This window comes from Cibotium barometz, chromosome 32 (genome assembly GCF_041138505.1).
Source record: "Cibotium barometz isolate CiBa-2024 chromosome 32, ASM4113850v1, whole genome shotgun sequence".
Taxonomy (NCBI): Eukaryota; Viridiplantae; Streptophyta; class Polypodiopsida; order Cyatheales; family Cibotiaceae; genus Cibotium; species Cibotium barometz.
In genome coordinates, this window is record NC_141077.1 from 33,646,192 (window position 1) to 33,790,370 (window position 144,179).

At 46.3% G+C, this 144,179-nt stretch overlaps 3 protein-coding genes and 1 pseudogene across 4 annotated transcripts; 3 read left to right on the plus strand and 1 right to left on the minus strand.

Moving 5' to 3' along the window:
- The first annotated feature begins 10,883 nt into the window (after positions 1 to 10,883).
- Positions 10,884 to 119,801, plus strand: LOC147620111 (tetratricopeptide repeat domain-containing protein PYG7, chloroplastic-like). 2 transcript variants are annotated; one of them, XM_086772300.1, is made up of 6 exons: positions 10,884 to 11,110; positions 61,742 to 61,909; positions 102,143 to 102,212; positions 118,292 to 118,599; positions 119,004 to 119,150; positions 119,312 to 119,801. In XM_086772300.1, the coding sequence occupies exons 1-6, from the start codon at positions 10,979 to 10,981 to the stop codon at positions 119,585 to 119,587; spliced, it is 1,101 nt and encodes a 366-aa protein (XP_086628426.1). In that variant the 5' UTR covers positions 10,884 to 10,978; the 3' UTR covers positions 119,588 to 119,801. The 2 variants fall into 2 exon arrangements, with proteins under 2 accessions (XP_086628426.1, XP_086628425.1); XM_086772299.1 differs by having other exon boundaries at positions 10,885 to 11,110; positions 118,271 to 118,599.
- LOC147620112 (uncharacterized) lies at positions 79,832 to 81,287 on the minus strand. Its single transcript, XM_086772697.1, has one exon. It carries the CDS (start codon positions 81,017 to 81,019, stop codon positions 80,432 to 80,434), a length of 588 nt encoding a protein of 195 aa, XP_086628823.1. The 5' UTR covers positions 81,020 to 81,287; the 3' UTR covers positions 79,832 to 80,431.
- Positions 108,544 to 113,577, plus strand: LOC147620113 (uncharacterized). The gene is made up of 3 exons (XM_086772298.1): positions 108,544 to 112,680; positions 112,796 to 113,329; positions 113,447 to 113,577. The coding sequence occupies exons 1-3, from the start codon at positions 112,007 to 112,009 to the stop codon at positions 113,460 to 113,462; spliced, it is 1,224 nt and encodes a 407-aa protein (XP_086628424.1). The 5' UTR covers positions 108,544 to 112,006; the 3' UTR covers positions 113,463 to 113,577.
- Positions 119,802 to 131,212: 11,411 nt separating the features above from the next.
- Positions 131,213 to 132,158, plus strand: LOC147620114 (uncharacterized; annotated as a pseudogene).
- Positions 132,159 to 144,179: the final 12,021 nt, after the last annotated feature.

Consider the following 144,179-nt stretch of genomic DNA (forward strand, 5'->3'; position numbering starts at 1 on the left):
CAAAGGCTAGAGAAAGGTGGATTTACATGTACCCCCCTCTTTCTTTAAAAGTGGTTTTCCCAAATCCTCCTTCTCATCAAGATTAGGCACCATCATGTGTGTTCACAGCAAGTGGTGAAGGCCATGATTCCATGCTTAGAATAGTGAGTTGTTACAAATTCCATCGCTTCCTCCCCACGAGATGGTCAACAATGAATCGCTTCCTCCCCACGAGATGGTCGACAATGAATCGCTCACCCTCACAGACTCCGCATGATAGTTTTTGCTTTATGGTATTGCTTGGAAAGCTAAGCCTTAAAGAATTAAAGGCTTAGCAAGGCTTATTATGAAGCCTTGCCCAAAACCACCCTCTTTCTTCAAAAGAGGTTTTCCCAAATCCTCTATTTCATCAAGATTAGGCACTATGTGTGTTTAACACAGGTGGTGAAGTCCAGGATTTCATGGTTAGAATAGTGAGTCCTACAAATTCCATTGCTTCCTCCAAGGAACACTCGGCAACGAATCGCTTATCCTCATAGATTCCGCATGATAGTTTTTGCTTCATGGTGTTGTTTGGAAAGATAAGCCTTAAAGAATTAAAGGCTTATTTTATGAAGTCTTGCCTAAAACCGCCCTCTTTCTTCAAAAATGGTTTTCCCAAATCCTCCATTTCATCAAGATTAGGCACCTTGTGTGTTCATCAGCACAAGTGGTGAAGGCCAGGATTCCATGCTTAGCATAGTGAGTTGCTACAAATTTCATCTCTTCCTCCACAGAACGGTGAATCACTCATCCTCATAGAATGCGTATGACAGTTTTCACTTTAAGGTGTTGCTTGGAAAACTAAGCTTTAAAGAATTAAAGACTTATTATGAAGCCTTGGCCATAAGGCTTGCAAAGCCTTTACTAAACCTATTAAAACCTTACTTAAAGGCTTATAAGGGTTTTTAAAAAACAAGTTTAGTTTTTTTCCCCGAAAATTTACACAAAGAGGGGCCTCAAAAATCTCATATGAAAATCAATTGTTTTGAAAATTTTAGAAAAGGGGAAGAATTTGCATTGCTTCGAAACTATGATTATTTTTTTGTTAAATCAAGGTGGCTCAACAAAATCGGTTTGGTTGAATCTCATGTGCCACTCGGATTCTTATACACAAAGATTTGTGGGTCCATTTCACCATCAAAATTACTCCGAATTCATCTATCTTAAGTGGGATTAATAACTTGAGCCAGGTCATTAATCTTCTACAAAATACGAGTGAGAGATAAGAAATTGCTTATTTTATTACTATTCTCATATTTACAAATTCTTTTCTCCTTTTATTTCTTTAAAATATCATCCTAGTGGATCACCCGCGACCACTCATTTTCCAAGAGCAATTGGGGATGCGCTTTAAGCTCAATTATTGTGAGTGAGAGGAGATATAGGGAAGATATGGAAAGACCAGTGTCATGCAAAAGGCAAAGATGAGCATCTTTGAGATCTAATTCTTTAGACTCTAAGGAGGATCCTATTTGTACGACAGTACAGGCCACTATTAAAGCTTAAAAGTCCAAGAAGGAGAGCAAGATTAGCAAGAAGGCATTTACTTTATAGGATTTTAAGGTAAAAAGGATGCACATGTAGTACTTGCATGGTTGAGCTAACTAGATGATTATTTTTTATAGGCAGAAGTTCTTAGAGAAGGACAAAGTTAAGTGTGCTAGTAACCATTTGATTGGGAGTACAACTCTTCGGTGGAATGTCATTAGAGAGAGTAGGTATAAACCTAAGTCTTGGTCAAAGATTGATAATAATAAAATTCTACCACTATCTAATAAAATCAAAGCCTGGAAGCAGTGGGATATCTTTAGGTAGCTAGAGAAGGAGAACATATCTGCTTATGTAGATAGATTTTAGCAAACCTTGTTGCAGCTTCAAGGAAAAAAAGCAAAGAAGAAAGTTTATGGTAGGTTTGAAGCTAACCATTAGAGCTTAAGTGAATATGTTTCTCCCTCATTCTCTTAGCATTGCCATATCTTTAGCTATCAATTATGAGAAGAAATATGGTATTTCCAAGGATTTTAAACAACCAGTTCCATCTTCATAAAGAAACCCTAAATTTTAACCCTTTTCTAGACCATTTGAAAGACCCAAATTTGATAGTTGTAGCACCAATCAACCACAAGTGAACATTGTTAATCCCTTTTCTAGACCATTTGAAAGCACCAAATTTGATAGTTGTAGCACCAATCAACCACAAGTGAACATTGTTAATCCCATTTTGGATTAACAAATATGCTCCTCCATTTGAGTACATTAATAAGTGTCATGCACATGCAAAGGCACTATAAAAGTTGTACATTATGAGACATTAGCCACCCAAGGCCTTAGTTAAGTAAGTTTTGGGCTCTCAAGTGTGAATAAGGGCCAATTGTATATAAGGCATTTTCTCATAATGAATGGACACAATCCCCCTTTGTGCTATGAGAGCTCTTGCTTTTGTCTTGAGAGAGAGATTGAGAGAGAGCATTATAGCACTTGTGCCTTCTCTATACTTGTATGTTGCATGCTTGTATTGAGGAGTGAGAGAGAGTGATTGCCTTGTTGTGTGGTGGTGTAAGCGACTCTACGATGACAGCGTGGAGGTGGAGCTTGGAGGATTGGAGCTTCTCAAGTGAGCTTGGAGACCTCAAGGGACACAAGTTCGAAGCATTAGTAAGTGCCCTATGATAGTTGTGTTCTATTCCTCTTCTTCCCAAAGGTGAATGCATTGAGTTCCCTCTCTTGGAGGTGTGGTAGCCCATTACAAACATCAATAATTCAAATACATTTACAAAAGAGAATAAACCAAATACACATACCAAGACTAACAATGAGCCTCGTAAGCCTCGTTCGGTAAAGTGTTACAAGTGCAACAAAGAAGGTCACTATGCTCACGAGTGTCCAGAGAATAATTAAAATGGATCAGTGGAGAACAAAAATTGCGTGGCAGCCATGTACATGATTAAAGACGAAGACAACAATGATCATGCCAAGCAAGAGAGTAATTTTGACAACAAACAAATAGACTTTGATGGTAAAATCAAAACTCAAGTTCATTCTCTTTTGAAAGTAAAAGGTACCATAAAAGGTAAGGAAATTGTTGTTCTACATGACGACAGGAGTATGCATGATTTTATATTTGAAAGAGTTATGAGAATGTTTGCTCTTAAATCCACTACATCATAGCTTAAGGTTAAAATTGCATTCACGAGCACGATGTATAATTGCACAAAAGAGGTTAAAGACCTAGGTATCACTATTCAATCCTATTAGGACAATCAGGATTTCCTTGTAGCACATTTACAAGGAGTGGATGTGATCTTAGGTACAATTGCACAAAAGAGATTAAAGACCTAGATATCAATATTCAATCTTATGAGTATTGCCGAGATTTCCTTGTAGCACCTTTATAAAGAGTGGATGTGATCTTAGGTATGCATTTGCATCATCAGTATAATCTACACATAGATAATAGATTATGATACTCATGAGATATGGATTCCAAAAGATGGTAAGTCCATTTGTCTTAAAAGCCAAAAGAAAAGAGAAATGTTTCCTTTGCTTAGCCATAATAAGTAAGCAAAGAGAACTTTAAGAATGAAATGGAAGACCTATTAGGTGTTAATTAGTATAGTCCATGCGTCAAAGACAACACCAACTAACCCTTCTCACACCATCCATTTCTTGCTAAGTTCTCAAATTGTTTATTAGATGAACTACCACTGGAATGCCTAGCTCTAAACTCAAGGATAACAAGATAGAGATATTTCTAGACAATTCTCCTCCTTGTAAAGCACCCTATAGAGTGAATATTCTTGAGCAAAAGGAAATCCAAAAGCAAGTAGAAAAGCTTTTAGCAAGAGGATTGATACGACCTAGTAGTTCAGCATATGGAGAACTTGTGCTTTTAGTGAAAAAAGAAGAATGGTACATACCATATGTGCATTGACTACCGTGTATTGAACAAAATTACGATGAAAAATAAATATCATATCTCTAGGGTTGATTTATCAGGCAAATTGAGGGGAGCTAGATTTTTAGTAAAATCTGGATATCATTAAGTTAGAATGGCTAAGGAAGATCTGTACAAGGTTGCTCTGCTTTGAGGTTACAGATCGGTCATCATTATGAGTTCTTGGTTTTGTCTTTTGGTGGACTGACCAATGCTCTTGTGACTTTTTAGTCATATGATGAATCAGATCTTTCTTAAGCATCAAAACTTTGTAGTCGTTTTCTTCGATGATCTATTAGTCTTCAACAAAAGATGTCAAAAATCATGAAAAACATTCAAAGCTAGTATTCTCTCTTCTGAAGGAAAAACCAACTCTTCCTCAATTCTAAGAAGAGGAGTTTCTTTCAAGATTGAATTGAGTACTTGGGCCACATTGTTTCTATGGAAGGAATCCAAGTTGATCCTAATAAAGTTATGAGTATTGTTACTTAGCCTCAACCTCATAAGATGCATGATATTTTATCATTCTTGGGTTTTTTGTAGTTACTATAGGAAGTTTGTAAAGAATTTTGTATATATTGCATATCCACTTACCGAACCACTAAAGAAAACTAAAACCTTTTATTGGTCTCAACTACGAGAGAAATCTTATCAAGATTTGAAAGAAACTCTCACAAATGCACGTGGTACAACTACCTGACTTTGATATACCTTTCTTTATAGTTGTAATCGATGCTAGTGGTCATAGCATTGGGGCAGCCTATGAGAGCTCCAAGTTAAGGCCAACAAACAGTAATTATAGTACTTATGATAAAGAGTTGGCTATTGTAGTGCATGCTCTAAGGATTTGGAAACACTATTTAATGGGATCATAATTTCTAATTAAGACAGATTAACATAGTATCAAGCACTTGCTCTCTCAGCCCCTAATCTTAGATAGACATATCAAGTGGGCATCAGTTATTAGAGTTTTTAGCCCATGATACAATATCAACTTGGAAAATATAATGTAATGGGGATTGATGCTCTTAGCCATTGAGAGTGAACCATTTGAAGCTATGAAAGAGACATATATGAATGATCCAGATTTCTTTGAGATTTGGATTAGTATGTGTGATAATGGTTGGAATCCTAAAGGTAATTATTCTCATCACAAAGGTTATCTCTTTTATCAAAAGAAATTATGCATGACACAACCATTTAAACGTATGGTCATGTAAGTATGTGATAATGTCGTTGGAACCCTAAAGGTAATTATTCTCATCATGAAGGTTATCTCTTGTATGAAAAGAAATTGTGTAACACAATCATTTCGACGTATGGTCATGGAAGAGATGCATCAACCTCTGTATATGGGACATAGAAGTGTTTCCTCCACTCTTTAAGTTATTGGCAAAGAATTTTATTGGCCTTCTATAAAGAAGGATATTGCTCAATTTGTAGCGAAATGCATGGTATGCCAAAAGATTGAGAGCTAAAAGGATAAGACTGAAAGACTTTTAATGCCTTTACTAATACCAAATGAGGGAGTAAGTATCTATTTTGTTACAGGCTTACCTACCAAGGCTAGTCAAAATGATATGATTTATAGTGGACCACTTAAGTAAGCAAGCCTACTTTATTTCATGGCTTTATCATCCCAACAAGCCACGAATATGTTCATTAAATACATCTTTGTACATCATGGCTTGCGAAACATGATTGTACAAGACATAGATTATAAATTTTATAGTCACTTTTGGAGAATTTTGTTTGAGAATTTAGGCACTAAGTTGGATTTCACGATTGCTTTCCATTCGGAAGCCAATGGTCAAACTGAATTAACTAATAGCATTATACTAGATTTACTTAGAGCCTATATGCTATCATACGTTATATTCACCTTCTATAATTTGCTTATAATAATACACCTCACATAGCCACTAGATGGGCACCATTTGAGATTTTTTAGCGAAAAGCCTTACCCATTCCGACTCCGGGGCTTTCACATAGGATCTAGGCAGTTGATGATTTTACTATTGATTTTGATACTATTCTTCGAGAGGTGCACGAGAGGTGCATGCAGATATATATTCCACATAGGAGCATTATGCTAGAGAAGTGAATAAGAAATGTAAAGAAGAAAGTGACTATGTACTTTTGAGGATTGAAAAGAGACACTTATAAAGAGTAGAGAAACATCTAATTACATGAAATTGGCACCGAGGTTTTATGAACCATTCAAGATAATTAAAAAGACTAATAACCTTGTTTATCGATTAGATTTGCCATCACAATAACTCTTTTCACATTAGTCTTCTTATACCTTTCAAATGACCTTTACCTTCCCATCTAGTTTTTGAAGAACCTCCTTTGATTGTTGATGAATAAGAAGAATTTATTATAGACTCAATCATTAACCATCAACAAACTACCACAAGAACAAGTAATGTATGTACCAAGTATCTTATAACTTTTAAGAAGATGCTAGGTGGATGCTCGAGTAGTTTTTTCGTTCAATATCTAGATCTTATCCGCTCATATTAGTAGACACGCAATTGAGGTCCAATCCATGCAAAAGGGAATGTTCCATGTGATGTGTACTCTCTCTATGGTGCACATTTGGGATGCCTAGTGTGTCATTATATTTAGCTCAGTATCATGGGTGATTCAATTTGATACTTGATGCTGAATATATGCTTGCATGGATTTAGGTTGTTATGTTTGTGCTTGTACCATACATGTGAGAGTTGATTTATTGATCAAATCCAAACAATTCCGTATTTACATGATAGTAGTTGGTTGTGGGTGAGTGTAATTACCTCCTACCACATGTTAGTATTATTTTATTGAGTGATTCCATTTAATTGTGACCTAACATTGAGGATTGTATGAGTACAGGCTATGAGTACGAGGATAATGTTGATGAGCACTGGACATGAACACTTGCCTAGGTGTCTGGATTATTTTTGTCCAAGTGCATGTGTGAACATTTGCCTAAGTGTTTGGATTATTTTTGTCTAAGTGCATGTGTGAGCATCTGCCTAGGTGTCTAGATTATTTTTATCTAAGTGCATGTGTGCACCATTTTGATTTATTATGGTTAGTCACATTGTACATAATTGTTAGTGGGCAAAGGTTATGTTATTTTAATACTTTAGAAATTGGACAAAGGTTACTTTTGTAAAAGAAAAAGCCCAATTTTGGAAAAACACTCTATTAATGGCTCCAATGGGCTATTTTTGATAATATGATTAAAATACCTTGTGTGGGAGAAGGAGCCACACATGTTGGGGGGAGATTACACCCAATCTTGTGTATGTGATTATTATCTTATGTGTTTGTTTAATGCTTCGTGTAAGATTTGATGTTCCATTCATAGTATTTGAATTCCACTATTTATTTGGATAATATGGGCAAGGTGAATCTCTATGTACAAGAAGGAAGCTGCTCATTTGGGGACTTGTGCACATGCTTATTCTCGAAGAGGTACTGCTCCACAATCTAGTCGCACAATTGTAACTCCTCCTCCTAAGTGTCTCCATCCCTAGAGACAAAATTCATGCATAGTTTGAACATTTTGGGGTCTCTCGTATTATCATGTGATGCTGTAAAAATGTTTCACTAAGGGAGGACCTTAGACCATTTGAATGGTTATGGAAAGATTTTAAAATCAGGTTACGTTTGAATGAATCCCAATATTTTCTCTAATGACAAGGCAAGAAGTCAAGCATTGGAAAACTAGGCATCATGTATCGGCAAATATTTTAGTAATAGCACCGAAGCAACCTTCTCCATAGTAGGCCATTCCAAGGTGCAACCATAGGTGATCTTTTTAGCTCATGCATGGCCTCTCCCTTCAATAAAGCTATCTAATATATACTCATTGCAAAGCCTTATCATTGCAAAGCCTTATCATGAGCATAGGTAATTTAGTAGAAAATGCACCTACGAGCAGCGTTAGAGGTGCAAGCATTACGAAGAGAGAGAAGTGGATGAGTTCAAAGGAAGCAACATGAGGTAAGGATTATGTGGAGAGAGAGAGATGTAGCAAAAAAGTTTATCATTGCCTTAGCTAAAATAAAGACTCACACATGCCTTTCTCCTCTCACAATGAGAGAGTTGATTCCTTTATAGGCTCTAGGCTAGGGTTTGGTACACACAAACCTTATCTCAACATGAGATGGTTTGCTACACACATACACACACACACACACATACCTTATCTCAACATGAGATGGTTTGCTACACACATACACACACACACACACCTTATCTGAAATATGAGTATACATGAGCATATAATTTCAACACCCCCCCTCAATGTGAACCATGGGACATGGGAAGGCATTCAAGGACATACTCATACACTAAAAACAAGTGGAAAAGCCTTTATAACATAAGCTTGTACAAGAATTGGCTTGGGAGTTACAATGTGTGTTTAGTACAACACTCCTTTATCATAGGAGTAGAGGTATTGGATACAAAGTTTCCCACCTCTTTTTTAGAAGCTTGTCATGGACACCTTGAAGTAGTGTGCCCTTGCTTTCCACACTTACTACATTTAAGCTTATGGGGATACCTTTTGAAACATTGATCGGCTGTGTTGTTTTAATAAACCTCCAAAGCCATAGCATCAAGCTTTGCAAATAAATAAGAAGGAGATAAATATAGCAACTATTCACGATAACTCTCTTTGTCGTGCATAATTGCTATATTTATCTCCTTCTTGTTTTCTAAAGCTTGAAGCTATGGTTATGGAGGTTTATTAACAACAGGTTGTATGCCCTTTTTTGCTACAATAAGAGCATTTTAATTTATGCTTCATGACAAGAGCCTTATTTGATGTAGTAGGAGAAGTCGATGTAGATTCTCCATTCTTCACACGTAGTCATTGATCTTCTTTAAGAAGAGCCGCCTCTATGCCTTCAAAGGTAGGGTTGGGAAGGTACTATAGGGTGGTCATGAGGTACTCTCCACTCTTCATTTCAAGGCCACAAATTTTCACCTTGAGAGAGATACCGGAGTGCTTGCCCTTTGCTCCATACAACTTTGCCATCTCATCCCACATGACCTTAGAGGTCTTCATATTGGCCACATGATGAATGAGCTTTTTGTCCATATTTAGAGCTATAATGGACTGAGCTCGTTCATCATCTTCCACAATTTTGGAATTATCAAGGTCCACCACCTTCGTGCCTTTCACCAAAGGCCATAAACCCTTGCCCATGAGAGCATACCCCACTTGGACTTGCCAACAAGTGTGAAACCCTTCTCCATCGAACTTGTTAATGACATAGGTATCTTTCGACATAGGTATCTTTCGACATGATGATGATGGGAAAGTAGAAGAGGTCTTACTACTTGCCTTATTGATTGCCAAGAGCAGTGTCTAGCTCCTTTACAAATCGGGTGGCTCAAATTATGAAGAAGAAAAAACAAATTGATGATTGCAACCACTTAATGAAGAAATTGCATATGAACATATGCTTAGTGGGCACATTTTACACCAAAAGAGAGCAAGGAAAAACAAGGCTTTGAATCCAATGGGCATGGGCATGTGAAACGAAGAGTTTGTCATTTTTTAAAATTAAGAAAGTACCCTTAATAAATAATGGGTACCCACTAGTTCAGTAGCCATGTGGAAGACTGGGGTCACTGCCGTGTGGAACCTTGGGTCGCCGCCGCCGTGTGGAAGCCTAGGGTCACCGTGAGACAACAACTTCAGTTGGTCTCGTTTACAGAGACAATAGGCAGGTTAGTGTTGGCAGGGCCTCACAACAATGCAGTAATAAGTGTAGCTAGAGCCACATCTTCTTTCGGCTCCACGGAAGAAGCAAGTGCACCAAAAGCAACATCTACAAGGTGGCTCTCAGTGTGGAGTGAACATATACAAGGTGGCTCTCAGCGTGGAGTGAACATCTACAAGGTGGCTCTCAGCGTGGAGTGTAAGATCTGCTAGTCGCAGCAAGGTAGAGGCAGCCTAGCATTGTTGCAAAAACAAGAAGCCGCCACATTGCAGAAGACTAGCTCTGATACCAAGTAGAAAATGAATCTATGAGCAGCGTGAGAGGTGCAAGCATTACGAAGAGAGAGAAGTGAATGAGTTCAAAGGAAGCAACATGAGATGAGGATTATGTGGAGAGAGAGAGATGTAACAAAAAAGCTTATGCCTTAGCTAAAATAAAGACTTACACATGCCTTTCTCAACTCACAAAATATGAGAGAGTTGATCCCTTTATAGCCTCTAGGCTAGGGTTTGGTACACACAAACCTTATCTCAACATGAGATGGTTTTGCTACACACACACCTTATCTCAAATATGAGCACATAATTTCAACAATTGTTTCAGCTCATGCACACCCTATAAAGCTATCAAGTATATACTCATGGGTGGCAAAGCCTTGCCACACTTACATATAGTAATAGTTTCAAGCAATCCATAGCATTATTGTTTAGTAGACTTATAAATACTTTTTTACAAGAACTCCCTTTATTATATACGGAGGTTCTTTGTAATAAAGCACAACTACATATCTTCAAGCTTTTATACTAGCCCAATGAAAGGAGCTGAGATAGTAAAATCCCTACTATCCCTTAATGATGCAAAGCATTAAAGAGAGCTTGGCTTCTTTACTTCCTATGCATCATGGTCCCTGTTTTTGTAAACCTTCTGAATGACACTATAATAAGCTTGGGATTTTACACCTTTATGTAAAGTTTCTTGATCAATCTTCTTGAGTGTCTCATGTATGAGGTCTAGTTTGTGTGGATTTAGTTAAATGATCATAATTATAGACTCAACATTTTCATTGTGGATTTAATTAATGATCATAATTATATTGTGTCTAATTTTAGCAACAAGCTAGCCTTCATGAATACACGAGAATTGTTTTTTATTACCAATGTGGGCAGGACACTGATTGCAATGCTAAATGAAAAGGCAAAATTTTGATTAAATGCATAGTTGGAGCTTTTCTGTAATCCCTCTGAGAAGGCTTCAAATGTTGAATTCCTTGCAGTAGAGAAACTGGTGGTGAGCGATGTCTGCCTTCTTGGCCTCGCCAGGAGACGTGGGTTCCCTTATTGGCTCGCATCAACTTTGCTGTCTCGTTCCCCTCCGTCGGCTTCCACTTGCCGATGTCCAACGATACAAGGCATCTCGCTTCTTACAGGTATGTGTTCCACTCTCCCTCTACGCTTCCTTCTGTACAACTTGCTCGCTTTGCAATCAGGACTAAGCCACAAGACACTGGAGACACCTCCTACGTGTTTAGTGTCATCCAATGCTCCACAGAGGGCGGACCTCCAGCTGCAGATCAGCTTGCTGCCGCCGTCTCTAGAACCAACTGAAAGGTGCTCTACTCAACAAATAGGGATGTATTACTGACATCCAGCCCATTGGCTGTTGCTACATACAGCTCCCCTGGTTGTGCAGAATCTTAGGCGACGGACCAGCTGCGAGCTGCTTTTCTCAGCAAGCAGGAATGCATCACTGACATCCAGTTCATTTGCTCAGGCTACAAGCTGCTCTTCTCAGGAAGCAGGGATGGATTTCTGACATCCAGAGTTTGATCTCACCTGGTCGTGCAGAATTGCAGGCAGCAGACCCAATCTCCTGGACCAGCTTCCAGTGCTCTTCTCAGCGAGCTCCCCAACTCTTTGGCCGTGGCCATATCAGGGTTGAGTTCACTCCCAAGGCTTTATCATCCAGTGCCCTTCCCCATTGCATTTCTCAGTGCCACTGTCCACGCACATGGTATTTTACTCCATGAAAGAATAGCTTCTCATATGACACGAAACCATGGTCACCATGTAATGTGTTTCAGGTAGCCTGAAACATGAAACCTTTGAAATGCATGAAACATTTCAACGTTTCAGTGAAACGCCCATTGAAACCTTCAAAGTGAAACATCTAAATTTTGGAAACTTTGAGATTTGAAGTTTAAATATTAGTAGTAGAGATGTCTTTTATACTTGTGTTATCACTCGTGGTAATGTATTATGTGAGTAATTTTGAGATTTTTATACTAACAAATAGTAGACCTAGCATCTATCTCTCTTGCCTTTATATATATAGGCGTTTCGGTCTTGCGTTTCAGTTGGTGCCTGTTTGAGTGAAATGTTTCAGGTTGAAACTCTGTGTTTCGGGATGAAATGTTTCGGTCTTGAAACGTTTCATGGTGACATTGCACCAAACAAAGGTTGGATTTGCAGTGAAAGTTTGTTTCCTTGGCGTCTCCAAGTAGTTCCACAATCTTTTTACATCTGTCAATCTCATTGCCCCAATCCAAGGACTGCCCTCGTTCTTGATACCGCCCGCTTGCTTCCCCACCACCATAGGATGCTTCCATACTCTGCTTTTGACAGTGGATTGCTTTGAGAGAAACAAGGGTTTCTTGCTTGAGACATGTATATGTAGCTCCTCTACGGTTTGTTTCAAAGAGTGGCAGAACATGTTGTGAGCTCCGATAAGAACTGGGATGAAAATGAAAAGAAAGATCCTCCGATGTTGATGAAGGAGCATATTGCATATTTTCTCTTTTGTGATGTTGGAACCTCAACCATGGAAAATCATTCATGTTCCATAACAACTTGTGATCATATTCTCTTTATGTAAATCAGGTTATATTCACGGTAGTCCCCATCCTTGCACAAGGGGGTAGTTGAATGGCCAAGGTTGCCCATTCATACCTGACGTGGTTGGCCCCTACATCCCAAGGCCCTAGCAAGGTTAAGAGGTCTAACTTGAGGTTAGGTTAATCAAGGATTGAGGGTTTGGCATTCAATGAGGAGCTTAGGAGTATTTATGAGGCTTGGGCTCCTAGTTTATAGGAGACCTATATAAGTGACTTTTGGAGTGAGTTTGGGACAGAGCTCCATGGACTTGGATTTGAGGCCTGTGAGACTACTCCATGTGTACACTAGAGGGGTGTGTTGTGGTGGTATGGGACACAAGGGCTTTGCACGTGTTGAGCCATGTCTTTGATTCTTCTAACCTCCATTCTTGGGATGAGCCTGATTGGCTCTATGGTTGGGCGGTGAGCTAGATGTCTTTATGTTTCCTTTGATTAGCTTAACTGCAGGTGTCTGCCAAATAAGGGTCTTACATTGGTATTAGATCACGGTTATTGATTCGTCATGTTTCTGCATAAAACGCGAGTGGGAACTGTCCGGAGAAACTGGTGGAGAAAGACTCCGCCGCGAAGGAGATCCTCGGTGTGACCGAACGACGTCTCTCTTGCTGACTACAGGCATGTGTAGAATGATGAGTGCCGGACTGGGAGCGAAGCTCATCCAATACACCCTTGTGTGCATCCAAAGGAGTGAAAAATCCTTCTTTTGAATGCTACTTTGTCCTTGGAATCATCCAACACTTGCTTCAAAGCACGAGCCCTTGTAAATTCTGGATCCGGAATACTAGGTGCTGGAGGTGTCGATTCCATCCTGTCAAGATGGACAGTTGTAGCCTCCATTTTAGCCGTGTGGGCGTCCATGGATGCCTTCATGTTGAGAAGCAAATCGGCGAGTTGTGAATCAAGGACTGGGTAAGGGATTTCAGCCTTGCGCGATGAGGTAAGGGTTTGGTGGGGCAAGGAAGCACAATGTAACCCAAATAACCCGTTTGGTGGGGCAAGGAAGCACAATATACCCCAAATAACCCGTTTGGTGGGGCAGGGAAGCACAATATTGTTAGAATATGCAGCGGAGATGAAGGCAAAATCTGAGAACATGAGCAAGTGCAGAAAAAATACAGCAAGAGAGAGAGAGAGAGAGAGAGAGAGAGAGAGAGAGAGAGAGAGAGAGAGAGAGAGAGAGAGAGAGAGAGAGAGAGAGAGAGAGGCGTGTAACTATGCTCTATATACACAAGGAAAATCCCGGAAAAATGATACAATGGTGTGGGGGCCATGGGGCCATTTTATATGGCCCCAAACATGCAGTCGGCCTGTAGAAAAGGCAGCCGACAGGACACAAAAGCCCATGACCAGCATATGTCAACAGTCGGCCAACAGAAAAAGAGTCGGCCAGCATCTGAGAGGTCCACGACCAGATCACAGCAGTTGGCTTGCTCCAGAATGTGAACACATGCAGTCAGCCAGCTACTGGGACATCCTGCCATCATAGGGCAGCCACCCAAGTCATGGAAAAATAGGGAAAATGGGGAAAAAATATGGAGAGTGGGGAAAAATGAGAAAACACTTAATAAGGGCGGGCACACCCACAAAAGAGGCCCTAGTGTATATGTATAGATAGGAGATGACTTCTAACACCCCCTCTCAGCTCCTGGCGTTGGAACCATCCCCAGGGAGCTGGAGTGGCCGCTGGAGCAACGCCTGAGATAGCGACTTCGTGAAGAGGTCCACTACACTGTCCTTCATTGAACAGAACTCTAGCAGGATGTCATCAGCAACGATCTTTTCACGAACAAAGTGCCTCTGGATGACCAAGGATTCCACCAGTGGAAACCCAATCCTGCCAAGTAACCTCTGCAACTTCACCACCTCGCAAGCAACACCACAAGCAGCCCGGTACTCTGCCTCTGTCGACAAGGCAAGAGATAGCTGTCTCTTAGTGCTCCAAAAAATTGCTCTTGAGCCGAGGGTAAAACTGTCACCTAAAGTAGATCTCCTCGTGTCTGGATCTCCTCCCCAATCTGAGGCACTCCAACCGTGGAGTCGGACTCCATCCATCAATCCCTCTCCTGTGTAAAAGAGTCCAAAGAGTCCAAGATCCTTCGCATGTTGTAGAAACCACAAGATACGCAATCCTGCCTCCCAAAGAGTCATTTGCAAAGATGAGCTCAACAGCCTCATCAGGAAGCTCCTGTCCAAGCTGGTATACATCAACCAAATCAATCAATGAACCATTCTGCTTCCGAGTCAGAGAGGCACCATACTGCTCACAAGGATCAACAACTGTTACGGTGGGATGCCAAGTCCTGGAAACCTGTTGAAGACCACTCAAGGCCTTCGGAAACCTGTAACCAACCCCCTCTGAGTCCGGAACCACAAAGCCTGGAGAATGTGCAACGTCCACCTCCTTCTGCAAGTAATCAATTGTCACCTGCCTGCCTTTCCAAGAGGTCCCCGTGGAAAGAACTTCCTCATCTACAGGAGTTTCTTTGTCCCGAATACTACGAGACATCAGAGCATAAGTTACCTGTAAAGTTTCCTCTGACTGACGAACACAAGAACTACCAACATCTGTACTGGAAAGTTCTTGCCAATTGCTGCCATCAACGGGCAAGCTATCCTCCATCTGGTCCCGGAAAGCCTGCACCTGCAGCGTATCCACACTTAAGTGGCCATTACCAGACTGCCACTCATCACAAAATTGAGGACCTAGGAGAGAGAGTGCTGAAAGTTTGTAAACTCCATTCTCCACTCCGCCTTCCCAAACTACTTGGCCTGTTGCCTTGTCCTAGAGAGCAACAAAATGCTCATCAAATCCACGCGTACGCCAGTCTTGCAAACCTAATGCACTGACAACAGATGAAAACTAAGTGATGGAACATACAACACGTGGAAGGAATGCTTCCCCCCTGCCACATCGGGAACTAACTCCAACCTGCCCTCACTGTGAACTGGGATAGTGGATGTATCCCCGGTAAGAATGTGACTCGAATACCTGCAGAGATCCTGCAATCTGAACGGGAAGGAGTCATGTGCTTGGAAGCACCACTGTCTAGAATCCACTCCCGAGTATCCGTAGCGGCGAGTCCTCCAACCTCCTCCTTGCCCGAAGAAAATGAAACATCGGTGAATAGTTCTTGAACTTCACAAGATAGCGACGGGAAACTTTACCTCGTACCTTCCTTTCTTTATGTGCCAGTATCTGCTCTGGAATCAGAACCTCATCAAGTTCCTCAACTTCCGGCTGAGCCTCATCTGATACATCCTCAGGCACATCCCCACGGAAAGGTCTAAGAAGACTCACGTGAAAAGCATTGTGAATCCTCCAGTGATCTGGTAACTTCAAACGATAGGTTACCTCACCAATCTTTTCCAAAACCTGAAAAGGCCCATAATATCGCATGCTCAACTTAGGGAAAAAGCGCTCTTTACCCTTCATCTTCTTGAGTCTAGCCTTTTCAAAGCGCAAAAGAACCCAATCACCCAATGCAAACTGCAAATCACGTCTGTGACGGTCTGCGGCTTTCTTTTGCTTCTACTGAGTTTTCTGGAGGGCCAACTTAACTCTCCGATAAGCTTCATCCAAGCTCTCCACATACTGATCAGCCTCAAAAATCTTATCCTTTGTATGCAAAATGGGTGGAACCTTCTTCCCTCCTTCTACAATCTCAAAAGGCGCCTTGCCTGTCGAGCTATGTACAGTGTTGTTATATGCAAACTCCACCAAAGGAAGATACTTTTCCCATTGTTGCTTGTGCTCTGACACATAACACTTGAGAAGATCCAACACTGTAGAGTTAGCCTCTTCTGACTGACCATCTGTCTGTGGATGAAATGACGATGAAAACTTGAGAGTTGTACCCATGTTGTCAAACAACCCTCTCCAAAACAAACTCGTCATCCGTGGATCACGGTCACTAATGATAGACGTAGGCAAGCCATGATATTTGAAGATGTTCGCCATGAACAACTTCACCATATGATCCACTTTAATTGTCTTCCGCACGGGAATGAAATGAGCCTGCTTACTGAACCTGCATATGATAGTCCAGATGCCATCATTTCCCGTTTGTGTCCGTGGAAGATCAAATACAAAATCCATGGCAATGCTCTCCCAAGGTCTATCCGGAATAGGTAAAGGCTGTAATAACCCTGGTGTCTTCTGACGGTCAAACTTTACCTTCTGACATACGATGCATTGCCTCACAAAGGCATCAACATCTCTTCTCAAGGTTGGCCAATAAAAGAAAGTCTCCACTGCTTTGACCGTGGCGTCAATACCTCTATGACCTGCATACGGTGGAGCATGACTTTCAATCATAACCTTGAGTCGCAATGGCCTGGTAACACACAGTCTGCCATGCATCAATAAAAACCCATCTCTGAGAGTATAGTGCTCATGCCGCTGACCCTCAGACATCTGATCATACAACCTTTCAAAATCCTCATCATGGGCATACTGCTCTTTCATTTCATCAAGCTCATGATGATAAGCAAGTGAAACTGCAGAGACCTGTGGCTTGCGTGACAAAGCATCTGCCACTACATTCTTTTTGCCTTCCACATGCACAATCTGGAAGTGAAACATTGACAAAAAGTTTGCCCAACGCATATGCTTCTCTGAAAGCTTAGTCTGCGTGAGGAAATATCGCAAGGTCTGATGATCTGTCTGTACAGTGAAATCAGCCCCAAGCAAGTAGTGTTTCCAAGTCGAAAGAGCGTGAATTACAGCCAACATCTCTTTCTCATACACCTGCAAATGCTTCTCGGCATCTTGCAAAACTCTACTCTCATAGGCTATCACATGTCCCTCTTGCATGAGAACTGCACCAATGCTACTTCCACATGCATCACACTGGACAACAAAAGCCTTTCGGAGGTCCGGTAACACCAATACTGGGTCCGAAGTAAGCTTTTCTTTGAGCTTTTTGAATGCTGTAATTTCCCGATCAGCCCATCTAAACGGAGTTGCTTTCTTCGTCAAAGCATGAAGAGGCGAAGCAATTTCAGCAAAGTGCCGTATGTAACGCCTGTAATAGGAACACAATCCTAGAAAGCTGCGTACATCATGCACGGTCCTCAAAGCTGGCCAATTAAGTATTGCTTCCACCTTTGCTGGATCCATACGGACTCCATGACCAGACACAATATGCCCCAAGAAATGTATCTCCTGCAAGAAAAACTCACTCTTCTTGCCATTAACCACCAACCTATGGTTTCTGAGTTCTGCAAACACAATGGCCAAATGCCTTCTATGCTCTTCCTCAGTTCGTGAATGCACAATCATATCATCAAAGAATGTGCCCACAAACTCTCTATGAGGTCTGAAGATCCTGTCCATCATTCTGTTAAATGTGGCAGGCGCATTCGTTAAACCAAAGGGCATAACCAAGAACTCATACAACCCAAATGTGGTTCGGAATGCTGTCTTATGCACATCCTCGGGTCTAATGCGTATCTGATGATACCCGCTTTTCAAGTCAATACGACTAAAAACTGTGGAGCCCTGTAAGCGGTCCAAGATGTCATCGATCCTCGGTATGGGGAATCGATTCTTGATGGTATTCTTGTTCAGCGCCCTGTAATCTATACACATGCGCCAAGAACCATCCTTCTTCTGCACTAAGAGCACAGGTAAGCAAAAGGGTGATGAGCTAGGCTGAATCAACCCCTTATTCAATAGCTCCTGCACCTGACTCATAATCTCTTCCTGTTGGGCTGCACTAACACGGTACGGCGGTCTATTCGGTGGAGTACTACCAGGAATCAGATCTATGGCATGATCTTCTGGCCTCTCAGGAGGTAATTTTCCTGGCAATGACTCGGAAAAACAGTCTTGAAACCCACTTAAGAAATCAGCCCTGTCCTTATCTAACATTGACAAATTAGACTTAGACTCATCATCCTGTGCATCCTTTACATAAATCAAGTACGCGGAAAGATGCTTTTTCATTACTGATGAAATCGCCGAAGCGGATACAATTGGAACAGATTCCCCTTTGAGTTTTACATCCAATACATGCTCTTTCCCTCTATGAGTCAGAGTAATTTTCCTATTGTAAGTATCCACCACCGCATGTACCCTGTGGCACCATGGCATCCCCAACAAAACTTCACAGCCATCCAAAGGCATGATGAAGAACTCCTCGCTGTCCACATAACCCTGCAAATGAAGCCGAAGCTTCCCAATAATAGGAGTAACGGGTTCTGCATACCCTGGACAAGCCATATTAGCCTCATGTAACGGCCCCATCTCCTCTGCGCGAATCCCCAATCGGCCAGCCAAATCTGGTGAAATGAAGTTGGCTCTAGCACCTGTGTCAAAGAAGATCAAAGCATTCTGATCTCTCACTTTGCCCCATGCCTTGCACAACTCTGTAGCTTCACCACTTAGCTGCTCTCCCACAAGATCAGGAACTAAGCCTGCAGAAGGCTTTGGTTTCTTTGGCTTGGGCTCTCCTTTATTGTCAGGGTCCTTCTTGGACGTTCTCTTGGGACAACTGAATGACATATGCCCCTCTTCAGTACAGTAAAAACACTTTTGAGCATCTCTCAAAGCCTGTCTTTCCTCAGAAGTCCTTTTGGGCATTGGCAACTTCTTATACTTTGTCTCTGAAGACCCTTTAGTATCACGAGAAGCATGCCCAAATTTTTCAGCTTTCTTGCCCAATTTCTTACTGGCTTTAAATCCAGATGAACCACCTGTGAGTAACGCATTAGCTGTCATAGCATTCTCAATCATCTGTGACATGTTCGTTACTCTCGTCTTTATACAGTAATCTCGTACCTCCTTGGGCAGCCCACAACAATACTTCTCAACCTGCTCAGATAATGGCACGGCACGATAAGAAGTCACTGGGAGTAGAGCTTCCCAAAACTTCTTGTTATAATCCTCCAAACTATCACACTTTGAAGCATCCAGCTTGTGCCATGCGGTCATAACATCCACCTCAAATGTAGATGTGAGCCATACGGAAGAGAAAACCTGTTTGAATTGGACCCATGTGGTGGGTGCTATGCCCTGCAAAAGAAGAGTAGACCACCACTGCAAAGCATTGCCCTTGAGAAAAGTGGCAGCTTTCCTCACCTTTGAGGACTCTGTGTAATTCCCACCAGAAAAAGCAGCATCAAACTGCTGTAAAAAGGTAATTGCCTTCAATTTATCCTTGGCCCCACTAAAAGTGTCAAACTTCACTGCAGCTCCCCCTTCCTTGTAATCCTTCGCCTTGCCCATAGGCGTTAGATTATCATATGGAAGTGGTTTTGTGAGATTGCTGCCCCCAACATTCATACTCACCATTGGGTCAACATTTCCCATTCCAACACCAGGCATACCATACATCCCAGCCATGTTTCCATACATTCCATTATGCATACCTGGCTGCATGCCACCAAACATATTGCCTTGCATCCCAGGTTGCATGCCTGCAAACACATTTCCTTGCATACCGGACTGCATACCACCATACATATTCCCTTGCATGCCAGGCTGAAAATTGGCTCCAAAAGGCCCATACATACCCATGCCTCCCTGAGGATATCCCCCAGTCATGGATTGGAACACCGAGCCACCACCAAAGTACCCTGGATGCATGTTCTGCTGAGGAATAGGTGGCTGTCCATAGAAGGAACTCTGTGGGTTAGCACCAAAAGCATGCTGCATGTTCGGAAACTGGGCAGGAAATGGATCCTGTGGAGTGGTACCACTATGACCCTGAGAAAGATTCTTTGAACGAACCTTCTTCTTCTTTTTCTGGGGCTCTGTGCGGGGCTCTGAGCGAGATCTCAAAAATTCAGCAAATCTCTCACTCTGTGTAAGCTGCATAAAAGTATCCATAACACTAGCCAAGCGATCTTTGAACCGAGCATCATCATCCTCTTTACCATGCACATCTTCTGGCTGTGTTACATCCTCATAAGGCTCAACATCTGCAGCCTGTTCTCCTGCAAAAATATCCTCAGATACATCTCTTTCAGGAGAAGACTCTTGCTCTTCTTCTTCTTGATAGAAGTACTCTTCCTCTGTATCAGACATGATTGCTGAATTTTCAGCGATGGCTTTCTCCAAAACAACCACGAGCTCACCCCCTTCAAAAAGTTGATGATTGGTCCCGGCAACGGAACCTTGAAACCGGCCTCTGATAGAAAACCAGAGTGCGGTAGGAGCAATCGCCCGTCCACTTGTAGTCTAGATGATAAACAAAACACAGATTGGAGCTAGAGTGCCCAAATCTGAAAACACAGCGACACCTGTTGGCCCCAAAGCTTGGCGCCCCTTGCGGTATTTCTTTATTCAATTAAAATAATATGTATGGCTGAGTACAACACAAAAACCAGCCAAGAGTTTACACCTGTAAGTCCAATCTGACTGCCCACAAATCCTCCTCAGCACAGAGGATCTATGCACACAGATCTGTGTCCTCAAGCAACACACTGTGCCTCCCTCTGATCAGCCAAGTTCACAAAGCAGGCCAGCCATGGGCATACATCTGGCATAACTCATAAGCATGATACATCTTCTCAGCTCAACATACATATGCTGTTCAATCTCTGTCTTAATCTCTTGTCAATCTGCCATACTCCTCCTCTCACAAGGAGCCAGATAACACATACCTGTAGCAGACATCAAGCAACAGAAAGAGAGATAGATGAACAGAGTCAAGGCTTACCAAGTTCAGCTCGTGAAACAACTCTGGAGGAAGCAACAGCACCAATCTGTGCCTGCAGGCACTTGAATCCACAATCCTGCTTCACACATGTGCTTGCACTTGCCTGTATCTTCCTCCTGATGCTCACTCCTATGCTGTCCTTGAAAGTACAGATCTGAAAAGCAGCACTGTACTTGATTGTACCGCCTCGGGATGCGTGCCAGGCGTTGTACTTGCATAAACAGCCTACTGTCCACTTCTGTACCTGCCTGAATCAGCCTGCACAGGTCTGTCCAGCACCCAGTAAAGCGCCGTCGGCACCTGTATGTGCTGTACCTGACTGCCCGTACACTGTACGGCAGTCGTACAGTAGGGTTTGGGCTGGAAAACTGGCTGTACAGCCTGTTCTGAGCTTCTGCGCAGAGTTTCCAGCAGCAGCTCTGTGCGCCGCCAGCAGCAGAGGAGAAAGAGAGAGAGAGAGAGTGCCCAAATCTGGCCGTACAGTGCTGTACGGCTGGTTCTCTCAGAAAAACAGCAACACAACTTCTCTTCAGCAGTCGCCTCCCCTTCCTGTGCTTTTCCACGCTAGTTCATCATGCGCATGAGGGAAAGCTCCCCTTTTACTACACGATTCCCAAAAAGGGAAGAGAGAGAGAGAAGAGAGAGAAAACCTCCTTCCCAATTTAATCCCTAGGGCCCCAACTTAATAAGTTCCTAGGGCCACTAAGGCCTAGGGGCAAAACTTCAATAAACATTAAAAGTTAATGTTTTAATGTTCCCCCTTCACACCTAGGGATGTCCACACATCTTAAGCACTGTCCGGGCACCCCCCATGTGAATCATAAAATATTCTGACTCTGCAACCACCATGCCCACACTTGTCCTGCTCCATTTTCACAGGGCCATGACACTCCGGAACAAAAAAAGCAATACATGAGTGAGGGGAAATGCTTTACTTGTGGTAGCACCGAGTATATTGCAAAGGCATGCCCAAACAAGAAGAAGCGTGATAATGCAAACGCATCAAAGCCTAATGTGCATATGGTTCCGGATGTGCAGGGTAACACTTCACATGATAGCAAAGATAAGGTTGTATGTAAAGCTTGGGGACAGCTCAAAGATCAGCCCACTTTGTTCATGTTTGATGATTGTGCATCTGAAAATTTCATATCCACACACATGGCAGCTGCTTTGGGTATTGAAGTGGAGGACATGGGTCCTCAAGTTGAAGCAGGGGCTGCCTTTGTTGGTAGAGAAGTGCAGGTCGTGCCTATTTTTGGCAAGTTGCACATACACATTCAAGGCTATGTGGATCATGAGGATTTTCTTGTGGCGCCTTTGAATGGCTGTGATGTATTGCTTGGAAAGCCTTGGCATACACGTATTGATCCGTGCAAGGCTTACAAGACCAACAGGATAACCTTCATGCATAAAGGCCGAGAACATGTAATTGATGCTGGTGAAGAGGGTGAAACCATTCCACTTGTATCTCATGTACAAATTAAGAAAGTAATGAAAAAGAGTGTTTTTGCGTACTTGATTTTTGTACGAGATCATGTTGAGGAAAATAATGTACATGTAAACACTCTTAGTAATGATAGGCTGAAATTTTTGCAAGAGCACAGTGATTGTTTTGCTGATGATGAGACCACCTAATAGGCCAGCCTATCATGTAAGTGCATCCCAAAAAGAGGAGATCATGAAGCAAGTGAATGAGCTTCTTGAGAAGGGTTTGGTTCAACCAAGCTCTTCCCCATATTGTTCACCCGTCCTCTTGGTTCAAAAGAAGGATGGATCCTTTCGTATGTGTGTGGATTATAGAGCTTGAATAAGCTTGCCATCAAGAATCGGTTTCCGATTCCACGCATAGACGACATCCTTGACAAGTTGGATGGATCCGCATACTTTAGCCGAATTGATCTCAAGAGTGGGTATCATCAAGTGCGTGTAGTGCCTGAGGATGTACACAAAACTGCTTTCAGGACAGCATTTGGGCTTTATGAGTATCTTGTTATGCCTTTTGGTCTTACAAATGCCCCGGCTACATTCAATAGAATGATGGATCGCATATTCCGTGGGTACAGGAAATTTACAGGTGTCTTCTTTGATGACATCCTAGTCTTCTCGAAGACCGAAGAAGAGCATAGAGTTCATTTGGCCATTGTTTTTGAAGAGCTCCATAAGCATAAACTCTTCATAAATGCAAAGAAGAGTGAGTTCTTCTTGTCAGAGATACATTATCTTGGGCATATTGTGTCCAAAGATGGAGTATGGATGGATCCTGCAAAGATTGATGCAATTCGGAATTGGCCCGAATTGAGTTCGGTGCATGAGATCCGTAGTTTTCTTGAATTATGCTCTTACTACCGCAGGTTCATTCGACACTTTGCATGGATTGCTTCTCCTTTACATGATTTGACAAAGAAGAAGGCCGTGTTCAAATGGACTAATGTAGAGAGAGATGCATTTCTCAAATTGAAAGATGCAACTACTCATGGTCCAATGTTGATCATTCCGGATTTGCAAAAGCCTTTTTGTGTGGAATGTGATGCATCTGGAAATTGCATAGGAGCTGTCCTAAATCAAGAGGGACATGCCGTGGCTTATGAGAGTCGTAGATTGCATGATGCAGAGCTATCTCTTGGCATTTATGAGAAGGAGCTCTTGGCTGTAATTCATGCACTTACTATATGGAAATATTACCTTCTTGGGGCTGATTTCACTGTGAAGACAAATCACCAGAGTTTGAGGTATTTTCTTACTCAAACTAAGTTGTTAGAGAAGCATATGAGGATGGCCAATTTCCTCTCTATGTTTCATTTTCAGATCTTGCACACCCCGGGAAAGAAGAATGTAGTGGAGATGCATTGTCACGAAAGCCGTATGTAACAGCTATCTCGGATGCCTCTCATGGGGACTTGTCTACCATGTGTGATTTGTATCATACGGATGCTGATTTTGCCACTATTTGGGCTGATTTGATGGCTGGTCATGCACATGCCTCATATGTGATCAAAGAGGGTTATCTCATGAAAGATAATTGTCTATGTGTGGTGTCTGACATGAGGCAAAAGGTTTTGGAAGAGTGCCATGCTCCTCCATATGCTGGTCATAGAGACGTAATGCCTACTACGCACATGATTGAGCGGTATTTCTTTTGGCCAGGTATGCGGAAGGACATAGAGGCACATGTACGTGCATGTATCACCTGTCAAAAGGTCAAATTTGATAGGCAAAAGGCACCAGGTTTGCTTCAGCCATTGCCTATTCCCATGCACCCATGGGAAAGTATTACAATGGATTTCATTATGGACTTGCCACGTACCCAACAGGGTAATGATGCAATTTGGACAATTGTGGACAAGTTTAGCAAGCAAGCTCATTTCTTGCCAGTCAAAAAGATATCAAAGCTGAGCATATGGTTAAAATATATCTTGCAGAAGTGTTCAAGCATCATGGAATGTCGAAGTCCATTGTGGGGGATAGAGATCCCAGGACTACAAGTCTCTTTTGGTGGACCTTATTTGATAATATGGGCACCGAATTGGACTTCTCATCAGCTTATCACCCTCAAACGGATGGGCAAAGTGAGGCTGCAAATTCAGCCGTTCTCTTGAAATGTTATGTGGCGGATCAGAAGTCTTCTTGGGAGAAGTACTTACCGCTTGTGGAATTTGCATACAACAACATGGTGCATGCATCTACGGGAAAGGCCCCGTTTGAGATTGTTTATGGTAAGGTGGTTTTGCCACCCATCCTTCGTACAAAGGATGAGATATTTGCAACTGATGAGTATGTAAGAGACTTGGATATTGCTTGTGCTCAGGTGCGGACAGCCATTGCAAGGTCACAAGACGAGCATAAAAAGGCTGCTGACAAGCATAGAAGGCAATTGGATGTTAAAGAGAATGATTGGGTATTGCTGAAATTTGAGAAAGCAAGACTTGCAAAGAGGCCTGGCAAAGAGGGTGCATATCCTAAGGTTGCAACCAGGTACTATGGGCCTTTTCAAGTGATCGAGAAGATCAATGAAGTGGCTTTCAGATTGGCATTACCTAGTCATTGGCACATACACAATGCTTTTCATGTGAGTCTCCTTCGCAAGTATGTAGGACCAGAGCTTGAGGAGATCTTGCAACCAGAGCAGATTGTGTATCACAAGGAACGCAAGCTTGCTGCAGGCAAAGTTGTGAGACGTTACCTTGTGAAGTTTAAGAACTATCTTCCCATTGATGCTAAATGGATAGATGAAGAGTTCTTCAAAGATTGCCCGCATGTGCTTCAGACATATTTGGATGCTTTTCAGTTGCGGACAACTGTTTAGAAGCCGGGGGATGTCACCATTTGGCCACCCAATTGGTCCACCCGTGCTTTCTTATCATGTATGTACATTGGACTGGTGTCCATGGCAGTTGTTTATGCTGGGGATTGATACCACTCATGTGATACTGTAGACTTGGCTTTCCGTTGGAACTTGTGCCTCCGTGTACATGCCCGGAAATGCTTGGTGGATTGGTGTTCCATTGGGTCTTGTACCTCGTGTACTTGCCTGGAGCACGTCTATTTTGGTATAGTCTCATGAACGGGGATTGTCCATACCAATGCCGCATTGCATAGCATCTTTATGTGCTTGCCTGCAAATGAAATTGCATGCTGTTTTCATGCCTGCATGACCTATGTGTAGTTCCGGGCTAGGGGACGCCCGCCCGTGAACCGTGTGTGTGAAACTGTCTGCTGACATGGTTGTGTGGCATGTGAACATGTGGGAAGTATTACCCAATCTAGGCTCAAATAGCCCTTAGGACTTAGCCAATATTTATAAGTGAGTGCGTTCCCACTTCATTAAAGTTTGGGCGCCCAAAAGTCACTTATAAATTATGACCGCTTCCAAGTTCACACTCACTGAAGTCCCGAGGCAGACAAGACTCAATGTCCAGGACCTGATCCTCCCCTTTTACTCATAAATGGGCATCTCCCCATGTCCCTTCACCTGATTGGACCCCAATGCACTTACTTATTAAGACAAAATTCGTGTTTTCTCTTCATGAAGATTTTTGGAGGCTGAAAACTCTGTTTTTCCACCATTTCTCTCCATTTCCAAGCTCTCCATAGCCATACCCAACTTGCTAGGGTGTTTTCCAAGCTTCCAAGAGTGTTTCCAAGTGCTAATTACTCTCCTACTCACTCCCAATGACTGAAATTCAACAAAACAGCTCTCATTTTTGCTGTAATTTCTGGTCTTTTTGCTGAAAACCCTAATTTCAGCCTTCCTTTCTCAAGTTGAACCATAGGGGAAGCTTTCCCAAGGTTCCCTTCATCCTCTTGAAGACTTTTGTCGCGAAGAAAGACGACAAATCAAAGATCTCAACACTCCAAGGACTTCCATCGCGAAGACTTCCGCTGTCATCGACTCTACTTGCTATTGGTAAGCTTTTATGCTTAAATATGGGAGCAAGTAGCAGGAGGGAGGAACCGGATTACAAGATCACATACCCTGTGTAGTGTTCTCTTGTCTTGCGTACTCTCTTGCAGATTGTTGCTACCATGTGTTGGTGGAACAATAGAGAGCAAATGGTAGGGAACATGGGCACTTGAGAGGGTAGTGTGGGTTGCAAGTCTACATCGACAACCACTTGTTTGCAATACTGTATTCATATGCATTGGTATGGAAATCTGGTCAGAAATGCCCATGACACTATGTACTTGATTCTCCCAAGATCAATATACTTTATTTGAGGGAGGGGTCGGCCGTTCCGGCTCATTGTGTCTCTTGTCAATTCAACAATTTACTTCTTGTATTTTGAGCAAGTGTCCATCAAATCTTAGTGTATTTAAGTGTATTGATTAGCATTGTGTTCAACCAAGTTACATCCCCCCTCTGCTATCGGGAACTATCTCCAACCTGCCCTCACTGTGAACTAGGATAGTAGATGTATCCCTAGTAAGAATGTGACCAAAATACCTGCAGAGATCCCGTAAATCTGAACGGGAAGGAGTCATGTGCCTGGAAGCACCACTGTCTAGAATCCACTCCCGAGTATCCATAGCGGAGAGTCCTCCAACCTCCTCCCTGCCCAAAGAAAATGAAACATCGGTGTCCATCACCTCCAGGTGCAGAAAAGCTGGAGTCTTCACGGTTGCTGCTGAGGATTCGGCACCCTTCTCGGTGCTCCGCTCGGGACACTGCCTCCAATAGTGGCCTTTCTAACCACAATCATTACAGGTCCTCTCTGCCTTCAGTTTCTCGCGGTCTGAGTCGGACATCTTCTCAAAAGACTTCTCCGATGAAGCCTGGCCAGCGTCATATGCTTGATAGGATTGATTACCTATGGTGTGCAATTGAGGAAAATGAAAGAATGGACTCTGGTATTGACACGATCCCATAATTGTGCCTGTTCCTCACGTTCCTTCCGAATCAAGGGTAACTCCCCTTCCTCTAACTCCAGCCGTGGAACCCCAACAACAATGAAATCAACAAGGTCATAAGACTCCAAAACAGATTCCATCATTACCTTCCATATGCCGTGGTTGTTCCCGTCCAACTGACGGTCCATTGGGAACGTGGGGAGTGTTGGGGAGTGTCGGGATCTTCACATGCTTCTCAGCCATCTCAAGTAAATATGCATGTAACATGCGGAAGCTTCGAAGAAGATCGATAACTTCAATGCTCAGAAATCAACACTCTTTTCGCGATGGAATTAACGCACAAAACTAAATGAAGATGTGCAGAAAATAGAGAGAGAGGGAGGAGAGGACACAGTATTGGGTCCCAAATACCCTCTGTAGGGCCCCCACCACGGATGGTGTATTTGCTTTATTAGAAGGATGTAAATCTGAAAAGAAAATACAAAAATCTTGACCTTTCTTGGCTGAGAAATCTCTGCCCTTGACCTGCAGTCATTCACCCCTTTGCTTTAGCAACTCCTTGGCTTGTCTCGCCCTTGTTTGCCTTGGCTCTTGGTGAAATATGAGATAACACAATGATTATGGGCCTTGGCTATTTATACTCCCTTCCAACAGCAGCCGGCTAGCACAGTTTCTACCCACGACTGCAAAATCAGTATTGAATGCTAAATAAATCACATAAAAAGCTGCGCATCATTTCATGGCTGGCTGGGCATCAGGCGCATGATTCTAGATGGGCTGGGCGCTGAATCTAGACTGCCTTGGGGACCGGGCAGCCTGTATGGGTTGCCCCAAACTTGCCCTACAGCCTTATAAAGCTTCATGTACTGTCGGCTGCCCCTAGCATGCCCTTGGGGGGCTGTCCTACAGCCCCTCCATGGCTGGTGGGTTCAGCCAGGGCCTTCTTGGCCCTCATGGGGGTGGTTTCACACTATCCCCATGCCCACACTAAGACTTGGGGTAGCCCTATGGACTGGCCCCTATTCCTAAAAGCAAACCCTAACTATCTACACAATGATCTGGCATCCGATACCATACCAGATACACAGAATCACTGTCATCATTCCAGAAGAAGACTCACAGCGCGGACTGGCACTGTTTCATGTGCAGGACAATGCACACCTGACCTTGGACTCCTGTGCAGGACAATGCACACCTGACCTCGGACGAATGGGATGGATCCCTGGCTGACTCGTCCCGGACTGGGCTCACATGGGACCAGTTTACCATCCCAGGTCCTGCACCTTCTGTACAGATATGTCTACATGGCATCCAAGTGCGGGATGCACGTGACACTGCCATTGTGGGGGTGTAACTGAAAAGGATGGGTGGGTGGGTGGGAAAAAAGAAGAACTTTAACCTGCAAGTGGCTGTCCAGCAAATCAACCCGCCTTCCTCTTGCTTCTCCTCTTCCCGTACGGTCCAAAACAGTCCACCAATCAGCAACAAAACAGCCCCCCTCTTGCTGACACAGTTCCCAAGATCTTCTGAGAGCCTAGAGCTCTGATACCAATTCAGAATATGCAGCGGAGATGAAGACAAAATCTGAGAACACGAGCAATTGCACTTGCTCTTGTGTTCTCAGATTTTGTCTTCATCTCCGCTACATATTCTGACACAACCATCCATAGCCTCTCACACTATGAACAGGATCACACCCTGACACATCCAGTGCTCCTGCTTCACAACAAAGACTCCAAACTGTTTCCAAGGGTACTATCCATCTTAGTCATGGATTCCCCAACCCCAGTCCAATCAGCAGCAAGGCTATACCAAACATGTGTTCATTCCTGTAACCACTGGCTGCATGTGACCTATCACCTAGAGAAACCAAAAACATGTTTCCTCAAGAAACCTACGACCTTTCCGCATGAAACCCTTAGGCCTCCAGTGACTTGTTTCCACATGAAACATCTGGAAAAACAGATATGCCCACAACTGCAGGTCCCTCTATTCCTTACGAGCAGGAAGAAAACATGCACCCATGTGAGCTTGCATCACTTCCATGCCAAGAAACACATCCAAGTGACCCTGTACTTGTGGCCAGAAAGCCATGCACATAGCTGTACTTGTAGCCAACCAAAACAGCCCATAACAGTCTCAAAATAATCCTCTAATCCTCCTGTAGTTCTGCCCGCCCCTCTTCCAAACAAGAGAGAGAGAGAGAGAGAGAGAGAAAGCACTGCAGCTACTGTTCAGCCCCTGCCCGCCAGCCTTCCCACTCGAGATAGCACCCTCCCGTGAAGCTGCAGCCGACCTGCAATCCTGGCTGCCGGCCTGTTGCAAAGAGGGAGAGAGATAAGCCCGTGGGTGAGCCTGCTGAGCTGTACGCTGCCTGCAGTCTGCCCGCCTGTGCTCCCTGCAGAGCTATGCGCTGCCTGCAGTCTGCCCGCCAGCCCACCAAGGGAGAGAGAGAGAGAGCGCTTCTGTCCTGTGCACCTACAGTACAGCCTGCCCGTGTGCCGAGCGAGAGAGAGAGAGAGAGAGAGAGAGAGAGAGAGAGAGAGCACATGCTGCTGCTTCAGCCCGCCAGTCCTCCCTTCAGAAAAACACACACGCGTGCCCTGTCCGCCAGAAAAAGCCACCTCCATGCTGCAGCCTGACTTCCCCATAAAAAGGGTCTCCCCCAAAAATAGCGTAACCCCTCCAAGGGCCACGATTTCCATCCAAGGGAGTCCTTTGTTTTTAAAGGTTATTAAAACCTTTGAATCATTTGTCCCCTCCAACCCTTTGTCCCCATGGGATATGAAAAGGACCTTTATTAATTCCTAGAGTCCTTTTTTACCACCAATCTGTCCATGAAACTATTGCCCCAAACTGATGCCATTCACATTGTCCACCATGTCCCCGTGCACATTTGCATAATGTCGAGAAAAACACAGGGTCATAACAACCTATCTTGCCACAATAATCACATTCATTGCTTTTGTCCTTGGACTCCTTTGAATCCTATTTACCCTTGCCTTTGCCTTTGTTTTTGTTGTTGGAGATGGAGTTTCCTTTTTCGCCTTTGCCTTTGCCCTTGTTAGAGGTAACAAAAGCAGACTCCAACTTGCCTTTTCCGCCGTGAAGCATGCACTTGTCATGGAGATCACTCACGACTTCCTCAAAAGGGGGGAGAGGATCCAGGAAGTAAATATGATCCCTTAAAGAATCGAAGGAAGGAGGCAATTTTCCAAGAAGCTTATGGATTGGATTGTTGATTCTACTCCCGTACTCCTCAAGCTACAGGTTGATATGGGTGAACACTCCAATCTTCTCAACCATGTTATCTAACTCCTTGATTGTAATCTTCTCCAGATATGACTCCAATTTGGCAATCTTCACTGTCAAAACTCTTCCATACCTCCTCTGGATCTCCGTCCACATCTGATGAGCATTACTCCGGGTAGAGACAAATTGTGCCTGTATAGACGGAGTCATGTAGTGGATGATGACAAGACGGGCCTGAGCATCCAATATGCTTCTCAAAGCAAGGTCCACCAAGTGAGGTGTGGAGATGGGCATCCACACACTACCTCCTTCTAGCAATACCTGAGTGTAGACAGACCAAGTATGATAGTTGGTTGCTATAAGCTTCATGGAGTCACTGACTTGGGGAGGATTCTAGGATGGTATATGGGTACGCGTGGGAGCAAGAACTGGATGAGAGAAACTCGGAGAAGAAAGATTTGGAAGAGGAACCACCTGTGGAGCGGGAGCAGGGGATCTAGGCTATGAAGGTGCTGGAGTATCAACTGGAGAAGGAGCAACAGTAGAGAAATCTCTTGAAGCCATGTCCTCTGACAAGAAACCTTCTCTAAAGCAAGAGGGCTGTAAAAAAACAGCAAATAGCCTCCTCTCAAGCTGTGCACAGCAAGAGGAGAGAGAAGAAAGGGAGGGAGGGTGGGAAATAGAAAGAGAGAAAGCATTTCTCTCAGGAACCTTGTCCTCAACAGCTAGAAGAGGGCCTCAACCTCCAACAGCAAAACAAAAAAACAGAACAGTCCCACACTAAGATGCAGAAAACGCAGCACTCTTGAGGAAGCCTCTACTCCAGGAAGAAAAACACAGCACTTTCCTGCCTGTAGGTCAGCGTTGGGCTTTGATACCATGAAAGAAAGAGAAAACACGGGTTGTAGGCAAAAGCACAAACCGTAGAAGACTGTAGACAGTTGATTATTGCTGAAAATGAACACAAGGGAAGCCCGTAGGTGTTTACAACCATAAGAGACTGTTGCAACAGCCAATGACCTCCAGCAAATATGCAAGAACGAGAGAAGGGTGTGCACCCTTGTCTATCCCTCATATGAGCAAGTCGGCCAACTGTAGCAAGCCGACAGCAATCGTGAGGCACAAATATGCCATAAATAGCCTAAAAAAGACTCATAAAATGCTAGGAAAGTCCTAAATGATGTCTGCTAGTGGTACATGTAGACCATCTAGAGATGATATATGTTCCAACAAATATTTGGGTTCTCTTCATTGCACGTGGGTTTTTTGGGGTATATTTGTTAGGAGTCATCTCCTGTCTATACATATACACCAGGGCCTCTATTGTGGGTGTGCCCGCCCTTATTAGGTGTTTTCTCATTTTTCCCCACTCTGCATATTTTTTCCCCATTTTTCCCTATTTTTCCATGGCTTGGGTGGTTGCCCTGTGATGGCAGGATGTCCCAGTAGCTAGCCGACTGCATGTGTTCACATTCTGGAGCAAGCCGACTGCTGTGATCTGGTCATGGACCTCTCAAATGTTGGCCGACTGTTGACATATGCTGGTCGTGGGCTTTTGTGACCTGTAGGCTGCCTTTTCTACAAGCCGACTGCATGTTTGGGGCCATATAAAATGGCCCCATGGCCCCCACACCATTGTATCATTTTTCCGGGATTTTCCTTGTGTATATAGAGCAGAGTTACACGTCTCTCTCTCTCTCTCTCTCTCTCTCTCTCTCTCTCCGTTGCTGTATTTTTTCTGCACTTGCTCTTGTGTTCTCAGATTTTGTCTTCATCTCCGCTGCATATTCTCACATGGTATCAGAGCCCTAGGCTCTTGATAGATCTTGGGAATTTTGTGAGCAAGAGGGGGACTATTGTGTTGCTGATTGGTGGACTGTTCGGGAAGAGGAGAAGCAAGAGGAAGGTGGGCTGATTTGCTGGACAGCCACTTGCAGGTGTAAGTTCTTCTTTGTTCCCACCCTCCCACCCTTTCAGTTACATCCCCGCAATGGCAGATCTGCTGGAGATGGCTAAGAGACATGAAGATCCCGAAACTCCCCACGTTCCCAGTGGACTGTCAGTTGGACGGGAATAACTACGGCATATGGAAGGTTATGATGGAATCTCTTCTGGAGTCATACAACCTTGCTGATTTCATCGTTGTTGGGGTTCCACGGCCGGAGGTAGAGGAAGGGGAGTTACCGTCGATTCGTAAGGACCGGGAGACACAGGCACAGTTATGGGATCATGTCAATGCTAGGGTTCGTTCATTCATCTTCCTCAACTGCACACCAAAGGTAATCAATCATATAAAGCATATGACGCTCACCAGAGGTATACGGCAACATTTGGCTTCTCTTTATAACAGGGTATCGCCCATGAAGAGGATTTCCTTGGAAGTACAGATGCGGGTTATGAACCCTGCAAAGTCATCGACGATGCGGGAGCACATTAACAAGCTACAGGCTCTTCAGCAGGAAGTTCTTCAAGCTAGGAAGAAGGAGATATCATCAGAGGATATGGCCACAACGTTGCTGTCGCATTTGCCCTCTCAGTGCGCTCAGCATTCTACTCGTCTTTGATTACCAGTGGCAGGCTCAGCACCATCACTTGGGAGGAGCTTGTGCCCATGCTCTTGGACCAGGACGAAAGATTCTCGAACCCTCCACATGGCGGAGGTTTGGAGGCCTTAACCGGCCAACGGTCGAAAGGCCATAACAAGGGCAAAGGGAAGGCTTCATCGGAGAAGTCTTCTGAGAAGAAGTCCAACTCAGACCGCAAGAAACTGAAGGCAGAGAACACCTGCAATGATTGTGTAAAGAATCCTCAGCAGCAATCGTGAAGACTCCAGCATTTGTGCACCTGGAAGTGATGGACACCGATGGATGCGAAGTGGATGGAGGAAGGTGACTTAACAGATTCACCTCAGGTTTTGCAGCTTTATCTCGATGCCTTTGAGTTAGAGCCGACTCTTATTGTGGCTCATTCAGGTTCAGCAGAGCATGGGTCTGGAGCATTACCTGATGCTCAAGAGGGGGGTAGCACCTCCACTCCCTTGATACAGACAGGCTCAGATGACATCTAGAGGTCGCTTGGTGCAGATTTTATCTCATCCGAAGGTACTGAGGCTGACAGTACATCTGTTTATGGGACTTCTATGATATATGTGTACTAGTCACATGGACATTTTTGTGGATATGTATGGTTCACAGTGGTATACAACTTGGACTATTACTATGCCATTGGTTTGCAGTGAATGTTGATACATGTGTATGGCTCAGAGAGATTGGGACGCTGATCTTGCCATATTGTATATTTCACTTTGGATATTTTGATGCATCACCAGAATGCAATCGAGGACGCTTGCCATCTTTCAAGAGGGGGGTATGTCATGGCCCTGTGAAAATGGAGCAGGACAAGTGTGGGCATGGTGGTTGCAGAGTCAGAATATTTTATGATTCACATGGGGGGTGCCCGGACAGTGCTTAAGATGTGTGGACATCCCTAGGTGTGAAGGGGGAACATTAAAACATTAACTTTTAATGTTTATTGAAGTTTTGCCCCTAGGCCTTAGTGGCCCTAGGAACTTATTAAGTTGGGGCCCTAGGGATTAAATTGGGAAGGAGGTTTTCTCTCTCTTCTCTCTCTCTCTTCCCTTTTTGGGAATCGTGTAGTAAAAGGGGAGCTTTCCCTCATGCGCATGATGAACTAGCGTGGAAAAGCACAGGAAGGGGAGGCGACTGCTGAAGAGAAGTTGTGTTGCTGTTTTTCTGAGAGAACCAGCCGTACAGCACTGTACGGCCAGATTTGGGCACTCTCTCTCTCTCTCTCTTTCTCCTCTGCTGCTGGCGGCGCACAGAGCTGCTGCTGGAAACTCTGCGCAGAAGCTCAGAACAGGCTGTACAGCCAGTTTTCCAGCCCAAACCCTACTGTACGACTGCCGTACAGTGTACGGGCAGTCAGGTACAGCACATACAGGTGCCGACGGCGCTTTACTGGGTGCTGGACAGACCTGTGCAGGCTGATTCAGGCAGGTACAGAAGTGGACAGTAGGCTGTTTATGCAAGTACAACGCCTGGCACGCATCCCGAGGCGGTACAATCAAGTACAGTGCTGATTTTCAGATCTGTACTTTCAAGGACAGCATAGGAGTGAGCATCAGGAGGAAGATACAGGCAAGTGCAAGCACATGTGTGAAGCAGGATTGTGGATTCAAGTGCCTGCAGGCACAGATTGGTGCTGTTGCTTCCTCCAGAGTTGTTTCACGAGCTGAACTTGGTAAGCCTTGACTCTGTTCATCTATCTCTCTTTCTGTTGCTTGATGTCTGCTACAGGTATGTGTTATCTGGCTCCTTGTGAGAGGAGGAGTATGGCAGATTGACAAGAGATTAAGACAGAGATTGAACAGCATATGTATGTTGAGCTGAGAAGATGTATCATGCTTATGAGTTATGCCAGATGTATGCCCATGGCTGGCCTGCTTTGTGAACTTGGCTGATCAGAGGGAGGCACAGTGTGTTGCTTGAGGACACAGATCTGTGTGCATAGATCCTCTGTGCTGAGGAGGATTTGTGGGCAGTCAGATTGGACTTACAGGTGTAAACTCTTGGCTGGTTTTTGTGTTGTACTCAGCCATACATATTATTTTAATTGAATAAAGAAATACCGCAAGGGGCGCCAAGCTTTGGGGCCAACAGGTGTCGCTGTGTTTTCAGATTTGGGCACTCTAGCTCCAATCTGTGTTTTGTTTATCATCTAGACTACAAGTGGACGGGCGATTGCTCCTACCGCACTCTGGTTTTCTATCAGAGGCCGGTTTCACCGGAGTGAGACCATAGTCTCTCAATTTGAAGGGACGCTTCTTGGTAGTGTTATTTTTAGCCTTTGGACCATTTTTATCTTGGTTTTGGTCCTTTATAGGTGGCTGTCCATCATTTTGCAAGTTTTGGACAGCCCTCTCTTTGCCTTGAAATGAGGGTTTAGCCTTATTGGATCGACTCAATTTGAGTTCCAATTGTTCGGTGGCGGTGGCGGCTGCGATTAATTGGTGTAAGGTATGACGAGGATACATTTGTAGTCCCGCTTTGTACACGGGTTGCAATCTCGATTGAAACCTTCACTTCCTTTCCGCCTCGGTGACATGCATAAATGGAGACACCTCCAAGAGCACTTTCCAAAACTTTTGTACATATGCATTTACCGATTCCCCCTCATTTTGCTTTACCCAATCCCACTTCATTGTTATCTCATTCAATGCATTGGGAGGCAAGAATTGAGCATAGAACCTCTCCTTGAACTCTTCCCATGATCTAACAGGATTCGGTGAGAGCTTCTCCGTGAGCCACCAATGGGCAGCAGTGCCTTTCATGAACATGCTTACATGCCGGATCATGGATTTGAGTGAAATCCTCATCACTGAAAGCAATATCAAACTGGGCAATAAAAGCAAGTGTCTTTGATGCATCATATTCCCCATGATATGTGTCAAACTTCACAGATTTGTCTCCGGCTTTGAAGTCACGAGACTTTGATGCATGTGTGTGCATCTCAACATGTTTTCTCCCATGTTTGTCCATTGGGACAGCCCTTGTGATGACTGGCATCATTTTTGGACCAAAAGGTGATGCATAAGGCATAGATACATGTGCCCTGTAAGCATGAGGCATGGCTGACCCCTCAACATGCATTGATACATTTTCAGCCATAATTTCTCCCTCACGAGCACACTCGAAGGCATGAGTGGCATGAGAGATACGTGGAATACTTGCACCAACAGAAAATTGCAGTCCATGTTGCATGTGTTGTGCATGCACATTTTCAGCCGGCAATGGCATTTGACATACATTTTGACCACTGCCATAAACATTGTATCCTTCACGGGCTACATTAGGTGTTCCTGCATGGCGTGAAGTCACTGATTGTTCCTCTCCCATAGCACGGAGATTCATCCTTTTAGACATAAGTTCTTGTTCGGGCACTCGTGGGGATTCCAAGACATGTGGGATGGTTGCCTTTTCTGCATAGGCATCCTCGGTACGAGCCAAGTATGCACGTGCTGCGTCCCTCGGTTGCATGTGAATCATTGCCATTGCATGATCCATATAAGATTCAGCTTTCTTGGCCTTCAGACGGTCATGTACCAATGGATTCTCGCGGCGATAGAGATTCAATTCTTCTTGTTGTGCATGGAGAAGAGCCTGCATACGAGTAAGTTCATCCCTCAAGACTATGGACTCTTCTTCCTGCATCTTCTCTTTGCCACAGGACGGCTGTTCCACATATTCATGTTCCCTATTGTGCACCACATGAGTTTGCTCATCTAGTAAAGCATTGGAGGCATGCATTTCATTGTCCCTGCCTCTTGTATTAGCATCTCCAACATTCATTGTATGGCTGTCTATAATGTTCTAAGTGTAGAGATAGCTAGTGTTCACGGTGATCGTCTCTCACGATAGAAGTGAAAGAGAACCGTATGCTCTGATACCATTGTAACTTGGTTGAACACAATGCTAATCAATACACTTAAATACACTAAGATTTGATGGACACTTGCTCAAAATACAAGAAGTAAATTGCTGAATTGACAAGAGACACACAATAAGCCGGAACGACTGACCCCTCCCTCAAATAAAGTATATTGATCTTGGGAGAATCAAGTACATGGTGTCATGGGCATTTCTGACCAGATTTCCATACCAATGCATATGAATACAGTATTGCAAACAAGTGGTTGTCGATGTACACTTGCAACCCACACTACCCTCTGAAGTGCCCATGTTCCCTACCATTTGCTCTTTATTGTTCCACCAACACATGGTAGCAACAATCTGCAAGAGAGCACGTAGGACAAGAGAACACTACACAGGGTATGTGATCTTGTAATCCGGTTCCTCCCTCCTGCTACTTGCTCCCATATTTAAGCATAAAAGCTTACCAATAGCAAGTAGAGTCGATGACAGCGGAAGTCTTCGCGATGGAAGTCCTTGGAGTGTTGAGATCTTTGATTTGTCGTCTTTCTTCGCGACAAAAGTCTTCAAGAGGATGAAGGGAACCTTGGGAAAGCTTCCCCTATGGTTCAACTTGAGAAAGGAAGGCTGAAATTAGGGTTTTCAGCAAAAAGACCAGAAATTACAGCAAAAATGAGAGCTGTTTTGCTGAATTTCAGTCATTGGGAGTGAGTAGGAGAGTGATTAGCACTTGTAAACACTCTTGGAAGCCTGGAAAACACCCTAGCAGGTTGGGTATGGCTATGGAGAGCTTGGAAATTGAGAGAAATGGTGGAAAAACAGAGTTTTTAGCCTCCAAAAATCTTCATGAAGAGAAAACACGAATTTTGTCTTAATAAGTAAGTGAATTGGGGTCCAATCAGGTGAAGGGACATGGGGAGATGCCCATTTATGAGTAAAAGGGGAGGATCAGGTCCTGGACATTGAGTCTTGTCCGCCTCGGGACTTCAATGAGTGTGAACTTGGAAGTGGTCATAATTTATAAGTGACTTTTGGGTGCCCAAACTTTAATGAAGTGGGAACGCACTCACCTATAAATATTGGCTAAGTCGTAAGGGCTATTTGAGCCTAGATTGGGTAATACTTACCACCTGTTCACATGCCACACAACCATGTCAGCAGACAGTTTCACACGCACGGTTCACGGGCGGGCGTCCCCTAGCCCGGAACTACACATAGGTCATGCAGGCATGAAAACAACATGCAATTTCATTTGCAGGCAAGCACATAAAGATGCTATGCAATGCAGCATTGGTATGGACAATCCCTGTTCATGAGACTATACCAAAATAGACGTACTCCAAGCAAGTACACGAGGTACCAGGCCCAATGGAACACCAATCCACCAAGCATTTCCGGGCATGTACACGGAGGCACAAGTCCCAACGGAAAGCCAAGTCTATAGTATCACATGAGTGGCATCAATCCCCGGCACAAACAACTGCCATGGACACCAGTCCAATGTACATACATGATAAGAAAGCATGGGTGGACCAATTGGGTGGCCAAATGGTGACAGGGGAAGCATTCCTTCCAGGTGTTGTATGTTCCATCACCTGGTTTTCATCTATTGTTAGTGCATCAGGTTTGCAAGACTGGCGTATGGGTGGAGTTTGATGAGCATCTTGTTGCTCTCCGGGACAAGGCAACCGTCCAGGTAGAGTATGGGAAGGCGGAGTGGAGAATGGAGTTTACAAACTTTCAGCACTCTGTCTCCTAGGTCCTCAGTTTTGTGATGAGTGGTAGTCTGGTAATTGCCACTTAAGTGTGGATACGTTGCAGGTGCAGGCTTTCCTGGACCAGATGGTGGATGGCTTGCTAGTTGATGGCAGCAGTTGGCAGGAACTTTCCAGTACAGATGTTGGTAGTTCTTGTGTTCGTCAGTCAGAGGAAACTTTACAGGTAACCTATGTTTTGATGTCTCGTAGTATTCGGGACAAAGAAACTCCTGTAGATGAGGAAGTTCTTTCCACGTGGATGTTGCACATTCTCCAGGCTTTGTGGTTCCGGATTCAGAGGGGGTTGGTTATAGGTTTTCGAAGGCCTTGAGTGGTCTTCAGCAGGTTTCCAGGACTTGGCCTCCCAACGTAATAGGTGCTGATCCTTGTGAGCAGTATGATGCCTCCTTGACTCGGAAGTAGAATGGTTCATTGATTTGGTTGATGCATACCAGATTGGACGGGAGCTTCCTGATGAGGTTGTTGAGCTCATGTGTGCAGAGGACTCTTTGGGAGGCAGGATTGCTTATTCTGTGGTTTTTGCAGCATGTGAAGGATCTTGGACTCTTTTACACAGGAGGGGGATTGATGGATGGAGTCAGACTCCATGGATGGAGTGACTCAGATTGGGGAGGAGAGCCAGACACGAGGACCTTGACATCAGGCTATAGTTTATCCCTTGGCTCAGGAGCAGTTTTATGGAGCAGTAAGAGGCAGCCATCTTTTGCCTTGTCGTGGACAGAGGCAGAGTACCGAGTTGCTTGTGGTGCTACTTGCGAGGTGGTGAGGTTGCAGAGGTTACTTGGCAGGATTGGGTTTCCACTAGAGGAACCCATGGTCATACAGAGGCATTTTGTTCGCGAAAAGATTGGTGCTGATGACATCTTGCTAGAGTTCTGTTCGACGGAGGACAGTGCGGTGGACCTCTTCATGAAGTCTCTATCTCAGGCTTTGCTCCGGCACCACTCCAGCTCCCTGGGGTTGGTTTCACATCTAGGAGCTGAGAGGGGGTGTTAGCAGTCATCTCCTGTCTGTATATTTACACCAGGGCCTCTGTTGTGGGTCTGCCCACCCGATTTAGGTGTTTTCTCTTTTTTCCCCACTCTCCATATTTTTCCCTATTTTTTGTCTCATTTTTCTGGTGTGGGAGGCAGTATTGGATCTATCAGCTGTACCTGCTGCTGGCTGACTGGTCATTGGTTGCCTCGACCTTCTCTGTGTGTTGGCCGATAGGTAGATTCTGGCTGACTGGAGGATGATCAGGTCGTGGACATTTACGAGGCTTTCAGCTGTCTTTTGAGCAAGCCGATTGGTTGATGGGGCCATATAAAATGGCCCCATGGCCCCCCACACTTTGTATTCAGTCACCGGGATTTTCTTGTGTATATATAACAGAGTTACAGGCATCTCTCTCTCCTTCTCTATTGCTGTATTTTTCTGCAGTGCACTTACTCTTGTGTTCTCAGATTTTGTCATCATCTCCGTTGCATATTCTGACAGGTTGTGGTAGCCTTGATCATGGGAGAAAGCTTCTGTATGCAGGACTCAATGTGAAACAGTCTTTTGATGTGAACAATAGCTAGAATTGTTTGTGTATGCCGAGTGAACAAGAAGCCATGATGTAGGGTCTTTGCAGGCTTCAGGAGTTTTACTGTTATGGTTGAGTTTCCAGCCTTATTGTAATCAAAGCTCTTATAATCAATTAAAGAAATATTGCAAGGGGCACCGCTGCGTTTTGGGGCCAATCGGTGCTCGTGTACTGTTTGCAAGAGCACTCTAGCTCCCCCTGTTTGTTTTCCTTTTCTAGGTCTTCAAAGGTGTTGAAGTGTTTTGTGTGCGAGTGTTTGTTTTGCACCGCCCTTTTGTTTTGTCTGAAGGCTGAAGGCCGGTTTACAAGATTCTGTTGTCGGGACAATCGCCAACTTTCCCAAGGGGGCGAGCTTGTGGTTGTTTCATGAGAGTCACATCAAAAGCTTCAACATGTGGAAAGTGAAAAGGAAGTGCAGGACGCAGTGTAGGACTGTGTGCGTTTGCCTGTATGAGGTGAAGAGAAAAAGCTAAAGATGAAGCTCAGGAGAAAAGACATCAAGGACAAGAAGTAGTTGGCCAGGAACAAGAAGCAGTTGAAGTGGTATGGTGCAAAAGATGGATTGAAGGTTATGGCTTCTGACAATTTGTCACCGGTGGTATCTTCACGGAGGCTTCATGGGTTCGGAAGGCAGCCTTTTTCTATGTTTAGCAGTGGTGATCTACTATGCTTCATCAGGGACTTGTGCTTACCACTTGGGTGGAGTGCAAGCAAGTTTTGGGTGCTTGAGGATGTATCAGATGAGGCTCAGCTGGAAGCGGAGGAACTTGATGAGGTTCTTATTAAGTTATTCCCGAGCAGATACTGGCACACAAGGAAAGAAAGGTACGAGGTAAAGTTTCCCGTCGCTACCTTGTGAAGTTCAAGAACTGTTCATCGATGGATGCGAAGTGGATGGAGGAGGGTGACTTAGCAGATTCACCTCAGTTATTGCAGCTTTATCTTGATGCCTTTGAGTTGGAGCTGACTCTTGCTACGGGTCATTCAGGTTCAGTAGAGCATAGGTTTGGAGCATTGCCTGATGCTCGAGAGGGGGGTAGCACCTCTGCTCCCTTGTTACAGACAGGCTCAGTCGTCATCTAGGAGTCGCTTAGTGACATCTTTGTATCCACCCGAAGGTACTGATAGTTGATAGTACATCTGCTTATGGGACTTCTATGATATTGTGCACTAGTCACATGAGATGGTAAAGTTGGGTATGGTTCACAGTCGGCCGTACCATGTGGCATGAACTGTAACTGCAACTATGGATAACTTTGTCTACACCTATGGTTAACAGAGATGGTTTTTGCCTTTGGACCTAATGTATAATTGAGGAAGGTTGGGATGTTGATCTTTGTCATATGGTTCTGGCTATTCTTGACCATAGGTTTGGTCAATTGGATATTGAGATGATGCTATTTGTGGAGCTGTTCTCCTTTGGAATGGCATGGTTTGGTTGAGCTCAAAGTCTGTGGCAACCTGAGCTAACACTTCGAGACTCTATGGAGGGCATAAGTCTTGCGAGCAGTCCTAGAGTTGGTTTGGTTCATGGATATATGTATCGAACTCTATTTGTGCATGTATTCATACAATTTCTTAGGTATTATTGTATTTTGGTGCCATTGGATCCTGGTACCCTTGAGAGTACATCAGGAATACTCCGGATTGTGTCACGTGAGGCTTGTATGTTATGATACATCAAGTACTTTACTATATTGATGGTGTATCACTAGTTGTGGCTCCTGTGGGATGACCATACGAGTAGTGGGCAAAGCATCATCAGGAATATATGTGGAAAGTACATAGTGGATGTATTGTTTGGATGCATTAAGTGTGCTTTCATATGCTCATGTTGTACCACTAGTCGTGGGTCCTGCATTATTTTAGAGTGAGAGAAGCATCTTGAGGAGCATATTGTTTGCGAATGAATCTGTGTGTCATATCATATGTGTCATATGTGGAATGACGCATGGTTTTGTTTTTGGCTAACACAGGTTATGTGTTTCCACTTGGTTTTAGACTTTCGTTGCAGGTTCTTATGGAACAAGCAAGAGTCTTGTCACTTTGACATGATGGTGTGGCCATATTGTGCAGGATGATTGTTTCATCACCTAGATGCACTTGAGGGCCATTGCTTTTGTCATATGGGGCGTCTTTGCTCATTGGATGCCTTACTATGCCATTGAGTGCAATCGAGGATGCTTGCCATTTTTCAAGAGGGGGGTATGTTACGACCCTGTGTTTTTCTCTTGACATTATGCAAGTGTGCACGGGGACATGGTGGACAGTGTGAATGGCATCAGTTTGGGGCAATAGCTTCATGGACAGATTGGTACAGCTATGGGGTCAAAAAGGACTCTAGGAATTAACAAAGGGTTGGAGGGGACAAATGATTCAAAGGTTTTAATAACCTTTAAAAACAAAGGACTCCCTTGGATGGAAATTGTGGCCCTTGGAGGGCTTACGCTATTTAAAGGGGGAGACCCTTTGTATGGGGAAGTCAGGCTGCAGCATGGAGGTGGCTTTTCCTAGAGGACAAGGCGCGCGTGTGTTTTTTCCTGAAGGGAGGACTAGCGGGCTAAAGCGGCAGCATGTGCTCTCTCTTTCTTTCTCTCTCTCGCTTGGCATACGGGCAGGCTGGACTGCAGTCGCACAGGACTGAAGCTCTCTCTCTCTCTCTCTCTCTCTCTCTCTCCCCCTCGGTGGGTTGGTGGGCAGACTGTAGGCAGCGCATAGCTCTGCAGGGAGCGCAGGCGGGCAGACTGCAGGCAGTGTGCAGCTCAGCAGGCTCACCCACGGGCTTATCTCTCTCTCTCCCTCTTTGCAACAGGCTGGCGGCCAGGATTGCAGGTTGTGGCTGCAGCTTCACGGGAGGGTTCTATCTCGAGTGGGAAGGCTGGCGGGTAGGGGCTGAACAGTAGCTGCAGTGCTCTCTCTCTCTCTCTCTCGTTTGGAAGAGGGGCGGGCAGAACTACAGGAGGACCAGAGGATTATTTTGAGACTGTTTATGGGCTGTTATGGTTGGCTGCAAGTACAGCTGTGTGCATGGGTTTCTGGCCACTAGTACAAGGTCACTTGGATGTGTTTCTTGGCATGGAAGTGATGCAAGCTCGCATGGGTGCATGTTCATGGAGTAGATTGTTTTCTTCTTGCTTGAAAGGAATAGAGGGACTTGCAGTTGTGGGCATATCTATGTTTCCAGATGTTTCATGAGGAAACAGGTCACTGGATGTATGCCGTTGTTGCATAGTCACAAGGGACGGGGGACAGTGACGGGGGACGGGGACGGGGACGGGACGGGGGACGACCATAAGTAGGGAACGGGGATGGGGGAGGGAACGGCACTCAAAAAATACTTTTTTTAAAAATTTTTGTACTCTATACTTATTCTACTTTGGAAGTACATCCAAATGAGCACAAATTTACATGGACGGACTCAAATGAGTCAATGACAAAAAAGTGTTGAAGACTAGAGGCTAGACAGACAGTCTATGCAATGTGTTTGAGACAGCACCATATAGATAGCATGTTCTTACACTACTCTCTCTAAATTTCTGCCCGCTGGGGGGATCCAAGGGGGGCCGGCGGCAGCCATTTAGGCCCCCCTTGGCGGGGGAGTTCGGGGGCAGCGCCCCCGAAGCTTGAAACGAACTCAAAATCGTGATGATTTTTTCAATGGTCGGTAGCAAAACATCCTATTATGCACAAAATAATTCAAGAAAAATAGCAACAAGAAGTAACAGCCATAAATGGCTAGAAACGGGCAGGCAGGCGCAACGGCCAAAAACGGCAGGAGCAACGGCAGGCGCAACGGCTCTCTGCCGTCCCCGCACAGCGCCGTCCCTGACCGCCGTCCCCGTCCCTGCGCCGTCCCCTGTGAGAAACGTCCCGTGGGGGACGTCTCTCCGTCCCTGTCCCTGTGCCGTCCCGATTCGCCGTCCTTGCGTTCCAAGCCTCCGTCCCCTCCGTCCCCTGTGACTATGCGTTGTTGGCACTGTCTTTGAATGGTGCTGTGTGGAAACAGGACAAAGGTTTCAAGGGGAAACATGCCCAAGGGTTTCATGCGGAAACAGGTCATAGGTTTCTCGAGGAAACGTGTTTTTGGTTAACCCAGGAGATAGGTCACATGCAGGCAGTGGTTATAGGAATGGACACATGTTTGATATAGCCTTGCTGCTGATTGGACAAGGGTCTCGGGGAATCCATGACTGAGATAGATAGTACCCTTGGAAGGCAGAGAGGGTTGGTACAGGTGTGTCGATTGTATAATATGCTGTGTTGTGATGCAAGTTCTCTTTTGGGAAAACAGTTTGGAGTCTTTGTTGTGAAGCAGGAGCATTGGATGTGTCAGGGTGTGATGCTGTTCATGGTGTGAGAGGCTATGGATGGTTTTGGCAGCCTTGATCATGGGAGAAAGCTTCTGTATGTAGGATTCAATGTGAAAGAGTCTTTTGATGTGAACAATAGCTGGAATTGTTTGTGGATGCCGAGTGAACAAGAAGCCATGATGCAGGGTCTTTGCAAGCTTCAGGAGTTTTACTGTGACGGCTGAGTTTCCAACCTTATTGTAATCAAAGCTCTTATAATCAATTAAAGAAATACCGCAAGGGGCGCCATTGTGTTTTGGGGCCAATCGGTGTTCTTGTACTGTTTGCAGGAGCACTCTAGCTCCCCTTGTTTGTTTTCCTTTTCTAGGTCTTCAAAGGTGTTGAAGTGTTTTGTGTGCAAGTGTTTGTTTTGCACTGCCCTTTGGTTTTGTCTAAAGGCTAAAGGCTGGTTTACATAGTTCATATTGAGGCTCGTTGCTTTGCTTGTCGCTATAGCTCTCGAGCAACCGAAGCCAAGTATAAAGCCCAGGATGCTTCCAAAGCATCTGACAAGGACAACACCAAAGACAAGGGCAAGGACAAACTTTCAGAGGAGGGATCTGCCAAAGTAGCATACATGGCAGTCACAGATTCATGCACTTCTTCACAGGATTCACTCCTCGTGATCACATAGATGACTTCACCAAAAGAGGTCAGTGACACACCTGAAGCGGTGGAATGGATTGGTGATAGTGGTGCTTCAGCCCACATGAGCAATCAAGCCCATATCCTGGAGGAAAACTAGACTCTCTCTTCTTCAGTTTGCATTGGCGACAACCCTCACTTCCTGTCACCAGTGTTGGTAATGTTTCTTTGGGTTCCTCTGCCACCTTACATGATATTTTATATGTACCATGGATTTTCAAAAATCTGTTTTCAGTATACAAAGCTTCTCAGAAGGGACTTGGGGTGTACTTTGATGATGATGAGGTCATTGAAGTGATCGACAGGAAGTGTAACTCGCTCGGGAAGTGTGGGAGTAGGTGTGCATTGCTTGACCATGAGCACAATTAAACATTTTGGCATTTAATCACAGCCATTAAACAATCCACAATACGAAAATAAAAGTTGCACATATAACACCACATAGAGGCGGGAATGGGCTGACCCCCCCTTGGAGTATTTCATTATCCAAGGAGAAATATAACATGTACCAGCTTTGAGGGCCTTACTCTCCCCATGGGAGATGCCGGATTATCCATATACAACCATAAACCTGTCTTTCATCCAATATGGGTCCTTCCATAAGCGCACAAACATGTATAACAGCCCACATGTGGCTCATCCATGAGCACGTAAACCAGTATAACAGCCTGTATGTTGCATCCATGAGCGCCAACACCTGTAAAACAGCATGTATATTGCATAAAACCAGCAAGCTTTAGGGCTGTTTTGCTGAAAAACAGCCATCCGGGGTGTGCAAGATGGTGTAAAGTAGTGAAAATCATCTTCCCCAAGCTGGATGTGGCTATGGTGGGCTTAGAAATGAAGAGAAATGGTGAAAAATCAGAGTTTTTAGTCTCCAAAAAACTTGCTTGAAGCTCAAACTCGCCCGAGAGAGAACTCTCTTATTCAAATAAGCAAGAAAATGCTACAATGCCATGTGTAGAGCTGAATTGACAAGTGTGAGAACACTTGTCTCACTTTTATTCTCTTATTTGCCACATGTCCCAAATCCAAAGAGTCCAAAAATTCCACAATCTTCAGCTGTAAAAGTATCCCAGATGATAGCTAATTTCACAATGGCGCTTCGGCAATACTCAATCTTTGTTGAATTCCAGTGTTGAATTCCAGAGGTAATGTTGTGAACGGAATTTCCATCGGAGATTGCCAAAAATAGCAACTTTCCTTGAAATTTAGTAGATGATCTCTTTGTGTTCCACCACATAAGAAATAAATGTTAACACCATGTAGAAACCTGTTTCATTGCTCTAGCTCTCCTAAAATCTCAAGTGATTGCCATACATACTTTCCACTTGACACTTGAGCTCCAAAGCCCATTTCTGTGTCCAAGAAACCATCTAGAGTGCCTGGACCATGCTATGACACTTGGTCCTCTATATTGGATAATCCCCCATTCCCGAAGCTTTCTTTTGAGCATCCAAAGCCCATCCACACACATGAATTCTAGAGATGCCTAAATTGGTGACAGGGAGACTCTCTTGGTTGTTGCCAATGGAGTCCATGATGGGGGTCTCTACAAGATCACCAACTTTACTTCCCAGCTCACTCGTACTCACTCGCACTGACTCCCATATTCATCTTTTTTTCTCCCCATTGATGGCTTTGGTTTCTAAGGCAGATACTTCTCTATGGCATTCACGCGTTGGTCGTGTACCCATTGTTGCCTTACAGAAATTCCATTCTCAGCAAGTTGTCAGCAGACTACCTCAACTTTGGTCTCTTTCACACATTTGCTCATCTTGCTTGATGGGCAAGCATCATCGAGATGCATTTCTAGAGGAGGCTACTCATCGAGCAACCCGAAGACTAGAGCTTATACATGCAGATCTTGTTGGACCTATGGAGGTTGAGTCTCTTGGAGGGGCTCGATATTTTCTTCTTCTTGTGGATGATTTCACTCGCAAAGTCTGGATATGTTTTCTGGCTCACAAGTCAGATGCTTTGCCAATTTTAGGACTTGGATTGTGATGGTGGAAAATCAGTTGGGGGGGTACAATTTCATTTCTTGGGACTGATAATGGTGGCGAGTTTGTACCGTTTGATGACTTCCTTGCGTCGAAGGGCATTCACCGGCAAAAAATAGTTTCTTACACTTCTCAGTAGAATGGAGTTGTGGAACGGAAGAACCACGCCGTAAAAGAGATGGCTCGTGTCTTGTTGCATCATGCAGGTCTCCCTCTTGCTTTCTGGGGTGAAGCTGAGGATACCTTAGTTTATCTCATTAACTGCTGTCTCACAAAAGCAATTGAGGGGATGACTATGGAGGAGGCTTTTACAGGACACAAGCCTTTTGTTTCTCACCTACGTGTTTTCGATTGTGTTGCTTATGTGCATGTCCCAGATTAGAAGAGGACCACACTTGCACCGAAGTCAAAGAGGATGATTTTCATAGGCTACAGTTTGATATCCAAATGGTACTGCTTTTGGGATCCAGAGGTTGATGACATCATCTTTTCTCGTGATGCTTGGTTTGATGAGAGCTTGTGTGGCATCGACTCCTCTCCACTTGATGCATCTCCAGATTTTCTGGATGATCCATTCCAGGCAGATGTTAGTGATCTTATACCTTTTCCACGTCCAGCTCCTCCTCCTGCTCCTATTGCATCGACTCCTCTCCACTTGATGCATCTCCAGATTTTCTGGATGATCCATTCCCGGCAGATGTTAGTGATCTTATACCTTTTCCACGTCCAGCTCCTCCTCCTGCTCCTATTGCAACTCCGGTGCCAGTTGCTACTTTACAGCCACTAGTTCGTTGCACTGGCTTTTGCAGCTCCCAGTCCCTCTACGAGTCCTGCTTTGACTTTGGGATTATCCCCATCAGTGCTTACTTCATCACCAATCCCAACAGCATTGGATGAGTCCTCTACTGTAGTTGGATCTTCTTCTTCACGCTTTGAGAGGAAGACTGGCCTACCTCGGTGGGTTGAGCAACTCTTTAGAGATTTTGGTGTCATTGATGCACAGCTCCATAACCAGATCTCTACCACCATCCCTGGACCTCGCTGTTCATCTTGGGCTTCCACATCTCATCACACAGTGAATTATGCTCTCATGAGTTCTCTCTAAGAGATCGATGAGCCTGAGAGTCGAGAGGAGGCTCTTTCAGAGCCGCAGTGGCGGCAAGTCATGGAAGCAGAGATGTCCTCTATTGAGAGGAATCACACTTGGTCTTTGGTGCCACGGTCTTTACATCGTCGTGTGATTGGTGTGAAATGGATTTTCAAAGTCAAGTTTCATGCAGATGGTACTTCGGACAAGTACAAAGCCGGCCTTGTTGCTCGAGGATATGCTTAGAAGGCATGTGAAGACTTTGATGAGACATTTTCTCCTACAGCCAGGTATACCGCCATCAGGATTGTTTTGGCTCTGGCTACACACTTCAGATGGCCCGTGCTCCAGATGGATGTCAAATCTGCTTTTTTGAATGGTGATTTAGAGGAAGAAGTTTATGTTGAGTAGCCTCCTGGTATCAGAAGATTGATGCCTTCTTGTTATCTCTTGGCTTTGAGAGGTCATATGCAGACATCAATCTCTATTTGCTTATTTCTGATGGGGGTATTTGTGTCATCGTTTTGTATGTTGATGACCTCATCCTTTCTGGCTCAGATACTGAGTTGGTCAAAATTTCATATGGTATACTAAATTCGCATACGATATCAAACTGTACCGTATCGTATGACCGTATGCCAACAACTATGCACCACGTGTTATTGAGGAAATGTTTTTGTTTTTGTTTTTTTTTTTTGATGATGAAGAGTACCTTGTCACCATGTGTTGTTGAAGGCGTGCCGCGAAAAGGCTGGAGGCGCTCAAGACTGGACTCACGTTGGGTCGCCGTTGGAGTGTAGGTCGGGGCTGCCAGGGGATGTAGGATGGGGATGGTGGCTCAGTCGGTGGTGGTGGAGCAATCCGTAGTAGCGCCACCCAATTGGGCGGGTGGAGAAGGGGCAGTGTCGGAGGGTTGCACAGTAGTGCTGCTTAGTTGAGCGGGCGGAGGTGGCAGGTTCCGGCAACGGTTGAGCGTGACAGCTTTCGGCTGTGGGGCGGCTGAGCGCGGTAGCTTTCGGCTCGGGGGCGGCAGAGCTCACAGAGAGAGAAAACCACATAGTTTCTTTAAAGTTGAAAACGTAAGAAAAAAATGATAGCAAAAGAATTCAAGCATGCAGAGCATGGCTATGTTGATGATGGTGGTAGCAAAGACCTATGCTCTGATACCATGTTGGCATCCACAAGATCACACACGGAGCTATGGAGGATGAAATATCATCATCATAGTGGAGTATGTTGATGATGGTGGTAGCGAAGACCTATGCTCTGATACCATGTTGGCATCCACAAGATCACACACGGAGCTATGGAGGATGAAATATCATGAGAGAGAGAGAGAGAGAGAGAGAGAGAGAGAGAGAGAGAGGAAATGATATATTAACGTCTCTAAGAGGCCATAATGGCCCATGAGACCAAAATTGAGAGTACACCTGAAGTTGGTGTCTCATCAAAGAGAACAACTAAATGAAATTGAAAAGTACAATAAACTGACTATCTTACAGTTATAAGACACATTAGAGTTCAAGTATGAGAGAGAGATTGCACAACTTGAATGGTACTCATTGTGAGAATGAAGGACCCAAGTACATGCTTTTACAGGCACCTAGGCCTTATCTTTGACCCTTAGATGGAGGTGGACCGTGGTTCACACCAAAGATAGAAAAGACCTTTCACACCACTAAGACTCAGATAATTCCAACAACACCTATTGCGGGACACCCAGGCATACAGAGAACCTTGGCCTTAGTTGGCTGGCATTTATATTGGCTGCAAGAGTCCCCTATGGTCGTGTTGTCATACTTGTACATTTTATTCTCACTCCACATTTTCCTCTTGATGACTGGAGGAACATCATTGTACCACTTCTTTGTCTCATAGGCCAATTTTGGCCTTTTGCAGACGTTAATATATCTTTCTTTCTTTCTTTCTTTCTCTCTCCATTGCTATATTTTTTCTGCACTTGCTCTTGTGTTCTCAGATTTTGTCATCATCTCCGCTGCATATTCTGACATGGTATCAGAGCTCTAGGCTCTTGATAGATCTTGGGAATTGTGTGAGCAAGAGGGGAAATGTTGTGTTACTGATTGGTGGACCGTTTTGGACTGTTTGGGAAGAGGAGAAGCAAGAGGAATGCGAGCTGATTTGTTGGACAACCACTTGCAGGTTTAAGTTCTTCTTTGTTCCCACCCACCCACCCTTTTCAGTTACATCCCCGCAATGGCAGATCTGCTTGAGATGGTTGAGAGACATGTGAAGATCCCGACACTCCCCACGTTTCCTGTGGACCGTCAGTTGGACGGGAATAACTACGGCATCTGGAAGGTAATGATGGAATCTGTTCTGGAGTCTTAGGACCTTGCTGATTTCATTGTTGTTGGGGTTCCACGGCCGGACGTAGAGGAAGGGGAGCTACCCTCGATACGGAAGGAACGCGAAGCACATGCACAGTTGTGGGATCGTGTCAATGCCAGGGTCCGTTCATTCATCTTCCTCAACTGCACACTGCAGGTAATCAATCATATAAAGCATATGACGCTATGGCAGCATTTGGCTTCTCTTTATAACAGGGTATCGCCCATGAAGAGGATTTCCTTGGAAGTACAGATGCGGGTTATGAACCCTGCAAAGTCATCGACGATGCGGGAGGACATTAACAAGCTGCAGGCTCTTCAGCAAGAAGTTCTTTAGGCTGGGAAGGAGATATCATTGGAGGATATGGCCATAACGTTGTTGTCGCATTTTCCCTCTCAGTACTCAGCATTCTACTTGTCTTTGATTACCAGTGGCAGACTCAGCATCATCACATGGGAGGAGCTTGTGCCCATGGTCTTGGACCAGGAGGAAAGATTCACGAACCCTCCACAGGGCGGAGGTTCGGAGGCCTTAACTGGCCAACGGTTGAAAGGCCACAACAAGGGCAAAGGGAAGGCTTCATCGAAGAAGTCTTCTGAGAAGAAGTCCGACCCAGACCGCGAGAAACTGAAGGCAGAAAGGACTTGTAATGATTGTGGCGAGAAAGGCCACTATTGGAGGTAGTGTCCCAAGCAGAACACCGAGAAGGGTGAAGAATCCTCAGCAGCAACCGTAAAGACTCCAGCATTTGTGCACTTGGAGGTGATGGGCACCGATGTTTCATTTTCTTCGGGCAGGGAGGAGGTTGGAGGACTCGCCGCCGCTACGGATACTCGGGAGTGGATTCTAGATAGTGGTGCTTCCAGGCACATGACTCATTCCCGTTCAGATTTACACGATCTCTGCAGGTATTCTGGTCACATTCTTACCGGGGATACATCCACTATCCCAGTTCACAGTGAGGGCAGGTTGGAGATAGTTCCCGATGGCAGCGGGGGGAAGCATTCATCCCAGGTGTTGTATGTTCCGTCACTTGGATTTCATCTGTTGTCAGTGCATTGGATTTGCAAGACTGGCGTACTGGTGGAGTTTGATGAGCATTTTGTTGCTCTCCGGGACAAAGCAACAGGCTAGGTAGTTTGGGAAGGCGGAGTGGAGAATGGAGTTTACAAACTTTCAGCACTCTCTCCCCCAGGTCCTCAGTTTTGTGATGAGTGGTAGTTTGGTAATGGCCACTTAAGTGTGGATACGCTGCAGGTGCGGGCTTTCCGGGACCAGATGGTGGATAGCTTACCAGTTGATGGCAGCAGTTGGCAGGAACTTTCCAATACAGATGTTGGTAGTTCTTGTGTTCGTTAGTCAGAGGAAACTTTACAGGTAACTTATGCTCTGATGTCTCGTAGTATTCGGGACAAAGAAACTCCTGTAGATGAGGAAGTTCTTTCCACGGGGACCTCTTGGAAGGCCAGGCAGGTGACAGTTGATTACTTGCAGAAGGAGGTGGATGTTGCACATTCTCCAGGCTTTGTGGTTCCGGATTCAGAGGGGGTTGCTTACAGGTTTCCGAAGGCCTTGACCGGTCTTCAGCAGGTTTCGAGGACTTGGCATCCCACCGTAATAGTTGTTGATCCTTGTGAGCAGTATGGTGCCTCTCTGACTTGGAAGCATAATGGTTCATTGATTTGGTTGATGTATACCAGATTGGACGGGAGCTTCCTGATGAGGCTATTGAGCTCATGTTTGCAGATGACTCTTTGGGAGGCAGGATTGCGTATCTTGTGGTTTTTGCAGCATGTGAAGGATCTTGGACTCTTTTACACAGGAGGGGGATTGATGGGTGGAGTCTGACTCCAAGGTTGGAGTGGCTTAGATTGGGGAGGAGATCCAGACACGAGGAGATCTACTTCAGGTTACAATTTTACCCTCGGCTCAGGAGTAGTTTTATGGAGCAGTAAGAGGCAGCTATCTATTGCCTTGTTGTCGACAGAGGCAGAGTACCGCGCTGCTTGTGTTGCTGCTTGCGAGGTGGTGAGGTTGCGGAGGTTACTTGGCAGGATTGGGTTTCCACTGGTGGAATCCTTGTTCATCCAGAGGCACTTTGTTCGTGAAAAGATTGTTGCTGATGACATCTTGCTAGAGTTCTGTTCGACGGAGAGCAGTGCGGTGGACCTCTTCATGAAGTCGCTATCTCAGGCGTTGCTCCGGCAGCACTCCAGCTCCCTGGGGTTGGTTCCACAGCCAGGAGCTGAGAGGGGGTGTTAGAAGTCATCTCATGTCTATACATATACACCAGGGCCTCTGTTGTGGGTGTGCCCCCCCGTATTGGGTGTTTTCTCATTTTTCCCCACTCTCCATATTTTCCCCCCATTTTTCCCTATTTTTCCATGGTATGGGTGGCTGCCCTATGATGGCAGGATGACCCAGTAGCTGGCCGATTGCACCAGTATGCAGGTGTTCATTTCTGGGAGCTGTCCGACTGGATTGCACAGGTCGTGGACCTCTCTTGTGCTGGCCGACTGGATGACACTAGTCGTGAGGCTGTCGGCAGCTTTTGCACTGGCCGATTGGGTACTTGGGGCCATATAAAATGGCCCCATAGCCCCCTTTCATTTTATCATAGTTTCGGGATTTTTCTTGTGTATTTAGAGCAGAGTTACATGCCTCTCTCTCTCTCTCTCTCTCTCTCTCTCTCTCTCTGGACCAGACAGAGGACATTATGGGGACCACTTACTAGAGTTGGGAGCTAGGCATCGTCTCGTTATTTATAACGGGATGCTACAGTGGCCGGGATCAGGAGGGCTGACATGCTTCCCACATGGGGGTCATACACGGACCGGAGGCACGGTGGTAGACTACATTATGGGGTCTTTGGAGGCATCACAGCTTGTCACCTCATTCTCCATTCCACCTCGTCCTATTGGGGCAGATCATACATACTTGGCATTTTCACTAGCCGGATCACCAGTATCACCAGCCCCCCACATACCGACGCCACACACTACCATCTACTTCACACATGACATGGCAGACATATACACTGGCAGAGTAGAGGATGGGCTCCTACTCATGGATCCCCTGGCATCTATGGATACCATTACAGCCCAGCTCGCATCACTCCTACACACGGCTGCATTACAGAGCTTCCCACATCGTGTACACTCAGGAGAGCCTGCGAGACCTGGGACTATGCCCCAGAACAGATGGTATGATGACGAGTGCAGAGCCCTATACTCACGACTCCGCATACAGAGAGCTTTGGGAGCCATCACAGAGGAGTCGAGGAGAGAGATGAGGAGACTTACTCGCCGCAAAAGGAGGGCCTTCGCAGAGATGCAGGAGCTAGAGATCTTTCATTTCTTCATGAGTAGAGATAGCCCTGTCTCATGGCGGCACTTTAGAGAGCCCCGGACCCCGACACCTATTGCAGACCCACAGACATGGCACACATATGCAGAGGGTCTATACCATGCCCCACAGCAGCCACCTATACCTCAGCCACAGGAGCCTCGACCTACCACAGCTAGCTTCTTTACCCACTCGATGGTACAGGAAGCTATCCGCCGCCTACAGCATGGACGGGCCGCCGACCATATGGGCCTGCAGGGTGAGCATCTCATATATGCAGTAGATTCTTTAGCTCCTTTTCTTGCACACCTGTTTAACAGGGCACTAGCAGAGGGTTTGCCTGCGGAGTGGACGATGCACACCATTGTGCCGATTCACAAAACAGGGGATATGCTCGATCCGAGCAACTACAGGACGGTTATGGTTGGCCACGTGCTGGCCAAACTCTATGGTGCAGTGCTGGAGCAGGAGCTTAGCTTATATGCTGAGCGAGCAGGTTTACGCTCATCAGGGCAGGCAGGCTTCAGGAGAGCTTTCTCTACCACTGACCATGTATTCACTTTGAGATGTATGATTGATCAGGCCAGAGTGAGGAAGAGAAAGCTCTATTGCTGCTTTGTGGATTTCCGCAAGGCATTTGACACAGTACCACGAGAGAGGCTCTTTCAGCGCCTGCAGTCTCTTGGCATACCAGCAGATATGACATGGGGCATCTATGCATTATATGAGCAGGTTTTTGGGCGAGTCAGATGTCCAGGAGGTATGTCCGAGACTATTGCTAGCACCATTGGTGTGAAGCAAGGATGCCCACTTTCCCCCACGCTATTTGGGTTATACATTGATGAGGTGGCTGACTTCATTACACGGGGAGGCGGAGATGGAGTTGATTTAGCAGGTACCTCAGTACATATTATGCTCTATGCTGATGATATTGTATTAGTGTCTGAGTCCCCAGGTGGTCTACAGCAGCATCTACATGCACTCCATGATTTCTGCACACAGAGGGGTCTTACTGTGAACCTTGGGAAAACCAAGGTCATGGTCTTTCATACATCGAGACAGGGCAGGAGTCAGCTGACATCACTCTCGCCGGATGCCAGGTGGAGGTGGTGACATCATACGTGTACCTAGGGGTTACCTTCTCTGCAGCAGCCACACGCTTTACCATGGGTTCAGCAGCCAGAGCTAGATTGACACGGGGATATGCAGCATTGGCTATGCTAGAGAGACAGTGCCACCAGGCGCATTTTCAGGAGCCCCGGACGAAGGGGTGGCTATTTGACACATTAGTCACACCGGCATTGATGTATGGAGCAGCAGTATGGGCGCCAGGCCTTGCTACCCATTGGTGGACACAGATAGAGAGACCACAGGCCCTCATGATGGCACGCATGATACGCAGCAAACCGTCAGTACCTCATGACATTATCCGAGCAGAGTTTGCTACGCCTCCTATGATGGTAGAGGCCATATTTCAGACTATATGCCTGCTAGACAGATTCAGAGAGATGCCACAGGACAGATTATCATACAGAGCTTTTCAGGCATCTAGACAGTTGGCTGAGGCAGGAGACAGAGGATCATGGTATGCACAGGTCACACATTGGTTCTCACAGCATGGCCTAGACATGGATCATCTACCACCATTCCAGTATGACAGGGATGCACCACATATCCGTCTCTCTCATAGTGAGAGGAACAGAGTATTGAGACAGGATCTATGGCAGCTCTATACACGAGAGACATGGATATCGCCTACACAGCCTCTTCCACCGAAGATGCTATACTACAGAGATCACTTCATGAGTATCACTGATGATGGATTTATAGAGAGGCCTAGATACATGGAGGGCTTTTTACCACACGGCTCCCGAGTGGCTATTGGTCAGCTCAGAGTTTCATCACACCGATTGGAGATTGAGACTGGCAGAGCAGCACGGATCCCCCGAGAGGAGAGGGTATGCAGATTGTGCAGAGAGGAGGTGGAGAGTGAGGAGCATTATGTATGCAGATGCAGAGCATATACAGCCATCAGAGAGAGATATCCCATTTTATTCAGAGAGCCACATTCCCTACGCCAGATCTTTGAGACATCAGACCAGCGCATACTGGGGAGATACATTCTAGACATACAGCGCCACAGAGAGACATTATTATTACAGGCTCAGACAGCTCCAGAGGGGGGGCGACAGACACAGATTACTACATTTTTTCAGAGATCCATACCCCTCCCAGCCCCTACACGGCAGGGAATTACTCTCCAGAGAGCAGAGACACTTAGAGCCCGCAGGAGACAGAGGACACCTGGCTTTCGGACACCCCGCCTATACCAGAGAGAGATGACAGAGATCAGAGCTCAGTTTCACAGAGAGGGTGCGGAGCGACTGGCTCGCTTCAGAGCACACCCAGGCATGTTCTTCAGGGAGCTGTGGACACCCCCTTCACTGATGTATACCATTTTATACCCCCAGTATGGTACAGGATGGAGCTAGCTAGGTTGCATATCATGATTGTATACTCCATGCATATAGCTTTGCATTCTCCTAGTAATAGAGCTCCATCCCCTGCACACCCAGATTCAGCTTTTTTATTCAGTACTTTTTCATTTTGTTGGGATGACAGAGGATACCCCATACAGGTACTCCGATTTGTCTCATAGGCCGAGTTCGGTCTTTTGGAAGACGTTAATAAAATCTTTCTTTCTTTCTTTCTTTCTCTCCATTGCTGTATTTTTTTGCACTTGCTCTTGTGTTCTCAGATTTTGTCATCATCTCCGCTGCATATTCTGACAAAAGAGCCATGAGTTGGCTTAACTCTTTATGGAGTAGTTGGATAAACTCTATGGGTCGCTTGAGAAGATTGTAGTGGACTTACCTTGGACTAGTAGGGGTCACGATTCAACCTAGGTCGTTGTAGAAGATTGATTAATGAAGATGGCCAGGTTTATCCTTGCAAAGTCAACGTTAAAGAGCCATGAGTTAGCTCAACTCTTTATGGAGCAGTTGTATAAAGTCTATGGGTCACTTGATGGATTTTGTAGTGGGCTTACCTTGGACTAGTAGGGGTCATGATTCAACCTAGGTCATTGTAGAAGATCGACTGGCAAAGATGGCCAAGTTTATCCCTACGAAGTCAATGTTCAAGAGCCATGAGTTGGCTCAACTCTTTATGGAGCAGTTGTATAAACTCTATGGGTCGCTTGATAAGAGTGTTAGTGATTGGGATCCTAAATTCGCCGCACAATTATGGCAATCATTGTTTTCTAAGTTGGAAACAGGCTTGATCGTGTCATCTTCGGATCACTCCGACTCGAATGGTTAGGTGGAGAGGACTTACAAGAGTATGTCTCTAAGAGATAGTCTAAGTGGGAACAATATCTCCCACATATTTAGTTTGCTTATGACAATAATAAGCATGCAGCTACTGGTTTCAGCCCATTTATGCTTATGTACAGTAATCAGCCGAAGTCACCGATAGCCGTAGGACTAAGAGGAGTCAAGTTGCAATAGGCAGTGGAATGCTTGCAAGATATGCTGAAAGTTGTAAGGGAGAGCGCAAAGATCGCCCATGATTGCACTCAGTATCACGCTAACAGACGGATTGTGAGGGTCTTACACGAGGGCATGTGGGTGTAGTGTAAAGTCCGAAAGGAGACTAAGATGATGAGGATTGGTAAGCATTACAAGTTGTCTTCTTGGTGTTGTGGTCCTTATCAGTTCACAAAGAAGATTAAGTGATGTAGCTTATCGATTGGCACTACCTCCTGGAACCAAGATTCACCCTGTGTTTCACGGCAGTCGTTTGAAAGAACATTTGGGTGAAGGTGATGAGATTGTGCCAGTGGAGAAGATCTTTAACCTCGAGGACATGACTAGGTATATTCCAATGGAACCCGAGTTGGATCTAGATCAATGTACTAGATGGTATAAGCACTGATGGTGTCCTAGATGAAGGTGTAGAGTTCAAGGAGAGTAACACAAGACATGGAAGAAGTTCCCAGGAGGTTGGTTGGTGGTGTTCCAAAAGACCCAAGGGGAATGGCAACCTTGTGAGTGTCACTTGGGGCATACCAAAAAAGGCTTTCAGGAAAACGGTTCCAAGGGATGATGATCATGCAAATGATCATGCAAGGAGACTCAATACTCAGGAAAAGAAGACCAGAGAAAGTGTTTAGGGACAGGGCATGAAGGGCTAGGGGACAATTGGAACAGATGCACAGATCTACACACGACTTTGGAGGGGTATGGCAAGGTTTTCAGTAGGAAGGTTGCCAGGCTTGGAAGGATGATAGTGGGAATCCATGAGGAGGCAAAGGGATGATAACAGTCATTTATGGTCAGAAGTTGGAAGCCCGTCATCAAGTTTAGCAGGAGGGGATGCCATGTGCATGCCACATGGACATGCTAATCCAAAATTCCAGTCAATATTTAGGACATTGTTAGGGCTTGTTTAGGCTCAGTAGAAGACTTAGGAGTCAGAAGGCAGTTGGCAGGTAAAGACTCAATTGGCTGGGTATCCAGACTCACACGTGTGGAATATGCCTGCATTAAATGCTGATTTATGGCGGACAGAACTAGCCGACAGCAGTATGGATGGCCGACTGGCAAATTTGGGGCCTATGTAAGCCAAGGCACATTATTGTGTTGATGATCTCATTCCTTTTGGGATAGATCATAGACTAGGACAGATGTAGGACTTTTCATAGTCAAGGCAACCTTTTTGGGGTGTGCCTATGGTCACCAACTTTGTATATACATACAGATTTTTGGTATTATTAATATACTATAGATTTAGGTGAAAACTCTGCGTTTTTCTCTCTCTTCTCTCCATTGCTACTACATGGTTGCATCTATGTGTTCCAAGGAAAGGTGTTTAGGGCTGAAAGAAGACAGAACTTCCGTGCATGTAACAGTCAGTTTGGGAGAGGCCTTAGGGAGAGAGGTCCTCAGACTAGGACTCAAGGCTTGTGATATTACTTCGTGCATACACTGGAGGGGTGTGTCTTGGTGGTATGGGACGCCAAGGCTTTGCACGTGGAGCCATGTCTCTGATGCTTCTAACCTCCACGCTCGGGGGTGAGTTTGATTGGTTCTATGGTTGGGCGGTGACCTAGATGCTGCTTTTATGTTTCCTCAGATTTACTCCACCGCAGGTGTCTGCTAGATGAGGGCCTTATACCCTGGCTGACGTATAGGTGTTGGTTGCGCATCCAGCAGGACATGCAAGGTTGCCCTTTCATCCTTGACAGGCAGCTTGGATGGGTCCTGGATAGATGTTCCATATGATGAAAACTACAAGTCCAAAGGCCTATGCCAAAAGTTACCTTGTATGATGTGATAAAATTCATTGATGCGCTTGCAACCACCTGTTGCAAAATAGATCCAGAAGCCCACTTTCTATACAAGTCATTAGAAACACTTGTAGGAATTTATGTTTGTGCCTCCATCATCTTTGTTTTGTGCCTCCATCATCTTAGATTGGCTACACAAAGGGCATTGTTTTTGTTTTTGGGAAGGACCATGACCATGGCTTGTGAGTCTTGGAGTGGCAGGCTGGGTAGGCTGAAAGGGGCAGCCAAATCAAGGGCACCCAAGTGGACATTAATGCTTAAGTTTAATTAAGTGCGCTTTGGCTAACCAACAAACCCACGACTATGCATGAGTAGTCAAAGCCCATGCCAACCGCCATAGCCCCGAACTGAATGATCAGGGGCTCTAGCCTCTCTAATTAGGCCCTTGCTTCCCTCATTCAGCAATCAATTAGGGAACAGGCTTCTATTCTAGCAATTGAGCAGCTAAGTCTCAGGCTTTTGCCCTGGCATCAGCCTTTATGGTAGCATGGGTCTTAACCCATTTGGTGTAGTAGTTCATTAGCACAATGATAAATTGCGCTTGCATTCCTCGAGCTGTTGGACTAATCATTCCAACAAAGTCAATGCCCCATCTCTAAACAAATGGTTATAGAGACACTACAAGGTGCAAGGGTAATGTGCGTTGGAAGTTGGAGCCAAATGAGAGGAGCCATTTGTGCTTCTATGTGCTATGGTGAGGCTTTTCATCCACAAGTGTTTCAATTACATGGACTTCCAAAGAGGATTGTCTTGGATAGGGATCCAAAGTTTACGAGTGTTTTGGAAGTCCAAAGCCGTGGTTTAGCTTGGCCTTTCACCGGCAATCTAATGATGGGACAGAGAGCAAGAACAGGATCATGATACCAATTGGGAGGAGTTTTCGCCATTGGTGGAGCATGTCATCAATGATACGAAGAAGAGTTGATAGATGATAGGGGGTACAGAATGGGCAGAACAGGTGATTTTTCGTTTGTACACAAGAGGCTCTTGTCGAAAGAAACTTGTCCCAGAATCTCCTTAAATTCAAAGATTCTCTGAGTCAGTAAGCTGTTTGGTTTGTTGAAGGCCAGTTTGTGTATGCGTCTCCCATTTTGAGAGCTTATTGCTTGGGGCCCTATTGTAACATCTTTCCCCGTCTACTCGTACTTGAGGCCCATTGTAACAGGGTTTGCCCTGAGTAATTCACTGATTTAAGTATGATATGGAAGAATAACATGTGTGTGAAAATATGTAATCGATGTGTAAACACTGCCTTATGGGCTGTTCTCCTGTGTTTAGATATTGTTTTATTCCAAAGGTTGGATGCAATACTTTGTGGAAGCACAGGTTTGATGTATCTAGATCTGGTGTGCACACAGTCAGTCAATATCAATAACCGGGGAAGCGGCTTAACAAGCTAAGATTGTTTGCATGTTTTATAGGCATTGTATCCCAATGTCCATGCATAAAAATCAAGACACACGTTTACATGACCTCAACAATCGTACATGACTCTACCACTATGAAAGCTCTTCGCAGATGCACAAACACATCTTCTCATCTTACAAAGCAATGTCTTTAGTTGCCATTCATAGGCATTGCCCAATTTGATGCATGACCAATCACCATCCAGATGACACATCAAATCTTCATCTGAACTCGTACCATGCACGATCCATATGAGACATCAAGCACCATAGTTTCCCCTATTGGTAATAATCAAATGAGTGGCTGTTCCGATAGTGTTTGTATTGATTACACCCATCTTGTCTGTCCATGAGGGATGGACGAGCAAAATTGCTCATTCAACTCCTCCCATCCCACGGGAGGGGAACGTTTTGTAGCCAGTGTGAGTCGACTTTTCCATTACCATGCCTTTTGAAGAGAGAACAATATGATGTGATAAGCATTCAGCTGCCTACTAGTTTTGCTGCTAGTATAGAATAGTCCCATGATGCTCAGAAATCTTGATGATTCCTTCGTATCATGTTGCTGTTTTCCAGGAAAGAAGAGGAAGGAACGAATGTCAGTGGAAGCTTTTTGCAAAGCAAGGAATGGTGCTAAATGCTCTTTTGAACTCCGATGATATATCTACCAGCTTTCCCCAAAGTGGTTGTTCCAGTTATTTGAAGGCAAAGCACACGTTTGGAAATGAGAAGTCTGATCCACAGGTAAACCATGGGGATGAATGATGCTGGACTTCCGTTTGGTTATTTTTCCTCTTGAAAACATTAGTGAATTATTGACTTCTTGTTTCTCTTTTAAAAAAAGTTACCATGCTTTGAAACATTAAGTTTGGCATTTTTATCCGATTCTAATCATTTTTTTTTTGGCGTATTGATTCAAACTCTTTCTTTGATGAGAGTTAAAAAAATGAGTATGAGAGAGAAATGAAATGATATATTAACGTCTCTAAGAGGCCATAATGGCCTATGAGACCAAAACTGAGAGTACATCTGAAGTTGGTGTCTCATCAAAGAGAACAACCAAATGAAACTAAAAAGTACAATAAATTGAATATCTTACAGTTATAAGAACTGTAAGTAAGACTCCTAGATGATACTGAGTAGAAAATACTGGAAAACGTATATCAAGTAGATCCATGTATGCTGATCAGTTGAAGTGCTGCCCTCTCCTCAGATCAAGCATCTCTGCCATGGGGCTGTCTAGAATGGAGAGGTCGTAGAAGCGAAGTAGGCACCTCCGATGTCAAGCAATAATGGCTCTGATCTGGCGATGGTGAGGATGCCGTGGTCGGGATCCTAGTGGGCGTGGCTGACGAGCAAGACATAAGACGACTGCTCTATCAGTGGTGACTCCTTGGGAGCGTGGCTGGTGCACTGATGGCCCGATGGAGGAGATATCAGGAGGTGTGTGGGCTGGGCTGTTGGTGTTGGTGCTGGTGTTGGTGTTGGTGCTGGTGCTGGTGTTGGTGCTGAAGAAATCTGTCAGGATCCTCTGTCTAGGTACATCATGGCTCAGTCTCCTGTCTGCCAAGAGGGTCTCTTTGTGTCTCCTGAGCTCAAGTAGGAACAATCCTAGGCATCTTTGATCCTCAAACTCCATGACCCTGTGTAACTGCCCAAAACCCTCTCGGAAGAGGCAGTGATATCTCCCTCGGATCTCATAATAGACTGTACATCGGCAAATGTAGTGCTCCTCTGTCTCTGCCTCCTGGTAGCATAGCTGACAAATGCTGTCATCCGAGATCTGATGCACATATCGCCCTATCTCAATCCGCAGCCGGTGTGATGAGGTCCGGATCTGTCCAATGGCACAACGTATCCCATGTCATAGGTGTACATCCATGTACGCCGTGCGGGTGATAAAATCATCTGATGAGAGGTGTAGAAAATGGCTCTTGTAATGAGCCATTTTCGTGCCTAAGGGCTCAAGGGGACTAGTCCATGTCCTCTCTGTGTCCACTCTGACGATATCCATTCTAATCACGCGGTTCTGCTCTGAGCGGGTGACATCCGAAAATGGACAATCCAGGCTGTACTGAAAGGGTGGGAGTGCTTCTATCCGCAAACCATGTAGGTCAAACCATGATCTCATCTGAGCATACCAGCAATGAGTATCTCCATCCTTTGCCAACTGTATGGATGAGGTCAATGCCAATTGGGAGTACCTCTGATGAGGGAGGTCCCATAGCCGCTGTAAAAAGGTAACTGCCTGGTATAGGGCCTCGGTCACTACTGGTGCGGCACCTAGCTTAGCCCGAACAAGCTCATATGGTACCGATGATTTGCTCCGAATCATGCGGGCAATCATCATAATCAGTGGTCTCTCCATATGCCTCCATCCCTCATCCGTCCCTCTGTGAGATCTATGATGTATGTTGGGCCCCCAAATTGGAGCTCTGTACAGGAGGGTCGGTGTGATAAGTGTATCAAATAGCCACAATTTGGTGCACGGCTCCTGAAACTGTATGTGTGCACACTTCCTCTCAAGTGCCACCAAGGTTGCATGCCCTTGAGCTAATCTAGCTGTAGCTGCCTCCTTCAAGAAGAAATGCGGTCCTATGAAAGTAACAGTAACTCACGAATAGACATATGACCTGATGTACTCAACCGGCTCCCCTCGGAAAGTGAACTGAGGCTTTGATCTCGTCACCCATGCCTGTGTGGTGTTAAACACTATAACCAAGGTTCACTGTCAGATCTCTATCCGCACAGAATGCCTTTAATGCATCCAGATGTCTCTGTAATCCCTCCGGAGAGTCTGAGATTAGAACAATATCATCAGCATCATATATATATATATATATATATATATATATATATAGAGAGAGAGAGAGAGAGAGAGAGAGAGAGAGAGAGAGAGAGAGAGAGAGAGAGAGAGAGAGAGAGAGAGAGAGAGTTGTATTAACGTCTTCAAAAGGCCAAAATGACCTATGAGACCAAAAGGTTACGTCATATCCATGAGGTACATAATCCTAGGTACAAAATAGTAATAAAGAAAGATAACAAAAATCTAGAACTTTAAAATCTGGTGTAGGTACATGATCAGAGAGCTCTCATATCACCCTAATACATCCCTCATGGGCCGCTGTGACATGGTGCTCAAGGTGGTAAAACTGAGCCGGCACGAGAAGGTCGTGCGATGATGGGAGACGATGGCCTGGATCTTCGTGTGGTGGCATGGCTGTGGGCGAGGGCCATGGGGTCTGGGGTGTTGAGCTCTGCATAACTCAGTGGCTTTGTCGAGTGTCACACCTCTCGAACGAGCTCCTACACTAGCCTGTGGTCTGGGTATGATGGGTGGATCAGCCCTCGAAGTGTTGGTATGGAAGAAGTCAATGAGAGCTCCCTGTGCTGGTCCTCGAGCAAGTATAGCTGATCTGGATCTCACTAAGGACTCCCTGTGTCTACGGAGCTCTAGAAGAAAAAGTCCCAGGCATCTTTGATCCGGGTAGTCCATGATCTTGGAAAGTGGTCCGAACCCAGCTTGGAAGAGGCAGTGGAACCTCCCCCGAATCTCATAGTACACGGGGCATCGGCATATGTAATGGTCCTCTGTCTCGGGCTCTGTGTGACAGAGCTGTCATATCCTGTCCTCTGGTGCGGCCGCCCTAGGCCCATATCTGGCAGTCTCCACTCTCAGCTGGTGGGACGAGGTGCGGATCTGGCCGATCGCACATCTCACCCCAAAGGATAGGTGTATGTCCATGTAGCGTGGACGGATGATGAACCCAATCCTCTGTCAGCCATAGGAGGTGATCTCTGTAGAAGGCCATCTTTGTCCCCAGTGGACGACTAGGTGAACTCCATGTCCTCTGAGTATCCAGTCTGACAATGTCCTTCCTGATAACCCTGTTCCGCTCTGTGCGGCTGAGAGCAAATGACCGGGCCTCTATGCTGTACTGGAAGGGGGGAGTGCCTCCATCTGCATACCGTGCATGCCAAACCAAGTGCCTACCTGTGCATACCAGCACTCTGTATCTCCCTCAAGTGTCAACTGTCTCGAGGACTCCAGGGCTAGCCGGGGGTATCTATAAAGTGGAAGCTTCCATAGCCTATGGCAGTATGTCACTGTTTGGAATAGAGCCTCTGTCACTATCGGTGCAGCCCCCATTTTTGCCCGCACAATCTCATGTGGCACTGATGGTTTAATCCTAATCATGCGTGAGATCATCGCCACTAGGGGCCTCTCCATCGCCTTCCACCCATCATATACCTCCTCTGTATCTGTCTCGGCTGGCTCTCTCCTCTGTCTCCTCCTATGGTATAAGCTAGGACCCCACATGGGGGCACCATACAGTAGTGTAGGTGTAACTAGAGTATCAAATAGCCAAAGCTTCATCCTTGGCTCCTGAAACTGTATCTGTGAGCATTGCCTCTCTAGCGAGCCAAGGGCTGCATATCCCCTTTGTCTCGGCTGGCTCTCTCCTCTGTCTCCTCCTATGGTATAAGCTAAGACCCCAGATGGGGGCACCATACAGTAGTGCAGGTGTAACTAGAGTATCAAATAGCCAAAGCTTCATCCTCGGCTCCTGAAACTGTATCTGTGAGCATTGCCTCTCTAGCGAGCCAAGGGCTGCATATCCCCTCATCAATCTAGCGTCCGCTGCCTTCCGCATCGAGAATTGAGGTCCAGCAAAAGTGATCCCAAGGTATACATACGAGGTAACATACTCAACAGGCTCTCCACTGTATGTAAACTGTACTGCAGATCTACTTATCCACTGTGAGGAGGTGTTAAAGATCATGACCTTAGTCTTTCCAAGGTTCACAGTAAGGTCCCAGTCCTCGCAAAAGGCCTATAATGCATCCAAATGCCTCTGCAGCCCCTTTGGTGAGTCAGAAATAAGAACAATATCATCTGCATACAAGAGGATCGGTATCAGGACTCTTGCCAAATGTGCTCCTGGTCCTCCCAGTCTGTCTATGTAATCCGAGATCTCGTCAATGTATAGACCAAATAGAGTAGGAGACAAGGGGCAGCCCTGCATCACCCCGATAGTGCTGTGTATGATCTCTGAGTCACCTCCTGGAGCCCGTACTCTGCCTGTGACTGACTCATAGAGTGTAATGATCCCCCATAGCATCTCTGCTGGCACTCCCATATCCTGCAGTCTCCTCATCAGTCTGGGCCGCGGGACAGTATCAAAAGCTTTGCGGAAATCCACAAAGCAGCAATATATCCATTGCGCGTGAGCTCTCCCCTCCTCAATGATCCCCTGTAGTGTAAAGATATGATCTAGTGTGGAGTGCCCTCTCCTAAAGCCTGCTTGCCTTGGTGCTCTGAGTCTCTGCTCCTCGGACCATCTACTAAGCTCATGCTCCAAAATCGAACCATAAATCTTGCCCAAGGTGTGACCAATCATGATAGTCCTATAGTTGTTGGGGTCCATGGGGTCACCTGCTTTCAAGATAGGTACAATAGTATTCGATGACTAGCTGACAAGGAAGCCTTCACATAAAGCCCCGTTAAACATGTGAACCAGTAAAGGGGCTAGCGTGTCTCTAGCATGGGAGAAATGCTTGGTGAGGAGTCCATCATGATCTTGTGCTCTCCTAGTTTGCATCCTGTCAATAGCATCTCTCACCATGTTGAGGTGAAAGAAGGAAGAGTGTGGGGGACGAGGTTCGGGTGGATGGGGGAGAGGTGGCTGCTCGGGGACATGGTAGAGAGAGGTGGCATAGGTGTGCCAGGTGCTGGGTGAAGTAATCAGAGTTGGAAGGCGATGATCTTGGAAGATCCTCTAGGCCTCCTTACAGTCCCTTCCAAGAAATAGCTGGTATAGCTCCTGCTCAAGCCTTGCTAGGTAGGCTCTCTTCTTTCTCCGTGTGAGACGTCGAAAGATCACTCATGCTTGCTGGTGAGTGGTGGATCCTAGTGCCATCTCCCGATGTAGACGTGCTTGGGTATCACGACATTCCTCGTCGTACCAGCTATTCTGTGGGACAGTCCCTCTTGGTAATGTAGGGGTGGCTCTGGAGTGTGGGAAGGCGGCTGCAACGGACGTATGGAGGGTGGCTGAGAGGTGTGTAGTAAGCTCATCAAGTGGGATGTGGGGGTCAAGGTCAGAGAGGATGTGGTAGACATGATCAGAATAGATGGAAGAGGTCTCTTTGGTGAAGTGGTATCTCGGATGGTGATGGGGCAAAGCAGGTGGTTGCATGGTATATCGGCATGTGAGTGAGAAGGCCAGATATGCATGGTCGGCTGCAACACCGATGGGGCGAGGAGAGATGGTAAACTCCGAAATGAGTGGGATCAAAGAGAGGGATCCCATTAGGTAGTCCACTGTACTAGCTCCATGTCCGAAGGGGTAGGAGGTGAAGAAGTTGGATCTAGGCCATCTAGCCAGGCCATTATAAATGGCTAGCCTATGAGCCCGGCCGAGGGCAAAGAGACACTCTCCATAGTCTGTGCGGGTTGCTGTATCTCGTGATGTGCGCTCCAGATCTGTACCCATCGTGTCAATCTCCTGGTACATGGGATCATCTGTCTCAAAGAAGGGTACCTGTGCACCTGCGGTGCGGGCATTGAAGTCTCCAGCCAGGAGGATGTCCCCTAGACTGGAAAACTTCATAATGTCACCATAAAGGGGCAGGTACGGGGACTCTCCATGGGTGGCATATTTAGAATTGGAGGGTGCAAAGTAACACACTGCAAGGTAGATGTCTCGGGCCCACCCACAAAAACCGTGCGGCCTCATCCCGTCCGACCACCTGTATCACATGTTGAAGCTCCTCCCTGTATAATAAAGCCACCCCTCCCGACCCCCGGGTAGCCCCTACTGTGCGTGGGTGTGGGCGGTGAGTAGACTCCCATCTGTATCCTCTCACCTTTGGAAGCCGACTCCCCTGGCACTGATGAGTCTCTGTGTATAAGACCAAGTCTCTCCCTCTAAATGTCTCCTCGAACAGACCTGCATCTGTTCTTAAGGCGCCATTGCAATTCCAAACCGCAATCTCTAGCTTGGTCTCATAGGTCTCGCACCGTCATTGGGCACGTCGCTCGGTGATGATCACCCTCCCATCTCTGTACACTGCCCATTTCCCTGCCTTCCGTCCAAGATGCGTGGCATGCATTCCCTCCTATGTGCCACCTGTGCTAGTGTGAGATCGTCTTCGAGGTAAGTCTTTTCTCCTTTTAGTGCCCGTCTTTTGGTAAGGAATGCTTGCCTCGCCTCTAACCCTACAAACTTGAGGATGAGTGCGCGTTCCTTGGTGGTGTCTTTGCCTACCCTCCATGCCTCGACGAAGGGGGTATGAGAGAAATGAAATGATATATTAACGTCTCTAAGAGGCCATAGTGGCCTATGAGACCAAAACTGAGAGTACATCTGAGGTGTCTCATCAAAGAGAACAACTAAATGAGACTAAAAAGTACAATAAACTGATTGTCCTACAGTTATAAGAACAGAACTGTAAGACTTCGAGATGATACTGAGTAGAAAAGAAAATACTAAAAAATGTATATCAGGTAGATCCATGTATGTTGATCAGTTGAAGTGTTGCCCTCTCCTTAGATCAAGTATCTCCGCCATGGGGCTGTCTAGAATGGAGAGGTCGTAGAAGCGAGGTAGGCGCCTCCGATGCCGAGCAATAATGGCTCTGATATGGCGATGGTGTGGATGCCGTGGTCAGGATCCTGGTGGGCGTGGCCGACGAGCACGACATAAGATAACTGCTCCATCAGTGGTGACTCCCTGGGAGCGTGGTCGGTGCCCTGATGGCCCAATGGAGGAGGTATCAGGAGGTGTGTGGGTTGGGTTGCTGGTGCTGGTGCGGAAGAAATCTGTTAGGGTCCTCTGTCTAGGTACATCATGGCTCGGCCTCTTGTCTGCCAAGAGGGTCTCTCTGTGTCTCCTGAGCTCAAGTAGAAACAATCCAAGGCATCTTTGATCCTCAAACTCCATGACCCTGCGTAACGGCCCAAAACCCTCTCGGAATTGGCAGTGATATCTCCCTCGGATCTCATAATAGACTGTACATCGGCAAATGTAGTGTTCCTCTGTCTCTACCTCCTGGTAGCATAGCTGACAAATGCGGTCGTCCACGATGAGAGAGAGAGAGAGAGAGAGAGAGAGAGAGAGAGAGAGAGAGAGAGAGAGTTAGTTGTATTAACGTCTTCAAAAGGCCAAAATGACCTATGAGACCAAAAGGTTACATCATATCCATGAGGTACATAATCCTGGGTACAAAATAGTAATAAAGAAAGATAACAAAAATCTAGAACTTTAAAATCTGATCTAGGTACATGAGCAGAGAGCTCTCATATCACCCTAATACATCCCTCATGGGCCGCTGTGACATGGTGCTCAAGGTGGCAAAACTGAGCTAGCACGAGAAGGTCCTGCGATGATGGGAGATGATGGCCCGGATCTTCGTGTGGTGGCATGGCCGTGGGCGAGGGCCATGGGGTCTGGGGCGTCGAGCTCTGCATAACTCAGTGGCTCTGTCGAGTGTCACACCTCTCGGCCAAGCTCCTACACTAGCCTGTGGTCTGGGTATGATGGGAGAGAGAGAGAAAGAAAGAAAGAAAGAAAGAAAGAAAGAAAGATTTTATTAACGTCTTCCAAAAGACCGAACTCGGTCTATGAGACAAATCAGTGTACCTGTGTGGGGTATCCTCTGTCATCCCAACAAAATGAAAAAATACTGAACTAAAAAGCTGAATCTGGGTGTGCAATAAGTACAATGAGTGGGGGAGGTGATGGAGCTCTACTACTAGGAGAATGCAAAGCTATATGCATGGAGTATACAATCATGATATGCAACCTAGCTAGTTCCATCTTGTACCGGGGGTATAGAATGGTATACATCAATGAAGGGGGTGTCCACAGCTCCCTGAAGAACATGCCTGGGTCTCTGAAGCGAGCCAGTTGCTCTGCACCCTCTCTGTGAAACTGAGCTTTGATCTCTGTCATCTATCTCTCTGGTATAGGCGTGGTGTCCGAAAGCCAGGTGTCCTCTGTCTCCTGTGGGCTCTGAGTGTCTCTGCTCTCTGGAGAGTAATTCCCTGCTGTGTAGGGGCTGGGAGTGGGATGGATCTCTGAAAAAATGTAGTAATCTGTGTCTGTCGTCCCCCCTCTGGAGCTGTCTGAGCCTGTAATGATGTCTCTATGTGACGTTGTATGTCTAGAATGAATCTCGCCAGTATGCGCTAGTTTGCTGCCTCAAAGATTTGGCGTAGGGAATGTGCCTCTCTCTCATGGCTATATATGCTCTGTATCTGCATACATAATGCTCCTCACTCTCCACCTCCTCTCTGCACAATCTGCATACCCTCTCCTCTCGAGGGATCCGTTCTGCTCTGCCAGTCTCGATCTCCAATCGATGTGATGAGACTCTAAGCTGACCAATAGCTACTCGGGAGCCGTGTGGTAAAAAGTCCTCCATGTATCTAGGCCTCTCTATAAATCCATCATCAGTGATACTCATGAAGTGATCTCTGTAGTATAGCATCTTCGGTGGAAGAGGCTGTGTAGGTGATATCCACGTCTCTCGTGTATAGAGCTGCCATAGGTCATGTCTCAATACTCTGTTCCTCCCACTATGAGAGACGGATATGTGGTGCATCCGTGTCATACTGGAATGGTGGTAGATGATCCATGTCTAGGCCATGCTGTGAGAACCAATGTGTGACCTGTGCATACCATGATCCTCTGTCTCTTGCCTCAGCCAGCTGTCTAGATGCCTCAAAAGCTCTGTATGACAATCTGTCCTGTGGCATCTCTTTGAATCTGTCTAGCAGGCATATAGTCTGTGTCATGTGCACAGTGTGTATCTACCGTGTGCTATACGCATGCAAGACTAGTTTCGAGGCTTGGGGAAGCTTGGAACTAGGCAGGCTGATTGACGAGCTGAGTTAGGGAAATACTAACGGGCGGGCACCCAAGTATGGACGGGCGGGCGGCCAAGTGTGGACGCCCGATGATCGGCCAAGAGCCTATAAAAGGGTGGCCAAGGTTAGTTATTGTACTATAGAGAGTCTCGCGAGTTTGTGAGAGCTCTATGGTCTTGGAGCCTGGATCTAGTGCAGACGTGCACCTGCTTTGTGCAGTCGAGGCCGACAGCAATCTCGAGGCCCGCGAGGGCAGCATCGTGGCGGTATGGGACGTCGCGAGGAGGAGATTGGTCGGTACGTCATCCTAGATAGCTCAGCTCGTGGCTCGGTGGGGACAGCCAAGACTGTGTGCTTGTCCACGGCTGTCATGGTTGGGAGGTGAGTCAGGCCTACACCTCCTTGCTTGTTTGTTTGTTCGTTTGTTTGCAGGGTTCGAGTTTCGAACCAAGATCGATCATGAGGGGATCCGTGGGGATTTGACAGTGGTATCAGAGCATACCTCGTGAACAAGCAAGTCGGTAGGTAGAGAAGATGATGTCGAAGAAAGGTATGTGTTAAAAACTTGCTGTTTTTTCTGTACATACTGCTGTTTTCAGAATAGCATGTGTTTTTTCTTCATCAAAGAGACCCATGTTGATGGGAGATGGTAGTCTTAGAAGGGTCGTTTGCTTTGCAAAGAAGAGGAGAGTTTTGTTTGTGCAGTCACATGAATTGCAGGGAGAGAATCAGAAAAAGCATGTTGCTTTTCGTTGAACGAATGAGCGAGAGAGCACACGTGTGAGAAGGTGGATATGCGGGCAGGTTTGTGCGTTGGCGGGAGACGCTGGTTGGCTATCGGAGGCTGGCAGGCAGGCGCATGTGTCTGCGTAGCCAGGCGGCCAGGCCTACCAAGCCAGGCGGCCAGGCAGCCAGGCTCACGTAGGCGCCTTGGCCTACACAGCTAGGCGACCAGCCTAACGCGGCTGGCCTAATGCGGCTGGCCTATCGTGGCTGGCCTAACGCGGACTGTGCAGGCGCAGAATAAAGGTCAGCAGACGTCGACGGGCGAGCAAGCGTTGGCAGGACAGCATGCGCCGGCAGCACATCAAGTGACGGTAGTTGATGACGCCTGCAGACAGCACGTTGGCAGCGCTAATCCGGGAGGAGGAAAAAAAAAAGCAAGGAAAGCACGTTTTTTAAAAAAAGCTTTCGTTTTTTTTTGAGTTTTAAATTTTTTTTAAAGGTTTAAAAACTCCTCCAAGGTTTCAAAGTGTTAATTTTTTTTTAAGAATATAGAATATATATATCCATATATATATATTCAAGAAAAAAAAACACAAAAGCAAAGCAAAAGCTAAGCCCAGCTTTTGGAGATTTTTCGCTTTTGGGAAACCTTTATAAACCCCCTCTAGTGGGCTTCTTGCCACACATCTCTCAAGTTTCAAGCTCTCCAGCTCTCAAGTTCCCTTGCACTTTCCTTGTGCAAAGATCGAATTTTCTCTCCATGTACCCTCTTCACGATGTCGACCCAAGAATCGGAGTTGGAGCCCCTTGTGGAACGCGAAGGCTTGCCGGCTACGGAAGATACCGATGCCGATCTTTTTGACGATTTTGTGTCAAAATCAGATTTCCAAGAGTTCAAAGTAGCTCTCGAAGCTTCTTCGTCAGAACGTCAGGCACAAATCGCAGCCCAGATGCAAGCTTTGCAGAACTCCATCGCTCTATTGACCACTACCCTCTCTACTTTCTCGGGTATGGATACCTTGGCTTCAGCTTTAGGCCCCAATGTTACTCCGGAACCGTTCGGGGGCGAGCAAAAGCAGCGAACCAAGGAGATCGTGGACACGTGGCTACACAAGTGGCAGGTTCACTTTCAGTTTCATCCATATGATGATGGAAAGAAGATCCAGTTAGTAGCAGGTTTCCTGTCCGGCAAAGCTTTGCTTTGGTGGAAGGAACTCAACCCTAAGCCAACGACTTGGGCACAATTTGAAGATATCTTCAAGAAAGAATTCCTCAAGAAAGAGGATGATTACGATGTTGTTGCCCGATTTTCAGCTTTGACCATGACCTCGCAGCACCTCACTTATGAGGTCTACCTCCAGAAGTTTCGTGACTTGCAGATGAAAGCTACAAAGATGGATCCCACTACTCTGTTGGGGTTTTTCGTAGCTGGTTTACCAGACTCGTACCGATTACAGGTTAAAAATAACAAATGTAAAACTTTGGACGAGGCCATCCATTCAGCTCATATCTATGATGATACGATGGTCTCTTCCAAGTCGAAACCCGTTACCGAGCAGGGGAACAAGCATAAACGAAAGTTCTCCGCACCTATAGCTAACACGACAGAAGGAAAGTCTTCGGACCAACCTTCGAAGAATTCAAGTTCCACCAGCAAGAAGAAACGACTCCTTAGGGCTTTGAAGCTCAAGAAGGAAGGACGTTGTTTTATCTGCGAAGAAAAAGGACACATGCGTAATGAGTGCCCGAAGCAAAAGGGTACCAAGTCAAACGCTGGACCCAAGCCAAAGGCAGCTAACCAGTTGTCTTTGATAGGTACGTCAATTACTGTACTTTCTCGCACTAGTACTTGTTCTGATTGTCTGTTCAATTCTAAGGTATTTGGCATGCATGATCTTCTCTGAGTTTATGGAGAAGTGAATGGCCATAAGATTCACATTCTTTTAGACCCTGGCAGTTTGCATAACTTTGTTAACTACAAACTTGTGCAGAAATTGAGTCTTGATACGACACTCAGCGACCATACCTATGAGGTACGTCTACTTGCGGGAAGGCAAGTTTGGGATCGCAAGGTGGAGATGCTTCCAATCCAGATTCAGGACTACAAAGATACTCTGGAATGCTATGTTATGCATCTGGAAAATGTAGACTTGTTATTAGGGATTGAGTGGTTTAAGACTCTTGACGTCCAGATAGATTGGTCTAGTCATATTTTTTCTTTTCAGCATAGAGACACCAAGTATAGTATTTTAGGTGATTGTATTCATCCCTCTTAGGGACCTCTTGTAAATACAATTGATTTTGGGAATATAATGGATTCTTCTTTGTATACCGCTTTCCATTGTGTATTGATTCCACTTTCTTCTTTTCTCATCCCTTCCATGGATGTGAATGAATTAAGTGTGTTTGAAAGCAAAGAATTACAGAAGATACTTGATTCATTTCAAGATGTATTTCCTAAGGAACTGCCATCGGGTTTACCACCTGAACGGGCAGTAGATCATCGTATTGACTTGATCCCTGGTGCTCATCCTGTCAGTATTCCACCTTATAGGATGAGCCAAGCTAAGGAAGATGAGTTGGCTAAACAACTCGAAGATTATTTGAGGATGGGCCAGATCCGTCCAAGTAAACCACCTTGGGGTGCATCTGTGTTGCTTAGGAGAAAGAAGGACAATACCTGGAGGATGTGTATAGATTACAAGAGATTGAACAAGCTGACCATTAAGAACCGTTATCCTCTCCCTAGATCATATGACCTGATTGACCGGTTAGCAGGAGCGAAATATTTCATGAAGATAGATTTACGTACTGGCTATCACCAGATACGTATTCATGAAAGGCATGTCGAAAGAACCGCCTTTCGGACTAGGTATGGCCATTACGAGTTTCTCGTATTACTTTTTGGGTTAACCAATGCTCGAGCCACTTTCCAGCAAATGACGAACGATCTTTTTCGTGAACATTTGGGGAAATTTGTGGTGGTGTTCCTGGATGATATTTTGATTTATAGTCGTACTCTTGAGGATCATGTCAGACACCTCACGGTTGTCTTATCTATTTTAAGACAGAATCGACTATATGGTAAGTTGAGTAAATGTGAGTTCTTTATGATTGACATCATTTACTTGGGACACAAGATCACTAGAGATGGATTGAGCATTGACTATGACCGAGTTCAGAAGGTTTTGGACTGGCCTATTCCACGAACAGTGAAACAACTTCGTTCTTTTCTCGGTTTTGTTGTTTTTCTTCGGAAATCTGTACGGGAGTACTCTCAGCTCACACTACCGATGACCGACTTATTGAAAGGTCGTGGACGTAAGTCAAATCAGCCTATCACTTGGAATAACGATTTGGATATGGCCTTCAGACTTTTGAAGGATAAAGTCAAGGAAGCACCTATCTTAGCATTGCCTGATCCTAGTCGGCCTTATGTTCTTGAAACTGATGCCAGTGACTATGCTATCGGGGCTGCTTTATTTCAAGATGGTAGACCGGTTGCTTTTGAAAGTAAAAAGCTAGACGACACTCAATCTCGTTGGCCAACCCTTGAGAAGGAGCTTTATGCTGTGATTCATGCTCTCAAGGTTTGGAGACATTATTTATATGGCTCCAAGTTTGTGGTATTGACTGATCATCAGTCAATCAAGTATGTGTGTGATGTGGATGATTTTAGAGGAAGGAAAGCTCGTTGGGCAGAGTTAATGCAAGATTTTGATTTTGAGATCCGTTATCGGACAGGGTCCATGAATAGTATTGCAGATGCGCTTAGTCAGATTAGAGAGGTGAATACTTTATCGTTCACCGAGATTTCTACTGACTTATTTCAGTCATTAAGAGGGCTTTGCAAGACTGATAGTTATTTTGGTCCATTTTGGCAGAAGATCCAGGACGGGAGCTCATTGATTGACCAAGACTTGGTGACTGAGCAGTCTACTATTCAGGCTGCAAGAGGCCAGTGGATGATTCGGAATGGTTTGCTATTCCGTAATGACAAAATTTGTGTACCACAGATCCCGGACATTAGGTCCAAGATTCTTAAGGAGTGTCACGACGCCCCTTCTGCTGGACACCCTGGGGTACACAGGACACTATCATTAGTGAAACACACTTTTTATTGGCCAAAGATGAAAGGGTATGTAGAAGATTATGTTCTCAAGTGTCAGATTTGTCAGGTAAATAAAGCTGAACACTTTAGACAGGTTGGGTTGTTGCATCCTTTGCAAATCCCAGGTAATAAATGGGAAAGTATTTCCATGGATTTTATTACCGGATTGCCAAGAACACATCAAGGCCACGATTCTATTTGGGTTGTGGTAGATCGCTTGACAAAAATGGCTAGATTTTTACCGACCCGGAAGACTATTACAGCTACGCAATTAGCACGGCAGTTTATCGAGCAATTGTTTGGATTGTACGGGTTACCGCAGGACATAGTCAGTGATAGGGACTCTAAGTTTACGAGTGATTTTTGGAAACTTGTTTTTGAAAAGTTGGAAACAACTTTGAATTTGAGTTCCTCTGATCATCCTCAATCTGATGGCCAGACTGAAAGAGTGAATTAGATTTTGGAGGATATGCTTCGAGCATATGTATCCAAAAGACAGAGTTCATGGGAGGATTATCTTCCTATGTTAGAATTTGCATATAACAGTACTAAGCATACGAGTACAGGTTTTAGTCCTTTCATGCTTATGTATGGTTTTCAACCAAGATCACCTGTTACAGTAGGATTCTCAGGGCTTCAGCATGATGCAGCACGTAATTTTTTGCAAGATATGCAGGAAATGTTACAAGTTGCGAAGGAATCTATTAGAAGTGCTCAAGACCGAGACAGGTTTTATTCTAATAGACATCGTTCACCCAGAGAGTTCTCTGAAGGAACGATGGTGTATTTGTGAGTTTCGAAAGATTCCGACACTTTACAGATAGGTCGATCTCCGAAATTATCCCCTAGATACTGTGGACCATTTCGTGTTACACGACGAATTGGTCCAGTTGCATATGAATTGGATTTGCCTTCTCATGTGAAAGTTCATCCTGTATTTCATGTCAGTAGACTTAAGGAAGTACTGGGTGGAGCAGATCAGTTAGTTACTCCTCAAGAAATTATAAATGTCGAGGACATGACATTTGTTCTGCACGAACCTGAAAGATTCTTGGATTTTGTGAAAGAAGATTGCGTAATACGCTTATCACGGAATACAAGATCAAGTGGAAGGATCGTGTTGAGGAGGACGCTACATGGGAGACATTGACTACTCTTCAGAGAGATTACCCTGGCTTTTTAGTGAGCTCAGGAGTGAGCTCTTAGAGGAAGGGGAGTATGTCATGTGCACAGTGTGTATCTACCGTGTGCTATACGCATGCAAGACCAGTTTCGAGGCTTGGGGAAGCTTGGAACTAGGCAGGTTGATTGACGAGCTGAGTTAGGGAAATACTAACGCGCGGGCACCCAAGTATGGACGGGCGGGCGGGCAGGCGGCCAAGTGTGGATGCCCGATGACCGGCCAAGAGCCTATAAAAAGGTGGCCAAGGTTAGTTATTGTATTATAGAGAGTCTCGCGAGTTTGTGAGAGCTCTATGGTCTTGGAGCCTGGATCTAGTGCAGACGTGCACCTGCTTTGTACAGCCGAGGCCGACAGCAATCTCGAGGCCCGCGAGGACAGCTTCGTGGCGTTATGGGACGTCGCGAGGAGGAGATTGGTCGGTACGTCATCCTAGTTAGCTCAGCTCGTGGCTCGGTGGGGATAGCCAAGACTGTGGGCTTGCCCACGGCTGTCATGGTTGGGAGGTGAGTCAGGCCTGCACCCCCTTGCTTGTTTGTTTGTTCGTTTGTTTGCAGGATTCGAGTTTCGAACCAAGATCGATCATGAGGGGATGCGTGGGGATTTGACAGTTTGGAATATGGCCTCTACCATCATAGGAGACGCAACAAACTCTGCTCGGATAATGTCATGAGGTACTGACGGTTTGCTGCGTACCATGCGTGCCATCATGAGGGCCTGTGGTCTCTCTATCTGTGTCCACCAATGGGTTGCAAGTCCTGGCGCCCATACCACTGCTCCATACATCAGTGCCGGTGTGACTAATGTGTCAAATAGCCACCCCTTCGTCCGGGGCTCTTGAAAATGCGCCTGGTGGTACTGTCTCTCTAGCATAGCCAATGCTGCATATCCCCGTGTCAATCTGGCTCTGGCTGCTGAATGCATGGTGAAGCGCGTAGCTGCTGCACAGAAGGTAATAACCCCTAGGTACACGTATGATATCCCCACCTCCACCCGGAGTCCTGCGAGAGTGAATGTCAGCTGACTCTTGCCCTGTCGCGATGTATGAAAGACCATAACCTTGGTTTTCCCAAGGTTCACAGTAAGACCCCTCTTTGTGCAGAAATCATCGAGTGCATGTAGATGTTGCTGAAGACCTCCTGGAGACTCAAACACTAATATCATCAGCATAAAGCATAATATATACTGAGGTACCTGCTAGATCAACTCCATCTCTGCCTCCCCGTGTAATGAAGTCAGCCACCTCATCAATGTATAACCCAAATAGCGTGGGGGAAAGTGGGCATCCTTGCTTCACACCAATGGTGCTAGCAATAGTCTCGGACATACCTCCTGGGCATCTGACTCGCCCAAAAACTTGCTCCTATAATGCATAGATGCCCCATGTCATATCTGCTGGTATGCCAAGAGACTGCAGGCGCTGAAAGAGCCTCTCTCATGGTACTGTGTCAAATGCCTTGCGGAAATCCACAAATTAGCAATAGAGCTTTCTCTTCCTCACTCTGGCCTGATCAATCATACATCTCAAAGTGAATACATGGTCAGTGGTAGAGAAAGCTCTCCTGAAGCCTGCTTGCCTTGATGAGCGTAAACCTGCTCACTCAGCATATAAGCTAAGCTCTCTTGCTCCAACACTGCACCATAGAGTTTGGCCAACACGTGGCCAACCATAACCATCTTGTAGTTGTTCGGATCGAGCATATCCCCTGTTTTGTGGATCGGCACAATGGTGTGCATCGTCCACTCCACAGGCAAACCCTTTGCTAGTGCGCTGTTAAACAGGTGTGCAAGAAAAGGAGCCAAAGAATCTACTGCATATATGAGATGCTCACCTTGTAGGCCCATATGGTCGGCGGCCCGTTCATGTTGTAGGCGGCGGATAGCTTCCTTTACCATCGAGTGGGTAAAAAAGCTAGCTGTGGTAGGTCGAGGCTCCTGTGGGCTGAGGTATAGGTGGCTGCTGTGGGGCGTGGTATAGGTCCTCTGCATATGTGTGCCATGTCTGTGGGTCTGCAATTGGTGTCAGTGTCCGGGGCTCTTTGAAGTGCCGCCATGAGATAGGGCTATCTCTACTCATGAAGAAATGGAAGATCTCTAGCTCCTCTATCTCTGCGAAGGCCCGCCTTTTGCGGCGAGTAAGTCTCCTCATCTGTCTCCTCGACTCCTGCTCTGTGATGGCTCCCAAGGCTCTCTGTATACGGAGCCGTGAGTATAGGGCTCTACACTCGTCATCATACCATCTGTTCTGGGGCATAGTCCCAGATCTCGCAGGCTTTCCTGAGTGGACACGATGTGGGAAGCTCTGTAATGCAGCCGTGTGTAGGAGTGACGCCAGGTGGGCAGCTGGGCTATAATGGTATCCATAGGTGCCAGGGGATCCATGAGTAGGAGCCCGTCCTCTACTCTGCCAGTGTATATGTCTGCCATGTCATGTGTGAAGTAGATGGCAGTGTGTGGCGTCGGTATGTGGGGGGCTGGTGATACTGGTGATCCGGCTAGTGAAAATGCCAAGTATGTATGATCTGCCCCAATAGGACGAGGTGGGATGGAGAATGAGGTGACAAGCTGTGATGCCTCCAAAGACCCCATAATGTAGTCCACCACCGTGCCTCCGGTCCGTGTATGACCCCCACGTGGGAAACATGTCAGCCCTCCTGATCCCGGTCACTGTAGCATCCAGAGACCCCATAATGTAGTCCACCACCGTGCCTCCGGTCCGTGTATGACCCCCACGTGGGAAACATGTCAGCCCTCCTGATCCCGGTCACTGTAGCATCCCGTTATAACTAACGAGACGATGCTTGGCTCCCAACTCTAGTAAGTGGTCCCCATAATGTCCTCTGTCTGGTCCAGTGTCCTCTGATGCCCGACTAGCCCCTATCTCCTCTGGATCCACAGGGTGGAGGATCTCCATGTCATCATAGTCATACACCTCACACTGTCTGCTCTGTGTGTGGGCATTGAAGTCACCCGTAAGAAATACTTCCCCTAGTGTAGAATAATGCATAATCTCCTCTGACAGACAAGTGTATGGTGAGGCTCCTGTCTCCTCTTCCTGTGGCATGTCCTCTGTAATGACATAGGAGGATCTTGATGGAGGAAAGTAACATAGGGCTATGTATATAACCCTGTCCTGTGAGAGCTGTAAGCTGATTCACATGTATTTGGCCTCTGGATCCTATGTTACCACTCTCAGTCTCCCCTGTAGCTCCCGTCTGAATAGAATTGCTACTCCCCCCGACCCTCTCAAGGTACCCTTGTCTCTGTGTCAAAAGTATGATGTCTCTCCCCCCCCTATAGTGAACCATTACAGTTCCATACTGCCATGTGTATCTCTGTCAGTGGCCTGGTCTGTGTCCCATAGGCCCCAAACCGCTAATCCATGGGCCGGCCATCAATGATGACCCGACCATCTCGATAGAAGGCCTTCTTGCCTTCTCTCCTCACGTGTAAGACTTGTGGCATGCAAGCACTCCTATGCTCTAGTTGCATCCTCGTGAGATCATCATCCAAGAAAATAGGAGCTCCCTCTAAGCCTTGTAGTATGACCCTCTTCCTCATGAAGGTGACCCTCTCCGTCTCTCCTGCAAACTGTAGGATGAGGGCTCGCCTGCGTGTTGAGTCTTTCCCGGCTCTCCATGCTTTGGTGAAGGGGAGAGGGTCCTCTTCCCTGTAGCCTAGCTTCATGCATAGAAGCTGTCCATCTTTCTTGGGAGTGGAGTTGGGTGTCTCGGCTATACCTGTGACTCGAATGTTGAGGCGGCGAGCATGCCTCATCTTCTCCTCCTCAATGGTGGTGTGAATGATTTGATGTTCTTCCCTTTGAGTCTCCTCCCTCACTTCTTTGCGGATGTTCTTCTTCACCACCTCAACCCATCCTGACTGCTTGGCTTCGTGTTTTCCCTCCATGTCCTTTGTGATCTCCTTGGAGATCTCTTCTTTGATGGCCGTGAGTGTTCTCATTGATCTCCCCTTCTTTCTTCTCGGTGTTCTTGACGGCTACCAGTTCCACTTTCAATGCACTCACCTCCTCCTTGAGTGTTGTGTTCTCTTGTTCAAGGTCTGTGACCCGTGCTTTGAGGGCCATGATGTGCCGGTGTAGTTTGTTCTCCACCTCATTGAGGTTGGAATCGGATGTCTTCTTATTCTCCTTGATTAGTGCCTTCATTGCTGTCTCGAGGGCCTCGAGTTTCTCTTGGAGACTCGGGGCCATTCCTTGAGATTGAGGAGAGGGAGAGAGTTATGTTGTTGCCTTGGGGGCCTGAGCAAGGGTGCGAGGGGAAAGGGGGATGCAGGGCTTACCGGACATGAAGGCGGGCCAGCATAGCGCCAGCAGTAGTGGGTGCTAGTGGCGAACAGAGAGGGCGGCTACGCACATAGGCGCGAAGCGAACAGGGAACAGCGAAGTGAAGCAAGCGGCGATCAGTGCAGGGAAAAGCGGGCGGCGACTAGTAGCGAACAGCGAAACATGGGCGGCGAGGGCAGAGACGAGGGCGAACAGTTGCGGGCGGCAATAGTAGAGAGATTAACAGCGAACAGGGGCAGCGAGGGTAGAGGCGAACTGGGGCGGTGAGAGCAGAGGCGAGGGCGAGGAGGGTAGGCGAACAGGGGCGAAGAGAGAGAGAGAGAGAGAGAGAGAGAGAGAGAGAGAGAGAGAGAGTCTACTAAAGACCCAATGGGCCTGTGAGACCAAAGTGGTACAATAATGTCCATGGCATATCTCATCATGGAATGGAAAATAAAACAGAATGAAAACATAAATATAATGAGAGAGAGAGAGAGAGAGAGAGAGAGAGAGAGAGAGAGAGAGAGAGAGAGAGAGAGAGAGAGAGAGAGAGTCTACTAAAGACCCAATGGGCCTGTGAGACCAAAGTGGTACAATAATGTCCATGGCATATCTCATCATGGAATGGAAAATAAAACAGAATGAAAATATAAATATAACGAGAGAGAGAGAGAGAGAGAGAGAGAGAGAGAGAGAGAGAGAGAGAGAGCTCTGTATTAACGTCTACTAGAGGCCGAACTCGATCTATGAGACAAATCAATGTACAACTGTCAATGTCTTCTGGATGTCCAGAAAAAAAAGGACAAAATGAACATGAAATAAAGTATGAAAGTATTGAGCTATATATATATATATATATATATATATATATATATATAGAGAGAGAGAGAGAGAGAGAGAGAGAGAGAGAGAGAGAGAGAGAGAGATTTTATTAATGTCTTCCAAAAGACCGAACTCGGCCTATGAGACAAATCAGTGTACCTGTGTGGGGTATCCTCTGTCATCCCAACAAAATGAAAAAGTACTGAACTAAAAAGCTGAATCTGGGTGTGCAATAAGTACAATGAGTGGGGGGGAGGGGATGAAGCTCTACTACTAGGAGAATGCAAAGCTATATGCATGGAGTATACAATCATGATATGCAACCTAGCTAGCTCCATCCTGTACCATACTGGGGGTATAAAATGGTATGCATCAATGAAGGGGGTGTCCACAACTCCCTGAAGAACATGCCTGGGTCTGCTCTGAAGCGAGCCAGTCGCTCCGCACCCTCTCTGTGAAACTGAGCTCTGATCTCTGTCATCTCTCTCTGGTATAAGCGTGGTGTCCGAAAGCCAGGTGTCCTCTGTCTCCCGTGGGCTCTGAGTGTCTCTGCTCTCTGGAGAGTAATTCCCTGCTGTGTAGGGGCTGGGAGTGCCAGAGTGGGATGGATCTCTGAAAAAATGTAGTAATCTGTGTCTGTCGTCCCCCCTCTGGAGCTGTCTGAGCCTGTAATGATGTCTCTATGTGACGCTGTATGTCTAGAATGAATCTCCCCAGTATGCGCTGGTCTGCTGCCTCAAAGATCTGGCGTAGGGAATGTGGCTCTCTGAATAAAATGGGATATCTCTCTCTGATGGCTGTATATGCTCTGCATCTGCATACATAATGCTCCTCACTCTCCACCTCTCTGCACAATCTGCATACCCTCTCCTCTCAGGGGATCCGTGCTGCTCTGCCAGTCTCGATCGCCAATCGATGTGATGAAACTCTAAGTTGACCAATAGCCACTCGGGAGCCGTGTGGTAAGAAGCCCTCCATGTATCTAGGCCTCTCTATAAATCCATCATCAGTGATACTCATGAAGTGATCTCTGTAGTATAGCATCTTCGGTGGAAGAGGCTGTGTAGGCGATATCCATGTCTCTCGTGTATAGAGCTGCCATAGGTCCTGTCTCAATACTCTGTTCCTCTCACTATGAGAGAGACGGATATGTGGTGCATCCCTGTCATACTGGAATGGTGGTAGATGATCCATGTCTAGGCCATGCTGTGAGAACAAATTTGTGACCTGTGCATACCATGATCCTCTGTCTCCTGCCTCAGCCAGCTGTCTAGATGCCTCAAAAGCTCTGTATGACAATCTGTCTTGTGGCATCTCTCTAAATCTGTCTAGCAGGCATATAGTCTGGAATATGGCCTCTACCATCATAGGAGGCGCAGCAAACTCTGCTCGGATAATGTCATGAGGTACTGACGGTTTGTTGCGTATCATGCGTGCCATCATGAGGGCCTGTGGTCTCTCTATCTGTGTCCACCAATGGGTAGCAAGGCCTGGCACCCATACCGCTGCTCCATACATCAATGCTGGTGTGACTAATGTGTCAAATAGCCACCGCTTCGTCCGAGGCTCCTGAAAATGCGCCTGGTGGCACTGTCTCTCTAGCATAGCCAATGCTGCATATCCCTGTGTCAATCTAGCTCTGGCTGTTGAACCCATGGTGAAGCGCGTGGTTGCTGCAGAGAAGGTTACCCCTGGGTACATGTATGATGTCACCACCTCCACCTGGCGTCCTGCGAGAGTGAATGTCAGCTGACTCCTGCCGTGTCGCGATGTATGAAAGACCATAACCTTGGTTTTCCCAAGGTTCACAGTAAGACCCCTCTTGTGTGCAGAAATCATCGAGTGCATGTAGATGCTGGAGTAGACCTCCTGGAGACTCAGACACTAATACAATATCATCAGCATAAAGCATAATATGTACTGAGGTACCTGCTAGATCAACTCCATCTCCGCCTCCTTATGTAATGAAGTCAGCCACCTCATCAATGTATAACCCAAATAGTGTGGGGGAAAGTGGGCATCCTTGCTTCACACCAATGGTGCTAGCAATAGTCTCGGACATACCTCCTGGGCATCTGACTCGCCCAAAAACCTGCTCATATAATGCATAGATGCCCCATGTTATATCTGCTGGTATGCCAAGAGACTGCAGGCTCTGAAAGAGCCTCTCTCGTGGTACTGTGTCAAATGCCTTGCGGAAATCCACAAAGCAGCAATAGAGCTTTCTCTTCTTCACTCTGGCCTGATCAATCATACATCTCAAAGTGAATACATGGTCAGTGGTAGAGAAATTTCTCCTGAAGCCTGCTTGCCCCGATGAGCGTAAACCTGCTCGCTCAGCATATAAGCTAAGCTCTTGCTCCAACACTGCACCATAGAGTTTGGCCAACACGTGGCCAACCATAACCGTCTTGTAGTTGCTCGGACCTCTAGAACCTTAGCAGGGGGGAATTGGCTATTAGACTCATATATCCGCCACCTTGGTGTTTGCTTTTTTGAGAAGCTTCCTGAGGATTTTCTTGAAGATTGGGTATTGATTTCACTTGGATTTGAACTTGGACTTGGACTTGGACGTGGACCTTGTTTTGGGTTTGGATTTGGATTTGGATATTAGAATTGGATTTGGATTCATTGGAATTGGATTCATTAGGATTTGGATATTGGATATTGGATTTGGTACTAGGCCGGTGAGAGATACTTGTGGGTCATCACCGTTGTGTGCTCGGCATTAGAGATCTTGTGCCTCAACTCGACATTGACTTGGATATCCGACATTGGCATATCTATTTGTTTTGTATTCATTGATTGTATTGATCCTAGCCGGTGTGCCCTTGGATTGTTCTTGAATAAATTCGTGAAAGGGGACGAGGCTTGTTCCCGGCTTAGTCTGGTGTACTGTGCAAGATCCCTGTTGCCTTCTCTCTCTCCCCTCTCTCTATATCTTTATCTCTTGGACACGTGAGTGAATCTGTCACGACACGCGACGCCCCGCTGGGCTTACACTCTGCTAGTATAATGGGGTGTGGTACAAAGGTTTTACTTTGAATCATGTGGGAGAACTCAATCCTCCAATCCTTTGCTCCAAGATCTTGTTGCTCCCAAAGTCGAGAGTCATGATACAAGAATCTCTGTATAAGCCACATGTACGGAGAATTGTTCTAGCGAGCCCCCACCCCCCCCCCCCCCCCCCCCCCCCCCCCCCCCCCCCGACTGCCTTCAGGCCGCGCTGCCCCCCTCTTTTTTGCCCCTCCTCCTCCTCTCCCATGTTGTCCTCCTAGCCTTCGCCACCCGTTCATCTTGCCCCCTATTCCTTCTAGCCGCTAGCTCCCCCCTCGCCTTTGGCCTTCCTTTTGCCCTTCTCTCCGGCCTTTTCTCTCTTCTCTCCTGCTTTCAGCCACACCCCCCCCTCTTCCCGGATCCTCGTCTTTCCTCCTCCGTAGCTTCTCCCTGTTTCTCCTTCCTCTCCTTTTCCCATGGTAGTTTTTTTTCAGGTTCTTCGGGGCAGTTCCCTTTCGGCAAGTCTCGACATTTTCTGGTCTTCGCCCTCGGGAGGACTCCATGGCAACCGCTCTGTCAACCCTGACCGAGGCCGTCGTTGCTTGTCTTTTTCCGAAGCGGACCTTCAGATCCTCGCTACAACTGCTGTAGCATTAGAGGCCTCCACCTTGGTTTGCAGGATTGTTTTTAGCCGCCTTGTGTGCGGACAACTCAGAGATTTTTTGTAGGCGAGCCTCATTATTGAGCCTGCAAAGATCATAGACATTCACCCTCTGGGGCGTGGCTACTATCGGGTGGAGTTCGACTTGCTAGCGGCGTCAGACCGAGTCATGCTGTTGAGCGCCCTTGCATTGTGTGCGGCCTAGGCCTTCTTTGCGTGGTGGCAGCACGGTTTCAACCCTGCGTTTGACCCTTTGGCTTACGTGTCAGGCTTCCCAATGACAGTTTGCTTCCCAGGCCTTAGGAAGGAATACCTTCCTCTTCTCTCGGTGATTGGTGGTGCCATCCGGAGAGTGATGGACTCCCCCCCCATTGTTGCATGGGCAGCTGGGACTCCATCCCTTCTCATCTGTGTTGTCTCGCTGGATTTAGTGCCTCATGTTATATCTATTCCTTGCCTTCGGGGCGACCCCATCATTCAACGAGTGGAGTATTAAGGCCTTCCGGGCCAATGCTTCATTTGCAGGAAGATGGAACACCTTGCTAGAGCTTGCCCTCGGTGCCAGTCCAGGAGACCCCCCCCCCCCCCTCTTTCCCGTTTCTCGTTCAGATCCTCACTAGGGGGTAGAGAGAAAGGCAGGTTCTCAAGCAACGGAGCACCAGGTCCTAACTGCGGACGACCCCGTTGCCGGAGAGTGGCGGACGGTTGGCCCGCGCCTGGCCCATCAGTTGACCACTAGAGCTGAGTGCTACTACCATGCGTGCCAGGTTGGCAGAGTACAAGAGGATTCAGTTTTGTCAGAGAACCGTTTTGAGCATTTATCACAGCACCCACTCGTTGGCGCGACGGGCCCCCTCTGGTCTAGGAGAGGTTCCCTTTGGCCCCTCCGGTTTGGCGGCCGATTCCCCGTCGTGATTCCTCCCCCAGCTCTCAGTGTCTAGTAAGGCCGGTCGGCCCCATTGAGCCCCCGACGAGCCTCTCTCAGCAGCCTACTTCTCCGATGGATACTCCCCCCAACACCCCAACCCCCCCCCCCGGGCGCCGTGGCCTCCTCCATCCTCGCCCTCGACACTTCCTACAAAAATATCTTCTGCCCCGTCCTCCTCATTAGAGCCCGCCCTCCCCCCTCCCTCTGCCTCTCCAGAGCACTCCCGTTGACCTCCATGAACCCTGACCCAGAGCGGAGATAGTCGGTGAGTTCCGTTCGCCACTTGATTCATTGTTTCTTTGAGCTGGTAGAGATGACCATTGACACTTCCTCGGTGAGGGTTCTCCCGCGAGAGTCCCTAGGTGGGCCCCCCCCCCAAGGATCTTGGGGCTGCGTGTGCATTATAGTTACTTCCGATGTCTTCTGGCGGAAGGGACATATATGATTGAGGAGACAGTAGCCCCCATTTGGATATGTGTGGTTTTTCACCACTCTACACCCTCTACGCCAGAGAACGGCGCGATGATCTTCTTTCCCTTTGAGTGCAGCCCTAGGGACGGAGTGGGACTCGGGGTCGGTGGCTGCCGCCATCTAGGGATAGGCAATTGAGCTTTCCCACCATCTTCACGACCTTTGCATCATCGACATACTCACACATTTATGGCCATTGGCTAGGATGGAGCTTGGAGGTTCAGGTCACAGAGACCATGACGGGGAGATGGTGGCCTCTAGCGTAGAGGTGCTACTCTTTGTGTTCATGCATATTTCAGTCACAGTACCTCTCCCTCCTTCTTACAGATACCTCCATTGTGATCGATGGAGTTCGGAGTATGCATACTCTTGCGCTCGGACAGAGTGGTGTCACATGGAGGACATGATATGCGCCCACTTGGCGCGCCTGTGTCCCAGGATGGATTGTGATTATTCCCGTTTAAACCCTCACGCAAGACTCTTCGAGTGGAGGGCAATTCCGATAGTTTCGCCTCCCACAGAGATTGATATTCGGATAGTCTTATGGATCATTCAGAATTTAGGGGGCCTCAGTGCTTTCAGAGACGAGGCGTCCTCATTGGAGAGCTTCAGAGAGCTACAGTTGGGGGACCTATCGACATTCTTTTCCTTCAGGAGCATCACCTTTCCGATCGGCGCACCTGCCGCTACAGGAAGATTTTACCAAGCATGAGTCACACCCTCTGGTCTCCATCATTCGCCCCCTCAGGGACATAGGGAGGAGTTTGTATTTCTATCAGTGAGCAGCTTTTGCCGGCAGTGACATGCTCAGGAGTCATAGTTCCTGGGCGAGCATAGTGGGTTACCATTGTGATTGGAAAGGATTGCGTGGGCTTCCTTAATGTTTATGCCCTGAATGTTGTTGGAGGTAGAGCCCTCTTTTGGAGCACAGTCCGACAGGCCCTTCTTCTGGCTGACTTTTGGTGTATGGGTGGAGACTTTAACATGATTGAGGCAGCACAGGACAGACTTGGAGGAGGCACGACCACTGTCTCAGGAGCAAAGTACTTTGCTTGGGAGGAGATGATACTGGCATTTAGGGGACATGACCCTTGGCATCTTCTAGAGTTTGGGTGCAGCCCTGGGAGCCTTGGCTTCTTGCGATCGGATAGGAGGAGCACCGGCCTCAACCTCTCTAGACTTGACAGGTTTTATGTTGATGAGTGGGCTTGCGGCCGTGGGGGCATGATTGATATCTTGGCAGGCACTACTTTTTTAGATCATGCTCCGGTTGTTCTGTCCTTAGAGGACACCTCGAGGCAGGATAGGCATGCGAGCTCTAGGATTCCGGACAGTCTCATTCAGGACCCAGAGATCTGCAACAGGATAGAGCAGATATGGTTGGGACTGGAATTTATTTCAAGCTTTGCTGCGTGCACATTGGATGTGGGCATGGGGGACATCAACAGCTTCTTACAAGAGGCAGCCTAGAGCAAATTGGAGGGATTTCGGGAGTAGGAGAGGAGTTTGAGGAGGGGTCTGGCTTCTTTACAACGGCTTCAGGAGAGTTCCCCAGATAGCCCTTGGATTGAGAGTCAGCTTGCTGCCACCCGCATGGAGATTAGATCCAGAGAAGAGGAGGGTGGAGTACAAGAGCTTCCTTTTGGACCCAGGCCGGCGACAGTCATAGGGGATTTCTTTGAAATAGCCGGCCCCCACAAGAGGAGAGATAGCATTCGTAGGTTGCGTGGCCAAGATGGAGCTATTGTTTCTAATCCTCCCTATGTGAGAGCCATCGCCAAGGATTTTTTCCAATCTCTTCTCACTGGTGCCCCATTATCCCCACAGGTGGTGGATGTGCACAAGAGGGTTTGGTAGCACATGAGAGGTGGTTCCCCCCTCTTCGGTCCTTTTTATCGACTCCATTCATTGCTGAGGAGCTAGTGAAGGCACTGACGGCACTTCTGAGGGGCAAATGTCTGGGGGCGGACATGCTTCTAGTCTCTTTCTTTCTTCTTCACTGGGACCTCATGGAAGACGGCCTTTGAGTTTCCTTCAATGAAATTATGATCACAAGCGCCATGCCAGTGAGGCTTTTAGAGGGTTTGATACACTTGATTCCTAAGGAGGGTGGTGATAGATTGGAGATCTAGCAGCGGAGACCGATCACTCTTCTAGGGATCGCCTACAAGATCTTGGCCAAGGCCATCAGCATGAGACTTCAGCCCCTCCTCCCTAACTTGATTCCAGTCCCTCCTCCCTAACTTGATTCATGACACTCATACAAGCTTTGTTCAGGATCGGAGCATTCTGGACAATATCTTCATCTTCTGGGAGGCGACAGCTTCGGCCAAGATGCGACAACAGGATCTCATAGTGCTACTCCTAGACTTTGAGAAAGCTTATGATAGGGTGGATTGGAGCTTTCTAGAGGGGGCACTATGAGCCGGACGGGGTTCCCCATGGAGTGGATCTAAGGCGTTTTAGGAATTTACTCAGCTTCTCATATTAGGTTCTCATTGAGGGAGCCAGTGGAGACAGATTTCCCCTCACCTGCTTGGTCCAGCAAGGCTGCCCTCTAGCACCTTATCTTTTCCTATTCGTCGTCGAGGCCATGAGCAGTTTCTCTTAGCCGAGGAGACGGGGCTCTAGGGATTGTCTCCCCCTCCGTACTCAAGAGGAGCTGTTGGACTGAAGTTTGTAGATGATACATGAGCATACCTTTCTGGAGATGTGGGGAATCTTTTGTACTAGAGTTCCGCGAGACTCTCCCTAGCTGGTAGAGTGGTGGTGGTGAACGAGGTCCTTCTTGCCACCACCATGTGGTACATTACCTCTTGTTGGGCCTTCTCCAGAGCATGTATTGGTTAGGTACAACGGTTGATCCGGAATTTCTTATGGGCCGGCAGTGACAGGTGGAGAGTGATCATTCAGCCACGACATAGAGGGGGCCTAGGCATCATTGACCCCGCTATTCAGAGCCGCGCCTTGCTGGGCAAGCTGATTGTCCTTCCCGGCGGTGAGCCTTGGAAGGACTTCCTCTTGGCCCAGATTTCAGCCCACACCTTGAGTCTAGGGGACCCTTGGCGGTAGAGTACTAGATGGATCTTCACTGCCTTTCAGGACAGATTTGCAACGAGGTTACTCCGAGCTTGGGACCACCTCAGGCCGGCCCTCAGGCAGCTAGCTTCGGTTACCGCAGAGGAGCGTCTTTGGCAGCCATTGATCTGGAACCCATTGATCCCTTTACCCAGTGGCCATATGTTGGGGGCCTGACCTCATGTATCATTGGGCACATTGAGCTTAGGACCTGCGAGGTCCCTTGGAGATTGGCTTGCGCACAGGCAATTACCCCCGAAGGTTCAGGAGAGAGGTTTGGCAAGGATCCGGGGTAGAAACAAGCGCAACATCGACATCGCCTATCCCAGACTCGGCTCCCCCAGTGTGGCTAGGCGTGTTTACCAGGCATGATATCGTTGTGGCACTTCATGGAGCAGATGAGGGTAGTGGTTTCCTCACTTTTTTTATTCGATCGCATGGTAGATTAGAGAGATCCGAGCCCCCCCTTGGAGGATTTCAGTGGTTGCACCTCACAGAGGGTGAGGGTGATTGAATTTCATGCACGAGAGTGGCACATAGACCCACCATCAACCAAGGTGGCTAGGGAGAGATTTTGGCGGCTATGGATATGGGAGTGCCGACCCCTCAGGCGCATCCAGTGGGACTCAGGAGAGTGGACTTGGCATGATCCCGCTGATCGGGAGGAGACTCTGGATGCCCCCCTTTTTTTGCATATTCAGCGTGGCTAGGCCGTAGGATCCAGATGCCAGAGATTGATGGCACCCCGGCAGCTGCAGCACATTGATGGCACCCCGGCAGCTGCAGCACATTGGCACTCATAGGGCCTCTCACAGCGTCTCCTCTCAGATTTTTGGAAGAGGCTTTGGGACAGTTTTTGGCCTAGAAAGATCACCCTCTTTCTTTGGCTGATGGCACACATGAGCTTGGCAGTTGGCACTAGTTGGAGGTCGGCCAGCAGCTTGCCCGAGGTGCGGCCACCCTCGGGAGTCTGAACGACACTGTCTTTGGGATTGCTTGAAGGCTCAACAGGTTTGGCGGTGGATTCTCCGCATTTTCACGATGAACAGGGCCTCAACCCTGATCATCTTATGGGGCATTGTCGATTGGGCCACAGAGGCTGAGGTGGTCAATGCTTACGAGGAGGATGGTGGAGAGCTAGCCCTTCATGTCTCTCACCTGTGCATTTCAGCAGTATCAGTCACAGCCCCACCTAGAGACCAGTGGTGACTAGGCTCGTGCAAACGATGGGAGATTTGCAGTAGCATTGCAGCCTGGCATATATAGCGAGCTAGATGCAACGAAGCCATCGAGGGTACCCACACTCTGTCACCAATTGGCCGACCATTTGGTCCATTCCCACATTTTTGCGTCTCGTTCACTTGAGGCCAGGCCGGTGTCTCATGTGAAGAGGCCAGTATTTTTGCTGACATGGACGGGAGCCAGACTGGTGCCACCCGTGTGTTAGCAGGATGGTGTCGTATGGACGGGAGCCAGATCAGTGCCACCCGTGTATGACCTGGACTGTGTTCGATCCATGGGACTGTCACGCCATGGAAGAGCCAGTATTCGTGCCGTGTTTTACCTATGGGACTGTCACACCTAGGGAAACTCGTGCCTGGAACTGTGTCTGACCTATGGGACTGTCACTCCATAGGAAGACCAGGTTTTTATGTAATAAATGTCGTGCCAGTTTTGTGCCGACAGATATTTTGTACATGTTCCATGAACGGGAGATATGTCCATGTTACTTTTTGCACATGCACACATATTTTGTATGCTTGAAACTGTTTTCGCATGACATGTATTTGTGTGTTTGCCTGCTTGACGTGTTACTTACTGAGCGGGGACGCCTGCCAGTGAGTCGTGAAGTGTGCTCTGTATTCTGACGAGTTTCAGTGCATGTGAACAGGTGGTAAGTATATAGTACATGTTGTTTAATGTTATTAAATTCTAACCCTTTGATTTATAAGGTTAGGGGTCCACACTTATTTAAAAGTGGGCACCCCCTTTGGGCACCCACTTTGGGGCCAAGGTGGGGAGCCTCACTTTTAAGTGAGTGTGGGGGTGGGCAAGGTCACCAACCCCCACTAGACCCCCACATGCATGCGTAGAATCTCTAAGGTTATCTTCACTTCATTTTTTTTATTTAATATGGCTCTCCATCAAGCGTAAAGACATCGTTTTCCTTCTGGCGTGGAATTCCCATCAACCGGCGATCAACTTGTTTGCGTAAGGAAACAGGCGATCACCTCTTCACTGCTGCTTCCTCCCTACAAGCTGTGTACGCTGCTATACGGCTGCTTCTACCTTCCTTGCAGCAGGCGGCCAAAACAGGCTGCGCATATTACTGTGGGGCGGCTGACTCTGCCGCTGCTGTACCTGCCCTTCTACAGGCGACTGGGCTTGTTGCTGCTAGCTGCTACTGCCCTGCAGGCGGCTACTCTTCCCAGGCTGCTCTTCTCCTTGCGCCTGTTTTCCTGCAGGCTGTGGTACTTTCCTCACAGGCGGCTGCCCCCACTTCAGGTCAAATCTTTGTTCCCTCTTAGGTGGCTGCGCATCTGTACTACAGGCTGCTGGCTGCGCCTCCTCTTCTACAGGGCTAGTGCTCACTGCAGGCGGCTGGCTGCTCTACAACAGCACATGCTACAGGCTGCCCACCACCTATTGTTGGCAACCTCACCTGTATGCTGTCCAGGCTGCGCTTCTGGACCAATTGTGGCGACTGTGTGCTCCTCTACAGCCGGTCGCTTTCCTTCTACACAGGCTGCGCTTACTACTCTCCAGGCGGTTGTGTATCCATTACTATCAGGCTGTGCTCCAGCAGGCGGCTGTGTCCTTTGTGGCGGTACATCATCTCCACGGGTGTTCTACAAGGAAGACTTCGCATCACCTGAGTGGCTTCATCATTCCGCAAGTTTTGGTCTTTTATCAACCAACTACAAGTAAGTGATTTTTCAGATTTGAGTAAAGCATTTAATGTTTAAATCTGGTAAAAGATTCGTCCTGCTCGGCCTACACCCGTTCGGTGCCGGGTTGTCCAAGCTATATGGGCGAACCTCGGTCCAAAGGTGCTGAGATCGGGAGAGCCAGGCGTTAGTACGAGAGCGCCTGTCTGTGCGTGGTCTCGGAACACCAGTGTGGTGCTCTCTGCGGAGTCCAGTGAAAGCACAGGACCGTAGCGATTGGACCACACTAGTGGTCAATCTGCTTCGAGCTTCTACATCGAAATTCGAGCTATTTGTTTAGTACTGTTTTCATATGTGCATGGACATGATCTGGTTCTCAGAACCCATGGAGCATTGTATTCTTTAAATACTCCCAATAAATATATCATATATTGAGGGGGGGGTCGGCCCGTTCCGGCCCCAGTGCTGGTGTCCATCTTTCCATTTCTGTTCATTTAAATTTCAAGTTGTTTTAAGTTGTCCATTTCATATTTGTGGTTTTAAAGTTGTGCTATTAAACGTGTAGGTGTCCAACTGAGTCTTTCCCACTTGACGGGATCGGTTTCATTGGTATCAGAGCACGGTTGTTTCCCTCTTCCTAGTGGGGAAACGAACCTGTGTACTGGACATCCCGCTTCTAGCAAACTTTGAACACAATGGACAGCCAAGGCAACCCTTTGGAAGTGCCAAACTCGAGGGGTCCATCTAGTGCTTCTCGTGGGTCTGATGCCCTGCGAGGTAGACACAAGCCCCTTGAAAGGGTTATGGATAGTGAATCCAAGGGTCAACTGTCTCCAGGAAAGACAGTTATGCTTGAACAAGACCCTGATGCTATGAGGGCTGAAATGGAACATATGAGAAAACTTTTGCAGGCTCAAGAGCAAGAATTGAAGTTTTTGCATGAAGATCCCCATCTACAAAGTGCTATTGAAGCCAGGAAGGCTGATGCTATGGTTGATGTAACCTTTGAGTCAATGGCTCGTGAAGTGGGCAAGAAACCAAGGGAGTTGGCACTTGCCTATCTCCTTCGCAAAGGTGATATCAAAGAGGGGGATGACGGAGAACTAAAATTCAGAAATCCACCTCGTTTAAAGCATGGAGATCCCGCATCCCAGAGGCTGAAATCTTATATGCAAAAGGAAGAGGTGACTGTCACCTCTCGACATGCATCCTCTCCCCAAGGCACTAAGTCCGACAGATTTATGTATGCCAGTGCTCATGGAGGGCATGAAAGTCACATGCATGCAAGATATGTATCTCATGGTGACAGGTCTGCTTCCAGAAAAATTTTGCCTTCTGAGTTGTCTCATGGAGAGACTATGCCATATGCAGGTAAGTCACATGCATCCGAGCTTCGAGTTCGTGGAGCACATGCCACCGTGCCCCATGAAGCTTCTTTGACGGCCCATGGAGCCCATGCAGACAGGGCTACCCCGTTGGATAAGGGGAAAAGAAAAAGAGAGGACCATGAGCCTCATGCCAGGAAGCTCAAGGAGTTCAAAGCAGGTGATAAATCTGTCAAATTTGATGTCTTTCATGGTGAACATGATGCCTCTAAGGTGTTAGCTTTTGTGGCACAGTTCGACATTGCTTTTAGCGATGAAGACTTTACAGAAAAGTCGAAGGTGCGCCATGCTAGCATGTTTCTAAAAGGCACTGCTGCCCATTGGTGGATCACCGAAAAGATCACCAAGGATCCCATCTCTACTTGGAAGGAATTCAAAGACAGATTTTATGCTCAGTTCTTGCCACCCAATGCAGAGCAAACTCTCACTCAAAAGTGGGATAGGCTGGAACAAAAAGATAATGAGAGTGTGCAACAGTATGTGAACAAATTTTGGAAAGTGTTGCTGGAAGTGACTCCCTTCATGCTAATATCTGAGGATGAAAGAAAGAGGAAGTTTCGTTCTGGATTGCAACCTGCTTATAGATCGGGTATTGAATTGCACCCAAAACATACGTTGCAGCAACTCACAGCTTCTGCCCTTGCTACAGAGCAATTGGTGCTCAAGATCAAGCAAGATCAAGGAGGTTCCAAGGGGAAGGACAAGGCTGTCCCAAATCAGCAAAAGGGTGGACAGCTACCTAAAAAGAACTTTCGGGAGTCCTACAAGGGTGGTAAAGCTGAAAATAAAGAACAGGGCCCAAGAAAGAACAAATTTGGATTAACCCCGGAGCAAAGAGAGCAATATGCTAAGGATGGAAAATGCTTTTCTTGTGGTAGCAAAGACCACATGTTCCGGCAATGCCCAGATCGCAAACCAAAGCACGAGGACAAGCACACCAAAGCAAATGTTCATGCAGTTCCTGATGTGCAAGGTAATACAGGTCATGATGCTAAAGAGAGAATGGTTTGCAAGGCTTGGGGGCAAATCAAGGATCAGCCCGCACTTTTCATGTTTGATGACTGTGCAACTGACAATTTCATCTCTATGCAAATGGCAGCTGCATTGGGTATTGAGGTTGAAAACATGGGACCTCAGATTGAAGCTGAAGCTGCATTTATTGGCAAAGAGGTGCAGGTTACCCCTTTGATTGGGAAGTTGCGTATTCATATACAGGGCTACCTTGACAATGAGCATTTCTTAGTTGCTCCTTTGAATGGATGTGATGTATTGTTGGGCAAGCCGTGGCATCATAGGCTTGAGCCCCGCAAAGACTACAAGTCCAATATGATTTCCTTTATGCATAAAGGCCGCATGCACTTTATTGATGCTGGCAAAGAAGGGGATTCCATCCCAGTTGTATCACACATCCAAATTAATAAAGCAATGAAAAAGAGTCTTTCAGCGTACTTGGTTTTTGTGCGTGATAATCTTGTGCCAAATCATCAAAATGTGGATGCTATGTCTAATGATAGGCTGAATTTTCTCAATGCATTCAAAGACTATTTTGCTGACTCGTTGCCAGGTGAATTACCTCCCCAAAGGCCCGAAGATCACCGCATAGATCTTGTGCCAGGTAGTTCTCCACCTAACAAACCCGCATACCGAGTGAGTGCTGCACAACAAGAGGAAATTATGAAGCAGGTAAACGAGCTTTTAGAGAAAGGTTTGGTTCAGCCCAGTTCCTCACCTTACTGCTCTCCTGTGCTTCTTGTTCAAAAGAAGGACGGATCATTCCGTATGTGTGTGGACTATAGAGCTTTGAACAAGCTTACCATCAAGAACAGATTTCCAATTCCACGTATTGATGATATCTTGGATAAGCTTGATGGTTCGGCTTGCTTTAGCAGACTTGATTTGAAGAGTGGTTATCACCAGATACGCGTGGTGCCACAAGATGTCCATAAGACTGCATTCAGGACAGCTTTTGGATTATATGAATTCTTGGTAATGCCTTTTGGTCTCACCAATGCTCCTGCTACTTTTAATCGTATGATGGATAGGATATTCCGACCCCATCGCAAGTTTACAGGAGTCTTTTTTGATGATATCTTGGTTTTCTCCAAGAATGAGCAGGAACACAGAACTCATTTGGTCACAGTGTTCGAAGAGTTGCGGAAGCATAAACTTTTCGTCAATGCCAAGAAAAGTGAGTTTTTCCTTTCAGAGATTCATTATCTGGGACATATTGTATCCAAAGATGGAGTTACAATGGATCCTGCAAAGATCGAGACTATTCGGAATTGGCCCGAATTGCAAAACGTACATCAAGTACGTAGTTTTCTGGGATTATGTTCGTATTACAGGCGTTTCATAAGGCATTTTGCTATGATTGCCACTCCTCTACATGATCTCACGAAGAAGAAAACTGTTTTCAAATGGACTTCAAAAGGAACAGGATGCTTTCTTGCAGCTCAAGCATGCGATCATATGTGGTCCAGTATTGATTGTTCCTGACTTGCACAAGTCATTCGTGGTCGAATGTGATGCTTGTGGTGATTGCATAGGAGCTGTCCTAAATCAAGAAGGGCATGCAGTTGCATACGAGAGCCGTCGTTTGCATGATGCTGAGCTTCATATGGATATCTATGAGAAAGAGCTCTTGGCTGTAATTCACGCCTTAAAGATTTGGAAACACTACCTTCTTGGGGCTGAATTTGTAGTCAAGACAGATCATCAAAGCTTGAGATATTTTCTATCTCAAACCAAGCTTTCAGAGAAGCAAATGAGAATGGCAAATTTTCTTTCCATGTTTCATTTTCAGATTGTGCATACTCCAGGAAAGAAAAAATGTGGTGGCCGATGCACTATCTAGGAGGCCTTATATTGCTGCAGTCTCAGCGGCCTCTCATGGAGATCTATCTGCTATGAGAGATTTGTATCATTTGGATGCTGATTTTTGCCATGTATGGACTGATTTGATGGCTGGTCATTCACATGCCTCTTATGTTATCAACGAGGGTTATCTCATGAAGGATAATTGCCTATGTGTGGTGAAGGATTTGCGTCCAAAGGTTATGGACGAATGTCACGCTCCACCTTATGCTGGTCATAGAGGTATTTATGCCTACTACTCGCATGATTGAGAGGTATTTCTTTTGGCCAAGCATGCGTAAAGACATTGAGGCTTATGTGCGTGCATGTATTACTTGCCAAAAGGTGAAATTTGACAGGCAAAAACCTCCAGGTTTGCTTCAGCCATTGCCTATTCCCTCGCAACCTTGGGAAAGTATCACGATGGATTTTATTATGGATTTGCCTAGATCCCAGCATGGGAATGATGCTATTTGGACTATTGTGGACAGGTTTAGCAAGCAAGCTCACTTCTTGCCCGTCAAGAAAACCATCAAAGCTGATCATATGGTAAAGCTTTTTCTTGCTAATATTTTCAAGCATCATGGTATGCCCAAATCCATTGTTGGGGATAGAGATCCCAGGACTACAAGCCTATTTTGGAGGGCTTTGTTTGATAATATGGGTACTAAGCTTGAGTTTTCATCAGCTTATCATCCCCAAACGGATGGCCAAAGTGAAGCTGCAAATTCAGCTGTGTTGGATTTGTTGAAGTGTTATGTGGCAGATCAAAAGAGTGCATGGGAGAAGTATCTTCAACTTGTTGAGTTTGCCTACAACAATACAATCCATGCTTCCACAGGAAAGGCTCCGTTTGAAATTATTTATGGCAGAGTGGTCTTGCCACCCATCCTTCGTACCAAGGATGAGATTTTTGCAGCTGATGAATATGTTCGTGACTTGGATGTTGCCTTTAGTCAGGTGCGGACAGCCATTGCAAGATCTCAGGATAAGCATAAAAAGGCTGCTGACAAGCATAGAAGGGACATGGAAGTCAAAGAAGGTGATTGGGTATTGCTGAAATTTGAGAAGGCTAGGCTTCGGAAGAGGCCAGGACGAGAAGGATCATATCCTAAGCTTTCTCCTCGTTATTATGGACCCTTCAAGGTGATTCACAAGATCAATGAAGTGTCCTACAGACTTGCTTTACCTAGTCATTGGAAGATTCACAATGCTTTTCATGTGAGTCTATTTCGGAAATATGTGGGGCCAGATCCTGATGAGCCTGTCACAGAAGATCCGCCAGAAATTGAAGAGCTTGAGGAGATCCTCCAGCCAGAACAGATTGTTTTTCACAAGGAGAGAAAGCTACCTGCAGGAAAGCTTTCCAGGAGATACCTTGTGAAGTTTAAGAATTATTTGCCTATTGATGCCAAATGGGTAAATGAAGATTACTTTGCAGATTATCCGCAATTGTTGCAGGCATATCTTGAGGCTTTTAAGTTGAGGTCAACTCTTTAGAAGCCCGGGGGGATGTCACCAATTGGCCGACCATTTGGTCCATTCCCACATTTTTGCATCTCGTTCACTTGAGGCCAGGCCGGTGTCTCATGTGAAGAGGCCAGTATTTTTGCTGACATGGACGGGAGCCAGACTGGTGCCACCCGTGTGTTAGCAGGATGGTGTCGTAATGGACGGGAGCCAGATCAGTGCCACCCGTGTATGACCTGGACTGTGTTTGATCCATGGGACTGTCACGCCATGGAAGAGCCAGTATTCGTGCCGTGTTTTACCTATGGGACTGTCACACCTAGGGAAAACTCGTGCCTGGAACTGTGTCTGACCTATGGGACTGTCACTCCATAGGAAGACCAGGTTTTTATGTAATAAATGTCGTGCCAGTTTTGTGCCGACAGATATTTTGTACATGTTCCATGAACGGGAGATATGTCCATGTTACTTTTTGCACATGCACACATATTTTGTATGCTTGAAACTGTTTTCGCATGACATGTATTTGTGTGTTTGCCTGCTTGACGTGTTACTTACTGAGCGGGGACGCCTGCCAGTGAGTCGTGAAGTGTGCTCTGTATTCTGACGAGTTTCAGTGCATGTGAACAGGTGGTAAGTATATAGTACATGTTGTTTAATGTTATTAAATTCTAACCCTTTGATTTATAAGGTTAGGGGTCCACACTTATTTAAAAGTGGGCACCCCCTTTGGGCACCCACTTTGGGGCCAAGGTGGGGAGCCTCACTTTTAAGTGAGTGTGGGGGTGGGCAAGGTCACCAACCCCCACTAGACCCCCACATGCATGCGTAGAATCTCTAAGGTTATCTTCACTTCATTTTTTTTATTTAATATGGCTCTCCATCAAGCGTAAAGACATCGTTTTCCTTCTGGCGTGGAATTCCCATCAACCGGCGATCAACTTGTTTGCGTAAGGAAACAGGCGATCACCTCTTCACTGCTGCTTCCTCCCTACAAGCTGTGTACGCTGCTATACGGCTGCTTCTACCTTCCTTGCAGCAGGCGGCCAAAACAGGCTGCGCATATTACTGTGGGGCGGCTGACTCTGCCGCTGCTGTACCTGCCCTTCTACAGGCGACTGGGCTTGTTGCTGCTGGCTGCTACTGCCCTGCAGGCGGCTACTCTTCCCAGGCTGCTCTTCTCCTTGCGCCTGTTTTCCTGCAGGCTGTGGTACTTTCCTCACAGGCGGCTGCCCCCACTTCAGGTCAAATCTTTGTTCCCTCTTAGGTGGCTGCGCATCTGTACTACAGGCTGCTGGCTGCGCCTCCTCTTCTACAGGGCTAGTGCTCACTGCAGGCGGCTGGCTGCTCTACAACAGCACATGCTACAGGCTGCCCACCACCTATTGTTGGCAACCTCACCTGTATGCTGTCCAGGCTGCGCTTCTGGACCAATTGTGGCGACTGTGTGCTCCTCTACAGCCGGTCGCTTTCCTTCTACACAGGCTGCGCTTACTACTCTCCAGGCGGTTGTGTATCCATTACTATCAGGCTGTGCTCCAGCAGGCGGCTGTGTCCTTTGTGGCGGTACATCATCTCCACGGGTGTTCTACAAGGAAGACTTCGCATCACCTGAGTGGCTTCATCATTCCGCAAGTTTTGGTCTTTTATCAACCAACTACAAGTAAGTGATTTTTCAGATTTGAGTAAAGCATTTAATGTTTAAATCTGGTAAAAGATTCGTCCTGCTCGGCCTACACCCGTTCGGTGCCGGGTTGTCCAAGCTATATGGGCGAACCTCGGTCCAAAGGTGCTGAGATCGGGAGAGCCAGGCGTTAGTACGAGAGCGCCTGTCTGTGCGTGGTCTCGGAACACCAGTGTGGTGCTCTCTGCGGAGTCCAGTGAAAGCACAGGACCGTAGCGATTGGACCACACTAGTGGTCAATCTGCTTCGAGCTTCTACATCGAAATTCGAGCTATTTGTTTAGTACTGTTTTCATATGTGCATGGACATGATCTGGTTCTCAGAACCCATGGAGCATTGTATTCTTTAAATACTCCCAATAAATATATCATATATTGAGGGGGGGGTCGGCCCGTTCCGGCCCCAGTGCTGGTGTCCATCTTTCCATTTCTGTTCATTTAAATTTCAAGTTGTTTTAAGTTGTCCATTTCATATTTGTGGTTTTAAAGTTGTGCTATTAAACGTGTAGGTGTCCAACTGAGTCTTTCCCACTTGACGGGATCGGTTTCACACTCCGCTTGCAAAGTCTATCAAGAGCATCTGGCTCGACATCATACATACCCTCTGCGGTCGGTGGGGGAAGCTATAGGGTGTTTTTGACCGCATGCGGAAGCGGCGGGAAGCTTGCTTGAGGCTCTGGCGGCTTGGCTCTTTTCTTACTGATAGAGGTGGTGACCCTAGTTGGTATTATAGACCACATGCGTGGTTGACACCCCCCCCCCCCCCTTCCCGGTCCCCTTGTATGAGATGGCCTTCTCCTCATAGAGTGGCCAGCCGAAGGAGAAGTCTCTTTCCCCTCTTTTGATTACTTGATTCCCGCCTTGTACATGAGGCGAGTTTGTATCTAGCCCTTTGTGGTTGTATTTAGCCCTTCGTTGATCCCCAAAAAGGAGCCCCACAAGAATGTCTTCCTAGAGAGTGGAAAGGAAAAGGGATGGGCAGCTGACATGGGGGCAGAAAAGGAGGTGGGACAGGCGGCCTGCAATGGGGGCAGGCTATGGGAGAGCAGAGGCGAGATAGGGAGGGCCAAGGTGGAAAGCAGAAACAAAAACTGGGGACTGGTGGTGATGGTGGGGGGGAAGATGGAGGGGGAAACAGGTCGCACAATAAGAAACAGGAGAAGTGGGTGGGCTAGGGGATGAGAAGGGTCAGCAGGTGTGAGGGAGAGGCTGACCGAGGCAGTGCGCAGGAGAGGGGGGGCGAAAGGTGGGAAGCCCTTGGGTCTTTGGAGGGCTCGTGTGAAGGGAAAGGTATGGGTGGCTAGGTGATGGTGGGCAGCAGCTGGAAAGTGAGAGCTTCCTGCTCTAGGCTTCCGCTCAAATCCGTTAGATTTTTTCATTTGCTAGGTTATGTGGGTCATTGACATCATCTAATTAAGATTTCATACTCGTTATTTTGAGTTCTACCTTGTGACCTAGTCTAATTTCCCCTTTAAATCTACTAAAGTAAAAGATCACTAAACTTAGGGGCCTGAATTTTTGGTATTTAACGATTCTAACCACCTTGTGTGGCTGATTTTTTCCAGATGTACTTGAGTAGTAGCGTTGAAGGAGTAGGTAGTTCAAGACAGTTTGGAAGTAAACTTTTATACAAAGGTGCTGTACTTCTTGATACAAGTTGAAACTTTTCCGCTTCATCCAAAACCTGTCCAATGCTGTGGGCTAATACAAGATCATTGCAAAAAAACTAGTTATCAATTTAAATATTCAATGAAGAAATATATTTGCTGTCATGATATGCAAAAAAATTGATATGCCCAGTGAGGTATGTGCCCTGTAGGATCAATCCAAGTAGATCGTTTTTGCTATATTGTATCCTTTTTATATTTGAGAATTACTATATCAAGATCTAACATTAACGTCGCATAATGATTGATATATTGATTTCACTTATACATACATGTATGTACTTAAATATGAACTTATATGTTATGTTTCTTTTGAACACACACATGTATACATACATGTGCGGCGCACACATGTATTTACATATATGTGTATTCATACGAATACACATATACGTGTGCATATATGCATACCTATACATGTGTGTGTGTGTGTGTGTGTGTATGTAACAAAACATTTACAACTTGGTCACTGGGTGGGCTGTGCAAGGTTCCTGGATGGGGTTGATAGTGTCTACTTTTGGTTTGTAAAGCACTATGCACAAAAGATGGACCCTCTCATAGATGCAACCAAGGAAGACAGTTTTGTAGGTGCGGTAATGGGGATGCACGAAACTCGGAATCACTAAACTGTACAAAAAACAACATAAACCTAACCACAATTTAATCTGCACAGTGCATCACACTAGGTGCCGAAGATGGGACGCCCCCCACCACACCCCCCACCCCACCCCGCCCCACCAAACCGCACCTCTGGCCTGCACTAGGTATTCCAAGTACAACCATGGTGCCAAACAAGATCAAAATAAAAGTAGTCACAAAGCCAAACGACACTCACGAGCCTGCTTGTATGTCCACAAGGCTAAGAGCACTCATGAACCTGTACTAGCAGGCATGCAATTCCATAAATGTTCGGGTGTCTCGCGGACTCTCGCCTCAACCCTCCAGCGCTCTTGATGTTATTTAAGATCACACATGCAGATCTGAACAGTCATGCAATTCGCATGCCCATAAATGGTTAGGTGTCTCGCCTCAACTCTCCAGCACTTCCGGTGTCTTCACAGCAAGTCCAGCCTTGCTTCATCCACGCAGAAACAACCACCATGTGCTCTTGATGTTATTTAAGATCACACACAGATCTGAACATCATCCAAATGTCCAAGAGCTTCCGAAGCATCAAAACAGGCATAAAACATACTTTGCCAGGCGTGATCATCCCTCGATCATTTATGGGCATGCAATTCGTATGCCCATAAATGGTTAGGTGTCTCACCTCAACCCTCCAGTGTCTTCACAGTGAGTCCAGCCCTGCTTCATCGACACAGAAACAACCACCATGTGCTCTTGATGTTATTTAAGATCACACACGCAGATCTGAACAACATCCAAATGTCCAAGAGCCTCTGAAGCATCAAAACAGCCACAAAACATGATTGGCCAGGCATGATCATCCCTCGACCAGCAGGTATGATATTTAGACCAGCTTTGAGAAGCCCAAACATCTGAAAACAGGTTGGCCAGCCCTGTAGAGAATTGTCCTGCAGATATAGCAGCTCTCGAGCAGTTCGACCAGCCCAGAAAAAGATGTAGTCGACCAGCTATAGTAGTACTCCAGTGTGGCAGCCCCAAAGCAACACGACCAGCAGTTATGGTGTCTCAAACATAGTTGAGGGAAACTGGGAAACAGAAATGAAAATGGAAATGGAAACGAAAATTTTGAGGAGAGCCGATACGGAAATGGAAACGCCACATCAGCAAAGAGGGATAAGAGAGGGCAGGGGTTGAAAGTTGATTGTTTGTAAGGAACGAACTGCGAGATCTGCTCCTGCGAGCTCCGCCTCTCCCCCCCTCCCGCTACTTCTCGCCGTCGCGTGCCCCCCTCTCCCCCCCGCCTGTCCCCCACCTTCTCCTCCGCCTCTCTCCCCCGCCTCCTTCCTCGCCTCCTCCCCCGCCATCTCTTCCCCCCCCGCCTTCTCCTCCTCCGCCTCCTTCCTCGTTTCCTCCCCCGCCATCTCTCCCCCCCCCCCCCCCCCCCGCCTCCTTCCTCGCTTCCTCCCCCGCTTTCTCCTCCGCCTCGCTTCTCCCCCCCGCCTCCTTCCTCGCTTGCCTTCTCCTCCGCCTTCTCCTCCGCCCCGCTTCTCTCCCCCGCCATCTCCCCCCCCCCCCCCCCCCCCCCCCCGTCTTCTCCTCCGCTGCGCGGCTCTTCCCCCCCCCGCCTTCTCCCTCACCTCCCCTTCCGTCTCGCCCCTCCCCCCACCGCTAGCCCCCCCGCCTCAGCTCCCCCCTCCCCCCCCGCTCCGCCCCCGCTATCCTCTAACCTTCCGCCTCTCCGTTTCCTCGTAGGGCTGTGTCCCTCCCGTTGGTGACCCCGGTTTCTGGCCTTTTCCCTCTGGAGGACTCCATGGAAGCCGCTCCGACTACCCCTGCCGATTCCGGTCTCCGTCTGGAGTTCACAGCTGCAGATCATCAGTTGTTTGTTTCCACAGTATCCGCTCTTGAGGCCTCCTCCTTGGTCTGCAAGATAGTGGGTAGCCGTCCGATGCGGAGAGAGCTTCGCGACCTTCTGCAAGGCAGCCTCGTTGGCGTGCCTGCCAAGATCGTCAGCGTCGATTTTTTGGGACGTGGCTACTACCAGGTGGATTTCGAGTCCCCCCAGGCAGCTCAGATGGTGCTGGCTCGGAGCCCCATTGCCCTCCGCTCATCCAGGGCGTTCCTGGCGCGATGGACTCACGGTTTCGACCCCGCTTCTGACCCGCTAGCAGGCGCGACAGGTTTCCCCATCACTATCTGCTTTCCTAGACTTCGCAGGGAGTACTTGCCCCTCTTGTCATCCATTGGCAAGGCGTTCGGACAGGTGGTGGAGACGCCTCAGACAGCAGCTTCAGTGATAGCTCGGGCAGCAGGACTCCCGGCCATGCGTGTTGTGGTTCCGTCACCGGAGTCCCTCCCGAAGACGATCCTCCTCCCTTGTCTTTCTGGAGGACATTTGATACAGCGCGTGGAGTATTCGGGCCTCCCTGGCCAGTGCTACATCTGTCGGGAGATGGGCCACCTCGCACACGCCTGTCCCCACAAGGGGGTTCATCCTTCACGCTCTGCCGCCTCTGGACCCCCTTCAGGAGGCCCGAGGGGTGGCCATCCACCTCAGAGACCGGACATCCCTGGCTCGTCTCAGCAGGCGCCATCATCTGACGAGCAGCCCCCGGCGGAGGATGCCGTGCAGACCCAGGAGGCTAGCGGATGGCAGGAGGTTCGCCGGCGGAAACGCCCGGCGCACAGGGACCGTCGCAGACGCCAGCAGGCAGCTCCGGCTGGCGGACAGGCTGGTGGACAGGCGACTCCGGCTGGCGTCCAGGGACCTACCCGCACTTATGCTCCAGTCAGGGATAGGCGGCCAGCAGGTCCCACCCCGATGGACGAGGATTGAGACTCAGTGCCCGTTGTGGCCGCCGGTGGAGCCCCCCACGTGGAGACCTCGCTCCCGCCTCCCCCCGCGGGGGGCCCCGCCCCCTCCATGGAGCAGATTCCTGAGGATCCCGGGCCGCACTCTGCGACCCCCGGCTCCTCTTCCCCTCACTCGGAGAGCACTCCTTCCACCCCCCCTCTCCCCCCCCCAGCCCCCCTCCCCTCCCGCCTCCCCCGGCAGGCCCCCCTGACACCTATCCTCTGGCAGATGCCTCTCCATCCTCTCCTCGCTCTCCCCCCTCCTCTCCGCGAGCCACCATCCCTCCCTCGGCCTCTCCAGGATACTCCGCCAGACCACCCACTGCCCCGGGGCAGCGCAGCTGGGTAGGCCAGAGTTCAGTCCAGCGGCTGTTCCACCGCCACTCCGGGCCGGTGGAGATGGCGATCCTAGCTTCGCCCGCCACAGAGTTCTCTCCAGCCTCCCCTGGGGGCCCCCCGCGAGTGATGGGGCTCCCAGTGGATTACGGTTTTTTCAGGTGTCTCCAGCTGGATGCTGGCCCGTTCGAGACACTGGTCGCGCCCTTGCGAGTTTGCGTGGTGTGCCATCCCTCTCGTTCTCCTTCAGTGGTGAGCAGCATGGTGGCCTTCTCCTTTCCTCTCAGTGTTGCCCCAGACACAGCATGGGATTGCATCTCTGTAGAGGAAGTTTTTCGTGATCAGATACTGGAGTTTTCTCACCACTTCAGTGACTTGGGGCTCACGGACCTATTGCAGACCTGATTACACTCAGCCCGCATGAGCTTGTTTGGTATAGGAGATTGGTGGGCGGATCCGGTCCACACCTCAGTTGAGGCGGTGCTACTGATTCTCCTCCATGCCGCCCCGAGGGTGCAGCCTACCTTTAGATACATATATGCAGAGGATTGGTCTCACGCCTATGCCCTGGACAGGGCGAAGGCGGAGTGGGGCTGGACACAGAGACAGGTCACCCTTTTTTTGGAGAGACTCCGCACCCGGACAGACAGTGACTATTCTCCCTCCAAGCCGGCGCCCAAGAATCACAGAGTGGAGGGCAGATCATCCGGGCCGGTTGAGAGGGGTGAGCTAGTGGCGGCTGCTTCACTTGCCATAGCTCATCCATGAGGATCCTCTCATGGAACATCCAGGGTCTTGGTGGACATCGCTGCTACATTGGTCGGGGCAGACTTCGCCAGGAGATCCAGAGGGCTCTCGTTGGAGGACCCATAGATATCCTTTTCATTCAGGAACCCCACCTTTCTGCCGGGCGTACCCGCACCTACGGGAAGATCTTGCCAGGCAGGAGTCACGCTTTTTGGTCACCGGCATATGGCCCCCAGGGGAACCAGGGTGGAGTATGCATCTCAGTCAGCGAGCAGCTTCTATCCGAGGTTGTGGATTCTGGCACTCTGGTCCAGGGTCGAGCGCAGTGGATCATCCTTCGGGTTGGGGAAGACCGCATTGGCTTCCTCAACTTCTACGCCCCTAATGGGGTGACCGGGAGAGCCGAGTTCTAGAGCACCATTAGGCAGTCCCTCCCCATGGCAGACCACTGGTGCCTAGGGGGGGATTGCAACATGCTGGAGGATGCAGAGGACAGGATGGGGGGCAGCCAGGAGACCATTCATGGGCCGGAGCTCGCTGCCTGGGAGGAACTAGTGCTGCAGGTGAGAGGCTAGGATCCGTGGACTCTCTCGGAGTTTGGCAGGTTGCAGGGGAGTTTATCTTTCTCGCGCTCGGATAGACGGGCCACAAGAGTTAACCTTTCCCGCATCGACAGGTTTTACATTGATGAGTGGGCTTGTGATAGAGGTGGCACTGTGGGTATACTTGCAGGCTCCTCGTTTTCAGACCACTTTCCAGTGCTTCTCCAGATCGAGGACCCTATGAGAGGAGAGCGAGGCCAGAGCGTCCGGATTCCAGATTGTCTCATAGAGGAGCCCGAGATTGCGACCAGAGTTGAGCAGGTCTGGCAGGAGCTTCAGTTCAGGAGAGGATCGACAGCCAGCGATCTTGCCAGGGGTTTGCAAGAGATCAGTAGGATGCTCAGACAGGCTGCCTTGGACCGTCTGGAGGCTTTCAGAGAGCAAGAGAGGAGCCTGCGGAGGAGTCTAGCTTCCCTTCAGAGACTCCAGGAGAGGGATCCCACGAGCCCTTGGATTTCAGAGCAGATGGAGTCAGCTCGCACTGAGATCAGATCCATCGAGGAGAGGAGGGTGGACTTCCGATTCCATGCTCAAGCTTCTTTTTGGACACAGGCTGGAGACAGAGTGACTCGAGATTTCTTTGAGGTGACAGGGCCTCGCTTCAGACGAGAGGGTCTCAGGCGTCTTCGGCAGGCTGATGGCCAGGTAGTGGTGGATCCCCCCAGGGTTCGGGCGATAGCCACAGATTTCTACAGGGATCTGCTCTCTGCTGAGCCAACAGATGACAGGGTGAGAGAGGCTCGGGAGGCAGTCTGGAGCTTCACGAGACCGGTTGTGCCGGCCCATTTGCAGCACTCCCTTCTCTCCTCCTTCTCGGATACGGAACTGGAGGAGGCTCTTCAGGCACTTCCTCGGGGCAAATGCCCAGGAGAGGACGGTCTCTCAGTGGCTTTCTTCCAGAGGTACTGGGGTCTCTTGCATAGGGGTTTCAGATTGGCATTCCAGGAGATTGAGTCGGGAGACATGCCGGACAACATGGCAGAGGGGTTGATTCACTTGATCCCCAAAGAGGGAGGAGACAGACTGGAGATTAGACAGTGGAGACCGATCACCTTGCTAGGCACGGCCTACAAGGTCCTAGCTAAGGCGATCAGTAGGCGGCTTCAGCCTCACCTTCCGGACATCATCCACTCCATGCAGACAGGCTTCATCCAGGATAGGAGCATCCTGGATAACATCTTCTCTTTCTGGGAGGCTACGGCTTTGGCTAGATTTCGGCAGGAGGATCTGGCAGTGCTCCTTCTCGACTTCGAGAAGGCATATGATCGGGTGGACTGGGCCTTCTTGGAAGGCACTATGGAGAGGATGGGCTTCCCCCCTCAGTGGATCCGTGGGGTCTCTGCACTCCACACAGCGGCTCATAGCCAGGTGCTGATACAGGGCGTGCGCGGAGAGAGGTTCCAGCTCTCGCGCTCGGTGCGGCAGGGGTGCCCCTTGGCGCCCTGTCTTTTTCTTTTTGTGGCGGAGGCCATGAGCACTTTTTTGACGGCACAGGATACAGGTTTTGCGGGGCCTCCAGCTCCCCATCCGCACCTCGGAGGAGCTCCTAGACTCGGAGTTTGCGGATGACACTGCTGTCTATCTTCAGGGAGGGGAGGAGAACCTCCGTCGCTTCGCCTCAGCCATGGACATGTTTTGCAGAGCTTCGGGCGCTTTGATCAACTGGCACAAGTCGTGTGGGTTGTGGGTCAGTTCTGTGCCCCCCCCCCGACTTGGAGGCTAGTTGATGGGTTTCAGTGGCTGCCCCCCGGCACTACAGTGCGCTATTTGGGATGCTATGTGGGCATTGACATATCTCCGGAGCAGCAGATAGCCCCCCTTCTTCTGAGCATTCGGAAGAAGCTTCTGTATTGGAGTACCGCTCGTTTATCTCTGGCTGGCCGAGTGGTTGTGGCCAACCAGGTTCTGCTTGCTACCATGTGGTACATCACTTCTTGCTGGGCCTTCTCTCGGGCGTGCATTGGCCAGGTGCAGAGGCTCATCAGGAACTTTCTTTGGTCCGGTGGCAACGGGCGGCCCGCCAGGGCCAAGGTGGCATGGGCTGTGATCACTCAGCCGAGGGGGAGAGGCATAGCAGGTCTGGTAGCGCGCTCTCAGGATGGTTTTTGCAGGCTTGCCAGGTGAGATGATGGTGACGTGGGGTGCGGTGGCTTGGGCCACGGACAGCGGCCCGGCCCTTGGATACGAGGACGTCCCAGGTAGTGTGACCATCCAGGTCTCTGACAGGGCGATGGCGGTGGTTCCGACGCCAGACTTCTCTTCGGCAGTCTCCCAGGAGGGGGACGGGCATAGATGGGAGATGATCAGCAGCATGACGGCTTGGCACATATGGAGAGCCCGATGTAGGGAGGCCATAGACCGCCAGGCGACTCCACCGGCGGAGGTCATACAGGCCCTCTGGGTGAACATCATTCACACCTTGAGAGGACACTGGGGGAAACTTCAGGGCGACTCGGATCGCATGAGGGGTCGCCGCAAGGCGTTCCTCCGCACTTGGCAGCCTGGCCCTTTCTTCCTCGCGAGGGGCGAGGATGTCACTTGGCACTACAGGCCTCCAGTTTGGCTCTTCTCACCTCCCACATGTACTACTAGGTAGCCCCCCCCCCCCCCAGAGAGCGGCCAGCCACGGGGGTGGAGCTCAAGTGTTCACTGTGTTTATTTTCCCTCCTTGTGAGGTGAGCTTTGTAGCCTTATGGCGTTTTCTCATTAACTAATAGAAGGATCGTTTTTCCCAAAAAAAAAAGAAAATTGATTGTTTGTACGCACATGTGATCCCATTATGACATGAATTTTATAGTTTATAAGAATAAAAGGGGAATAAAATGGATATCAGTTGTTGTAGTGTGACATTTTCTTATTGGTTCATGTTGATTTGGGTGGAAAGATCTCCGAAACGTGTGGTGTTGTGGGAAACGGCAAGGAGAAACGTTTTCCTTATTAGCTGAAACGTTTTGGGCAACCGATTCGGTGACCGAAACACTTTTCAGTCCCCTACCTACCCCGAAACTCGTTTCGGCCCTCAAAAACAGCTGTTTCGGGCATTTCCCATAACTATGGTCTCAGAAGAAGTTATGTGCAATCAGCCACTAGAGGAGATGCCCAAAACGAGGTTGGCCAACAGCATGGAAAGAGCCACACATGAAGTCCATCACCCCTGTAGAATCCCACACTTTTTCTCTTGCTCCCTTCTCAAATCAGAGCGTAGCTAAAATCAGTCCTCATGCAAATATGGCATAGCTTTTCCAGGCCTGCACATGCTAAAACGGGCTGTGTAGGTGGCCATGTACACATAGTTGACCATCTTCTAGGCACCCTTTCTACAAGTGTCCATGTATTTTAAATATTTGGTCTAGCTTGTGTGGAAACATTTAATAACCTGTCCAGTCTTGTTTTTAAGTGTGGTGTGTACCTATCAACACAAACCTTAGTAACAAATGAAAATAAACTGTGAATTAAGGCACAAGGTAGTGCACATAGTTGCAATGAAACGCGTTTCATTCCATCTGAATGAAACGAAACGTTGCATTGGAATGAAACGCGTTTCTCTCATGCTGCTTGGGAAATCCTACGTTTTTCAACGTTTTCTATCCAGAGAGCACATTTTTTGGAAAAACGTCTGCAGGCGACTGGGAACTGATTGAAGGAGCTCCTGCCTTGCACAAATCAGGTCCTCCCACACTTTCGAGGTTCCGTGCCTCCCAACTCTTAGGTTGGTTGTGCTGATTTGTGCTTTTTTTCTTCGATTTTGTAAAAAACACACAGATTTTGAAATTTGGGAGGTTTCATGCCTGGGTGCTGATCCAGTCCTGCTTTTGTCAAGATGCCTCGCACTAAGGATGGCATGTGGGCCCATGTCACTTCCGTAGCTAAAAATGGTGGTTCAGGCACACAAAAGTGGAAATGCAATTTTTGTGGGGTTTGCTCAGGAGGGTCCATAATCCATGTTAAGGCCCATTTCACAGGTTTAACCGGGGAAGGCATTGGTGCATGCAAACTTGTGCCTACAAACATCAAAGCCGAGCTACAAGAGTGGAAATGACAGCAATTGGCAGGACGCGGTTGTGGGCCTATGCTTGAGATATGGGGGCTAGTGAGTATACATGTGAGGCATCAAAGAGAACACGGTTGGGTTCAAAGGAAGATGCACTCATGTACTTTGAGATGGGGAGGTAGAAGAAATTTGTAGGCTAGATCGCCCACTTTCTTTATCAAAGCATACGGGGGTGTTGGTAGTTCCACTCCCACGGCAACACGAACCCCTTTGTCCGCAGCACCCAAAGCCTCTCTAAAGAGAGCAAGCATTTAAGCAAGCATGCAAAAGCAAGCAATTATAGATGCAACTAGGGAACTCACTAGGCTTTTCATCATATGTGCTTTGTCTTTTCACATTGTGCGCACACCACGATGGAAAAAGGCCATGAGGGCAATTAGCCGCATTGGATGTGGGTGGGAGGGACTCTCCTATGAGACCTTGCGCACTAAAGAGCTCAGAAGAAAGCAACAAGCAGTGGAGGTGGAGATGGAGCCATTAAAAGCCACTTGAAGCAAGTATGGTTGCACATTGTTATGTGACGGGTGGTCAGATATACGCAAGAGGAATGTGTACAATATTTTGGTGTCCTCTTGCAAGGACACTATGTTTTTGTGTGCCATTGATGCATCTATGCTTGGGACAGTGGTGACAGGAGCATTTATATGGTCACACCTCCGTGAGGTTATCATGGAGATAGGCCCACAAAACATAGTGCAAGTGGTCACTGATAATGGTAGCAGCTGTGTCTCTATGGGACGGATGCTAGAGGATGAGTTCCTGCGGATTGTATGGACTCCATGTGCTTCCCATAGCCTGGACTTGCTCATTGAAGATCTTGCCAAGATTAGGTGGATTGATGACATGTTTGACACTGTGCGTAGCTTGGTGAAGTTTGTTACCAAGAGGCCCAAGGTCTTGGCAATGTTTTGTGCCAATAGTGACCTTGAGCTTTTTAAGCCCTCACAAACCAGGTTTGCATATATGTTCATTGTGGTTGAGAGGGTAGTGAGAGTCCGACAGGGACTCATGCGCATAGTGGTTAGTCGAGAGTGGATGAGCTGGGAGGACCATGAGCACCCGAAGGCAGTTGCTTTTGCACACAGAGTGATGCAAGCAGATTGGTGGAAGGAGGTAGAGGTTTTATTGAGCGCTCTTCAACCAATCTATAGTGTTCTTCGCATCACTGACATGGAGGGCAGCACTCTTGGACTCTTGTACGAGTTCGTGTACCGGATTGGAGAGGCTCTTAACCGATGCACTCTCTTGACAGATGAGAGGTACTAAACTTCCAACTAGTTTCCTTGTTGTAACTTGTAAGTTGTATCGTACTATGATCTATCGTAGCATGTAGGAGTGAGCTAATAGCTTTGATCATTCATGGCTAATTTTCAGGGTTGAGGACATTCGACGGGTTTGGAATGACCGGTGGGATTGGTTCCATAGACCAATCCACGCCGTTGTCCACATATTGCACTGTCTCTGGCGTAGTGAGGCCCAGTATATTAATGAAGAGTTGGAAGATGGATGGCGAGATTACATTGAGAAATGGACAGGAGGAGACGTGGAGCTCATGAGACGCTTGGAGGATGAGCGGCTAGTGTATCGGAATGCCAGCCACGCATTTGGTAGACAGATTGCATGCATGCGAGAGACACAGCTTCAGCCAATCTCATGGTGGGAGAAGTATGGGATCAGTAGCCCTCACTTGGTGAGTAAAACTCTAAAAGACAAGCCAGTTGCTTTCGCACGCAGAGTGATGCAAGAAGATTGGTGGAAGGAGGCAGAGGCTTTATTGAGCGCTCCTCAACCAATCTATAGTGTTCTTCGCATCACTGACATGGAGGGCAGCACTCTTGGACTCTTGTACGAGTTCATGGACCGGATTGGAGAGGCTCGTAACCGATGTACTCTCTTGACAGATGAGAGGTACTGAACTTCCAACTAGTTGCCTTCTTGTTGTAACTTGTAAGCTGTATCGTACTATGATCTATTGTAGCATGTAGGAGTAAGCTAATAGCTTTGATCATAATGGCTAATTTTTAGGGATGAGGACATTTGACGGGTTTGGAATGACCGGTGGGATTGGTTCCATAGACCAATCCACGCGGTTGCCCACATATTGTACTCTCTCTGGCATAGTGAGGCCCAATATATTAATGAAGAGTTGGAAGATGGATGGCAAGATTACATTGAGAAATGGACAGGAGGAGACGTGGAGCTCATGAGACGGTTGGAGGATGAGCAGCTAGTGTATCGGAATGCCAGCCACGCATTTGGTAGACAGACTGCATGCATGCAAGAGACAACTTCAGCGAGTCTCATGGTGGGAGAAGTATGGGATCAGTAGCCCTCACTTGGTGAGTACAACTCTAAAAGACAAGTCTGTTATTTACATAATACATTGATCAATGATGATTATAATTAGACTTTAGTACAAGTTTCTGTATTTTAATGGCAGAAATGCCTCGCCATTCAAGTCCTCTCACAGGATTGCAGTTCGGGTCCTACTGAGAGGAACTGGAGCACATGGGCCCTCTTCCATACAAAGAAGAGGAACATGTTGTCTACTGCTCAGTTGGAGCGGTTGGTGTATTGCCATTGCAATCTCCGCCTAATTGAGCAGTCGGGCAATCCGATAGAGGCTCGTCAGGTCAATGTCGATAAAATCGACATTGAGAAGATGAAAGATGTCCCAGAGATTCCTCACGAGGAGCGCGACATATATGCCATGTTGTATGAGGAGTTGATGGCACCTGCTCATGGCACACGAGCATCTACAGTAGCATTATCAGGAGGTGCTAGTACTAGTGTAGCAGCTGAGATGAGTGGGGCAGCTGAGCCAGCATCATGCTCTTCTGAGAGTGACATTGAGTCTATTGAGGAGACTACTGATGAGGACATCGAGGATGTTGAGGATTGAGTGCCCAGTTGGCAGTGCCCACATTCCATATTGAGGATTGTAGTCTTTGGGGCTATCAAGCTCCTCTAGTTTACTATTTGTCATCATTCATGCATTATTGCATCTATCAGGCTTCAGCATGCTTTACTATGTATTTCAGACTTCAGTTTACTTTTTTGGTATCAGCTCAAGATTCAAACTTTTTGTGATCACTTTGAGTGCCATTATTGATGGTGAAATCCAGATCTTGATTCTTGATGTTGCAAGTTTATTTATGCCAATTGGTCAGTGATTGAGTTGGGTGCCCACTGTAACTGGGTCGCCCAAATTCTTTAGTTTTAGCTTGTAAACATGTTTTAATGTGTAAATTATGCATGTTTAATATTGTTTTGCAGGAAAGGCAACATATTTTTTACATATTATAAACCTGTATATAAATTTTGAGGCTTGTACCCCCCCTTTTTATATGAAACGTTTTTGAAACTTTTGGAAAATGAATGAAACGTTTATGAAACACGTTGCATGAAACACCTGGCAACTATGGTAGTGCATAAGATTCAAACAAGTCATGCACACACGCGTCCACAGGGTGCCATGCATCCCCGGTCCCATAGACAAGTCACATGCAGAAATACCAGGCAATGTCCATGCATAAGAACAGTTAGTTAATCCATCAAATATGCATAAGCACTTGTTGACTTGGTGAATCACCCATCCACTATCCTATACACCATAGATACCACCTGGCCATCCTGGCCAGTATCCATACGGGCACCGCCCATAAATCATCTGATACTACTCTCAATGAGTCGTCATATCATGTCAGTGGGGGGGGGGGGGGGGGAGAGGGGGGGGAGGATGATGTCACTAACCTTCTAACTAATGACTTGTACAAGTCTCACCTTGGTCTGTGTCTGGTTTGAGTATGTGTATGGATCTCATGGATGGTGTCCATGTAGAGTCCAAGGACACGATAGTTTGAACATGTGTATCGATCTTTTGGGTGGTGCCCATGAGGAATCCCTCCCCGCGCGACCTTCTAATCTATTACTTGCAACTGAGAGAGATCCAAGTCTTGCAAAAGACAAACCACTCTTGATCAGATTGTAGGCCGCGAAACTACGATCAAGCCATTTCATGATCTAGTCGCAATTGGTTAGCCCATGTTCACATGTGGCACTACTCATATCATATATGGCAATAAATCCCCCCTGTAGTGGTCATGTGAACTTGTACAAGGTCGGTAGGAGATCACTCTCCTATAGATCACTCTCTGTAGGAGAGTAAGCCCAAAGCTTTGTGAAAAGCAACGCCTTCGTGAACAGATTTGCAACAGTCTTGTGTAGAGCAGTAAGTAATGTAATCTCCCCTGCATGTATCCTCTCCCTGACATAATGATAATGAATCTCGATATGCTTAGTAGGTGCATGAAACATTGCATGTATCCTCTCCTTGACATAATGATAATGAATCTCGATGTGCTTAGTACGTGCATGAAACATTGGGTTTCGTGTCACGGCTATAGCACTTTGATAGTTAGTGAGTATGACAGTGGGTGTTTGTTGATGCCCACAAAGATCGGCCATCGATCTTCTCAGCCATACACAATCTACTGTGTCTGTAAAGGCTGTCTTGTACTCAGCCTCACAAGTAGATGTGGCAATAGTGGGTTGCTTTTTGCGCAACCATGATATGCATGAATGCTCCAAAAAGAAACCATTTCCAGTGGTGGATTGCCGTGTATCATAGTCACCCGCCTTGCGCCCCCCCCCCCCCCCCCCCCCCCCCCCCCCCCCCCGCCGCGGCGGGGGGTATACCAAAGTAAGATCTAGGGTGGCCTGAAGACAACGGAAGATCCGCTTCACTACTTGCCAATGCTTTGTACTTGGGTTGTTCATAAATTTCCTACACTGGGAAACCCCAAACTGAATATTCGGACGTGTGTTGCATAAGTATATGAGGCAGCCCATTGCTTGGCTGTAAACACTTATATGAAAAGGCTCTCCAATATCATACACGCTCAATTTGAGCCTTGGTTCTATCGGAGTAGAGATGGGCTTATAAAATTGAAACCCAAACTTGTGCAACAGCTTTTGAATGTACTTTGATTGATGTACATAAATCCCAACATCTGTCTGCACAAATTGTATGCCCAAATAATAATGCAACAATCCCAAATCTGTCATCTCAAATGAGGTTTGCAATTTAGCTTTGAAGGCTGAAATTTTCTCCTTATCATTCCCAGTTAGCAACATGTCATCCACATATAGAATGAGCATAATCAAAGTGCCTCGATCCTCTTTCACATAGAGGGTGCTCTCTATTGGACTCTTGCGAAAGCCCTGGTTGGTCAAATAAGTATGTATCTTCTCATACCAAGCTTGGGGAGCTTGTTTAAGACCATAAAGTGCTTTTCGAAGCCTTCATACATTACTTTCATGACCATGCATCTCAAAACCAATGGGCTGATTTACATAAACTTCTTCCTGCAAATCCCCATTGAGAAAAGCTGTTTTTTTGTCCAACTGATGCACTTTCCATCCATGCATGATGGGCAGCCAATGCAACAACACATCTAATTGTGGCCATACGAGAAGTAGGTGCGAAAGTCTCGTGCCTTTTTTCTAGGCATACCTTTCGGCCACAAGCCTAGCCTTGTACCTGTCAATGGTACCGTCAGACTTTCTTTTCGACTTGTACACCCACTTTGTACCAATCGATTTCTTGCCAATAGGCAAGTCTACCAAATCCTATGTGTTGTTTTTGTGAATAGAATACATCTCATTTTGCATGACTTTCACCCAATGCTCATCCTCATGAGCCTCTTCAAATGAATATGGCTCATTTGCATCACAAAGTGTACTCATGCAAGCAACATGTGCATGTTCTCTTGCATTACGTGAACTAGCCTGTGTCCTGCTACCAAGTGGGGCTGAAAGCTTGCTTTCCTGTAAGGTATGGAGCAGCGAACGAGGCACAACTCTAGCCTCTTCCGTTGCTGTCCACTCTTCCTCCATTGCTTCCTCTACATTTTGAGGTGTAATGAGCTCATTTATGGGTTGATTTTGAGTATCCAAATGCTGTCCATTAGGCAAAGTTGATGGCTGATCTGTTGTGCCATCAATTCCCAATGGGAGAAGTCCCCTTCAAACATGTTATGTGGGCCTGAAGGTGGCTGTCTGTTGGTCTGAATTTCAGCAAACGCGTCTCTGCTGTCCAAAATTCTGTGTGGAAGGGTTAAAGAGACGGTACCCTTTACCGCCACTAGTGTAACACATAAACATGCAATTAGTGGCTTTGTTATCAAGCTTACCTCACAATTGCTAAGGTACATGTACATAAGCAATACATCTGAAAACTCTGAAGTGATCAACTTTAGGTTTCCTCTTGTGGCAGGCCTCATATGGCGTTATGGTATTCAATGCTTTGGTAGGGCATCTATTCAACATGTGTAGCACACATGATTGCGTCCATCCAGAATTTGTGAGGCAAGCCTTTGCCTTTAACTATGCATCTAGCCATTTCCATCAATGACCTGTTCTTTCTCTCACAGCAACACCATTTTGCTGAGGAGAGTATGGCATCATGCATTGATGCCTTATGCCCTTTTCTGCCATAAAAGCCCCCCCTCAATCTATATGGAGGGTCTGCACTTTGCAACCTGTTTGATTTTCAGCTTGTACCACAAAATGCTGCAAACATGCAAATACATCAGATTTTGCTTTCCCAAGCAAATCTAGAGTAGTCATCGGTAAAGGTTACAAAGTATAAATGCCTCTTTTTTGTATCATACTGTGTTATGTAGAAGACTCCAGACTGCACTGATCATCATATGGTCTTAAAGGGCATTGCATTGCTCTCCTTGCAGCTTTGATGTGTTGCTTGTTTTTTGAAAAGCTGTTTTAGGTAAGTTCCATTAATTGATTGTTTTGTTGTTTGCAATGCTTGATTATTGCTCATGCTCACAGGGCTGCCACAATTTGAAGCAGGAGCAAACAAGCTGTTAAGCAGAGGTTACGCGAAGAAGATGGAGCTGGCAAACAGATGGTATTCATATGTTCTCTTGGCTGCCTTCATCAATTTTCCGGCATTCTTGAGCTTCACAGATTCTGCTCATGCAGAGTCTTCAAATCAGGAGTTAGATATGATATATGGTGACTTAAGTGCTGGGTCAGAGCTAGGTGTACAAGTACTGTATCTTGCAGCCCTACTTGGCTTGGTTGGAGTGGGTAGTTTCTTTGTCGTTCGACAGCTTCTGATTCGCAGAGAGCTCGAGTCAGCAGCGAAAGTCTTGCAGGTGCGCTGGAAGTAATGTTCAATTTTGCATTAACCTTCAGAGTTGAAATTTCTTTCTTTTAATCAAAGGTGCAAGTACTGTAGTGTGAAGTAACCTAGTGGGGGCATATTATGTTAAAAGCTCTGATCACAGGCATGGGCATGGTGTCTGCCTGCTCTCTTGCCTGCATGACCCACACCCCGGCACCAGGCTAACCTAGTGGGGGCATGTAATGTTAAAAGTCTGATCACAGGCACGGGCACAGGCTGCATGTCTGCCTGCTCTCCTGCCTGCATGACCCGCACCCCTGCACCACCCGCATTAGGCGCATGTGCACACACACACACACACACACACACAATTCCCTTGCCCTATATGCTTGTTCAAGTAGGGTCTTTTACAGAATGCTGTACTTTTTATTGCAGGATCGAGTTCGAACTGGTGAAGCATTACCTGTGGAATATTTTGAGCTTGGAGCAGTTATGCTGAGGAAAAAGTTCTTTGTGCTTGCTGCAAAATATTTGGAACAAGCAATTCAAAAGTGGGATGGAGACCCCCAGGATCTTGCTCAGGTATTGTGGTCTTTAATATTGTTTGCTTGGCCTTTCTTTGCAATCAATTTTTTTTGGTTTGTTTGTGATTTACAAGCTTTTACAAGAATGGTTCACGTATGAGCTTTTGAGGTTGCAATGTTGCTCACAATTTTAGCAGTTTCCATTTTTGTTTTCCTCAGGTACACAATGCTCTTGGATTTAGTTTGGTTAGTGACGGGAAAATCGACAAGGGTATAGCAGAGTATGAGAAAGCTGTGAAGCTTCAACCAGGGTATGTTGTAGCATGGAACAACTTGGGCAGTGCATATGAGAAGAAAAAGAATCTGCCCAAGGCACTGAAAGCTTACGAACAGGCACTCTTTTTTGACCCAAATAATAGTGTGGCCAGGGAATATCGAGATGCACTGAAAAAACGAGTGGACCGGCTTGCAGGAGTCCCTGTAAAGTATGATTGAAACTAACTATCATTGATGTGCCATTTTTCCTTACGCCTTGTTTCTAATGTCCTCATGACCTATAGCAAGGTTTAACATGTGGTCAAGAGCATGTATAATGTGTATGGTTATTAACGAATTTTCAACATACCGTCGGCATATGTTAAAATACCTTGTAGAAAGAGCTTTTAACCCTTCCTGTAGTTATGAAGATTGTAAAGCAGTTGTGCGCCGATCATTGCGTTTGTTGGATTATGTGTAACCCTCGTATCTGGTGACAGTTGTGTTTAATGAGTACATTGAGGATGAAAATTTTTGACCAAAAAGAAAAGGCCAGCCATCATGGGGGTGTGATTACAATTGAGGATAATGTGAGATGGCAGCCTGTTAATTGACAGCTGCAGCAGGAGATACTCTTAAGTTGATCTATGTCTGGCCATCTGTTTTTGTGGTGTGGGTGGTGTGCAATACTCTCTCTACTGGGTGGGCACAACAAGAAGTTCGTTCCATCCAGGATGCAAGTGCTTTTTGCAAACTCGTATGCACAAACAATGTTCTACAAAATTGTAGGTTAGAGTGGCTTCTCAAAGCCATGGACAGGCCACCAAAGCATAGTCGGGTACACCAGGGAATGACCAATCAGTTCTCATTATACAACCACCAAATTAGGCAGATGCAAATAGCAGGAATATAGATCTTTCTTATATGAGTAGTTTTCTTTTAGGAATTCTGCAACTATTCCTTAAACAAGCATGCTCTGAAGGCAGATGCTTATTTGATAACAAGGCAGCTGTTCTTATATGTTTTCAGTAACTCTACAAACGTCTTTATCAAATGTTTGAGCATAAATCCTTTTCTTTGACTTGAAAATAATGACTTCAAGCATATTTTCTTTAGATGTCTATTCCCCAAGTGATCTGCTTAGGTAAAAGAAAGTGCCGGCCCAGGCTCTTCACAGTTATCGGAGCATGTGGCTTGCTTCCTGGAGTCCTCTCTTTAAATATATGGGAGGCTTCAACTGCTGTCCCCATTCCCCTTCTTCTAGCACTGCTCCTTCCCCCCTTATTTCTGCTGGCCCTTTTCTTTTTTATATCTTGTACACATTGTCTAGCCACTGTGATCCTCCACCCTTCATTATCCACGTGTGAGTCCTTGTATACTACCTTCTACTTGCTCTTGACAATGAATATGTGTAGATCATAGATATCAAACTTTTTAGTTGTGGCTATTTTGAGATTGGATTCATTTCAGAGGTACTTCATAGAAATCCCCCAACATCACACATTGCTACCACATTTTGCACGATGTTAACATGGATTCTTGTTGGATACTCGCCGCGATCAAATTCTAAGTGATTGGCTATTTCCTAACCTTGCACAAGGAATGTTACAAGCTGCTTCTGGTCATTGGTTGTCACCTAGCAAGTGATGGCATCCCCATCCCCCCCCCCCCCCCCCCCCCCCCCCCCCCCCCTTTCTCCCTTCTCTTTCCTCTCAATCCCCTTTTTGATGGGCCTGTGGAGGCAGGAGGTGAGGAAGTGTAGATGTCTCAAGAGCGTCACACAAGTTCCGAACACACCAGTTCCACTAGGAGATTGTCTGACATGTGGCAAGTGGGCGTTGAAGGTGATAACGACAATGTGTCTTGGATCCTACCATCAGTGATCCAGCCCTAAGTAGGATCAAGAGGAATCAATGCTTGCTCATGAGAATGTTTTGAGATAGTCCACACAAAATGATTAGTCAAAATCCTTCTTGTAGCTAATTTTTCTCTCTTCTTGTAGGGGCATAAGGTGTGCCCACTTGAAGGTGAGTCCTGACCGAAGGCAATTTTTCCATGGGTGCTGTAGCCATGTGGGGTGTCATCAAGGGGAGCACCAGTTGGGACTTCAATCTAGGACCTCTTGGTTTAAGTACACCTAATTGTTGGGCTACAACTCCCTTGGCTAGTCAAAAGCATCCTCGGCCATGGAGTACTACGACACTCTCTCTCAATGCATGTCAAGGCTTGTAATTATGAACATTCTTGTCACTCACTTTTCTATGAGTTTGCACTATTATACAACAAAGTTTGTTGCGAAGGAGCATGTCACATAGGCTGTAACGCTTGTGACCGACGGCAGACCGGATGGCCAGACGAGGCTTTAGCGTCAACGCCTCGGTTGGAGCGTCGAGGACGTGGCCATCCGGGGGTCAGTGGGACAGGATGCCCATGCGGAGTCATGGGCGGCCAGGCTAGTGTGGACGGCAGGCCACACACTATATAGCCAGGGAGATGAGGACAATCCTCATTCTTATGGGCGGCCAAGCTAGTGTGGACGGCAGGCCACACACTATATAGCCAGATCTAACATTGGTATCAGAGCTTGGCGTCGAGATCGCGAGTGGCGTGCGAAGCGGGCCCAGCCGTTTAATGATTGGCTCTCAATCAAAATTGGGGCGATAACCTTATCCCAAAGGTCTTCATCATCTTCTACAGCAAGAAGTCGTGTACACAGAAGAAGTTGGCCATAGCTGGAAGGAAGGGTTTCCTCTATTTTCTCTCTATTCTCCTTTTCTCTCTCTCTCTCTCTCTCTCTCTCTCTCTCCCTTGCACACACCCAAGCTCTCCATTTGCAGGCAAGCAATTTGTGTGTTTTTTGCTTTGAAGCTTGTCAATTTTGTGTTTAATTCTCTGTGGGAGAAGAGGTCGACTGTGTAATATCACACTGTGTGTGGGAATCTTGTAAGGGAGAAGACGGCCAGCCAGCGTAGCCGGCGGCCAGTCCTGACGGCGGGTGGCCTGCCTGGTGCTGTCGGCGGCCAGCCAGGCTAGCGTCGACAGTTAGCCCCCAGGCGGCCAGCCAGGCTAGTGCCGACGACAGCCCGGTCAGATGCAGGAATGAAAAAAATAAAATAAAATAAAATAACAAAATCCAACACCAGGGTGGTTCAGGCACAGGTTCCCACGGGGGAAAAATTTACAGCAAGGGGCTGTCCTCGCATATATTTTTTTTGGAGGGGGGAAAATTATACACGGCACCAGGGGCTGGTTCCCACAGCGAGATGGTATTCGTATTTGGGACATATGTTTCGGTGAAGCTGTTCTCGCAGAGGGACACACGAGACTTGATGACCGTCGCCTTTTATGGCTCCAAACGGTTGTTCGCATGGTAACTGTCAATTATTTTTTTTAAACACAGGCACCTTTCTCTCGGATCGGAGCATCCCGGAGTAGCGACGCTTATAGAGGCTCGCAGCGCAACACAAATCGGCAGTCGAGGACAGTCCTCGCAGGTGATTGTAAGGGGGGTGACTATTCTCTCTCCACTACTCATTTTATTAGCGTTTTTGTAATTTTTGAGTTCTCGCATTTTTATTTGTGTAAGAATTAAAATATGTCGGCGTAGTGTGTCCCCACCGCCTTCTACTTCTCTAGGGTTTTCAGGTCTCTTGTTCTCGGTCGCGGGTTTGACCCCGATCGAATTGTCAGGCCATAGTGCGCTCGTCGATCACGCGTGATTCACCAGCGCCCTCCTCGTCTGTTGACCCCGCCTTAGGACCCAGCGAGCCCGCAACGGTCGCAGTAGTAGCAGATGGCCTCTTTCTGGCCGATGAGCCAAATGACGTGAACACCAACGTCGCCGAGGAGACTGAGGAGGACCTCTTGGAATATGACGACGACGATTATGACCTATTGGACTCTGTTGACGTTCTAACAGAGACGGAGCTCTCTAGTGGACTTTTTAAATATCTTAATGCAAAACTGAATAATATGAAATAAAGTCCAGGCTGACTTAGTCACGATGCTACAGAGCATCTCCACACGGTTAGACGCACTGACAGCCGCCTCGGCTAGTACTCCGACTCCTCGTGGTAGACGAGCTCCTGCGGCAGGGGGTGAGCCTAGCCTCGCCAGTGGTTTGCAGGAGTACAGGCCGATGCGCCTACGGGGCCATCCATAGAGACAACTTCGTCGTTATTGAAAGACTTGAAGCCGCCTAGTTTTGGTGGTGAGGAGGAGAGAAACAAGGACTCGGTCAACATGTTTCTAGAGTGAAGTGGTCAGACTTGCATCCGCTGCGACAGCAGCCTAGCCGGGTGCAGCCCCAAGAGGCTAGCCTCTCATTAACCGGCAAAGCGTACAAGTGGTGGATGAGTTTGATAACTCATCTTGCCACTTGGACGGAATTTGAAACGATGTTTCGAAAAGAGTTTTTGCTTGTTAATGAGGCGGAGAGAAGTTGGGAGTTATGGGACAAGTGCTCGAGGAGAACAAATCCCTGACTCAGTACATCTCAGACTATAGGAAGATAGTACTCAAGCTAAAGGGGATCGATGCATTCCAGACATTGCGAGGCTTTAAAAGAGGCCTCAAAGATGATTACCTTGAGTACGTAGAGCCCTTAGAGCCTAAAGACTTAGCAGAGGCAATTAAGTATGCGCAGATATTTGATGACATCAAGCGCTGTAGTGCGCGTGGTGGTTCGAGAGCAGGGCCGAGGGTAGTGAGAAGAGGAGGTTAGGCCTTAAAAGAAAAGGATTCTGCCGTGATAAGCAGGGGGATAGGATGGACGAGGGAGGACAGGGTGGTCATTGGTCTAAAAAACCGCGACCATCCAGGAAGAAAAGAGACAACGAAGTCCAAAAGAAAGAGCAGTATATTAAAGCGCGAGAAAGGAAAATCGCTGCTTTAATTGCAACGATGTAGGGCACACGAAGGCTGAGTGTCCAAAGCTTAAAGCTAGCACGAGCGGCAACGAGCCCAAAAGAGATGGTAAATCCTCTAGGCAGTTGCATACAGTGCAGAGACTCCCTCTCAATTTCGCAGAGCTCAGAGAGGTGAGTGTCATTGTGATGAGCATCACGCTTGTTCGGTGACACCAACGATGTGGCAGCCTACTGTAGAGTATGGCACCATAGGTGGCCGTAGAGTCACAGTTTTTATCGATGATGGAGCTAGCCACAACTTCTTGAACGTTAGTCAAGAAGTTGGGGTTGATTAAGACCCAGAGCGCTCATGAGTATACTGTTGGCCTAGCCAACGGGTATGACAAAACGGTATGGAATACCATAGTATTGGGGGTCCCATCATCTATGCAGGACTACGAGGCTCCGCTTGACTTTCAGGTCATGCACTTAGCCAGAGCAGACGTATATCTAGGCAGGGAGTGGCTGTATGGCTTGGGCCCTACTTTAGCTCGGAGTTACCTACATAGTACGCTACGTTTTGACCATGGAGGTAGAGTCATTATCCTGCAGGGCGACGGTATTGTCCCCGCCACACCACTTATTTCCTCCATGGAGCTGTGCTGCACAGTGGTCCACAGAGGCTAGATAGCAGAGGTATATGCTTGGTACCCTCTTTTAAATTCTGTTTCCGTAGATGAAACTGTAGATGATGTTTGCGTAGACAAACAAGGAAAACAAAATAGCCTTGGACAAGACCCACTGTTTGAAAACCCTGTTTGGCATGCATGTGATTCAAACAAGAAAAAATCCAAGGCGAAAGAGACATTAAAGAAAAAGTACATAGATACTTTAATGAATTTACTAGAGGAATTTCAGGATGTTTTTCCTGATGATTTGCCAGATGGCTTACCACCATCTAGAGAAGTAGACCATGGCATCGAAGTTATGCCAAGATCAAAAAATATAAGCAAACTTGCTTAAAGATTAAGCCACTCCGAGCATAGGAGGTGGAAAAACAATTGACGGAATATTTGAACAAAGGCTTTATTCGGCCTAGTTCAAGTCCGTGGGCATTGCCTATTCTTCTGGTAAAGAAGAAAGACGGATCTATGCGGATGTACATAGACTATAGGGCTCTTAATCAGATAACGATTAAGAACAAGTATCCGATGCCACGTATGGATGAGTTGTTTGATCAACTCTATGGATCGAGATACTTTACAAAAGTAGACATGAGATCAGGGTATCATCAGGTTAGAATTAAAGCACAAGATGTTGCGAAGACAGCATTTAGGACCCGTTTCGGGCATTTTGAGTTTTTGGTTATGCCATTTGGGCTAACCAATGCTCCAGCGACGTTTATGACGCTGATGGACAACATTTTACGTCCATATCTGGGAAAATTCATAGTAGTTTTCCTAGATGATATTCTTGTGTACAGTAAGATACAGAAAGAACACATAGAGAATTTGCGTCTAGTGTTCGAGTTGTTGCGAGAGCACAAACTATTTGCAAAGAAGAGCAAATGTGAATTTTTTGAAACAAAAAATCACTACCTTGGCCATATTATATCCGCCGATGGTATGTGGATGGAGCCAGAAAAAGTAGAGGCTATTCTTAAATGGCCAGCGCCGAAGAATCTCAAGGAACTGCAGATTTTTCTTGGCATGTCGGGGTTCTACCGACAGTATGTGAAGGACTACGTGAAGATCGCAGTCCCGTTGACTGTCCAGTTAAGGTCAAAAACTAAAAACATTAGTTGAGGGGAAGCCCAATAGAAGAGCTTTGATAAGCTCAAGGTGGCCGTAGCAACTGCACCTGTTTTAACTATTGTTGATCCAAATGAGCCGTTTGTCTTGGAAACAGACGCTAGTGATGAGGCCATTGGGGCCATACTTATGCAAAGGTGACACCCAACTACATTTGAGAGTAAAAAGTTAGATCGTGCGCAGCGTAACTACTCGGCTTACGAGCAAGAGTTACTAGCGATAGTTCATGCACTGAAAAAGTGGAGACACTATTTATATGGTGCTCCTTTTGAGGTCCGGACGGACCATGAAAGTTTGAAATGGCTTTCAAGTCAAAGTGAACTGAAGGGTAGAAAAGCTTAGTGGTTGGAGATTCTACAGGAGTTTGACCTTCAGATACGTTACTAGAAAGGTAAGTATAATGTGGTGGCAGATGCACTTAGTCGCATGCCACAGATTAATGAACTTAGTTTCACAGTCTTCAAGAATGATTTCTTGGAGTCACTACGTGGTTTATGTGACCACGATCCATCTTTTAGAGAGGTCTGACACGTTGTACGCGTATGCACTTCTTCACAGACGCAACCACCTCCCTCGTTGGCATGGATTGCTAGTCCAGAGAGACTGGCAGAAGGTGCAACGGGAAGGGAAGCGAGAGTTAGTCCGGAGAGACTAGCCGTGTCTTCTGGGTATAGTTTGGAGCCGGAGAGCTCTGACGTAGGCCCTTCATCACCTTTGACTGCTACGGCTTCAAAGGGGGGTGATAAACTTCGTCGGGGGGAGAAATATGCTAATTACTCCATTGACGACGGGTACTTACTCTACAAGGGTAGAGTATGTGTACCAACTATTGGTGACTTTCGGGCCCAAATTCTTAAAGAAAGTCATGATAGTCCAAGTGCGGGTCATCCCGGGATTCAGAAGACCTATGCACTAGTAAAAAGACAGTTTTATTGGCCTAGTTTAAGGACGTCCAGACTTATGTGCTGAAATGCAATAAGTGCTAGGTCAATAAGCACAAACGTCTTAAGGTTGGAGGACTACTCCATCCGCTGGAGATTCCTCAGGGAAAATGGGAAAGCATTTCCATGGATTTCATTACCGGTTTACCCAAGACGAGTCGAGGGAATGACTCGGTGTGGGTGGTAGTGGACAGGTTAACTAAAATGGCAAAGTTTATCGCCACGAAGAAAACTGTTAAAACACCATAGTTGGCAAAACTCTTTATTGAACATCTGTACAAGCTATATGGCCTGCCCGTAGATATAGTGTCAAATAGAGATAGAAAGTTCAACAATCATTTTTGGAGGGAAGTCTTCAAAAAGTTGGATACTACTCTGAGTATGAGTACGGCAGATCATCCGGAGTCTGATGGTCAAACTGAAAGAGTTAACCAAATTCTAGAGGATACGTTGCGTTCTTATGTTAGTAAGAAGCAATCTAATTGGGAAGAGTACTTGCCCTTATTGGAGTTTGCCTATAACAGCTCCAAACACTCAGCGAACGACTGGATTTACACCATTCATGTTAATGTATGGATTCCAGCCGATATCTCCGATGGCTGTAGGCCTAGAAAAGGAGAAGATTCAATCTGTCAAGGATTTCCTTGAAGATATGAATGATATGCTTAGAGCCGCACGTGAGAGCATTCGTAGCGCTCAGGATCGCGCTAAAACTTATGCGGATAAAGGACGTAGAAAGGTGACCTTTGCAAAAGGTGACTTTGTATTCCTCAAGGTTCCTGCGCAGTCAGAAACCATGAAAATGGGAAAGTGTGATAAACTTTCTCTGAGATATTGTGGTCCTTTTTAAATCCTTAAGAAAATTGGGGACGTAGCATATAAACTTGAGTTACCGGAGAGTTCTCAAGTCCATCCTGTCTTCCATGTCAATAAACTGAAGAAATCAGTTTCACGGGTTAGAGAACGCAGTTTCTCCAGAGATATTGGTGGACTTGATAGAGCCACCAAAGATACCACATGAACCTGAAAAGATTCTAGGGTATCGTGAGACAGACAAACCCGACATAAAGTGTACCAGGAGGTACTTGTTAAATGGACAGACAGGGATGAGGAGGCAGCTACTTGGGAACGCTGTAATGCAATTTCCAAGAGGTTTTCCCTGTTTGTTTTCAAGAACAAAAACTCTTCTTAAGGGGGGAGTAATGTCACGTAGGCTGTAACGCCTGTGAGACCGACGGCAGATCGGATGGCCAGAAGGGGCTTTAGTGTCAACGCCTCGGCCGGAGCGCCGAGGACGTGGCCATCCGGGGTTCAGTGGGAGAGGACGCCCATGCGGAGTCATGGGCAGCCAGGCTAGTGTGGACGGCAAGTCACACACTATATAGCCTGGGGGATGAGAGGCAATCCTCATTCTTCCTCTGCAGTTGGGTGGTGAGCCAGAGGCCGTCCCCTCCTATAGTAGCACCCGTAGCGGCGCTACGGAGATCTAACAGAGCACGATGCCCATTTTTTGATCTGAGGAGTGAAAAAATTGCGATTAGGGAGGGCACATGAAAGATGGCGGTTTTGAAGGGTTTGGGATTCAAGTATTCCATCAATGGACTCATGTTTTAGAAATGGGGAGTAAGACTTAATCATTGGGTAGCATCCAATTCTAAGTAGTGTCCCTTATGATAACTTTGTGTTAACAAAGAATAAGTGTGACCTATGTAGAATGACAATATTGTCGACATGGTGTCTAAGACAATGACCAACATGTCAGATTTCAAACAAAGGTAGCTAGCTAGCGTGGGAAGGATAGATCCTTCTATGGTGATGCATGCGTATCTAACAAGGCGAATGCTTTGTTGGAAAGTGCGAGAAAACCACACTTATATGAAGGCCAGATCATTGGCGAGGGGCCATCTTGGAGCACCTACTCAAGTGGGTGGGAGCAAGCAATCATGCTAATGGTGGACATGCAATTGTCTCCCTATGTCAATAGGCCAAGACGGAAAGCGTCCCAAGTTTCCAAAGCAAAGGATCCATCCTTAAGGTACTCGGCTTAACTGCAACAATAGTGGTGGTGGAGCTACGACATTGCAATGTGTTCCTGTTGCAAACAGAGAAGGGTACGAGAAGCCCTCTTATGATTGTGTTAATTTCCAAGGTCGCGTGGATGTATGCAAATCCTTGCTTCTTCATGCCGTCCAGGGTGTGAACCGTTTGTTAAGGAAGGGTGCATCACTTTGCTTGTGTTTTTTTTTTAGTTGTATTAAGTAAACCTTACATTTGATACAATACTCTCTTATTTTTAATGCAATCCACAATTTGAAGTGTTTTTGCCTATGCTATGTTTTCTTTTGTGTTCATGTGCATGTCACCTTTAATTTTATATTACTAAGATACTTCAAATGGCATATTATTTTTCTGAAATTACATGTCATTGGAAGTACTTCTAATGGTGCATTTCTTTTTCTTAAAGTTCTTGTCACTTGAAATGGTATATTGCTATCAATTCTTAAAAGGAGCCAAGTTGCATTGTAAAAAATTAGTGTATCATGTCTATATATGTGTAAGCTACTAGGATAACTTTATGATGAACAAAAGAAAAAAGCTCCTTCTAGTGAAAATTTCTACACACCGCTTTCTTCTGGTGAAAACTTTGACATAGTGTTTTCTTTGACTTTTATCGTTCTTCTTTCTTGGACTCTTACACATGGTTAAGTAGAGGAGATTGAGTGTTGATGTGTAATGAGGTTGACCAATAATACAGTTGCAAATAAAGTTAGAGTTTTCATATTAGTGAAAGAATTTAGAACAACCGACATGACATGTATGCTGGTAAACCTTGAGCTGTGGGTGATCCTTGAGCCTCTTTTTGAAGTATTGGTGGCTAATCGGCCCTTGCTAGAAGCATGGTGATGTTGGCAAAAGAAGTGAAGTATTACAAAGCTTGCACGGCTTGGAGGTGAAATTTTGGATTACTGAAAAATGTCAAGATTGGGTATGCAGCTTTGACCTTTTGGGCATTTTTACCGCACTCAATTAGCATGGTAATAAGTATATTTTGCACCTTGGAGAGAGATACAAATCCCAATTGATTAAATCATTGCTTTGTGTAAAGATCTCTGCTTGGGTGGATGGATCTGAAGGCTCCATAGACCCTGATTTGGATGCCCATTTGATTGGGCAAGATGGAGACTTCTCTCGTGTACATATTCATGAAGTTTGTACGTGATGTACGTAGATGGAAACTTAGTAGCTATTGTGACTATGCAGACGTTGGAATTGTGATGCAAGGTTAGAAAGAGCAATGGACTTAGCAAGAACAAGAATTGATGAAAGAAAAGATAAAACCAGATCAAAGGCAAGCATGCATAGTGTTGGCATGGGGCATTGAGTGTCTAGAGCAAGGTGCAGATGAGGCTATTGGGCTTACTAGTGAGAGGCATGGATGTGTGGATTTGTGTCGGATTGTCCATCTATGAACTTTGTATTAATGGTGAAATGACGTATTACAAAGCCATATGTGAGATGGACAATCCGTCCTACTATGTGGTCCACAATCCATGTACGTGTGCATGTAAGTGCTTGTGCCGTGTGCACATGCGTTTGTTTTAGTTTTTCTTACCTTGCTTAGCCTAATATCCTTGAAAAAAAGCATGAAAGGGGAAAAAAACCACCCCACATGTAAATAAAATTAAATTATCAAAATAACTTCTCAAAAATAGCTTTAAAAACTCAAATCAACACAAAAAGCTCAATCGACTCAAATTTGAGTCCTAGGCAACGAGTTCATCTTCAGTTAGGCTATACAGGGAGGTTGTGTCAATTTCTGCAGTGATCTACAACGATTTGCGGCTGCGCCCCAGTCATCATGTTGGTACTCCAGCACCTCAGTGGCATACCCAACATCCTACCCCTTGTTTCCACCGTCAAGGGCGATGACGGTTGCTTCCATCTCCTCACCCACTTTTGCGACACATGAGACCTGCTTGGTAAACTTGATTTCATCCCCCCTGCAATTCAAGCTTGATGACTGTGAGGCTGCTCCCATAGTGGCTACCTGTTGGAGCACTCAATCTCTAAGGATTATTTGTCGGACCTGTGTGGCTCCGACAAGTCACTATTAGATTTGTTCCAGTACACCGCTGCCTAGTTGGTTTCAAAGTTTAAGATGAAGTTGGAAGATACCACCAAATTTACTACGAGTGCTTCAGGGTTTCGTTTGAAGGAATTGTAGACAGGGAACTACATAAACAGCTCGCTCCTTATCGCCTCACAATGAGAGGAAACTCACTACAGTATCGTTGCCTCACAGTGAGAGAGGAAACTCACTACACTCCCTATTGTGCCCTTGTACAATCTTTAGGTGTGGGCAAGTCGAGAGCATTGATGGAATTGAGCAAGGTGGGTGTTTACATTTGCTATTGTAGCCTGGCGCGAGTAGCTTGTCAACAGCCTCTCCACCAAGGACAGTTGTCTTGCAGATAAACTTGTTAGCACATTCAGAGAACATAACATGGTGCTTTACTTGAAGCCGTGGCTCTATGTGCTGGCTACTCTGCTGACATTAACACCACATGGGTGTCACCTGAGGTTTGGAAGGAACAACAGCTTCCTGATGAGGATGGTTGTCCCAAAAGTGACCTTGCGAAGAGGGTATTGAATGAGTGGGGGAAGCTACAAGCTCAATCTGACACACATGACCCATACAAAGGAGTTGATCATCCTAATAGTTATAACTTGTGAACTTATAGTGAAGCAATCGAGTCTGTTGAAAATGCCTTAAAGAAGAAGTCCACCCATTGCTCGCCTGATGATTTGGAGAAGGAGAAGGTGTGTACCCCTTGCAGCGTGATCTTTGCCTTTGATGAAGCAAGACGGTTGCAAATACCGGATCCACAATCAAACTCGATAATTCTTTGAAATCGGGAGGGCACGCATGATTTTTTTTCCCCATTAGATCTTTGCGATTACACTAGACACTTTTACAGAAGTGACCAATCCTTCACCCAACAAGCACAATGAGGACAACGACAGGGTCATAAAGATGGGTTTCAAAATGCCTCATCCAATCTATTTCCTCCCAAATATGGCTCTTTTCAAGCCAACTGGATGTTTGAGAATTTTTTACTACTTCCAACCTGTGCATTGGATGAAGCAAGGTAGGCCAATGTGGTCCGGAAGAGTGAAAAGTGATGGTGATCCTTCCAAGTATAGACACTAAAAAGCATTCTACCCAACGTTGGACGCTGCAAATCATCTTCCAACTAGTCGGTGGTTGAGATCAGCCTATATATTGCCTTGGCCTCCGTTGTGCTACTGCTTATGGAAGTTCAACATATCTTCAGAGCTGCCCAGAGACAAGTGTCATGGTTCCCGTGTGAGGGGACGCTATTGAGCCTCAATGTGGGCACCCTCTCCATGTCAGCGGTGGCCACAACCTTACCATGCCCATGGAGGGTCCCATAGACCAAATCTCCAAGCTCAGTGTGGCAACGCACTCATGCACTCTCATGGCGCACAGTATCAAGAAGGATAGAGAGATCTGTCACTCGCAAGATGATCCTCCTAGAAGACAAGACAAGAGGCATTGGAATCTAAAAGAGATACCCAGGGGCAAGCTTGTAGACATGGATGCATGTGCTAAAATAGCACAACGGGATGGCTTTCTGTGCACGGACATGGTAAGAGAGCTTCTGCTGATGCATTTCATTAGAGAGAGAGAAAGAGAGAGAGAGAGAGTTCAATTACAGATCTCTACTTCTGTTGGCATATGAAGGCATTGCAAACCCTAGCAAACATGCTTTCCTTTCTGGCTAGGCCACTTTCAACGACATCCATGAAACAATAGTAGATCGATCTCAAAGACTGGCCAAATGTGAATGACAACATGAATCTAGAGGCTGTTTTCACAATGGCAAACAACATACCCATGCCTTCTGCATATCCCCTCGGTTTTCATGTCACAAATTCTCGTTTTTGCCAGTGAGACATGCCTTCCCTATAAAAAGAGAGCCTTTGGCATTTTTGCTTGGGTAGCATACTTAGTGTAGTGTAGAGCATATTTGAAATGCTTGAATGGACATGAATTTGAAAGCATACTTGACAGCAATGCTAGACTGAAATCCGCAACAATTGATGAGCTTGAAGCATGTTCTTATGTTCAATGGGGTTTCAAAAGTACCTCGCAAATTAGAAAATTACAAATTCATTTACCACATTTGAAAATGAGTTTTGTATCATGAATCAATACATAGGACTGATGCCCACCTTCAACACTGAAGGTGTTTTGGTCCACTTTCGATATCAAAAGTGCTATTTGGGAAAGGAGGGAAGGGCACGTTCTCCTATGTTTATTAAATTTTGGGGAGGACTACTGTGCCAACTCCCCGCCATACTTTATGTATGGTTTTTTTTAACTTCATCTACACAAATGAGCACGAAAATCCTATAACTTGATGAATGACGTGTAACTCAGATTCAAATGTGGTCATATAATGAATTTAGAATTATCCACCTTGCGATGTACTCTGAGATCTCTATTGATGTCCATCAATTCCTCACATCGAATATAATCATAGGCTTGATGTTCAGACTCGTTCAAGCTCTATAAGCTGTTCATATAAACTTGAGAAAGAAATGCATACGAAGAAGGCGTGCTGCAGAAATGGTATGGGTTGCAATGTCCATCTTTATTCAAGTGCTTCAAGATGTTTATACGTGAACAGGACAGACGTTCTTTCAAAGTACATTGACAATGCACATGTGCAAGCAATCAAGAGAATAAGGGTACCCAAGCATTCTAGTTTTGTTTTAGTTTTTATAAATTTTAATCATTCTCAAGTATATGTGTATGTACAATTGGTAAGAGGTGCTATGTTATATATGTAAAATAGGGGTTTAAGGTCTTTGACTTACCGTGTGTGCTCACTGAGAGCGAACATGGAGAATTGCTTGCCTATCCACCATGACAAAAGCTTTGAGGTCACCATTGAAGCTTTGCTCACATACTTTTATCTTTGCAGTTTTGAGCTGGCATGTTGGTGTTACAGTGTGGCGCATGTGGGTGTTGTGGGGTCGTGGTGGTTCCTTTGAGCCTTGGGTTGCTTGATGGTGCCACGGAAGCATGTGCAAATAGCTCTCTTTATAGCTTGGCACAATGGGTGGGTCTTCTTTGATGGAAATGGAGCTTAGATAGGGCCACTACACATATGTAAGGAACTACGTCTTGCTGCTTGGTATCCACGGACCCTTTCAACTTTTTTGAGAGTGGTGTCCGCATATGAGTGGAGGTGTGGAAGCCATTTCTCTTCATTCCTTAAGCTTTGGAGTTGGCATCATAGGAATGGCTTCTGGTCTTCCACTTTATCTTTAGTCTGGTGTGGTTGTAGGCTTGTGGTGTGAGTTTTCTTGATTTTGGAACCCAAATGTAGTGGTTCTCTTTACAGAAGCCTTGTGCTTCTAATAGCTTAGTTGGGATCCACTGAAAAGTCATCTACTAAGCATGAACTAGGGTTTGGGGTCATCATTTGATTTTCTTTAGTTTAGGATAAGGGGGTGTGGTCCACAAGGTATTTAGGACCCAAATGGAAGGGTTTTTGTTGTAGAAGCCTTGAGCTTTTGACATCTTGATGAGGATCCAACGGGGCTCAAGGTGTGGGTAAAAAACTTTGTTGCTCGGGGCTCCTGCATATTTCTGCTCATGGGTTGACTTGTGGAAAAACGGTGGCCCACTAGGTGTTTGCTTGGGCATCGTACTTACCTTAGCTAGGTAAGGTACTCTTGGTACCCACTCCTTGGTGACCTCATTGAAAGGTCCTTAGGGTTGTCGTTTAGGGGGTGGTTTTCATCTTCGTCAATAAGGTTTTGATGTGGTGAGGCGGGAGGAGTGATGGATGTTACATGAGGTGATAACCAAAATTTGGAAGACAAGGTTTCGAATGTTGATAGGTTCGGGGTGTCCTCATCCACCAAAGGTATGATAATCATCCCATGGGGAAGTTCCTATGTTGCAATTATTTTTTGCCAACAGATTACACAATCACTAGTTGTAATCCATCCCATAGTATCTATGTGGGTCACATAAACTTGCAAGATACAAGTTTAGTTCCAATGTAAAATTTAGTTTCAAAACAACCAATGATGGAAATTATTCACCGCAGTGATGATAGTTGTGGATGGTGTGAGGGGTGGGTGGCCTACTAATGAGGTCCATGTCTCCCAAGACAGAAGGTTGTGTGGCTAGCCACGGTGTCAACCAAGGTGGGCCATGCACCTAGGTGGCCTTTCTTGGGGAACTCTAGCTCAAGGTGAGCAAGTTCCACCACTAGGCTTGTTTCACATGCATCTAGCACAAACAAGGATGTGATTTCGGTACTGTCCAAATGTGCAAACCTTACCCCAAGATTTTGTCAAAAAGAGTATATATGGTTGTTGCTAGAATGTGAATCCAATCCTTGGAGTCATCAAGCTCTAGGAGGGGCTCATATTCTTGGTCCTCATCTTCACCATCCAACATCTTATTTTACAAGCTCTACAGATATCAATTGATGTAGTGTGAGTTTATGTGTTGCATGCTCTACATATATTGATTGAAGCTATTTGAACATTTATGTCAAACTATTGGCGAGAATGTCTTGATCCATGGGATGATTCTTTCTTGTTTTCAAATCTATTTTCAGGGACTGGTTACCTTTGCACATACAGATTTTATTGGTTTCCCAATCATGAACCATCCTTGCCTCTCATATACGGCCTTGTGAGGATCATGGTGTACAACCCTCTTCTCTAGAAATCCATCACCAATGAAAGGTGGAGACTTAGCTCAAATGTCTTAATCTTTGTATCCTCAAGAATGCCCTAGGTTTAGCCATGCTACCGCGAGACAACAAGCTTGACCATGAGGCTTGACTTCCCCCAACCTCCAAATAATATCCTTGGTGATACACCAGTACCACCATCCAAGATTGTAGGGACTATCATTCCTTTATAAATGATAGGTAACAAGTCATTCCTTTTATCGCTTCCAAAGTAGTGTCCCACCTTGTTTATGGACACTTTTAGCTATCCTTTGGTTTTGGTTATGGAGGAAGGGTGCTCAATGTGGAGGAATGGCTCATCCTCCTCCTCTTCAAGTTCGTGTGTGGATTTTTAGGTTTATGTGTGTGGACTCTTAGGTTCCCAATCATCTGAGTCGGATAAGGGTGGTTGTATAATAAGGGCCCTCACTTTGGGATTATGACATGTAGATGGGACACCGCTGATGAAGCTTGATTGAGTTATGCTTCCAATCGTATCATGCCAAGTAGTTGGGAAGTAACTCGACCAGGTTATCGCCCCTTCCTCTTGGAACATTGCTAATACCACGTAATACGATCAAGTTATGTGGTGGACATCCACAAAAGCATTGTGTAACTCGATCGAGTTACACGGTGGACATCCACTAATATTCAATCAAGGTAGGAGGTGAAAATCCACGTATATTCAATCAAGGTAGGAGGTCGACATCCACGTAACTCGATCGAGTTACATGGGTGGACATCCATGTAGGTACCACATAATTTGATCGAGTTACGTGGTGGACGTCCTTCATGGAACTTGATCGAGCTACCAGCTACCTACGTGGATGTCCACTATGTAACTTGATCAAGTTCCTTAACCCATGGCATTCATGCACATAAAGCGTGCACCCCAACAACATTGCATATAATGCATAATTCAAAAAATGCAAATTTTTAGGTAACTTGACTGAGTTACATGGATACCCAATCCATGATGGACATGTGGCCTTTTAATTCCTGGAAGGCATTTTAAAAAACTTGTAATTTTTATGTAACTCAATCGAGTTATGTAAATATCGATTGAATGATCGCCACCTTTGTAATGTTGCCTAATTTAGTTTTTTTATTTTTTCACGAAACTCGACCAAGTTATGTGAATAACCACTAAATGATTGACATGTGTTCAATAAGGTTCTTTTTTTCCCCTTAATTTTTATGTAACTCGATCAAGTTATTTGGCAACTAATCGTCTAGTTCCACGTGTCTCTTGTGTCAAAAACCCTAACCCTAACTCGATCGAGACTCAATCGAGGTATAAAAAGTCCCCTTTTCTCTCCCCTCCTTCCCTCATTCTCATTGTTTACTCTTAGAGCTCTCTCTCTCTCTCTCTCTCTCTCTCTCTCTCTCTCTCTCTCTCTCTCTCCCTAATCTACATATTCACCTAATCTCCATTAGACATTTTGATCACTTCCACACCTAGGTTGGGGTTTTCATTAAGGTTGCCTCACATCATTCTCTTTAGCATGGACTCATGCAAGTCCATTAAGGACCTTACAGCCATGATTCACCGGCGAGCTATTGATGGTCCCTACAAGTGCAGGTGTGACACACCATTTACCTTGCACATTGTAGTAGACCTAGAGGCAATGTTGTCCTCCTTATGTAGCCTAGGTAGCATCTCATCTATAGATGAGTGGCATGTAGTGTACCGCTAGAGTTTCACGTGGCTTGACCTACTGCAAGGTGGACAAACTCCCTGGTATTAGGGATTCCATTTTAGATCTATTTAGATATTTCCAATGAGTCGGTCTTACGGTTAGGAAACTGCTTCTTATTTCCACAAGTACTCCTACACCCAGCTACGCTGGCGGCACATATCTATACCCGATATGTAGCTACATATCTATCCCTGATATGTAGCTGCATATCTATCCCTGATATGTAGCTGCTTATGGGAGGATGTCGCACCATCGCGCTAAACTCCCTTATACTTTCGAAAGCAATTATATGCAAAGTTTGTATTGGGATTGGAGGTGGACTACAATACCGCTCATCTTGGCAGTGGTGCGGGCAGGGGTCACTTGGGCAAGCACGGTAGGTCCCTCCTCAGGGGCCAGTTGTTGAGGTGGTAGACCTAACCTTTGTGCCACTTTCGTGTGTTGAGGCTCTTGGATCTCAGGTTGGGGTCGATATACAACTTGCCATACGGAGAGCATCCAACACGTGGTGCAACTAGTTTCACACATAGTGCCTACAATACTGAGATTGGTACTTGTCTTTGATTTGTTTACTTACATGTATGTTAATGTATTTTTGGTATGTATCTTATTTGTGTTTGCTCTTTCACATAGACACCACTTGCACATACTACTACAGAGGTAGCATTATCAGAGGTAGTGCAAAGAGGCTAAGTGTAGAAGGTCGAGCATATGAGGTTGGAGATGGAACAGATGAGAGTACCAGAGATAGAGTCTTTATGTGAAGTTCATGAGGCATCACATAGCAGAGCATAGAGCCAAGCACTTCTTTCAGCAGAGTCTCAATAGATTGCTTGCAATCGAAGAGTACGTAGTGATCCTTATCTTGCCCTATATCCTTAGTCTTCATCCAAGATTCTCGCATGATGACCATGCCCCATAGATTCTATATGAGGGACAATACTCGGTTTGTTTTCAGCCCCTTGATGTGACAAGGGCATACACACTAGGATGTGGTCATTTCTTCCACCTCTCTTGCATCTCCCTCCAACTAGTGTGCAATAGGCTAGATGCCCAGTGTATAGATATGAATTGATGATCTTTTCCCAAGCACATCGGAGATTGATCCAAAGATAGGGAGGTTGGTCTCACACGATGCCAAAGTACTTGCTAGCTATTACATGTGCCAATCGGGCATTGACACCCTCCCATATGGCTTTGAGGAGCCAAACACCTAGTTTTCGATGTATCATCGCCGCCTGGCCTTCTGGCCCCAGCCTGTGGCCTATACATTGCAACCAAATGTGCTCTGAGAGTGACTAAACTTTGCAAGAGTGAGGGTGGGGTCCATATATATACACTTACAAAGTTTGATCACCATCGGAGCACATTTATTTACAACGTGTGTGTGCCAGATACATAGCTTTCAATGTGTCATGGCCTTAGAGAGCCCTCTCAAAATTGGGCCTTTGGCCCGCACATTGCAACCAAATGAGCTCTAATGCGGACCGAAATTTGCAAGAGTGAGGGTATGGGGTACACATGTAGACACTCATAAAGTTTGGTCACACCATTGGCACACATTTGGTTGCACAACAGATGCCTAGTTTGCAATGTGAGTGTCGTGTGGCCTTAGAGAGCCCTCTTGAAATTGGGCCTTTAGCTTGCACATTGCAAATGAAATGAGCTCTGATGGGGACCAAACTTTGTAAGAGTGAGGGTGGGGTCCACTATACACACTTGCAAAGTTTTATCACCATTCAAAGCACATTTGGTTGTAATGTGTGTGCCAGAAGCCTAGTTTTCAATGTGTCATGGCCTTAGAGAGCTCCCTCGAAATTGATCCTTTGGCCTACACATTATACCCAAATGAGCTCTGATAGTTACCAAGCTTTGCAAGTGAGGGTGAGGTCCACATATACAAACTTGCAAAGTTTTGTCACACCATCGAAGCACATTTGGTTGTTGCAATATGTGTGCGAGATGCCCCATTTTCAATGTGTCATGGACTTGAGAGCCCCCTCAAAATTGGGCCTTTGGCCTGCACATTACAATCAAATGAGCGCCGATGGTGGCCAAGCTTTACAAGAAGAGTGAGGGTGGGGTCCACATATACACACTTGAAAAGTTTGGTCACCATCAAAGCACATTTTGTTGTGCAATATGCGTATGGTTTTCAATGTGTCGTGACCTTGGAGAGTCCCCTCAGAATTGGGCCTTTGGTATGCACATTGTAACCAAATAATTTCTGGTGGTGTGACCAAACTTTGTAACCATATATATATATATATATATATATATATATATATATATATACATATATATATATATGGAGCCCACCCTCACTCTTGCAAAGTTTGGTCACCATCGGAGAACATTTGGTTGTTACGTGAATGCCACTCACAGCACATGCTTGGTTTTTAATGTGCCATGGCCTTAGAGAGCCCCCTCAAAATTGGGCCTCTGGCCTACACATTGTAACTAAATGAGCTCCGATGGTGATTGACCAAACTTTTCAAGAGTGAGAGTGGGGTTCACATATACACACTTATAAAGTTTTATCACCATTTCAAGCACATTTGCCTGATTTTCAATGTGCCGTGGCCTTGGAGAACCCCCTCTAAATTTGGCCTTTAGTCCACACATTGCAACCAGCTCCGATGGTGGACTAAAATTTACAAGTGATACACTTACAAAGTTTGGTCACCATCAGATCACATTTGGTTGCAATGTGCATGGTTTTCAATGTGTCGCAAATAGTAGTCCACCTGCACCATTGGGGGCAATGACAACAAAGACATCATCCATGGTCAATAAATCTGTAAGCTCGTCATAGTCAACGATAACTATGGCACCATCATTATGTGATGTAAGTACAACATGTATCAGAGGCTCAGGTGTCATCACTCATCACGCTCACTCCAAGGATCTTCCCATGTGGACAACATGACACAATCACCTCAGTCGCCCTCTACATGCATGCTTCATAGAAGCATGCATACCTTCATGTGCAGGTAGTGGAGTCACTTTGTGAGAGATGCTTTGAATGGAGTAAAAGCCCAAAGTGCTGTGGCCAACTGAATGCCATTGAGCAATCAACAGTGCTTCTGCCATCCACACACTAAAAAAGTCTCTTAACCATCCTTGCATCACATGAGGAATAAGAAGAGGTTGCACTACCACACTCAAGTTCCCTATACACCCCTCCACCACTTACTTTTCATCTCTAAACCTCTGCATCGTGCCGAATCTGGTGATGCCGCAAAACACACACTTCACACATGTACCAGCGCACTATCATGCTCCCCCTTCCCATGGCCAGTCTAAAAAAATCTCTAAAGGACCTGCTGGTAGTCTTCAAGTGCCACATGTATAGCCAATAGAACTCCCTTGACTTGAACTGACCAAATCTAACACTCATCCCATGTGACTCCATGATCCATCATAATGCATCATGAAGAAAGAAATAATGCTATACAAAATGTGCATGTGAGTGATCATCACTAATGTAAAAATGGTACTCCCCTAATAATGATACAAGCCTTGGGGGTGCTGGCAACTCCATCCAAGTGTGATTTTTTATATACACCAAAATAGCCACCTAAAGTGCAATACAAATTTATCTTAATACAATGGTAAAAAGTGATCTATCACATCATAAAGAAATCAAAGATATTATACCTATGTTGAAAAGTGCAATACTCAGATACCCAAATTGTATCTCCTAAATAATAAGTCAAGAATGTATAGTTCTTAGCAAAGTCCACCACCAAGATAACCACACTGATGGAAAACCTCTCCAAGCACACATGAAATTGGCAGTTCTGCTACCACTACTACCACTTGGCATAATGGGTGTGTCATATGTAAGGGTAGATGTGCTCGCTAAAAGATGAAGTGAATAATACACGTTAAGTATATTTCTCCATGAGCTACAACCTCCTAGATTTCCCCCCATCATCGAGTTGGTGCACTATATACTCATATTGCCACCAATTGACTACCTCAATATGTCATCGACATCTCCCTCAAGAATAGGTAGCACTGCCAAGCCCCCACATGCATCACACGTCCCACACCACACATCCCCTCGACGCACAAAAAGTGATTGTACAAGACATCTAGCTCGTGCAGGCTAGTATGCCTTACATTGTTTCCACTAAGGGAGCGGAACCCATCATAGTAGAGCTAAAACTCCACATGGTATGACAACATGTGCCACGCTGATGGGAGTAGTGCACAAACCATGGCTTGTATCGCTCAAAAGATATGGCCAATCTTGAGGTGAGGGTGTTCCTCCACAAACTAAGTATATAACTCAGTTTGACTCACCTTAAGAAAGCAAGCCCCGTGTTCATGAACACACCCTTTGAGACTCTTTTTTGCAAAACTTTCTTGAACACTAGTGAGGCTCTACAATTCTCCTTCCAAAATTTCTCTAGTAGTTCCTTGTTGCTATCGTGAATCAAATGATTACACCCAGGAGAACGACCACTAGAATCCCACAATACCCCAACCATCTACATCAAGACTTTGCCTCCTCAAGAAACCACCTCTAAGAGTGTGTGGTGCTATGAAAAGAATGCAAGAGGTAGCTCTCATCTCACCTACCATGTGGGGTCTACATATGGCTGCTCAATAGCACGACGACGGTCTGCATCCAAAGTATTTCTCTTCTTGATGGATACCTATGAGCAATAAACACTATTGAGGACCTTGGCACACCATCTCTTCTCTCTCTCGACACTCCTAGCAATAATGCTACACTCGGCTAGGTCAACATGGTCAATAATGGATGTGAGAATAACGAAATGTAATAAGGAAGTTAGATCCTAAAAAAAGTTGTGAATCTTAGACACACGATGACATATGAATAGCTTGCCTATGGTGGCTCTTGCATCCACACTCTCACTAGGAGGAGGAGGAAAGGGAGTAAGATCCTAAAAAAAGTTACGAATGATCTTAAACACGCAATGACATATGACTAGCTTGCCTATGGTGGCTCTTGCATCCACACTCTCACTAGAAAGAGGAGGAGGAGAAAAGGGAGTGAGATACTGAAAAAAGTTACGAATGATCTTAGACACACAATGACATATAGATAGCTTGCCTATGGTGGCTCTTGTATCCACACTCTCACTAGGAGGAGGAGGAGGAAAGGGAGGATCGCATGCTTCATCCAAACTAAGGGGGGCAATAGTAGGGAGATGCTCATGTGGAGGAGATACCAATGTTAGAGACTACTCGTTAACGTGCTCTCAACTTTGTCAACTTCTTGAGCCTCATGAGTGGGGGGTTTCCTATTCCTATCAGATTTATTACTCCTACGACTTTGTGAGCCCATCCTCTCTAAAATGCTATGAAGGCTAGACACCACGCATTATTGGTTTACCTGTTACTTCTGTACGAAATGATATGCTTTGGACTATTGTTGATAGATTTAATAAAAAAGCCTATTTCATTGCATGCAAAAAGACATTGACTACTTCACAAGCTGCACATCTTTTTATCAAACATGTCTTTACACACCATGGTCTACCTAAAGTTATTATATCTGACCGTGACTCTAGATTTTGTAATCACTTTTGGATTTCATTATTGGTTTTCGTGTTACTTCTGTACGAAATGATATGCTTTGGACTATTGTTGATAGATTTAATAAAAAAGCCTATTTCATTGCATGCAAAAAGACATTGACTACTTCACAAGCTGCACATCTTTTTATCAAGCATGTCTTTACACACCATGGTCTACCTAAAGTTATTATATCTAACCGTGACTATAGATTTTGTAATCACTTTTGGATTGCTTTATTTTCAAATCTAGGATCCAAAATTGATTTTATCTCTGCTTTTCATCCTGAAAGTAATGGCCAGACATAAGCTACTAATAGTACTATCTTAGATTTATTGTCTTACACAATCTCCACACCAACAAATTGGGATCAACATCTTCATTTTCTACAATTTGCTTACAATAATCCACCACACTCTGCTGCTCTACAGGAAAAGCTCCTTTTGAAGTAGTGTATGGTAAGAAATTACCGACACCTGCTTCTTCTCGACTTTCACACATTGTTCCTCTGATGACTTCACTAGAGATCACACCCATATATTGCAACAAGTACATGAGGCTATAGCTAAATCTCAAACAAAATATACTACCCAAGAAAATAAGAAACGCAAGTAATTTTCTTTCAACCAAGGTGATCATGTATGGCTTCGTGTTGAAAAAAGAAGACTCACAAACATCTTGTAATTAAATTAGTCCCTAGATTTTATGGCCCATTCAAAGTTCTGACCAAAATAAATGATAATGCCTATCGTCTAGATATTCCATCACATTGGCATATTCATAACCCTTTTCACAAAACCATATCTCTTCATGAGAATAAGTGTGGGTGTCTAGCTTGAGGAATTGGCTGGGGTTGGCTTTGAGGTGGCCCTACCATTGTTGGCCTCAATGGTTGAGTAGATTTTCTACCAACTCGTCCATGATCATCTCCTTGACTAGGACTCTAGCTGCTTTATTGGACACTCCTAGCTATTGATGCTTGGGATGATGCAATGCATTCCTTTGGGTAGACGACTTCTATATCCTTGTCTTAAACATTATCTACTAGGTCTATTGTCTCACTACAACAATCATCAAAGATGTAATGTTTAGACCTATAGAGATGCTCATGAAGCCTCGTGCCTCATCAGAGATGTAGTGTTTAGACCTATAGAGATGGTCATGAAGCCTCGTGGCTCATCAAAGATGTAGTGT

Excerpts from the sequence above, each read along its gene's own strand:
- LOC147620112 (XM_086772697.1), bottom strand. The coding sequence starts at position 81,019 with ATGAGAACACTCACGGCCATCAAAGAAGAGATCTCCAAGGAGATCACA.
- LOC147620111 (XM_086772299.1), top strand. The coding sequence starts at position 10,979 with ATGTCTGCCTTCTTGGCCTCGCCAGGAGACGTGGGTTCCCTTATTGGC. Across the intron at positions 11,111-61,741 it reads AGGCATCTCGCTTCTTACAG|GAAAGAAGAGGAAGGAACGA; the intron begins GTATGTGTTCCA and ends GCTGTTTTCCAG. Across the intron at positions 119,151-119,311 it reads ACCCCCAGGATCTTGCTCAG|GTACACAATGCTCTTGGATT; the intron begins GTATTGTGGTCT and ends TGTTTTCCTCAG.
- LOC147620113 (XM_086772298.1), top strand. The coding sequence starts at position 112,007 with ATGTTTTTGTGTGCCATTGATGCATCTATGCTTGGGACAGTGGTGACA. Across the intron at positions 112,681-112,795 it reads ACTCTCTTGACAGATGAGAG|GGTTGAGGACATTCGACGGG; the intron begins GTACTAAACTTC and ends GCTAATTTTCAG.